This window comes from Tetrao urogallus (genome assembly GCF_951394365.1).
Source record: "Tetrao urogallus genome assembly, chromosome: 6".
Taxonomy (NCBI): domain Eukaryota; kingdom Metazoa; phylum Chordata; class Aves; order Galliformes; family Phasianidae; genus Tetrao; species Tetrao urogallus.
The window spans coordinates 17,835,051-17,962,713 of NC_136819.1; the positions used below are offsets into that span (position 1 = coordinate 17,835,051).

The following is a 127,663-nucleotide window of genomic DNA, read 5'->3' on the forward strand; positions in this document are numbered from 1 at the left end:
TCCTTCATCTTCTAAATTGCATTGGCACAAAAATCTAATGTCTTTATTTTCAGAGGAACATTGCAAAACTCTATCATGCGTCCTTGTGCAAAGAACTTGAAGGATCTCATACACACAGAATGAGAGCATCAAAACCAACTTTCATGAATTACATAGTTTTTTTTTTTTTTTACAAGTATGGTCACTCCTCAGAATTTTCCAGAGTTACTTTCTCTGTGATTCTCTCTGAGCCTGGCTCTATCAGTCCAATAACCAGTTTACTCATAGCAGTGAACAAAACACATAATCCACTGCTTTCTTTGGAAAATGAACTCTGGATGTACATCACTATTGAACCTCTGTTACGTATAAAGCAGGCTGTGTAAACAAAATCCCAGTGATTATATTTCACCCACCGCCTTTCTTAAAATAAAGAGTACAATCTTGAACAGTCAGTTCAGAGAGAAACAACAGGGTGAGGAGAGCTATCTTCCTTCTTCTTCAATGAGAATGTTTGCTTTAGTTCAGACTCAGCAGGCCGAAAGACAAGAAAGGTGTTTCTGCCTAGGGGGAGGCCAACAACAAGAAGCGAGATGATATAGCCGTATGCTTCTGCAGCAGCACAAAGCCTCATGGTTGAGTGGGATCTTGCAGGGAAACTTGTAGAAAGTGCACCCAACTCATTAAACCTGAGAGCAGGGAGGTCTGTTTCTTGTGTTGCACTGGTTGTTACAACAGCTGGCTAAATTCAACTGCAGTTGTAGTGGACAGCAGCAGTTGGGGGCCTAGCTTGTTGTCTGGTCATGAGGGACCCCTACTATAAGCTGTCATCACTCATCTAATGAGCCTGAAACAAGAACAAAGACTCCTTGGCCATACTTGCTATCTTTAGAAGAGGTGGCATGAACCCACAACTACTGTGTGTGGCAAGACCAGTTGTAGCTGAGCTCTGAGTACCGATGACAGAGGGTCGGGATCAATTTGCATGCTTAATCCCAGGCTCAAGTGGGCAGGCACTGTGGCTTCCCAGTGCACAGGCACATGTGCACTTCTTCTGCTTTAAGCTTTAAAAGTACTCAGAACTTTCTGAAGCCTGGTATCCAAACCAGATTAAAGCATCCAGCAGCTTGATTTTTAGAAGTCTGTCCTTTGTGTGACCATTTTTTCTCCTTTTGTTTATCAATTGTTCACTTTTATACTAAGATAAAACCTAAGACTAAACAAAGACTGTTTATAAATGCCATGGGTTGACCTCAACTGTGTATGATCAACTGATAATAAACATATTACAGTATCAACAGCTGCATAAGGATTTAAGAATACGAAGTCCTCAGCAATAAAAACTACTGAATAACATCCATATTTGTATCTCCACTCATAGCCTCCTGACATATCAGCTAGATTTTTCTTGTGAGATTTTTGATTGCAGAAATTGCAGTTTGGTTGTTGTGATCAATGTCTGGCCCGCTGTTTGTCTACGTGCCATGGTGCCTGGATGATTAGCCAGGTTTCAGGGTTACCTGAGTATTTTTGTAAACAGACTCCAGACCGTAAGACCTCTTTGCAGAAACAGGGAACCAAGGGATTTTAAGGAATATTTTGAGGAAGAAGGGCACAGTAAGTCAGAGGAATTGTGGTATCCTTAAAGTTTCTTCATTTAGAGATACTCTTAGTTTGTCTTATATGGAATCTGAGCCCTGGTTATTGGGGACTGAGAAAATGGGTAAAAAGTTGCCAGAAACCATTTTATGTTCTTAAGATTTCACTAGTGAGAGTTCTGCATACTCTTTGGGTGGCTTATGTGTAAAGCTGGTTTCCATGCCAACTAATGAGCCCTCTTCCTAAATTGTGGACAGCTGGCTGAAAACTCCAATTAGAGCCTCACCTTTGCAAACGTGTGTGCTTGTGTTTGACTTAAAATGCAGAAATGTAGTATTTGTGTGCTTAAAGCTAGCTCAATATGTACAAGCTTGGAGGATTCGTCTATTTTCTGGATGTAGCAGCACCTTCAGGGTCTGTGCAAGCTTCATTGAGGACCATCTCTGCTGTAAAGCCCATCTTGCCTGGGTAATGTTGTGGGCTGACCACAGGCTTGTGGAGGTGGTTGGGGGGAAAGGGTTTTCTTTGTTAGAAGACAATGTTGTTGGCTTCACAAGCGCTGTGTTCTCTTAGGCGTTTTGAACAAGTCAAAGCATACAGCAGTAAAAGCAGCAGGGGGAAAATAACTGTATATTATTCATATCTAAGTATATTTAGCTTTAGGCTCTCAATGAATCTCAGCATGAGTTATTACCCACTGAACCAAGCCTTAGGCTGGTTTAATTATAGGAACATCTTATTAAAAGGGAAGGAAATGAGAATGAAAATTGAGTCAGTATTTGTGGAGTACCATCTGGGTGAGTATCTGGAGCTCATTACAGGTTTCTGATCTTACAATTAGCTATCTCAAATACAACACCCCTAAGTGTCTAGGAATAATCTTTAACTCACAAGATGTTAATTTGGGTTGATTCACCAGAACCAGGGTTCAAGATCTGGTATACTTACAGCATTTGAAATTGATTTGTGCGTATATTTTTGGACTAGAAAAAATGTGCATGGCTACGAAGAGCTCATCAGGATGAGAAATTTTAAAATGAAGATCCTGTGGGCACATCTTGGATCTTAGTGAATCAACGGTGTTTTGACAAAGGTGACTGCTTAGCTGGGGCTTTACAAATCCTTCCCATCTCGCATGCTTTTGCTATGTGCCCCAAGCTGTGTGCTTCTGTCTGATAATTGAAAGGGCTAAGGGGATTGGAGTGGCATAAATCTCTTCCCTTAAATACTTGATAAATGAAAGGTGGATCAAATGCCATGGTTTGTGGTGCCAGAAAACACCAGAATTTTGGTATGTTGTTTGGTATGCTGACCAGAGGATAGATTTTTTTCTTGGTGTTATGTAACTAGCTTGAAAAATTAGAGATTCTTACTTCTTCTAGAAAGCTTGTTAGTGTTTGAGTGGCTAATTTCATTTTTGACATATCTCATTCTCTTTTGGGGAGTAATATGACGATGGTATGTTAGCAGAGCATAGGAGCACTGCTGCAGTAACTAATGTTTTCTTTGTTTGTTTGTTTGTTTTTAAATGGTCGGAACAAGATCTCTTAACCCATGGATATTAAACTAATGAATTTTTAAAGAAATGAATTTTTAAAGTTTTTCACTGATTACAAGAAAGCTGCTGGATACCTCTCTTTTGAAATGTAAGCCATTAAGTAAATGCTTAACACTATATTGTTTTGAATATATTAGCATGTTTGTGTAAAACTGGGGAAAACTTGCACAGAAGGAGATTGTTAAGAGTGCTGTCCTGCAATCCTTGCATGTGTGACTATCATTTACGAGTGATGATGGTGCCATCCTACAGTGTAGGCACATTAGCACAGCACTCAGTTCCTACCTCCTGCTACGCTTCCTCTGCCCCTGGGCTGGCTGCTCTTTTTCCCAAAATGAAAAGTAGACCTGTTACAGCCACAGTGCAATCTCAGCTCTGCTCACTGTGCTTGATCATCTTTATACATACTGCTTAAAAAACAGTCCTGGGCCTCGTGCATTTATTTTCTCCAACCTTCATCTTTTCACTATTTTTTTTTTAATTGTTGTTATCATTTATGCACCAGATATAACAGACTGGCAGAGTTAAATCCTGCATTTTCTGAACACATCGTGCCGTTTGTTACACCGTGCTGTCACTGTTTAGCTTTGAATGAACCAACTCTGATTTCCCAGTGCTGTTTTGTAGCTTATGTACATCTCAATGGGAAGTGTAATGCACCATGGCTTAGTGTCATAGAATGGCTTAGGTTGAAAGGGACAAGATGAGTTTCCTCATCTTGTGCCAGACAACAGAAGAGAAGATGATCCAATAAAGGGAATTTGGGACGATGCTACTTGTTGCATGCCAAATCTTTGTTTACTCAAATGCATGTGAGCACAGAAGAAGATTCATACTCCCAAGTAAGTATTCCAGGATTTACATAGTGAATTTTCTGTCCTTGGCCTTTACTTGGACCAAAGAAACACACCAAATCATAGTTGACTCAGACATCAGTCTTTCAGGTATGAAGTGGTAGACTTGTCAATTTAAAACACTGCAGTCAAAGAAAGCTGACCTGAGGTTGTGCTAGAGATGAGTGCAGACCACTAAGATGGAGAAATTCACAGGAGAGTATATAGAAAAAAAATCATCTCAAAAAGCAACTGTTCTCAAAGTCCACCCTTAACTTCACGTCACAAAGCTGTGTTTCACTGGAATATGTCGAGGCTGCCATCTGGTGACAATAGGAAGAATCTGGATACCAAGAATAACGCTGTTGCTGATAACTGAGTTTATATTGACAAGGCAAGAAGTAATTTTTGCATGGGTGATAATGTTTATGCTGTTCTCTATAACCTGCCTCATCTTCTATGCACGGAAAATAGATAAGATTTTTAACTCAAGATTAAACAAACAGATACTGCAGTCACTGGAAACATTGTCACCAAAATAACTGAGTTTTAAGAAGTTTGAAAGCATATTAAAATAATAGACTCATTTTAATGTCTTTCACCATGCTTTTAAGAACAACTTTTGGAGAAAGGAAATTTTGTCTCATGAAAGTGCCGTTATTTAAAAGCCATTATTTTAAATTCATTTTTAGCTTAAACCAAAAAGTTTTCTCAGAAATGAAGAAATTACTTATATGAATACTTTTCATCTGTCGTTTTGAACCAACTCCTCAACATAATTCTTTTATTTAAAAAAAAAAAAAAAAAAAAAAACCACAAAACAGCAACGATGTGAAACAACACAGAAATAATCTCTCATTTCAAAATATTAATTTGGAATACAAATGTTTCTTCTTAAAAAATTAGCATTTTGCACTTCTTCGTATTTCATTTTAAAAGAGAAGCTTTTTTTTCTGCAAAAAAAAAAAAATCATCTGAACAGTAACCATGTATTTATTAAAATTAGTGGAGCTTGTTATTTATAGGAAGCTGATTTCCTTGCTGGATGTTAGTATCTCCCAAGTCATCTATTTTATTTTTTTTTTTTTTTCCTTCCAATATGGATGCAGCTTAGGATTTGATTTCATAATAAGCAATTGAGGATGGACAGATGCAGGAAATACACTGGAATTTTCAGGGGATTGAAGCAGGAAGGGATTGTAGAATTTAAACACGACCTGTGATATAAATGATTTTCTGTTTGTATTGGCCTTGGTTTTAAATCTTTCATACACCTATATAAACACAGTACTACATGCACTCAATCACTATTATAGGTTAGCAAGCTTGTCTTTTATGAACACACAAAGGAAACTTTGCAAGTATATTTAAGACAGATTTTCAGCTGCAGAAACATATTTCTGCAGCTCATTGTGTCACCTGCTACAACACACACATATATATATAGATATATATATATATACACACCTTTTCACATTTTAATTGTAGAGAGGTGTACAATGGCACTCATACCTAGAGAACAGAAAATCAATGGGATATCACAAGTGATCACTGTGATGCTTAATGTGTGCCTTACTTGTAATTGTGAATGTCACAGCCAGCCACACGGTAGGACTTCAGGAAACAATTGGTCACGATTTGACCAAGTATGGGACATTTGTGTTTGAGGTTTAGAATCTACCCAGAAACGATGTACCCCACAAATTCATGTTCTGATACTTGCAAATGAATGTGCAGGAAAATAATCTTTTTTCTCACTGTCTGAATATTTTGCAGTTTCATGGTTTGGGTCTATCTGCCCTACAGTGACTAAGATTTGGAAATGAAGTAAGTTTGCCATGGAGTCTGATAGCATAGGCTGATTAAAAGTCAACAGCAATTGGAGTTGATGTTTTGGAACAGTTTCAGCTGAATGCATTTCCATCAAAGTATGTTTTCTTAACTGGAGTCAAACACTTCATATCAGAATAAAAAAAATTCTAGTGAAATTTCCCAGGGAAACTTTGGTCAGAAAATGTGGAAAGAAAATAGAGAATATGCATAAACATATTGTAGTTCATTCTGCTACAGAATAAAAAGAAGAGTTTAGTCTCAAAATGTCCACGAGGTTGCCTTAGTCTACTTGTAGTTCAGAGGTGAAAAGGGATGAGCTAGGTGGTATTCTGACAGGGTTTGAAGGTAAAAGCAAAGAGTCTGTCTGGTATAGCAGAGAGATGGAATTGTTCAAAGAGAAGAGGGTCATGATCAAAATGATGGCCCTGGAAAATCTTGAAAAAGCTCAGGGTGGCAGGAGAAGGGAAAGATGTCAGGATAACAGAGAAAATTGTTGAAGGAAACTGCAGTTACATATGCTAAATTATACCTAACAAAACACTCTTTTTTAATATATTTTAGTAAATTATAATTATAATAAAAATTATAATAATATTTTAAATTTAAAAGGCACATCGCCAACGAGCACAGCAAAATGTATGGCAAAACATACATAAAACTATTTAAACCTATTTCATATGACTACTCATTAAGTACTGATGCCAAACACTTTGTTTTCCAAGGAAAAGAAATACTATGGGGACAAACATTTAAAAACAAAACAAAACAAAACAAAAAAAACAACAAAACACCAAAGTATTTTCAATATTCTTGCTTTTTTTTCCTTTCATCACACTGTATTTACTTTGATGAGCTGTCAGGCATCATCAAAATATTCTTGAAGCCTGCGTACAGCCTTGATGCCCACTTATGTAGTTGAGAGTAGTGCAGGTGAAGATTATGTACTGTTCCTGCTGAGCCTTGAGTGGCTTGAGAGCAGTGAGATTTTCTGAACTATATGTCATCTCCCAGTTCAGAAGTAATGAGAAGCTAACCCTGGTCTCATGGAGGCAAAGGTCTGCTTCCTTATCAGATAACTTTAGGCCTAGATTCTCCAAATGTTTATTCCTCTATCTCATCCAGATTGTTCTGAAGAAAAATGTCAGCTCGTGATAAGTTGGCAAGACTAAATAAAGATCATGAAGATCATATGCTTCCCATATATGACTTAGGAGATTTCTTCATCTGAAATTACCAGTGTCTTAGGCTGCTCCAGGAAATACTGAAGGAGAATTTTGCTCTTAGCAAAGACAAATTATTTGATTGGAAATGCCAGCTTTTCCCAGTGAACACTCTGAGAAAAATGACTGGAATACTGTTCTGATATTATGAGCCTACCAAAACATGCTTCTTTTATTTAGCTTATTTCACGTTCTGACTATTTAAGGATCTTGATTTTAAACTGAAAAGTCTGCTAGCTAGTCCCATTTTCCTGCTTGTGATTATCTTCAAATCAACAGTATCTCCATCCATGGAGTTGTTTGAGGCCGTGTTGGATGGGGGCCTATGCAGCTTGCTCTAAGAGGGTGGACATCCTGCCCAAGGCAGGGAGGCTGAAACAGGGTTATTTTTGTGGTCACTGACAATCTAAGCCTTTCTGTGATTGAATAATTGCTTACATTTCTTCCAGGATCCTTAAGAAAGTTGGAGTCTGTAACAGGTAAATTCCTTATACCTCAGATATTTCCATGACATCAGTGAAGGTGGATGAGGTTATACTCAGCAATGGAAGGCAAAAAGAAGTAAAGGTCTGGAGTGTAAAACTGATGAAGAAAGATATATCATACTGAGTCTTTTTTTTCTTTTTTTTTTTTTTTTTTCAACTGAGTAGCTTTACAAGATATAAAGTTACAATTAATTACTCTTCTATATTTGCATCTAAAGCCAAATTTTTCCAGAGCTTTTACTTGCAGTCTACTCTGTAGACATCATCTGAAAGTTTCCAAATTCTATTTAGTTGTTCTGTGCCATTTTTCCTTCAGAATAAAATTTGGCTTATTGTGATTCAGGGATCTGGGACAGGAAAATTGTATAGACTGAGACAGACCATTTATTTTAAGTATTTGTATTTCCCATGTGAATTGCTGGAAAGGTTTCTCTCTTTCACGGTCTTTAATAAAAAGTTCTTGCTCCAGTGGTTAAATGTAGCAATATTCAAAATTTGATTCCTTTAGAAATGCATTACACTTTTTTTATTTCTTCCAAGACCACCAATATTACGATTCATGTTCAGTGAACGTTTGTTTTAAACAAATTATTTTAATTTAGCTTGGAACCTCTTACAGTAGAGAGATATTCTGCTGAGAATGAAAAAGAGACTTTTTTCCCCCAACAGTTTTCTACTATTTGTAACAAAAATGGTTATGGCAAGAACATGACTGATGAATGTATTTGTCTAATAACAACTATAATGTTATGGAAAACCTAATCACAGTTCAAGTTCTTTCTTAAATGTTTTATGACCTAGAGAAAGGGATATATATGAAAAGCTCATCCCCAGAGTAAGGAAAAATGGGTAAAATAGAAATGAAAGAAAAATAAATGGAACAATTATCTTTCTGATATTGAAGGGAATCTTTCAAACAAAACTCTCAGCTAGTAGGAGAAAAGTTTATATGCTCAATAAGGAGCTCTGTTGTCACTTCAATGATGAAGATTTTGAGTTAGACTAAATGAGGAGGAAGAGTAATGATATGAAGAGAGTTACAAGAGCAAGTCTGTATGCAGACATGTGACTTTGCCAGCAGGTAAAGGGTGACGGGACATCATCTGCCCAAAGCAGAGCTTGCCAGAATATATTTAATCATTACTGAGCTTTTGCTAAAAAAGTGTTTAAAACAAATGGAAATAGAAACACAGTAGAACCAAAAAAATATTTCTTATCAAGTTTTCACAGTATTTTCTATGTATGCTTTTATTAATCTTCCCACTCAGTATATTATAAAACTACCGTTATTATTTTCTTTTGTAAGTACAGTGGTTAAAAGGGCTGGCAATTATTGGCAATTATTTTTACCATTGCTTTGACTGCTGGGATTTTATTACTTAAAAAAAGAAAAAAAAGGAAAAAAAAAAAAAAAAAGAGGGAAGTCCACTTTCAAATCCAAAAATTATGGAAAGATATCAGAACTTGAAATGACTGTGAAATTTAAAACATACATAGAAGTTTCAACCCAGTTCATACAGATGCCAGATGAGGAACTTGCCCTGGAAATTTCATCTACAAAGGACCTGGCTTGTTTTCTGTAAGTAACTTTTTGGCTGGTTAGATTGGGAACCAAAGGTGAACAGGCTCTGGATGTAACTCTCAGCTAAAGGTTTCTGGTTTCTGAGCTTCATACAAATCGTGTCAGGATTTTAGATTTCATGGAAAGATCCAAGTAAAAAATGATTCTAAAACAGTTCCCTGCAGCGACAAAAAATACAGTGCTGTTGTTCATGAACACTGAGAAAAGGAAGTAGAGTAGATATCGTGGACGATTTGGAATAGGATTGAGAACAGAGTGAGTGGGGGAAAAAAAGGATTACCTTACTTAAGTAATTACCAGCATTTTTCAAATGTGCTAACTTGGAAGCATTTCTACTAACTACACATATTTTGTTATGTGAACCTGGAGTGGTAAAAGATGGATCTAGAGCTGAACCTTGATGCTTACATCAGGAAGGAGAGAGGGTGCTTTTAACGAGCAGGGGGACTAGCCAGGAGAGGGCAGAATCATAAAAGCTAAGGGAGGAAGTAGCTGAAGAGTGAAGAGCATGGTCAGTAGTGCAAACCACAGGAAAATGGGGAAAGGATTTAGGTTTTTAGCTTTGTGCAGGTTGATATTTGCAAAGTTCTGGAACAGAAAGTGAACAAGGCAGCACAGCGGAGAGGAGCAGGGAGAAAGCTCCAGTTGCAACTGGAGCTTACACATTCACTTAGCAGACACATGATGCAGATTAATAGGACTTTGTCGACCTACTTTCTTAATCTCTGTGAATGTAAGGCTTCATCGTAGCAGCTTTTGTTGAAACAGGATGCAATTTAAGGCAAGAATGTTCCCTCAAAAGTAAATAAACATGAAACGGATGGGATGTTATTTCTGTTAACACTGATGGCCGTTTTTTCTGACTGTTGAATTTTTTGAACACCAGATTCCTGGCTGGATTGTTACTGCTTTTCTTCCTATTTTTCTGGTTGTTTTTTTTTTTTTGCTCAATGAGATTGAAAACCTAAGGTATTTAGTGTGCATTATTCAGGAGAAATAAACTTCTCCAAACCTTGCATATCTTGCATATGTTCAGTAACCTGAGGGTAATTTGAAATAAGCAGAAAACCTGTTACACAAATATTTCTGTTGTTCTCTTTTATTCAGTTGAATTATTATATCATAAATACAGATGAAACGGTGCCCATTTATGAGCTTAGCTTGACATATTGCTAACCTTTTATTTTTCTAATGTCTCATCTGACATAAAAACTGAAAGTACAATTAGCCCTCAATGCTTCTTCAAAATCACCATTGGACTTATTTTTAGACAACAAATGCTCATGGAAAACAAACTCCTTTTGTCTACTTGGTTGAAGGATGAGATTCTCTATTCATGAAGGCAACTTTCTCAACTGCTGCAGCCATGCTGTCCTCCCTCTCACTATGGCTGTTAAAGGGAAATATCTTCTCCCTGTTTAGTAACTTAGGTGAGGTATTAGTACCTTTTTGTCTCACTTGATGCTGCTGAAGGGTGTTTTGAATCACTTAAGTATGAACAAGGAAAGTCAAAGCCAAGTGGAAAATCCAACTCTGAGTGAGTGCTATTACAAACAGAGCACAGGAATCTTTTCTCAGTTTTAGCTGTGTGGAAAATGTTATTTATGCACAGTATAGCATCTCATGCACTAGGCATGGAAGTCTTTTCTCCTATGTTTGCAAATCTCAGCAAATGGCAGCACAAATTAATATAATAGTATGAAAATATATCAAATATTTGAACAAGAGGAATTGACGTAAATGAAATTTTGCGAAGACAATGACTCTACTTGTTTGTATAAATGGACCCCAAACTCAGTACGCCGAGTTACAAGTTCATTTTAATAGCCAGTAGGTGGGGCCTGACACCTCTTGACAAGATTCAGTCACTTTACCACAGCATGTGAATAGTTACTTGAATCAGAAAAGTAATTTTTACTTCTTTTCTCTTTGTTTTGGTTTAAATTGTTGTTGTGGATAAGATATGTGATGGAAAAAAAAAAAAAAAAAAAAAAAAAAAGAGAGAAAACATTCCCTAGCTGCTGAAAAGTGAATTCAGATGGTATGATACTGTAGAAAAGCAATGGGGAAGATTATTAATACTTCATAACAAGATTATTGTTTCTAAATTGTTCTGATCTATGTATATCTTGGCATAACTTTAATAGGGAGAGTCAACAAACCTGAAACTGAGTGCAATAAGACTTGGTGTGAGGTTAAAGAAGGTATGCTCAATCTTTGGTAAGTAAGGATAGAGTTAAACAAGACTTTACATGCTTACTGAATCTTGACATCAGCTCACTTAATTTCTTTCTGACAAACAGTAAATTCATCATGAATTTATCTATCTTGTTATCATAGAAAATGCAGGTCTTAGTCTCTAAGTTTTAAATAAATTCTAATTAAAAAGGAGAGGTTTGCCTGTCTCATTTTGCCATCCTTGGGAAGGCTTTACAAAATTTGTATCTGCAAATTAATAATATACTCCACTAGTAGGCTATTATGCAGTGTCTGTTTCCTTGGTTTTACGAGCATAGTAAACTGTTTTCAGTATTACAGGTGGGTTTGATATATACATATATATACATGTATATGTATGTATATATATGTGTGTGTGTGTGTGTGTGTGTGTGTGTATATATACATATATTTTTTTCTTTTTTTTGACAACGGCCAGAACCTAAAAAATATTTAGCACATGGGGCTTTAGAGTGTACTGCAGGAAAAAAAGGGGCTAGTGAATAATCAAACACTAGAAAAAATTTAATTCATAACATCAAACATTTAGAAACTGTAAATAATTAAGATATTGGCTCCTTCCAGGACCTGATTTTGAACATTTTTGGATGAGATCAACGAGCCCATTTTCAGTTATCAGACCACAGATAATCATCTTGAATAACATGGGGAGGGGACTAATGCCAGAGCAAAAATTTCCAATAAAACATGCATAAGAAATTATGAGAAAGAAAGGATATTGTGGGAAGCTGAGAGCTAGAATGGAAGCTGTATTTCATCTTTAACTAGAGCAAATGCCATTGCAATTACAGTAATAGCAACAGAAACAAAGCTGAACTAGGAAGATGACAGATGATCGGCGGTAGGAGGGGGTGTCCACATTCAGTATGAGTCACAGTGAGCTTGCAGATAAAATGCAGTAAAATAGTTTGGCCAGGACAGTGTGAACAGACACTAGGAGAGATAAAGTCAAGTGATTCTTTGAAGGTGGTCTGATCTTTAAATATGCTTCAGATTAGAAGGGTTGTGAGAGGATCGAGGCCTTGCTGAGTAGGGGCTGGATAGTTATTCCCAACCTTTTCTCAGCATGAGGAAAATGAGAAGTCATGTTCCTACAGATAATGCAGCAGTGCTGCCCTTGCCCTTCTGCCAAGGTTTCGCAGTCTTGCCTGGTGTCAATCATCTGCAGAGATAATGCATAGGAACAATTCTGACCTCAAACAATCCAACTGCAGGAGGATAAGTTTATTGAACTGGAAATATTGATACGATTTTTTTTTTAAAGTACAATTCTTTAAATAGAAGGAAAACAATGTGAAGGAATCCTACATCCTATTAAATCTCATTCAAATAAACTTATATAGGGTACCCAGCAACTGGCACTTGTAGGTGTCCTTGATAACAGTTCTCTTCTGTTCCATTTGAAAGCAACTCTGCCCTTTCTCATCCCTCATTCTTCCCAATTGGAAAATTTATTTTGAGCTAAGCTATAACCTTTACCACTTTGAGAACTCTTCAAAGAGTTATTTCCCGCCTTGGTGAGCACATAAAAAATAATGTTAGTGGTACAGACAAATATTTAGAATTGTGGTTTGTATTTTTTTTTTTTTTTCTGAATAAATAATAAGAAATGAAATTGACTATCTGCTCATCCGAATAGCTTCAGTGATGGTGGATCATGGCTTTGTTCAGAAACAAATTTACCCCATGATTGGTTTTCTCATCCTTTCATGTTTCACTGTTCTCTGTATTTGCTATTGCTTACCTATTCTGTGATGTTACGTAGCCTTTAATTTGGTGGTGGTAGATCATGGGTTCTCTGGCAAGGAAGTTGCTGCTTCTTGGCAGTTAGCACAACTTCAGGCTCTGAAGTAATAGTAAATACTGGATACTTTTTTTGATACAGAGGAATGTTACAACACAGTCCACTATCAGTTGATTAGAGGAGCAGAAATAAACCTTGAGCAAGAAGCTGTAATTCCCTGCTCAAATAACACTAAACCTATTTATAGATACAGAATAGGCAGAAAGTAAACGAGGAACCAAAACATTAAGGAAATAATTTTCTCAGTCACTACCAGGCAATGACAGAATTATCTTAGTAGTATTTAGCTTCTGATACTACAGAACAGAAAGTGTGTGAAGGGCCCTGGGACAGCTGCATCAACTTCCTCGTGCTCCCAGGCGAGAACTCTCAGTGGCAGGGAGAAGTACCATGGAAAGGCTGAGTGGTCTGAGGCGGACAAACGTCCAAACAGAATGTGCACTGTCTGCATTTCCAGGGAAGTGACTGAAATTAATGACATCCTTCAGGATATTTTTAGACACTCTCTAACCCCTTACTCTTGAGGACTGAATGATGAGTATAGTAGAAATGATCGTGATGGGAGTGCGCCAACAATCAAAGCTGGCAGAAGCTATATTTGGAAGCACTGAAATGTTGATGGATGGAGCAAGATTTTAAAGGATTTGAAATTTTTGGATGAGTATATTGGAAGAATGACATGCTGAAGGGATAGCAAATGATTTTATTTTCTGCCTTCATTCAAATGACACAACTGCATAAAACATTATCTTTGAAGCAGAAAAAAACCACACTTTTACCATATTTGCAGAGTTGCAGAATAGGAACAATCAAAAAATCATGGATTTTTTACCAAAAATAAATTTGGTCAGAGAATACTTTGCTAAAAAATTACATGTAGGCCTCAGACGACTAGTATTTGTAATACACTCCCATCAGAACCTTTATCAGAAAGAGAGGTCAAGAAATATATAAGAGGTTATGGTTCCATGTAACTCTGAGCCAGATTTCTAGTAATATTAAAGAAAGATTAAAAGGAAAAAGATATTACATTTAAATGTAGGTATATACAAGGTCACATTACATGAACTTCTCTTTTCCATGAAAAACAGCACACATATAGTACTGCATATTGCTGTAGCCTTGCGAGACTGCTAGTACACACCAGCAGGTTGTAAACACTGATATAACTATAAAATCTTAAATCTAAAAAGGGGAGGAAGAATTCAACCATTCACCACTGTCTTCTTGTCTGTCTAAGTGGTAAATTGTCCATCCTAAATACAGATCTGTGGAAACTCTCACTCCAAGGCTACAACCCCATAAAATTCTGTATTGATTTGGTGAACTCCTTGTTTCAAGTAGGCTAAGGTCAGAGTAGAAGAGAAAAACGAGGCAATCACCTGCAGGTGAGAAGTCATTTCCAAGCTAATTTGAAAAGCATCACAAGCTGTGAGCTCTGCAGATTTGTAGTGGTGGCAAACTCAGATCCTGCGATGGTTGTGATGACCAAACACATGCTGTGAAAACAAAGACCTAAAGAAAGGGGAAGAGAGAGAAAGGTAAATGAGGATAATTTTCTTTTTCTGCTTTTAAAATTTATTTTTAAGGAAGGTGCTTGTATGAAGTGATTCTCTAGGAATGTTTTGTGTCTGCTGCACTACGAAACAGGAATCTCTAAACAACCCACTGCTCATTTGTATTTTATTTTCCTCCTTTTTCTCTTCTTTTTTTCATAGAGAAATGACTGTCTTCTGGTCTCCCTACAACTCTTATTCCTTCTGCTTTCTTGCCTGGACCCCACATCAGGTTCAATTTCTGTTTGTTTTTTTTTTTTCTATTTCATTGTTCTAAGCAAATCACTACAACTTCCAACATCAGGCACCTTAAGCTATGCCTGAGTGTGCAAACTGCACTCGTTTACAGGTATGAGAGGTGACTTCCTTCTGACCTCTTTTTCATTTATTTTCTGATCTCTTCTGCAGCTATTCAATTCTGTGCAGATGAAGCTGGAAAAAAATGGAAACATTCTATGAGATACCAAATTTCATACTTGCCTTTTTGTTTTACAAAACAAACTCGTGGATTGGAAGTTCAGGTCTGTGGTTACACCAGTCTGCTCCTTTTTTCATATTTAAGCTTATATCTGTATCTAGATTTAGTAAATTACACTTGAAATTCTCCCTTTTCTTCCCTCTAGCTTCTTGGTGAAATCTGCCCTACAGAGCTGTCTTTTCCCAGACCTTTCTTGTTTACTTTCTCAGCCACCCCCACTACTGAAATGTCATCATAATTTCTTGCTGTTCTCAGTTTCTTATTCGGATTCCTTCTTGGATTTCCCAGCTCTTACAAATCAGTTTGAAATCTGTCTCTTCCTCAAAGGACTAACACATCTACTATTTCATGCATTCTGGCTCTTCTTTCTCCTCAGAGCTTTTTTTTGTTATGATTCTCCATCTTGTTCCTCTCGTCAAACCATTCTTGTTCTGTTCTTTTTGTCAATATGTCTTTCTTTGAGTTTTCCTCTTTGTTCTTTGCTGCTTAAAATCCCCTCCTTAAAACGCACTTCTTCTAGAACAGTTTTCAATGATTATCCCACACAAATGCTAATCCCTACCAGAGCCATTGCAAGACTGGTTTTGTAGCTAGTTACTTAATCTTTAGGAAGTCCAGTCTGTGGCCTAAAGAGCAAGTTGCACTCAAGGACTGATATATTGACCCCCCTGCTCTGCACAGCACCAGCATGAGTTCTTATTTACTTGTTTTGGGGAAAAAAACAAGAACCTGCTGTCAGTACTTTGAATGTACCCTTGCTGGCTTGCCTGCTTCTTGGGCAAGCCTTGGGATAGTAACAACAGACACCATCTGCAGCTGCGAAAGCAGAGGCTGTTAGCAGTAGTTTGTTCACTGTGGGATGATGAACTTCTTCACCTATAGTTCAGATCTGTTCTTGAGCAGCCTGGAAAATATCTGTTGCCAAATTGTTTTAGGAGTTCACAGTTAACTGCATCCCTTTACACTTTAATTTTTTTTTCCAAAGAAACTGCTAAGCCTGCAAGTAAGTGGAATATTACTGTTCACACTACTCTGCTCCTATTGCTTCCAAAACTTGTGAATGATCTTTAGGGTTGGCAATATGTTTTTGCAAGGATGGAAGAAGTGACATTTTAGTTGTTAAGACTGTCATATCGGTGACTAGAGGAATGACTAAAAAGTGCCTTCTTGACTTCTAATCAGATAATCATAGCGAGGATAAGGCCTTAAGGAAAGCCAATTAAAGTCCATGGGAAGTCTTTAATGGGCTGTGCATCAGGATTAAGCATGGTAGCCCCCATGGCTGCTTCGTGTTACGGTCCGCAGAATAAACTTCAAGAAGATTTAGTGAATGCAACTTAGCTTTCTTCCTGGTAACTAAGTTTTTTGATATGTTTAAAATACACCGGCTATTTTATTCAATGTAACGGGATGTATTTGTAAATTTAATCTGAAAAGGAATAAATCCTGGATAATCTTCAAACCCAGAGATTGTCTAAATAAGGAAAGGACTGAAAAGAAAGGAAAACACCAGGAAGGTAATGAATTGAGAGCTTCCTGGAGACAAGAAGCAGGTATAGCCAAATGCTGCAGTCAAGGATTATTTAAAATTCCTTTGACCAGTGTACATCTTTGTGAAATGGATCAAATACTGTTTCTATTAGATGACAGGAGTTCATTTCCTCTCCTTAGATAAACACTTTAAGGTGCCAGGCTCCTCTGTGAGATGATAAATGACTTCCTAGACGTCATCATAAAGGAAGTTGTTCCTTATAACTGTTCTAAATCTGTTATATATCAAATTTCCTGTGCATGGCCGCCACTCTGCAATGCTTTCCAAACTGTATTTCACAAATTCGCAGTGTGTCTTATAACATCAAGACACTCACTTTCCAACTCCGTCTTTGGCACTGTTTGCAAAACACAGGAGGTCATGGGTCAGATTTTTAAGTTAGTAGAACACATCCTGCCTACCTTGAATTACAAAAAATACACATTTTGGCTCAGTGATTTATGAATTTGTAATTACAGATGGGACTGTTCTATTTTACTTCAGCCTGAGGAAGCTGAGAACAGCTGAAATCTGCTTATTTTAGTGATAGGAAATTCAAGAGGAGGGTTATTGCCTTCTTTGTTTTGGAAAACTTGAGTTGTCACATTGGATATAACAATAGAATCAGAGATTGTGCTTGTACTCATGTACTTTTAGATTGCCTTGTAGGCCAGCAAATATCATGTCAAGTCTTTTGGGTTTTCATCAATTTCCTATGCAAATAAATCGTTAAAACAAAGTTTGTTCTCTTCGCTAGGATGTCAAGTACCATCAAGTGTTCATTAGCAGAGCATGCGTTGCAGTCTAATTAGCCTGCCATGAAATTTATGTCTTCATTGTTATAAGAAAATGCCGCAGAGTCAGAAAAGCAGAGACTGTTTTGCAAGATCAGTAACTTCCTTGTCAAGCGACAATAAGCAGAATGCAAAATACCTGATGTCTATCTCTGTGATTTTTTTTTTTTTATCACTCGATTTTATCTCAAGATTTGAGGCATATGCTTCTGTTTGTTTGTTTTCAGTGAAATCCTAGTCTTAATGTAGTGAGAGACAATTAATTCATGTCAGTCCCAGTCTGCATTTTTCTGTCACTGAAACTGTGTTCCTGGCGATGTTCTCAGTGTTCCTTGGGTCTAGTTGCAGGTATATATCAGGACTCTTCAATCTCCATCGCTAAAAAAAGTCCTTTAGGAATATATAGGTCAACCATTTCTATGTGACCCCTTTCTTTCATCTAGCAAAACAGTCCAGTTTTCTGCCCTCTGTCTGATTCTGTAAGACCACCATTCAAAAGCAGCTATCTCTGGATACCTTTTTGGATTTACATGTTCATCTGCAATTAATTCTGATTGCTAAGGGATAAGCATGCAGTAGGCACAGGAGGTGTCCCATCAAAGTTAGAAAATGTAATTTCTCATTTTGCATAAATGTTGGGAGGGATAGAGCAATAGTTAAACACGTCCTTGACATGTGTGTTTGTATTATTATTTATGTTTTTTTTTTTTTTTTTTTTCTTGAAAGCTGTTTGAGATATGGTCACTCTATTGCTTTGTCTTTCAGTGACAAACCTGAAGGTCTACAAAAATAATAGTTATTCTTGGCTAGTGTATCTAAGTAACATTTTTAATTGCTAGATAAATTAAAATTCAAGCTGGTATGGCCAGAAAAAAAGTGTGGATTATAATCAGAAAAAAAATCTAGCAGTGTAGCATCTAGCATATGTTCCTCCCCAAGATATTACAAAGTTGTCATTAACAAGGAGGCCCAAAAACCACCACTCTTAAAACAGTACAATCAAAGCATTTGTTTTTGCATTGTAGAGATCAGACTATTTTGATGTAAGATGAACAGTTGGGATATATGCAGGCCTTCAATTTATTAATGTTCAGATTCTGCAGTATTTTGAAGCACACTCAGAAGCTGTACCTCAAATTCTGTGTTTATTGGCCTCATTTTTAAAAACGGTAGCTAAGAAAGTAAAAAGGAAAGTCATTTTAATCTACTCATATTGTTATACCTGGAAAGACTAGAAGTCTCATCTTTCTTTTCTTTTACTCTCTTTCACATAAGACCTCACTTCAAAATTTCCAAAGCTAACTACTATATGATCTTATTTAGAAAAAGAAATGCAGACATTTGCCATGTCATTCTGAGGCTGGGCATTGTGTGCTGAGTTTTGGATAACTGAAATCTTGATCTGAGTGGAGGTTGTGAACCACAGCCACCCGTTATTTGATAAACATGAGTGAACCTCATCCAATCATAGACTCTTGAGAGTTGGAAGGGACCTTTAAAGGTTATCTAGTCCAATTCCTCTGCAATGTCTGTAAGGAAGCAAAAGTGCCTGCTTTGTCTTCAAAGCGCTATGTAGATGAAACTATAGATGGAAAATCTCTATAGTTGAAACTCCAGCACTTTCACAGATTTTTTTATCTCAAGAAAGTGATAAAATGGCTGGAGTACCTCTCTTATGAAGCTAGGCTGAAGGAACAGGGCTTGTTCAGCCTGGAAAAGAGGAAGCTATGGGGAGACCTCCCTGTGGCTTTCCAATATTTTAAAGGAGTTTGCATACGTGAGGGTAATCAACTATTTTAGAAGGTAGATAGTGATAGGACAAGAGGGAATGGTTTTAAATTAAAGGAGGGGAGATTTAGATTAGATGTCGGGGAAATTTTTTACTGAGGAGTGATCAGGTGCTGGAACATGATGCCCAAAGAGGTTGTGGATGCCCTGTCTGTTGAGGTGTTCAAGGCCAGGTTGGATGAAGCCCTGGGCAGCCTGAGCTAGTACTTGATCTAGTGGTTGTCAACTCTGCTTGTGGCAGGGAGGATGGAACCTGATGATCCACGAGGTCCCATTCAACTCAAGCCATTCTATGACTCTAAGATGTAGTTATCTTCTTCGTTGCCTCTGTTCTTGGCACCATATACATTTTCAAGAACTATTTGTTCTTATTTTTCACGTTACTCAGAAAGCCTAAAAATGTTGAGACACCTGAAAGATGGGGCACAGTGACTGATACTGGCCTATTTCCTCTATTTTCATAGTAAAAGTTTTGTATTTGAGTATGCTCTTGTCTTTGATACGTAGGCTATATGTATGTACCTTGAGTCAGGAACTAGCTTTCTAGACTGTGTAGTATAATGGGTTAGAGACCGAAGGTCTGTAGTAATAAAACCTTACATACAAATTTAAATAATACCAGTGGTGACCCCTATGAAATTCTTTCTTGAGGGAGGTATGTGTGCTACTCTACCTCTTGAAAAGTAGTGGTAGAAGCAAAAAACAAAACAAACAAACAAAAGACAAACCAATAAATAATTGCTTTTCAAAAGGGTGATGAAATGGTCTGTTCTGCTGCTTTGTTTCTTTCAAGTAGAAAAGCAGCTTCCTACTACTGTGGGTCCCAGTATGGGAACATACGAGATGAGTGCATGGCATCAGATGATTATTTGCCCCAGGATCCAAGTTATTCATTTTTCTTTGCATGCTTATAACTTCTGGTAGGCCCCCATCAAAGATTCCTCTAATCAGGAATTATAGCCCAGGGCTATAGTAGAGAAAATGGAGGAGAAAAAAAAAAAAAAGTATTTTCTCCAAGAATCTACCAGAGAAATCTCTCCCTAATGTGACCGCACTTATGAGACTGGATGTATTCCAGCACAGGGGAGACCTTCAAATCTAAAATGTATATAAACAGAAGTACACAAATCCAGTAGTAATACAGATCTTAAAAAACATCAGGACATTGTCTTTACAATAACCATGCAAGAGCAGGACAGTTTATCGTGGTTGCCCTGCCTAATATGGGAAGCTGTGAGCAGCAGCAGCTCTTGCTAGGAGGCAGTACGACTTGCTGGAGCCTTGGTTTGTGTGATAGAGCACCGCGTGTGCTGACACCCATGGAACTAGGAGTCTGCCTCTGAATGCATCCTATCTGATAGAGCACGATTGTAAATATAGTTAATTTTCAGTGTAGGAGTTATGGCCTTTTGTGATAGTGAAAACTGTTTTGCCTGAAAGGTATCTAGGTATCTCTCAGCGCCTTATGTGGGATTAAATATAAGCGTCTGCTGACATGTTGTCTGACATGAGAAATCCAGCTGGGTGTGTACCTTGAGTTCTTTCATTCCCCAAAACAAAATCTACCTCAGCCTCAAGGAATATATTTATGCAGCACAAAGCAGGAGGTAAAAATATAACACTTAGCACTAAGAATAAACTCTATATTTTTAGCTGACTTTATTAACTGACAGATCTCCTGTAACGTAAAATGTGTTACAGGCTTTCCCTTTGAAAAGATGATGTAGGTAGTAGGTGAATGCTAGCACTTACTGTACCTTGGTACCTTTGGGAAAACTCAAAAGTGGCTGAAAGAACTGCCAAGAAATGCTGAGAAATCACAGGAAGAAATTGATTTAATGATCTGATAAGGCTTATATAAAAGTCTGCTTGCAGCTAGAAGACACTTCTCATGATTTTGATCCACTGCCAAAAGGAATAAAAGATACAACAACTAAGGAAACACAGAAGCAATTAAGAATGTAATTTATCTTTTTAATGATCACTTTTCTGAAATAAAACAACTTGTGATATAAAGATGCACAAACTTCAAAGCAAAAAGAAACTCATACATCGATTTCAATATTACTGCACAGAGAAAAAGGAATGGAAATGGTATTTCCATTCATGTTAGGGTTATAAATCACATAATTTTAAATTGTTTGATTAAAATCCCATAATGAAAAATAAAAATCATTACAAAATTTGTGTACCGGGGACTAAACACTGAGAATAAGAGCAGAAATTGATTTATTTCACCATGACTGAGATGAGTAACCCCTTGAATTCTAGCTCTAATTCTTCTTCAGCTCTACCACTTCTAATGCTTACAATGAGTTTTAAATATATATATTCCAGATAGGATTGTTCTATGCTTATTTTGGGGTGACTGCCCTTTTGATAGTATATTGCTTGTATTCATTATGCCCTTTAGCTTACTGCCCTGCAAACTGAAATGAAATGAAGAAATGACGGTGCTCCTGGAAATAATTTTTTGAAATTTATGTTGTGCCTAAACAGCCACGCCTAATATATTTTTATGCATCTTTGTTTGCTTCTTTTCATACCAGATAGCAAAATCTCACCAGTAGGCCCTGTCATTTATCAGGGAAAGCAGCTATTACTTTTTTAGGTTCACTTTTCTGATTTGTTGCTGCTGTTAATTTTTTTTTTTTAATTTTTCATTCTGTATCATGCACTGTTGCAATATGGCTTAGGGTGTAACGCTGCTGTTGTAAATATGTAGGTGAATAGCAGCTGTCCTTTTCACAAACTGGCACAGATCTGGACTTTTGCTGTCTGTTTACAAACTCTACTCTAGGCTCTACTGCTAGTTACCTGACATCTACATCCCTCACTGAACTACAACATAATGTTAGGCTATCTGGATGGTAGGATGGCTGTCATCAGGCTTGACTGTCAATACTCTTACTTTCCAGGTCATCAAGCATGGGATTTAGCATGGGTATTGGTAAATCAAATTATCTTTCATTGCAAAGATGGCTCAAAACGTTTTTTGAAGTCTCTGATCTACATCCACTGTAAGGACTGAAGGAAGGGTGAGGAGAGTGTGTGTGGTATATTCCTTGTGCCTAATAAGGATCAAAACTGTGTCCAGAACCAGGCTGAGTGCTGATCAAAAACAGTTGGGTATATCAGGCCGTACTGTGTGGTCAGTGTGATAGACACTTGTCAGGAAACTAAGCCCAGACTGTGGCATCTCTAGGCAAAAAGGATTTTAAGAGCTCAGGGTTTATGTGCTGCGTGCAGCCCATATGCAGGAACTCAGTGCATACTCATGGGGGAGAGCTTTAAAGGGCTATTCATGTGTCCTATGGGGGAAAGCTCGTGTATTTCTATGCACACTTCTCAGTGCTTTTAAGAAAAAGTTCAAGCGTGCTTTTCAGAAACATTCATCAGTTGACTCATTTGAGTCCTCATCTAAAATTTCCATATTAAATGTAATTCTAGCGATTGCATCAAACACTGCACGTCTGAAAGGATATTAAATAGCAATATTGGGAAAAGGAAGATTGTCCACTCTTCTTCCTCTCCCAAAGTCCTCTATTGATTTACTACCTTCTGTAGTCCTCAGTGTAAATAATGTCACAGCAAATAAGTGTTTAGCATCTGTGGAGTTTATTCTATTGGTCTATTTAAGTTCTTAAGTCTGAGTTATAATGAATATAAATTAGTAGCCAGTGAGTGTTGTTTAATTATCTAGAAGCCTTGTCATTGACAAAGCGGCCTGTGCTGACTTTCTTGACAGGAAAAATTGAAGTTGTTATGCTAAACTCTCGACAACTTGGTGTAAATATTTACCCACCCAATAAAGAGGTGCTAAAAGTAATTCAGACTCAGGATGTTAACTCCTGGAGATCACACAAGTTCCCGCAGGAAGCCAAGCTCATGTTACAGAGCAAAACTTCAGATCTCACTACAGCAAATGAACAGTCGCTGTAACAAGGTGGTGATAAAGAGAAGTTTGGATTTGATTATAAGCATGCCTGAGGAAAGTTATATACATACAGAGAAGGATCCACCTCCCATATGGTGTCTGTCACTGCTGTCTGACAGGGTGAGGGTTTTTTTTTCAGTTCTGAGAGTGAGGGTCAATGAAAAAATACAAATCTCAATGCCAACAGTCATTGAGTGCCACCTGAGATGCTCTAAAGCATCCTGCCTGGCTCCGCCTGGAGTCCTGTAGGTCTTCCATTGCGTGGGTATCTGGTCTGGTGTGGGTCAATGGGACAAGATGCTAGTGAACAACTGAATAAAGCCTGTATCTTCATAAAGTCGGAATGACCAATGTCTTCTCAAGGCCTCCGGTTTTGGTCACCGTTTCTGTCAAGACTGAGGTAGCACATAGCTGATGATTTCTGTATTAGTGGTTCTTCGCCATGCTCCTTCCGTGAGAAACACGCTGCCACAGTATTTGATGAGACGAGTGATTTGTGGCATCTTCTTTTTCTTCCAAGACATAAAGTGAGGTAAGTGCTCAGGTTAGTGTAAGATTCAGCAGCTGCCAAAGAGCTCAAACCACTCTCCTCTGGATGTCCAGCTGTAGTGATGACAAAGTGATCAAGCTGTCTTCTAAATGCAATAGCCACTGTTTTAACAACACGCATTTGGACAGGAAAGGCTAACTTCACGGCCTGTGGACTGTAGGTAATTTATTTTTGAGCTCTCTGCCCACTTAGTTCTGACTCAAGAGTGCGCAGGCTTTGCCCTTCAAAGCAGCATCAAGCTGATTTCTGGGCTGTGCAGTGCAGCACACAGCAGTTGAGCATTCACAGGCCCCCAGGGCTGCCCCAGGACTAGGCTCTTTGAACTTACACACCAGGCACTTGACTCCTAGGCCTCCATCTGTGATGTATCAGGCAGCTCCTCTCCCTTTGAGGCAGAAGCACTGCAAAGTCAGGGTCATCTGTGTCCCTCAGGAGAGGAGACAGCTGCTACATTTGGTTTCCATCCTCTTGGCTCCTCTGGTCAGCAAACTCTGCAGAGATGCAGCTATTTATGTGTGGCCTTTCTAATTTTTTCCCACAAACATAGTGTAAGTGATTGTTGCTTGCTCCATGTAGCATCCCCCCTGCTGCCTCCCAGGGCAGGCTGCACGCTGCTGGCTCATAATCCTGAACATCATATGAAGAATTAGAGGACCACAGGGCTTGCTGGTGCTTTGATTTCAGAAGAAGTGTGGTAGGAAAGTCAGTACACTTTGTGCGATGTTTCCTTTTAGAGTATTTTGGAAAGCCTCAGTATGCTATAGGGCTTGGGTTGCCCAGACTGAGTTCTTTAACTTCTTTAAGAAGATAAAGGCTGCAGAGCCCCATATGTTCAGGGCACTGAGTTCAATCGGGATATCCTAGTGGCAGAATGGAACAGCCATCTAAGGTTTTCATCTCCGTAGCTGTCACCAGAAAGAATAAGAAGACAGTGTGGCAAGCATCCAGGCCATTAGTCAGTGAGCAGAGACTGCTGGTGGTAGGAAATGAAAAGAGACTAGTGATTTTCTCTGTAGCTCTGCGTAGGCAGGCATGCTATTCTCTATGTCCCTTTTGGTGCTCCAAACCAGATGGTGGGGCAATTGGACAATTCAGGCTAGAAGGAATCCTAAGAGTTCTCCAGTTCAAGCGTCTGCTCAAAACAGGGTCAGGCTATGAGACTGAACCTAGTTTCTCAAGGCTTTATCCGACTGGGTCTTAAAAACTTTTCTGGGCAATGTGTTCATCTTCCCTTTTACCCATTGTCATCCAAGCCAGACAGATTAAATCCAGTGTGTGTGTGCATGTGCATGTACAGAATCATAGGTGTTGGAAGGGATCTCTGGAGATCAAGTCCACTTACCTGCTAAAGCAGGTTTCTTAGAGGCTACGTACAGAAGTATCAAGGTGGGTTTACATATCTCCAGAGGAAGAGACTCCACAACCTCTCTGGGCAACTTGTCCTCTGTAAACCTTGAAGTAAAGAAAGAAGTTTATCCTCATGTTCCGATGGAACTCCTTATGCTGCAGTCAGTGCCTATTGCCACTTGTGCTGTTCCTGGGCACTGTTGAAAAGAGCCTGGCCCCATCCACTTGACTTCCACCTTTAATTGTTTGTAAGTGTTAATAAGATCCCCTCTCAGTCTTTTCCATACTGAAAATTGTCCCAGGTTTCTCAGCCTTTCCTCATAATGGTGATGCTCTGGGCCCCAGACATCTTTGTGGCCCATTGTTGGTCTCTCTCTAGAAGTTCCCCGTCTTTCTTGAACTGAGGAGCCCAGAACTGTATGCAGTGCTCCAGATGTGGCCTCACAAGAGCAGAGTAGAGGGGGACAATCCCCTGTGACCTGCTGGCCATGCTCTTTTTAATGCACCCCAGAATGCCATCGGCCTTTTTGGCCACAAAGGCACCCTGATGGCTTATGGTAAACATGTTTTCTACCAGGACACCAGTTCCTTCTCTGAGCTCCATTTGAGTTGGTCATTCACACCTTCCTTTAGAAGGAGCACAAATTTGTCCTGAAAGAGATTTTTTTTTTTTCCTGTCAAAGAAGCAGGGGAAAAGAATTTTACTTTGCCTCCAATTAACCGCAGTTTTTCTCTTAAATTTATAATTCCCCTGCAAACTGAGCACCAGCTTTGTCAAGATTATTAGAGTATGCTATCGCTTCTTTTTTTTGTTTCTTTCTTTCTTTTTTTTTTTTTTAACAAAATAAATTGCTGACAGAATTGTGGTGGATCTGTTGGGCTTAATGTTGTCAACTTATTTCAAGAGATGAAGATTCTAGTTTCTAATTTCATCTTTCCAAAACAGGAATGTTTACAGAGAATTATAGCAAGCCCTTTTCTTGGGTTTTTGTTTGAAGCCATTACAAATCTGAAAAAGAAATGGTCTGACAATGAGTGTGTATACACATATTTGAAATACCAGAAACTGTTTTGCATATATTTAAAGCACTTGGGTGAGAAGATTACTGACTATGTATGCCCCAGCACAGCCATTTGCTGATCATAAAAAACATAAGTGTCTGTTTGAATTACAGATAAATGGAACAAAAAATAATAAAAAAGGAGCAGGGATGGATTTTCAACCTTTGTTAGGAATACATACCAATGCTTCTCTCAATATATTTTTCACTTGTCTTAGCACGGAAGTAGAAGAATGAGGAATGTACTCAATGGTAATTTCCTTCCAGGGGTTAATTTTGATCCTTCATTCTTCATGACATTAAAATGTACTTTTACAAGACATCAAAATCATAAATTGACATCACCAGAGACAAGTACATTTTCATCCCCAGAGAATCTGGCCCCACATGTCTCAGATTAGAACTTCCATTCTGTGACTCTCTCTCTCCCTTTTGTCTTGCTGCTATCTCCCTTGCTGTCTCTTGTCTGCTGCGCAAGGGAAACCAATGGCTCCGACCACACACATTGTGTACTTAGCAGCTGGAAAACATAGGTGCCAAGAACCAGAATGCTTTTCTTCAGTAGTGGCATCTCCCACGACTGGTCCTTCGGTTGGCATTAGGAACCAGCCAGGAAATTCCTTTTAAAATGCAGAAGCATAACATCCTTGTAACATTTCCTTCAAACTGAATTCTTCCTCTGGGGAATTTGCTACTCTCTCGTATGTACGAAAGGAGGATCTTATCGGGGTGTCTGGGGGGGTGTTCTGTGTTCAAGGTCCTAATGGCTCGGATTGAGCATTCTCAGCACTTTATGGAAAAACAGCCATGGCCCACCTTGTCTTTTATGGAAGAAGAGGAATGTGAATCAAAAATTAAATTCACATAACTGTGTGGGTGGCCTTCTCTGCTATGCAGAATATCTTTGTGTATGCCATGACTTTGAGAAAAGAGCCTTTTACTTATATAGCAACAAACTGTCTTAAGTCTGAGTGTTTATGCTCCTAAGTGCTATATCATGTTTCCTGACTATGTCAATGAAAGAAATTAGACAAAACTACACACAGATTCCTGTATTCAAAGAAAACTTTCCAAATTCTAACAGATCCAGGTTGCAGTGGTAGTTGAGCAAGCTGAGCTTTATTTTCCATTTGCTAAAAATCATAAGCCAGCATGTTCACTCTTGATTTCTGTATGTCGAGGAATGGAGGATTAGGTTATAATACTCTCTACAACTACATCTAACTTCTTTTAGTCATTCAAAAGTTACAGTTTTCAAAGTGACTTAATGGATTGGTCAACTGGCATATGTTTATGGTTAAGAAAATGATGGATACTCTGGATACAGGATACTTTGAACACATTTTCCTGACTTGAGTCATTAAGCAAATGAAAGCTTTAATTCATTCAATGAGAAAGCTGTAAAAGCATCACTATATAAGCATTTCCCATGCTGGATACTTAATGTGGCGCTCTCTAAAGGGATATCATCAGATCTTAGAAATACTCTATTTATAGTCAGTGAAATACGTGAGAACATTTATAGTAAATGAGGCTGACTTCTTCATTTATGTTTTTCTGATCCGTTTTGAAACATGAGAAAAATGATGAAATAGCCATATCTAAATCTAAATAAAAGTGATCTCATGAAATACACATGGATATTGAATTTCAGTCTAGTTTTATATACCATTTAATACAGCTTTTAAAAAAAGCTTCAAACTGGTTACATATTCACCTTCTGTGGCAAGATGTTATGGAAGATACAGAGCATAAATATGAGCAAATGTTGCTCAGGGGATACCTAAGCATTTACCTAATCATGCTCCTACAGAAAATAGTTTCTCCAGGAAGAGACCTCAGAAAGTTTCTCACCCATGCAGTTCCATGGGCTCTGGTGGAACAGGTCATATGAGTAACTACCTCAGGGAATAAAGGTGGTTCAGAAACTGGCCTTTTGCTATCTCGCTTCTTTAACCGTTCATTTCAGAGGTTTACATTCATGCCAATTTTCTACAGTTAGTCTTAATTTATGTACAGGTTCAAATTTGAAATTTGCTATCTGATAAATTCTACACATAGACTATGGATAAGTGATGCTGTTCTTAAATCCTTAAATAAATCAGGCTTGGGATAAATCGGAATTTGAATACTTAGATGTTAAAGACTTTTTCCACTTTCTGGCTGTACATTTTTGAATGTACTGATGACATAATTTACTTAATAGGAATTTAACTTTGCCACATTGCTAGCCCTACTCTAACCTCTCTAAACATTTTCAAATAGAAAATTACAATACTACTGAAAATGCATTGAAAGTATCGACCAACATATAATGACAGGAACTATAATGTTTCTTAAAAATATTCCTTCAGATTCATACTGTTTCTAACAAAAATAAACTATTGGATTCTAAACTGCATATTTTTAAGGGTTTACTCTTAGTATCCATTTTTAGAAATACAGAACAATTCCTTCAGCTTTTTTAATAGCTGAGACTTAATGTGCCATAAAAACATACTGTAAATATTTCTGTTGCTGTAATGGTGTCTCAGTTACCACAAAGAGTTGCTAGGATATTATCAGCGTCAGGAAGTTTGTTGTGCATTCATGAAGGAAAACCAACAGTCATTCTGATACATTATGCAAATAGTATCCTGTTTTCTCAATAGATTTCTTTGGAGAAATTACAAAAGCTCCCAGCTCTGAGCAAGGTTCATTTAGATTGATTTATTTTGATGTTAGCACAATGCTACTAACACTTTCCCTCTTTTCTTTAATGTTTATAGTAGTAAATAAATGTATGCTTGATTGAATTTAGTGGTAGAGTTCATAGTGCAAACATACCTATACAAAGCATTTTCCAATTCAGAAACAGGGAAAAGGTTTTGAATGTTATAAAGAAATTGTGGTTGCTATCAAAATAGTATTTGAAAAGCACACTTTTAAACTAAGCATGTTATACTTGATGAATCTGAGCTTACTCTATGAAGTGATGAGGTTAATAATTATAAAAGATAAAAATGGTTGTGAGTCTTTTGCTGATCCCTATGTACATGATATCTGCTTGGTGTCAGCCAGAAGCGATTGCTGTAAGTAGCACAAGAACATTTAGTGCAGTGTTTCTGACCCAGTCTGGTGAGGAAATGTCATTGTGATGGGAAAGTCCCATGACACCTGCGGTGTGAATTCCTTGGAAGAGTTGCTCAGACAAGTATGAAGTGAATGATGCTAGATCTATTGAAGTTACTCATTACCGATGTGTTTTATGCTGGTAATTTGCATGTAGATTCGAAAAATGGACAGGATGAAAGGAAATATTTTTTCTGAAAAAATCAAAATAGAAACTGTGGTAACTTTTTGTAGAAAATTTTTTATCCAGTACTGCATTTACATTTGAGCAGTGTTACAACAGACTAATTCTGTTTGTTCTTTATACAGAAAGAGCTGTGAATAGGAATTGGCCACCTTTGGAGGGTTTTAGTAGCTTACATTTTCTTGGAATTATTCATTAGTAAGCTGGGAAAAAAAGTCATGATTCTATTTCCTCAGTATATATAATAAATGCTGTTCTTTTTAATAATGGGTGTAGAAAACGATTCCCATCTGTTGGTATTACATGACTAATACTCATTAGTCAATCAATTAGAATTAGCTGGGTTTTAAAACCACTGCACAGGAGGTGCTCCAGCAATGAAAACATTGCAGAGAAACCAGGTAGTTCTGCCTGATCTTGAAGATCAACCAACCAATCAATCTCTCCTTAGCTTTAATAAAATCAGTAGTATATTCTGAAGAAAACAAGGCAAGTCTTGTGGGCATTCTGGAACTTGGTCAGATTTGGATGAAATCTGTGCCAAGCTAGGCTGCAGATACAGCATCAAGTTATGTACAAATCTAACTTCTCTTATTAACACACACGCTTTGCTGTGCCATGAGGGAGTGCCAGTATGGAGCTCCGCTTCTTGGATCCACCTAGGAGGTGGTGCTAAAATGAAGTGGGTAAGGCCATCCTGAAGGAAGAAAGATTATTTCATGTAGGAAAACCTACTTTAAAAGAATATTTAAGCTGGCAACTTCTGGGTACCTAGAAGTGTCAGTGCAGGAGTATTCAGACATGTACGTGCTCCACAAGTTCAAAAAGATGGTCTTTGATTCAGTGTACTAGCTAAGCTTACAGAAAGCTTTGAGAGGGAAGAGTTTACTGGTGTTTCTTTTATCTATAAAATAAAGATTTGCCTTCAATTTGCATCTTTCTGTGACAATACATGCTATAGGAGAAATTCTGCAGGATTTTTTTTATATAATAACCAGCATTCATGATTAAATACAATTTAGGTTGTGATACTGTCAAGAGACAGCTTGAATTACAGAGTAAGATTTTCAGAAATATCAGTAACTTACAGCAAATATCTAATACTAAAAAGAGCCTTAAGCAGACAAGGTATGCTGAAAATGTTCTTCATTGGAGCTGAATACATTTTGTTAAGAATGAATAACATACTACCTGCATGCTTAGTGCTCCTATCAGTGGATTTAATTATTTTTTTTTTAAAAAGTTATTTATGAATAATTTAATTTAAAAAAAAAAAAAAAAAGTAGGAGAGAAGGCGTTGGCCTGTGATGTGCCCAGAGGTATTCAAACATTTTTATCTATCCACATTATCTAAAAGAGTAGTGGGTGGGTGGAAGAATAGGATATAATATGCATGTTACTGTCTTTAAGCAGAAAGAACATATCACAGATAGGGAAATCAAGTACAAAAAGCTCGTCTGTGTAGTAATTCAAATGGAGAAGCATTTCACATTTGTGAAGGAGTTTGGATAAAGCACATGACAACAGTGTACTTTGCTGTTGTAGCTTAGTTCACACAGCATAACATTTAATTTAGCGTAGGATATATAAAAGCTATCATTTTCTAAGCCTAATAGTCTTCAATAAAATTATTACATTTGAAAAGTTTGAGATTAATGCATTTTGAATGATTAAAGTGAAGCAATAATAACATCGCATTGCACATTATTTCCAGAGAGTCTAAATATTTCATTATTGTTAATTCCCACATAACCTCTTATTTATTTTAAATAAATGGCAAATTTTCCATTGCATAAGAAAACAGAGAAATAACCAAGTATTCTTCAGCTCTCCTCATTTCCAATTCAGAAAAATTCCCTCTCTTCTCATAAATACATATATGGTAAAATAGTTTCTACCCGTGTTTCCTGATGATATTTCCTTGTCCAGCAATCGGCGGGATGCTATACACACATATTGTTACCAATATATAGATAAGGAAAACTGAGACATTGGGTTTATCTTGCTTTACGAATAATCATGTCATGCCCAGAAAGTGAATCCAGATTCTGCTGATTCTCATTTCTTTTGGTTCTTATTTCTGCTGTCCTGTACTTCTCAGCCAGCTACTTGATTAGTAGTGCCATGTCAGCTTGAATGCTCAGCTTTCAGAAAGTTTTTCCAAGGATTATTATCTTAACACTTCCAAGCATATCAGCAAAGGGAATCCTTTAGATTATTTGACAGACTGGATGAACCTTTTCCAATAGCAAGCTTACCCATATGTATGTTTCTTTATCATTTCTGTACCTTTAACAGAACACTTTTTTTTTTTTTTTGCATTTTTTTCCCACATCTCCTCATCAAATCATCATATGAAGTTTAGAGAATAGCTAATATGAAAGTGATTTTCAGCAGATTTCGTAGTTGTCAATGGTTGACCCAAGATCTGTATTTAATTTCAAAATATTGAAGATAGCCCTTTTCTCTCTACATAAGCTACAGTGCAGCCAAGAAGCAGATCAGCAGAACAGGGAATACCCTGTTGGTCATGCTGTCTCTTATTTTAAGGTAAAATACCTCATCATATTCAGTGAACTAAGATTATCATCAAGGAAGGTGTATCTCAGCTGCTTACGTACCTACTGTGAAAACTATAATACACCAGTCTTGCATATCCTATGTCCCCCTTCTAACAAAATGCCTTATATCTTCATTTTGGTTTAAAATGTATGAAATCTTTATTCTGCTGAAGCACAGAACTAACTTTCCTATTACTTTACAAGGCTAAAATAGGTGTCCAAGTTTTTGGTGCACCACTTTACATTATGATGAAATGAGTCTCAGCTGTCTGCTGAGCAATATAAAGACTTGATTACAACTTTTCTCTTCAAGCAAAGATAGGCTGATCTTTTCTGATGATGATGTTGTCTGCTGAAAGTGGGCATGTTCTTTGCCACACTAAAATTTTGTCTTTATTCTAGTGGAAAGCTTATTCCATTTTAACAGCAAACCTTATTAACAAAAGATTTCCTTAGTTTCCTTTTGAACCTGAAGATGGCTGCAATTCACTGTCGCAAGGCAGAAGGTAGGATGTTGGGCTGAGATTAAGGATGGCTATCTAGAAATACAAATTTCTTCTTCATTCTTTCTTTATTTTCTGTGTGTTGAACAGTTACTGCCTTTTAAGAGTGAAAATGACAACGCAGAGCTATTTATATGTGAAATAAGTAAAACTTCTGTCTCCAACTGCCAGCCTGCAGCTACCTAGTGTTGTCTTCTAGGCTTTTGGAAGAATAGTTACTGGGCAGTTCTAGGTAGTAACTGAGATGCCCCCAGAAAGAAAAGGAGTGCAGCTTGTCTTTGTACATTTATTCCTGCTGTGACTCAGCTGAAATCTGTAGACTCTCACCTAAGGAGTCTGTATCCTCTGTTTATGCCTTCCAATGTTTATACATCACTCCTCTGAAGAGTGCAAATCCACTTGGAGAGCAAAGAGTGTTAGCAAATACTTTGTTTGTTTTGGTATGGCGTCTGCAGCATAGTAAGAAGGACTGTGGCTCATCATCGGATTAAAAAATTTCCAAAACACAGTTATGTTCAGTCTTTTTAAATTATGTAGATACACATTCTCATTTCCTTAGGGAAATGTTCTTTAAAGGAGACTTTGCAGTGGGAAGAGAAGGGTAATTTCTAAAGCAGAATAAATACAGAGAAGTGGGAACAATAACTGCCACCTAAACTTAAACTTAATATTCTCATATAGCAGTTTGTTATTAGATTTGTTAAACCCCAAGTCATGAATATGAGCAACAGTATTAACTGGTGTAAATACTTCTTATTTACAGGATTATTTCTGGAAAGACACCATGCTAGCATCTCATTCTGGCTACATCGGTATGTGTGCAATAACAATGCTTCTAACTTTAAGACTGAAAGCTGAGCACAGGAATCCGTACTTGGGCAACAGTTCTGCCAAAACTAATGCATTTTAACTTCGTAAGATTTGGGCTTAGGAAATGATTGACCTAGAATAAAGGAGACTTCCAGCTGTATTTGATTTAAAGTACAAATCCCAAAACTACAAATCCCAAAAATACAAAAAGTTCTGATAGCAAAATATGAAAACAGATAGAGTTCATCTAGTTCTAGAGTTTATCACTATCAAAAGATGTAAACTTACCAAAAAGTTTAGTAAAGGTAGTGAAGTTCTCAAATCTGAATTCAGTTTAGAATTCTAAAACTGATTTGTCCACCAGGCTCAGAAGGTACTATCTGAGCAGACCAAGAATAGAAAAAGATACTGGCACAGAGAGATACTGAAGGTCACATATTACGTGAATAGCAGAAACCGGGTCCTCTGAGTACTGCACTCTTTCCTTTTTCCTGCAAGTTGTGCTGTGCTCTTGAGATCCCTTTGAGACTCAAGATATGGAAACTCCCATGGACTAAGACTCTGAGACAAGAATGAGAATCTCGGTCTGTGAACAAAAAAGGCCAGGTTTCTTATCCTCATTCTAAATAATGATCACATTTTAGAACTATTTCATATAAATTCAATTTCTTTAATTCTGACCTAGTTAAACTGTAATGCAAGATTTTCATATACTGTTTCCTGCAACCTGGATGTCTTCAGAGTACAACACATCTGAAATTGACAGAACTCATGAAAATGAGCAAGCAATGTTTTAGTGCCCTTGTGTTGACAAGGAATACTCCTGGACTCCTGAGAGTAATTCCTATATAGCCACTCTGTCCAACACACAGTAACAGCCTTACCTAGGGTGATGTAGATAGTCCTCCCTGGTGTGCTACTCTGATGGAAAAATTGACCTTTGTGGTCAGCATAGATTCTTCATACATCACCCCAGTTCGTGAAATTACCAAGGAGCTGGTGGCCATCCTAAATGTCATGATCTTCCAAAGTATGGGAAACATTACCTTGGATGTCAGTCTTGCTCTAATTTGCATATATAGCTCTGTATGCTTCTATATGCATATCTCAGTATGTATGTATACTATACAGTCTACCCTGCTCTACATTGTTATCATACCAGGAGGAAAATAAGAAAACAAGCATATGGCAGAAAGGTGTTCAGCAAAACCAGTAATGAATGGAGTATAAAAGCCTATGGAAAAGATATATTTCTGTATGTTAGACCAGTCTATTGTGCTGAATGACACTATTGTCACTGATTAACACGCCCAAGCAAAAGGAAAATGGGAAAGAAAAGACCTCAGAAGGAAATGTCAGGGTAGTCATTTTCTCATAGGACTCTTCTTGGCAGCTGGAGATAGTGGCTCTATAATAACATATTAGATTTGAAGGGGGATTCCTCCAGAACGGAAATGTCCTTAGAAGGACCATTGCACTGACTATATTCAGGTCTGTGGGAAACTGTTACCCTATGATGAGTTCTTCTAAACTAGATAGGATTTATATTTATTCTTAAATTGTTTTATTTTTGGCAACTCCCCCACTGTGACTTGACATCCCAGAAACAAGACCCTTCAGATTCTCAGAAGCCAGAAACACTGCTGACAAAACTCGTTCAGAGTTCTTTGTTAGTTCTTCTCATTTGATAACTTTCCACTCTACCATTGCCTTCTCTACTAGTTCTGGAACAGTTTTTATATATATATAAAAAAATTAAAAACATTGTTGGAGAGACGTAATCCAATGGAAGGGAAAGAGCTATCTGCTTAATCTGATTAGATTTCTATTTTGAGGTTTGGTTTTTGCATACTGAGACAGGTGATGAGTAAATCTATCTTGGAAAACAGCCCCAGACTGTGGATGTAATTGAGAGTATGATGTGAGTTTTGGGAGTACTTGAGTTTTGTCTAAAAGGTTTTATTCGCTCCACAGAATTTCAATTGTAATTTTCCTCAGCAGTGTGATTGTAACTGCTCACATCACATGGAGTGGGTTGCTATGGGTATTTTCTTTCCTCCACTGATCTAACAATTTCAGTCTGAAATCTAGGAATGAGACTGCATTAATTACTAATTGCCCACCCTCACAAGAAACAACAGATTTACCAGTCTACTTTGGTTGATATTTCTTAATTTCATTAACCCCTGGCACCCCGTCAGTGTGAAGCATACGTATACCATGCGCAAGATACAAACAGATGCTTGCTCAGTATTTCAGTTGTACTGGCTGTTTGGATTTGACAAAAATAATTAACGGTAAAATCTGCTGCTATTAGATGAAGAGTGATTCCAATCATACAGTGAGAAACTGACAATTTTCCGGACATTCAAGCAGAAGCCTAATTTAATATTGCATTCAGTTCTTGCTGTATAGCTCTTCCAGACAAGGAAGACTTCTTTCACACAAGGGTAAAAATTCGGTGACTCCTGGTGTAAGGTTTCCCACTGGATTCATGTACTGCATATGCTGACATCTCTTAGAAAAGATGACAAATGAACAACTCGGGAGCCTGCTTTTCATTTAACTGATGAAGTGAAATTCACTCCCAGTAGAGGGATGTGCTAGGTTAGGTACCTTTTCATACCTTCTTCAAGAGCTAAGTAGAAACCGAAGTACTCCTTTATCAGCCCTCTGCTGACCAAAGGAAGTTATCCATGGAGGTACTCCATAAATAACGTGCTCTGATGCCTGTCCCATTGTGCAAGCCAGAGGCTGTAAGAGCCTTAGACAAGCAATTTGGATAAAATTGTGTGATAGGCACACATCCAAGAAAAATATGCTCCCACACTGCAGCTTTGTATCTGGATTTGAATTTTCCTGGTGTCCACCACATCAAATTGTTACTGTGACCTTAATTTTCAGAAACAAACTTGAAAATAATTCTGAAATAAACCTGGTTTTAATTATAGGGTTTAGCTCAGAATTTAGTATTGAAATTGGTATGAATAATCAGGTAATCAGGAGGTTTTTTTTGTCAGAGACTTGCTTGCTCACAGTCATGCTAAAACAGGAACGACTACAGCAAGTCACGCTGAAGTCCCTTTGATTTTGAAATTGAACTTGGCAAAACAATGTTAAATTAGAATTTTTCAGAACTAAGGTTGTTGCCTTTTTCTTTGCAATCTTGAATTACTTGCCTGGAAATGATACAGAAACATACAGATAACCTCAAGCATTTGACATACTGACAAACATGATCAAATACTTGGAGGTTTCTGGGGGAGATACTGAATACCAGAATGACTATACTCTAGGTGGTCTTCAGCATGATCCCAAATCTTCTGTGAGGGGCGAACATAAAGGAGTAAAACTCAGATGCCAGTGCCTTTGTATAAGGATCTGAAGGCGGTTGTGTACTTTCACAGTGTATTTGTGCAGGTAGAGTCACATTTTGAAACAAAGTTCCTTATTGTGCCATAAAACCCAGAGAGTATCATGCTAGTGGATTGTTTTTATTGCTCCTTAAACTTACAAGAATCTTAGGAGCATGAGCTGACTGGGGCTTTTTTCCCTCAAGCTTCCACAACTGCTTTTTCATTCCATTTAAAACAGTTACAATACATTTATATAGAAATATAGAATACACTTTGTAATTGAATGCCCCGAGAAACCAAAGCTGACATCCAGCACATAGGCAAGAACTGACATGTGAGATCAGCCTCTTCCTCTTGAATAAATACCATTAACGTGCTGGGAAAGTATGTGGTGATTCCTGTCTGAACAGCGTGGAGCAGGGCAAAACTTCTAAATGCTTAGGCACAGATTGCAACAGATAACTAATCTGGGTGCAAATGGTGTCAACACTCTTACACAGAATAGCCTTCCAGTCACTGAATGTTGCCTAACATAAGATAAATAGAAATCTTGGTTGCGAAGTTTAAAAACCTCAGAAGGGAATGCTTGTTGCACATGATAATGTCTAACTAATTTCTACCTTTTCAGCTGCAAAATTCACCTCATTACAACAAAACAAAACAAAACAAAACCAACAAAACATCAAGCAGAAGTGTATGAAATACTGGTATTTAACAGTTTTTCTGTTCATTTTTGGATGACTTTGGAGACACGGTTTGTTATAACATCACTTCCATCAAACATTGAAAGCCGGACTTTTTGCAAGAAAAAAAATTCACACAAACATACTGCTTCTAATCCAAACAGAAGGGTTATGAACTGAACCTTCAAACAGAAACTTTCAATATTTGGCTTCTCAGCTCAGTAGCATCAATGTGGTATGCCAACTATCATGCACTGTAATTAATAATTGTTGTAAAAAAGGTCTTTAAGGCAGAATACCCGCTGCATATAGCTTGTCTGCTTTTTTAACCAAATAAGGGAACAGGGCATTTCACTGTTTATAATAGCACCATGAAATACGATGTTTCAAACTGTTAAAGAAAACACATTTAAACTTTTCCTGCCCATTTCCAAGTTTCTTCAACTTCTTAAAAAAAACTGGCTGTGATTCTCTGGCAGATTTATAGAAACCTCAATTTTTCACTTTTCAAAACAATTTAACAAAGCTTCAGAGATGAACAACATATCACCCAAGTTCTGGCATTTATGCAAGGTTTGTGCAGACAGTTCAGAAAGAGTAAACATACAAAAATCAATGCCAGAGACTGACAGAAAGCGGAACTAATTAAAGAGGCCCAGGCAAAAGAGATCATTTTCAAAGACAAACAAGTCAATATTTATCACATAAATAAAGTTGGTGCTGTAGTGAATCCGGTGATATTTATAAATATACATCTGGCACAATAATATCTCCTTGATTATAAAATGACTGCTAATAAAATGTGTAAATTCTTGAGCCCTACAGTAGATGACTCTCGAACTACTGCTTTAGACTTCTATCAAAACTGAAAAATTGCACCCTCAGACATCATCACAAAGTTCCTTAATGACCAAACATTTGTTGCTATTCCAACTTGCCACTGTAACTTCACTGATTTAACAGGAATTAATTGCACTGCATCAGTGAAAGGAGACAGATTCAGGCCACGGAGTCCTAATTATACATGTCCATTCTTGTGTTTTTCTTACTCTCTAACTAAGCTCACTAACTATATAGCATAGGTGTATATGGCTCTCCTGGTTTTGATACCAATGCTATCTGGTGCTGCTCCCTTAATTTTGCTGGAAGTGTTCTTGGCACCAGATCCATGCCAAACCCTCGGGATTTTATTCCTTGCTACTAGTTAATATAACATTCTCTACAGAAAACTTGTCTGCAGTTTTTCACTTTCCTCAAACAAGGGAAATGATATGCTTGTGGAGTGAAAAGGTGTTGTCTTTAATCCTAGAAAAAAACGGAGCTAATGTAATGTTTAAATCTTTGCATCTCTGAGGATGACGTTAGTACAGTTCTGCCTGTACAGGTTGTTCTCATCAGCTGAGTGTGTGATGTTCAATAACGGCAATGCTTTGAATCCTCAGAATGATGAAACTACCCCTGGCACCTCCTTTTTTTTCACATCCAGGTTTGTTTAAGGCAAGGAGTACAAGTTTATTACTATTTTATTTTGTTTCTAGCAGGATATGTACAGGGACACTTGAAAAGAAGGCAAATACTGTCTCTGCCATGGGCATGAACTTACACATCTTTGTGCCAAATAAAAAGGGTGGGAGTGGGGAGGAGTAACTTTGCACTTGTGTGTGCCTGCATGAGCTTTATGCATTTCTACATTCAGTTTTATTTCTTTATTTATTTTTTAGTTCCCTGGTATATTTTAGAATCCAGTTTATCTGAGTTTTGCACATATCAAACGCATTGAAGAAACATATCACTTTTAAGCTACCTCTGTAGAGCTCATGAAAAAAATTCAGCTCTGCAGGTCAATGTTCCTTTTGTCATCAATACAAATCCAACACGCAAGTTGGGAAATCTGCAGCAAATCTGTACCGAACACGGTTGGCAAAGTTTGGTGGCATTATCTTTATCACATCAGCAGCTTATTTCCATTTGTTCATTGTCTTGGGTGAAAATATAAATATAGCAGAAAGAGAACTAGTTTGCTGTCATCATTTAAATTTATTTCTACTTAGTTAGCAATAGAATTTCCCATCTGAGGAAAGTCCCATGCTTATGGAAAGAAGACTTTATTTCATTCTGGTTGATTAAAATGTTACATGCCATAGCTGATTTAGCAAAGAAAATAAAGTTTAGAAAGTTTGAAATTTTATCAAACCTGACATCCAAGATGTTAGAAACTTCAGTATTCACAGTAGGGCATTTTGTAACTTATCCATGACAGGGCTTTTCAGGCCCTAATGCCACATTTAGTAGCATGGCTAGGACAGATAGGGCTGCTTCTCCTTCCAGGCCATGTGTGCTGTTTGATATGAACTGGTTTGATGTACTCATTCAAATGAGAATGAAAAAAAACTTTTTTCTTTTTCATTCAGCTTGTTTACCTGAGTTGTTTCTCAAATGCCTTTGGAACCATAGTACAGGAGAAGTGAAGGAGAGTTGACCTAAGCCAGTATTGTCACTGAAAGTTGTCCATGTGGAACCGTAATGGCAGGGAGGTTGGACTCAATGATCTCTGGAGGTCCTTCCCAACCCCTACGATTCTGTAATCATGATAGAATTTCTTTGTCATGTATGGACAACTTGCTTCCCTGAAACAATGTGTCAAATCCCCAAAGAGTTTGTTCATATATCTGAGGAAGATCTATGAAGTACCATGCATTGATGAGAAACAGATGTTTCATGTGAATGCTAAAAATTCCAGGACATTTTTTGCTCTAGTGTCCTTGGCTAGCTTCCCTGGTGTTGTCACACGTATTGTATACTGGTTGGAAACACTGCAGAGATGGATGCTTCAATAACGTTTAATGTAAGGCACTTATCGATGACATCTGAGAAGTCTAGGCTACATACGTAAAATATCTGTAGATGAAAGAGGGAAAACACAGAGGAAAAGAAAGCAAAAAGGATCAAATAAATTTATGTGTAGGAAGAAGAGGTAAATATGAAAACAACTAAAAATGATGGCTCTTGAAAAGCAAGAGCAAAACATGAGGGTGTCCATGAATATTGATTATTGAAGCCCTGAACAAAAGCAACGGATGATGTTCAGTTGGTGTTGTGGTAAATTGATTGCCAAATATTCCAGCAGTGTAACATGCTGGAACATGTTCTGCTTGAAGAGATTTTGTGCAGTTCAGCACAAGAAAAAACTGAGTTTTTGCAAGTTCAGGAGCTAACGCTGCTTCTAGCAGCCACAAAAAAAAGCAACTCCATTATAAACACTATTGGAGACACATAGCATAATGGAAAAAAAAAACACTGATATTTTCAGAAGTGAGTTTTAAAGAGGAAGAAAAAAATGCTTTAGTTGAGTTGGATGCTCCTAAACTGACCTGCTCTTCTCATCCTCTCTATCCCACCAACCAGCTCAGATTAAGTGACTGATCAAAAAGCCCCTCTAACACATCTATGAAGTCTATTATACCTGAGTCTTCCCAGATTTAAGAGGCTGCAGAGAGCAGCTGGAAACCAATGCTGCTATAGTTAGAAAAGCAGGGCTTCAGTCTCAAGTTTGCTGGGGTGATGGTCTTTTTTGCCTGGTAATTGGGCCTGTTGTCAGTGATGTCCAGAGTGAACATTTATACATGAGAATTGAAGTACAAGTTAGCTGACTCAGGTGCACAAGGAATGATGTGAAAAGAATTCCCATCTCTTGACTCCCCCTTTTGTGTTTTATCCACAAAACCACTTTTAAGTCCAGGATACTTCTGAGTTTACAATGAATTTAAAGAATTCATTATACCTTCTTTTCAGGAGATCTACATTTAAAAAGCCAAAGAGCTTTCTCAGTCTGGAGTAACTAATTAGCAGTTCTACCTGCAAGAAGTAGATGAGAAATAAGAAAAAATAATTTTGTATCTACAAAGTGGAGATTATCTGAGCAAAGAAACCTAACATCTCTGATTACACTGCATCAAAGTTATATGTGCATGCAGTTAATGCAGAAGGAATTTTGGTGTAGTCTCATGCCCAGCAGTGCCCTGGTTTGGGGGTAGATAATTTGAAAGTGCAGGTTGTTCCATCTGCACAACTCTTGAGTTGCAATCCAACAATAAATCCATCTCAAATGTGGCAGGCAGCTGAACACAAGAGCAAACAGGTAGTTTGCTAACTATCTGAACAGCATAAATGGGGAAAACCATTCTGTGCAAGTAAAAGCATGGTAAATTATCAGGAAAATCTTAACAATGAGATCTGTGTCATTGTAGAACCATTTTCCCAGGCAGAATAACAGAAGTTGAAGATTTTCATGATTGGATCATCACCATTTGAATTGTATGATTGTCCTAGGTATGGTATGACTACCCTACTAACCCATTTTAATTCTATGAAGGATTGTGCAGGGCTCAGCTGTAATTTAAAATGAATGAAAACAGGTTGTCTCTTGCAAAAAAGAACTATTCCCTCCACATGGCTGTTACTTGCTGAATTGAGAGTCCTGTCTGAATGAGCTTCTACTTATGGGAGCTTGCTCTGAGACCTCAAGTTCACCTACAAAGAAGAAATTTCTTTGGAAAGAAGTTCTACTTCTGTTTGGGCTGGGAAGATGGAAAGGCTTCATTGATTACCTTGAGAATGAAAAGAGAAAAACATGCAAATTCATTCCAGGAAGAATGAGTGTGCACTTAAAGCAGGAAACACCTAGGGAGGAAAGCCCCAACATCTGAAGATGGGGAAAAGATTAATGAAAAAGAAAGAAAGGCACTGTCAGAACCATTCACTGAACTCTCATTCATTGCACTGAAACATCATGTTCCTTTGAATTTAGCTATCTTTTATGGGCAGCAGTTGAAAAATGAGTAGCAGCTGATCTTTCCCATATGTAACCTTACGACCTCACACGGAACCTTTCAGTGGGGCTGAAAAAATGAGGCAGAAATTCAGCAGTTAAAAATGTGAGGGCTTGGGTATTAGATTGCCCTTTAGTCCCACCACAGCTCTGCTCTCAGGATTTGCACTGCGTTGAGTCTCATGTTCACTTTCCACACTGGGCAAACTCCCCTTATTTGTATTTGCAGATGAGTGTATTTCAGTAGATGAGATTATCCTACAATTGATATTTTACTAACTTTTTTGGTTAGTTTTACTGAGCAAACACAAATAATAATAAAAAAAAAGACAGGAAATTTGAATAATACACACACCACTAACATTTCTACGTTCATATTTATATGTGTGTGTGTGTAAAGCTAATCATTTTTTGCCTCAGCTTTGCATTTTGGGGGCAGGGGGAGGTTGGTATTTTTTTCTTCTTAGAAGCTCGATTGCCTCTTTATGAAACATAGGAAACAGCATTCCACCTTCTACCTTCTAGCTAGGGAAAGAAACAAGGCAGCATAACATGCACATGTGAAGCATTTGCTTTTCAGATGACTTCAACTGAAGGACTGATAAAACACTGCATTGCTGTCCTCTATTTTTGACATGTATCTCACTTGGAAAAACTATCAAGAGTTTTAACAGTTTAATTTATTGTATGTGAGCAGCATATATCTCACTCCACCAGCTTGTTGGTGCCCCCTTGTGTTTAAAAGAACGTGATAAATATCTATTGCATCTGTGAGTGTAAGATGCAAGGAATGGATATTGGGGCGGGGAGAGGAAAGCTTTTTTTTTTTTAGGGATTAGAAACAGGTTTTTAACTTGCATATTTTCAGGATTGTTTTTCAGATATTTCCAGACGTTTCCAACCCACTGATAAATTAAACATATAAATAACTTTATAGTAACTGTATTTTTAAATGCATTTCAATGAACGTTCAGAAACAAAAACAAAAACAACATTGGGCTTTTTTGTTTTCATTCTGTTCAGGTACATTGTTCTCATACACGTAATCAATGAATTTATTAATACTTTTTATTTTATGAAATAAATGTATGACTTGTTTTCAGGCACCAATATTTAAAAGCATGTGGATTGTTGGATGTGCAGGTTATACACAGGAAAAAAAAAAAGGGGTTGAGCAGAATCAGACCTTGTGCAAGCACATAGCTTCATAGATGTCAATATCTTTATCTTCAGTGTGTGCATTGGCTCCTTCCCATAAGAACCCAACCCACTGTTAAGATAAAAGAAGAAAGTGTAAGTTTCTTGGGTTTAATTTGTTACAAAGATAGTCTATAAAATAGGTTAAAAAAAAAAAAAAGTTATGTATGTGGTAGGTAACTAAGGACCAGATTTCCACCTTATTTTTGTGCAGCAGCACAGGCTGGGAACAAAATCCACACAGCTGGGTTCAGAACAGCAGGCATGCTGCCAAGTACATATTTTGCTGGGGTCCTGGTTAATGGCAGCAAATCGCACCCATCACATTTGTTGCAATTAAGGAACACTGGACGAGGCATGTCAGCAACTCAGGATCTGAAAGAGAACTGTCAGGCTATGGCATCAAGCTGTTATAAGAGCAATGACCAGACTTCGGATAGGTGGGTGATTACCATCCAAGCACAGCACAGGAATTCAGAAAACTTGAGAGCTGTTGGAGGTCCTGTGTTTTGAAAGGGAATACTCAAAAGCTGACCCTGAGATGTTTATGAGTCACTAGAATTTTTTGTGAGTGTATCTATTTCCCGTTGTGATCCATATAAACAATGAACTTCCTAAAATTCCAAATTCAATTTTCAGCTGTGGTCAGCAAGGGGCTGCTGTGATTTGAGTTTTCCCAAAGGGCAGCTTGCCTCTGAAAGGAAATTACTTTGCTGGGTAGCTCTTGGGTTGTAGTCTTGGCAAAAACAGTATTGATTCACTTACTGCAGATGCATGTCTAACTGTCTCAGGGAAGATCTACAAAAACTCTCAAATGACAGATTAATTATAAGTGCTACAATTAGACAGATTTATTAAGATTAGGTGGAGAAGGTGCCATTAAAGCTGAAGAAATGGCTCGCATGTCACACCTACCCTGGTGTCACATGCGGCAACAGCAGATGGGAGAAGTACCTTGGCTTAGTCGCAGGAAAGATGCCACGAGATTACAAAGACTTTTTTCTACTTCTTCCTATGCATTTCCTCTATTCACCACCCAGCCTTGCCCACAGTTCCTGGCACTTGGGCCACTTTGTTTTGGCCAACCCTTTCTGCTTTGCTGGCCTCCCCTTCTTGACTCACAGTGGTGATGTTCAGAGGGCATACACCTGGCCCAGCATCACTCTCTTGCTCTTTACACACAGTACATGCTGTGAGCTGTTGGTGATGTACTTGGTGTACTGCAACAGCTGATGTGGCTTTATTACTCTTCATTATCTACCTGGGTATAGACAAGCTAGCTATATTTACAGATATATTGCTGGAAAGTGTGCAGTATTGAGTCTGATCAGGAAACAATCGCTGCAGCATTATTTTATTTATATAGATTCAAAACACGATGTAAAAATGTCCATACTCTTTCTCGGATCCATTTGATACTCAACAAAAAGTATGTGAACATAAACTGGTTCTCCAGGACCAATCAAATTTATTACCAACAATATAGACAGCCGTACCTAATTACTAAGGTGAGCACAATTTCTTTTAATTGTGTGTGATATACTGTCTTGTTCCAATCTGCAAATGGCTGCACAGGATAAATGGTTGCATATGAAAAATATTCTTCAAAACTTTTCTATATTTATTTCTCTCAGTACCTGTCCACTGAAAACACAGAGACTTGAAAAGTGAATGCAACTGTTTCTTCAACCTCTTCACATTTTGTTCTGCAGGTCTTTGGACATTCCTACTTTGGAAAGTACAGATGAATCTCCCTGAATTGCTTTTGACTCAACCCTAGGCTGGACACCGAGCTCATTGGTCATGTGTTTCTCAGGGATCCACACACTGGGGCTAGCTGAGTGCATGGTTAATGTCTTTAAGCCACAAATTGCTTGAGATTGAGGATATTACAATAGATATGGGTTAAAGCAAACAAAAGCCTCAAAAACACCCCTTGCCAGCAGTTGTAACAGAGTAGAGGTAAGCATAGAATATACAGACACAATTCAGTGATGGTCAGAGGTGTAATTTCCCTGCTGATATCCTTGTAAGGACCTTCTAAGATTTGTATACTACGTACAAATTGCTATTGTAGACCAGTGAGACTTGCACTGAGTAATTAGACTCTGAAAAAGCAGCCATACGATTGTGCATAGTGCTATCCAAACAATAGCAAAGCAGCTCCTCTGCTGTTATACCACAACCTGGTACTGTTATAACAAATCTTCACTCATCTATGCAAGTCTTAATCTCTTGTTGTTGTGAAGCACTGTTACAAAATAATAGTCTTAAATTTCCAGTCACAGCATAAAATGCACTTGTGATGGGAGTGGTTCCTCAGCAAGAACAGCAGCCCGTGCAGAGTGATGGAGGCCCCAGCATCTCCCCAGATGCAACCATTCTGCAGGTTGCAAACAGCTGAGCAGAAAGAGCAGTGGGAAGGGGTGAAAGGGCTGCTGAATTCTTCCCCTAGCACCTGGGCTGGGTGGAGCATGGAAAGTTGGTCTGAGCTCCTGGGTGGATGGGCAGATGGAAGTACCTAGACCTTTGGGGATGATCCCTATTAACTCTAGGGATTAAGTGCCCAATGCAGGCTGGTGAGAACGGTCCTAAGGGACAGCTGACTGCAAGGAGAGGCTAGAAGCAGCATCTGTGGTCTTCTCCTGTCCAAGGTGCTTAGAAAGTGTTGGTTTGAATGATTGTTAGTGTCCCTTTGTATCTTTGAAGAAAAGGCTTTGCTACTTCTGCTATACATAGTGCATCCACAGCAGACTTGTAGAAATCACAGGAGATCACCCATACTAGATGTGCTTTGAGGGTGATGCAGGCTCCTGTAAACGTCAAGTGTAAGCAGTTTTTATTTTTATTTTTTAACTTTCTTGCTTAAGACCTGTAGCAGAAATGCTAAGTCACAGCCTGAAGCAGTGATTGAGCACCTGGTGGGAAGGCAGGGGCAACCCAGAGGAACTCGGGTACATGCAATGCAATGCACCTGAGTGACTAAAAGGGATGGATCTACCCCTTCCCAGACCTTATTTAAGGGTTAGCAGGGAAGGCAAAGATGTCTTGCTGGGGATCCCTGCCTACCAGAGGCTTTCTAAGGGTAAGCAGCTTCTTTCCTTTATTTCTGTGCCCATGGTTGTTTGAGCAAATCCTCACTTGCTGCAGCCTAGGACCTTACTGCCCTGCTGTCATTGCTATATTTGTTATTGCATTACAAGACTAAAGAAATTGAGGCAGGTCATTGCACGCTGCTGCAGCTTGCACAGAAACACCTTGGGCTGACTTTTGTTTTGAGCTGTACGCCACAAAATGGTAAAACAAAGATACACGAAAATTAGTCTTAATCTTCCTGTCCTGGTTACCTCAAGCTTCAGCTCAAGAAGGCAATCAATAGCTGCTCCTAACCATTAGCCACACAGATCAAAGAGGAGGGAATGTGCATTTTCATGTCCGTTGGAAATGGCTGTGGATCGATGGGCTTGTCTCTCATCTCAATCTCTTCTTGCTAGAGCACAAATGCAAGGATAACTATGTGTACAGCACTGGACTCTTGCAGCAGCTTGAAAGTGATGATGAGGATCTGAAAAAAGAATCAGAAAGTCTGATCAGCAGCAGCTTGAGTCCAATTGAATGGAGGGGGAATGAACTCAAGGTAGAGGGTTAACAGAGAAGGAGTGGGTTTTGCTTTGGTTCCCCACCCTCTAGCCTGTGCAGCTGGGCCAGTGCCATGGCTGCTGTAATTTCCTTCCATCGGCAGCAAGGGGAGAGCGGGAGACCAACTGTGACTCACATGGTCTGAGTCAAATCTTCTTTCTCGATGTTTCTGAGCACAGCTTAGAGCATCTTCTAATTTAATTTCAAAGCTCTGGCCAGGCTCTTGGGTGGTGTTACCTCCAACTGTAAATCACAGTGGGAAGCAGTGGGAGGTTCCTCAGACTTTCGGAAAATGACACTTGGAAAATTTAGCAGCGTTAATAGGAAAACCCTGCATGCATTTGTAGTGGCTAATAGTAACTAGAGAAAGTGTTTCATGCAGAAATGAGAAAGGGACTAGCTCTTACATGTGCAAAATCAGGCTATTCTGTCCCAGAATTGTTCTTTTCCTAAGAGAACCTAATTATTCACTTGCCCAATGTTGCCTAAAATTGCCATCCTAAACATCCTCATTTAGGGGTTCTATGGTGACCTTAAATATGTATCTACCATAGGCACAATGAAGCAGAGAAGAATTTTAACAACAGATATATGTATATTTTTTTGCATCAGTCATCATATTGCATTTATCTTTGACCATATATGTAGCACACCAGACAATATTGTTTACAAACTTTAGTAAGTTTCTCATTCAATTTTGGCTAAAAGCCAAAAAAAAAAAAAAAAAGCAGGGAGTGTTGACAGAAGCAATATTTAAGTACTGTACAGAAGCATTTGAAAGATTGGTGCACTGATTGAAATAATGTTCTTAGCAGTATTTTCTTCATTCCAACACAACTGTGTTTGACTTGGATGAGACTGTAACAAACACAATGTTTTGTGTTCTAGATACGTGAGCTCTATGTGAAGACAAAATGCACAGCCAGGAGACTTGCCACATGCCATCAGACCTGAGATCCCCCCAGCCCAGGACCAGTGTATGTTAGTGGTAAGCAGCAAGGGAAGGAGATGAGAAACAGAACATCCTTCCCCACAAATGCCTTTCCAGCAACCAGGAGCTTAAGAGCTTACACAGCTGAAAATTATAGCCAGACTGCTCTGTACAGAAGACATCACTCGAACCTATATTTCAATGGGTGGTTCACATCCCTTAAAAGAAAAAAAAAAAAAAAAAAAAAAAAAAAAGTCTGTGCTTAGTTGAATAGCATGAAATGTAGCTACATTCTGTATCCATAGTTTGGTTGTATTTAATGTTATGAGTAATTTAATAATACTATGTATCCAGAAATACCACCAGCTGATTATCTTAGCATTATCACCTGCCAATTTCTCTGGGTATGTCTTTGCTGTTACAGCTACTCCCTCTTTTCCTCACAGATCCTGTCTGTGATTTTTTAAGGCTCTCCAGTATCTCATTCCCTACTTACACTACAACTCACCCGTTTGCTTTTACTTGGCATGTGGGTGATGAGCAGGGGGTGGGACCAGCTGTGCTGAGCTACGGCCAGGTCTCGTCCTTCCCCATGTGACTGTGCTGGCATGGCCCTGGGTGGCTGCCAGGGCTGTGGTCCTTATCTGAGTGTCTCCGCTGCAGGGACTGCCTCGCTGTGTGCCTCCAAAGTGAAACAGCCAGGAAAACAAATCTGAAGGCGACTGTGAGTAGCTGCAGGGCTGCCCCTGGGGCCAGTGGGGCTGTGTCACGAGTGAGCGTTCCTCCAGCATGAGCACCCAGAGCCTGTGCTTGTCTTCAAATGACAAGAGGTGAGAGCTGTGTTATTGTTGTTACAAAGGTACACAGTACATTCTGCAGGAGCAAACTATAAATATTTTCAGCAAATGCACTTACTGTAGGTGTGGGTGCCAAGTAGCACTGTCTCCTTCCTAATTGTTAGGAAAGCATTTTTGTTTTATTGCACAGACAAGTAGATTCCCTGTCCCTTTGCTGTTCTTCTTGCAAGTATGTGTTGAGATGGCACAGTGGGTTTATCACATGCCAAGGAGGAAAACTGCAACAGAGCCGCTGTCTCCTATCAGCCCTGCAGCCTATTTTAGCTCGGCGGCTCTTGTAATGACAAATCACGTTTTCCTCTGCTCTTGCGCATGGCCTGAGTGTCCCTACAGCTCAGTTGCCATCCTGGGCACAGCAGCACCCTGACTGATGCCAGCCCAGCAATGTGCCTGCCCACAGGGTGTGGGTACATCCCAGCGGATGGCAGCTGTGCAGCCTTTTGTCTGTCTGTGTGATTTTTTTCATCCTGTAGCTGTGTCCAGCTGTGGGCTTCTCTGAAGCAGCTGAGGGATCTGCTCAGGCTTCTGCATGGAGCAGGGAGAAGTGCCTGGCCTCCTGGTGCTGTGGGGGCAGTGCTTGGAGGTTTCCACTGCTATGAAAATTGGGCCAGGCCAGGGCCTTCTGAAATAACTGCATACAATTACTATAGTTTGATTTTATTTTTTTTAGGCCATTTTTTTTATTTTTTAATATTGTTCTTTAACACTTATGCTCCAGCCTTGTTCAGGTGCTTAATGTCTACTGCTTAATTTTTATTTCATGTGTTTAGCTGGAGAATAACCTCAATTTTTGACATGCCGCCTGTCAGACTAAAGTTTCCTAAACCTCATTATGAAATGATGTTTTGGCTCAGCTGGCCTTTGGTGTGGCTTTCAATAGGGTGATGGGGAAGAGGATGCTCAGGGGAAGCTGTATTTCTCTCTACAATGACCTGAAAGGAGGTTGTAGCAAGGTGGAGGCTGGCCTCTTATTGTGAGTGATGTACTGGCATAGGCTGCCCAGGGAGGTGATGGAGTCACAGTCCCTGGAGGTGTTCAAGGAAAGGGCAGATGTGGCACTGAGTGACTTGATTTAGTGGGCATGAGTGATGGGTTGATTGTTGGACTAAACAGTCTTAGAGGTCTTTCTGACCTTAGTGATTCTATGATGGGCAGCAAGGGCCACGTTCTAGTGAGCACCCAGCTCTGTGCCAGCTGTGCAGCCCTGCCAAGTGCCCATCCATGTGCCTCCCCAGCCGTGGGCAGCAGAGGAGCCTGTGGTCACAGTGAGATAGGATGCTGGAATCCAGCATCGTTTCCAGATTTCTTTGTGTTTTGTATTCATGAGACAAATATATAGGTTGGGCTTGTACCTACATTTGGTTCTGCTGCAAAACTCAGTCCAGAACAAAGTAGTTGTAAGTAGGAGATCTTGCTCTCAAGCGCCTTTGATCTCTGGCAAGGCAAACTGGTACATGGAGCTTTGTACAGCACCATCTATTCATCTGCTCTTCTGTTAATAATAAGCTAATAAATAGTAAACTAAAATGTGCATTCTAAAAATAGATTAAATCCAAGCTTTCTCAAAAAAAAAAAAAAAAGTGCTAAAATTATGAAGTAAAAAGATATAAAACCTAGCCTAAAAGCATCCTGCTTCGGTTTTGAAGCCTCTAAGGACTGTAGTCCACGAAGAAGCCCGTGTGAGTAAATTCCTGCGTTTATTTGATGTTTAACTGATGTATTCTCTACCCACCGCATCAAATCTCAGATCTTCCCAGGAAAGTTGAAAGTTTTGAAAACTTTCAAAACCTAGCGGCTCCCGGAGCCACAACGCAGTACGCTTTGGGTAACACAGGAAAGCCGAGAGCGGGACCGGAGCGACACGGGGGCCGGCAGGTTGCAGCTGAGCGCGTCCGAGCATCCCTCGCCGGCTGCGCGCAGCGAAAGCCGGCACACGCGGGGCAGGGCGAAGGTTGGCCTCGGGCGAACCCCTGCGGCACCGCTCCGCTCTCGCCGGGCACCGCGGGCGCGCTGACCTTTGTCGGCCGCGCTGCCCCCGCCCGGCCGCAGCTGCCGCCGTCCCTCCGGCGCCCAAGGTCAGGGCAGCGCCGTCGCCGCGCAGGTAGGCGCGGAGCTCTGCGCGGGGCGGGGGGCGCGGGCGGGGAGAGAGGAAGGGAGGGGAGAAAGGAGGGAGGGAGCGCGGCGGCGTGACGCGGAGGGCCGGCTCCCCGCGGAGGGCCGCGCTCCCGGCGGGCCGGCGCCCGGCGCCCTTATTTAAAGTCGGCCGGGGGGCGGCGGGGCGCTGCGCGGTGCCGCTCGGCGGGTGAGCGAGCCCTCCCCGTGCACCGAACGGGGGGAGGAAGAGGAAAAGGATAAAAGGGACGAGAAAAAAAAAAAAAAAAAAAGGGAGGGAGGAGGAACCCTGGCAAGTTGAGTTTGGTACCTCAGCCGGGCTGCGGGGATCGACGTGCGATGGATAAGGATGAGATCCACCTGCACAGGCTGCCTGCCGCCGCGCCGTGGGGACCACGTAAGTGTGCGGCGGGGAGAAGAGAGCGGGACGCGCTGCGCTGCGGGAGCGGTGTTACGGGTGGTGCTGCCCTGCGGGGTGCCGAGCGGTGTTACGGATCCCGGAGTAATCTCTGCAAAGTAGTAGGGAAATAAAACGGCGTTCTTACCCCACCCCCCAGAAGCGTAGAGCGGCATAAAGTCGTCTTTATCTACGTTAATGTAGTAATTAAAAGCTCATCTAGCCTCAGGAAGCGAGGCTAATTATGAAAAATTGCTGGAGTACGAAGTAGATGAGACAAACCCTTGATTCAGTGGCTGCTGTCATTTCACACTGTGCCGCGGCAGGCTAGCAAAAAAGGTCTCACAAAATGAAATGGGTCTGCTCAGCCACTCGGTAGTGTCCTCACAGCACTGGCTTAATGGTGTGTCTCTGAATCATTAACTAACGTGTGCAGCAAAATAAATTATATATATTGGAAAGGGAAAATACATTCCTTGGCTGAGAAGTTGCAGAATGTTTTGAGCCAAAGAGCCAAGCGCTTAAATGGTAGGGGGTGGGAATTTCCTTGGCTTCGCTGTGGAAATAAATCCTAGCTCGGTGGCTGTGGGTGCACACATGCACTGACACACGCGTTTGTAGAAGATAGCATGCATGCGCATATACACCACGTGCAGAAAATCCTCATGTGCACGCATTGGGGCACAAATTTCACAAGCACTATTTACTGAACGCATTTTTCTCCTGGTTTAGAGGCTATAAAGCTAGGGCTGAGATGCTAACCAGGATCATGCTGTAACCCCCTTGGTTATCCTGCAGAATTGTATATAAATGCAGTAAATTTAGTGTGGCACCATTTGTGAATTCCATACTTCACAATCAAAATTCCAAATCTTACTGTTTGCAGCTAAAAATAGCGTGGGGAGCCCTTTTCTTTACTCCTTCTTTCTGGATTCCCATGAAAACCGTTATCCTGGAGTCTCCTCACTACATGGCCAAACATTCAACTGGAGCTCAGCCCAGTTCTGAAATGCTCCGTACGCCATGGGCTGGTGGAGCAACCAGGAGGAGAAGGGAACAGGTTCTGAGTCTGTGATATGGCGCAGCTGGGCTGTGCAGCTCAGCACTGGGGAACGAGGTTGCTGAATTCTGCCTGCCCCATGTTCTGAGTTGAATGGAGGAGGTGGAAGTCCTCCGTGCTGTGTGTTGTGGAATGGAGGCTGAGGTGTTATCAGGGATGGCCGTAGGAGGGCAAGGGACAAAACTGGCACTGCGAAGCTCTGGCTTTGTGCAAGTGGCCATTTATCCTGACGTAATGGCAGCGGTAGGGCGAGTCCTGGGAAGTTCAAGTGGCACTTTATCTGCGAGGAACTCAGCATAATGATTTGCGGTGGCATTCTCTATTTAATTTCTTAATCACCCATCAGCAGCACAAATACAGTGCACCAGCTTCGTTAGTGAGTTCAAGGAGCAGCTTTGCTCCTGGAAGCACACCCATATTCCTGTTGGTATCGTATCCCAAAGAGTATGTTTGTGAAGCTATTTATGGGATGAAGCTCCTGATGGATCCATGCGCTGCAGTGCAATGCTAGCCCTGGTCAGTCCTCGATCATGTTCTGCACTTGTTGCTGGAGGAGGATCAGGTGGAGATTTGTATTGCACCAGGTCTTTATCCCTATAAAGCCTTGCTGCAGGCAGCCGGGGTGGGACAGAGTTAGGAAAAGCTGGTATCAGAGGGAGGGTGGCAGGAGAGAAGGAAAAAAAAAAAAAAAAAAGTGAAGGAGAGGTGTATTGCCATACAGCTGGAGTTACCTAAAGACTATTTCATGTTTTTCTAGGAATGAGCTGGATGATGACCTTGGTATGTCGTCTTTGGTTCTGTAGGTAGCAGAAGAGGCTGGGGTCCTCGGCCCCTGCCCTGCCCACAGCCCCAAGCACAGAAGGTGATGGCTCCTGACTTGCTGCCTGCTCCTTCCTTGCGCTCTGGGCAACCAGGATGTGTGAAGAAAGGGCTGGGGCAGAAGTGGCTGAAAAGGCAGTGTTGTGTTGGTTGGGGAAAGATCTAGAGTAGATCATCTTGCCAGTGTAAGGCATGGGGGCACTGGGACAAGTGCTTGGGGTGCGGCTTGGCACAGTGGTGCCGTCATCCCCTGCATATCAACAGTTAAAAAGCCCCTGAAAGAACAGCTGGATCCCTTTGAAAACGATGGGAGTTCTTATGTGATGAGGCTGTTGTATGCGAAAGCGAGGTGTTTCCCCCTCTTTTCTCAGGATTACTTCACTCATGCCTGAGCAGGGTCCCCCAGCACGGCTCCATCAACTCCTCTGCAGCACCCATCTCCCTGTGGTAGTGCTGCAACAATTCTATTAACAGCAAAAATGATGAAGCATATTAAGCTAATAATTAATCAGAGATGACAAGGGACTAATAACCATATTGATTTAATTAGGACTTCTTTTCCAGCTCTGTAACTTGCGCTCACGTACATCATTAATGTAATATTTTAATTTGTACTAATAACTTATTAATTTCTGCGGCTGGGCCACAGAGATGTAGAGGGGATGGGGAATGAGGAGGCAGAGTGAGCAGGCAGGAGAGCGGCCCTGGGAAGGGGCGGTATTGGCATCCACAAGGCAAAAACGGCCCTTTTGACGTTAATTACACCCTTTGGCTTCTGGTGATTTTGAGAAAAGGAAATGCTTAGGGACATGCTGTGGCTGGAAAATACAGCTGGTTTTAAATTAGGATCAGTTTGTGGGCAGGGAAGAGCAGAGGGGACTGTGGTGGACAGGATAGGCTTCAGAGCATTACTGTGCAAAAGGTTGAGGAGCACGGAGCTCGCTCGTTTTCCCCCTGCTTCATTCCACACAGTTGTTCAGTCACTGTATGGGTCAGCCCTCAGCTTGGTATGTTCCACAGGCAGCTGTACCAATGACCAGTTTTTAGGAATGCCCAGTGGGAACCCATGGCACCACCACATTCTGCGATGCTAAGCCACCCCATGCCGGCTGCTGGGCTGGTGTCACATCACAGGGTGATGTCAGCAGCAACGTGCAGCTTATTTCCAGCGCTTTGAAGAGCGACAAGGCGGTGATGCCTCGGTTGTCACACAAGGTAATTTATGGCACGCGCAGGCCTTTCAGAAGCCACCCGTCCCGCTCCCAGGCGCAGGAAGCAGAGCAGCCTCAGCTGCATTAGTCACAGCCTCTGCCCCAGGCCTGCCCCTGTGCACCCACGGGAAGAAGAGATGTGTTTATTTGGCTTGGCCTTCAGTTTCCTACCCTCACCCCAATGCCTCTGAGAGTGGTGCTGCAGCCCAGCAGGGGAGGCTGGCCCTTCCATGTGCTCCCTCGCCTTCTTTCAGCCACTGTCCTGGGACAGCTGGGCTGTATCCCCGCTCTTCACACACTCCGTGTCACACTCTGCCATACTGGCTTGTCCCCAGGGCTCTCAGCCTCACTGCCGCCCCAGGTTCTGCTGCTTTCCCTTTTCTTCCAGTTCCCATCTCTGAGCCTTTCCCTGGCAGTCTGTGCTTCCAGCTGCTATGGAAGCTATTTCCAGATCTGACCTGATGGAAGGATGGAGATCCCGTGCCATCTCCTTGCAGCATCTTTGCCCATTGCCGTATCTGCATACCTGATTTGTTCTTGGCAGCTCTGAGTCAATGCGAGAGCTGGCTTGTGTGTTCTTACTCCTCTGAGTGGAATATTAATAATATACATAATCATCAAAATTGTCCTCTCTGACTGCACTCCAAAAAATGCAATTTTTTTTTTTGTAAACTGACACGAGTCTATGACTTTTTATGCACAACTGAAAGTGCTCTGAGGGAGTTTTAAAATCTGAAACGTGTTGTGGAAAGGTTAAGTAGTGTGCAGGTGTTAACTGTTTCTTTTAATTTTTATAAATTACTTTTTTTTATATCCTGGCTTCAGTGGTTGCAAGTTCTGTGCTGCTGGTCCTGATGCCTTACCTCTCCCACTGTTTGTATCCTATGCAGAGGGAGCATACACTATGAGGAGGAAACACTTTGTTTTCTAAACACATTGCAAATATTTGTTGCCTCATGTACTTGCTGATATCAGCTCATGCACCACTTGCAGAACAAACTTGGAATATGTGATAGGCATCTGTGTGTGATAAGGAAGGTTCTCCAAGGAAAACTGCCCACAGAGAGAAAAACACATTTTACAGCACTCAGTAAAAAAGGGAAAAGGCTGGCAACTGAAAGTGCAGACTGAGGGTGCACTTTGAAAAAGTATATACAGAAATTGAGCAGTGGCTGGCTTCAGCAATATTGTGAAGGCACAAGTAATGAATGCTCAGTCTTCTGGAGTCACCTTAAAGCTTTTTTTAGCACAATACAGTGGCAGTCCTATAATTCTTCTTGAGAAGAATAAGACCTCTGATGTGGAGGTTTTGGGGTGAAGCTTCTCTCTACATGTTGGGTTTTTGCTCCTTTGGTATAAGAAGAGTGGCAGAAGTGGATCTTGTGCTGTTATTTATGTCCGTTCATTTGTACTATAGCATCTTGGCTGGCAATGTACTGCAGGATATGTCAATGAGTGTGCTTTGCAATTCTTCCCGGATTTTGGCAGGCATAGATTCAAAATATGGCATGACTTTATGCTTCTGGTACGACTGCCCGGAAAAAAAATCTACTGCAGACTGCAAAAGATGGAAGCTTTTATGCAAATGCCATTAAATTCATCACCGTGTGTTGTGGCACTATTGTCTTGAAAAGGCTTTCTACTGATGTATGCATGCTATTTTGGCAATAGGATGGGAAGAAGGGTTGTGTGGGCGTACTGCATTTGCTGCTTGGTTTTGGGGAATTGAGCATCCAGCTCCACAATACATCATGCGTTTGGTTTTGCTTGATGTTGACGTGGCCTGCGTCTGGAGGAGCTGACCTAGGCATCAAGGTCTTCTGCCCTGTATTTAGTTTTGGATGCTGTTAGTAGATGGCATGGGTGTAGCAGATTGGGATGTACTGGTAGTAACACGGTATATCCATAAGGAGGAATTGACTGTGGAGCCACTGGAAAGATGGGGAGCCTCGGCCATGCCCACACAGCTGTAGCTTGCTGGTGGAAAGGCTGTTCCCCACGTCTGCTGGAACTGCCCCGTTATTGTCAGTGTCCTGTGCTCTCTGGCACCAGGTCTGCCTGGCCCAAAAAAGGAAAATGGCTCTGTGTGTAGTCTGAATGCTGGTATGTGGTCAGCCAACCTCAGCCAGATGCTTGTATCTTGCTGCATACTTTTGAATGTTCTTTTTTGATGAATGGCAAGAACAGGATTCTAAAAATAAATTAATAGTTTTCCCTTTTTACTTCCTGTGACTTAATATACTTTATTTATCTATATAGCTACTAGTCATCGTCATTCTTCAGCTCACAGGAGTATAAACAGAGCTGAGCCCCAGACACTGAGTGAGGACTTGGAGCCAGGCTTTATCCTGGTTTCCAGCTGAGTGTGGGAGCTGCGAAGCAAGGATGGGAATAAGGACAGGCAGGGATGGCTCTGGGCTGTGCTGCAGAGGCCTTGTGTGTGAAGAGGCAGTGAAAAAGTGATCACCTTAGTTTATCCTTAAAATGATAAAACCCGAGTGAGGTTCCAGTTAATTATTTCTCCAGCATTATCCCTACTATTGATCAAGCCGATGTCCAAACCAATGGTTGCTTTCATTTAATCAGCTCAAGCAATGTACTTTAATAAATTTAGTCTTTCAGGAGATGTATTCAATTCATCATATTGTTGATTCCACGTCCCAGACAAATCATAAACTTGAATCAAACAGATCTGAAAATAAATTAGTGTTATTGGGTTTTTTTTGGGAAATGATCTCCCTTCTGTGATGATTGATTGCCTACTAGAATTAAAGGCTGCTCTGTACTGTGGATCATAGTGTGGTAATTTTTTTAACTTGTGAGAAATGTCTAGTATCTGATCTAAAACATGCTAAGCATTATTTCTCACCCCAGGACATAAGATTCTATGATATGGCGTAGCTTGGGAGGGCCTCTCTGTTGTGAAGAAGGGTATCTGCACGTTTTGGGGTATATAAAGCATATTATAACGTAAATTAAATAAGAAAAGCACCTTATAAGGTATACTGAACAGTTTGATTCTGCGCTGTTTGAATCTTAGTGTATCCACATATCATGGTGTGGATAATAGGACTGGTTTGGTGTCCTATGCAGGAAGAGGGCTTTCTCCCAAGCAGAGTAATGCAGGGTGAATGTCCAAATATTCCATATTTCCCGTCTTTAATCAGAATAACTGATTGTATAGAAGACACGAGTTGAGAAACCCTTCATTTTCATTTCCGAAGATGCATTCAATTCAGCTCTATTGAAAGTCTGGGCAGTCTGTTTGGGGTGTAACACTTGATGCTGTATGTTGTAGGAGATGGCATTACATTCCCGTGCTCCTCTTGCTATCCCTGTATCTTTTCTAACCTTGCCAATACATACACTTGCCTCATTTCCATGTGTACCACATCTGTATTGTTTCTTAGGGAAATTTTACTTCCTTCCCCTCTTTCTCCTTTCATTATGAACTCTACCTGTCTACCTTCATCCACAGCTGTTCTTGGAGCTGCTGTGAGATTGCTTGGTGAATGTGAATGCTTTTTTGGGATCTGTTCAGTTGGATATTGCCAAAGCTTTGCATTCTTCACTCTTTACTATCCTGTTAATTAAAACAGCACAAAGCTTCCAAAACCAACAACCTTTGCTCTGGATGCATGTTTACAGTTACTCTGAGTTAAATGAAAGCCTTTCGTAAGAGGATTTGGGGAACTTGATCAAGTGGAAGGTGTCCCTGTCCACTGGGGTCATAACTAGACGGTCTTTAAGATGCCGTCCAACCCAGTTCATTCAGTGATTCTCTGAGTATTGAGTCCCGAATATCTTGTTGCAATGTCATAGTTTTCCAGGGATGCAGGCATCAGAGTTGTGTTTGTCAGTTCCTTAAGTCTGTGTGTGAACAGCTTGCTAGGGTTTAGTGTTGACACTGATGGGGACGTAGATCTGAAGTGCTATTTCCTCTTCACAATTGCTGTCAATAACCCCTTTGGCAGATAGCTGAGACTGGCTGGAAAAGAAGAGAGAACATCTTTAGGTACATCAGGAGGACATACCTCAGCTATCAAGGACAACTATTTCTATGCTACAGACTGGTATTTCAAATTCAGTCACTTTGTAGAATTATTTCACCCTGTGTGCCTTGAGGCACCAGAGGACATTTGGGCTCTCATAATAGGAACAGATCCTGTAACAATTGTACGGGAGGATGTGCAGCGTGTCCTCCTTTAGCTCACGTGGTGGGAAGCCAGGCTGAGAGGCAAAGGCTGAGTGCAGACACCCTGTACTAGCCCTTTTGTACATGCAAGTGCAAAATATTTCTTTAGCCACAGATCTTAAAAGACTTTATAGCCTTCAGGGAGCCTTTCAGAGAGCCCATTGCCTCCTTTCTCATTGTTTCCATTTGCTGCAGCAGAACTTATTTTATATACCAGGAACTACTATGTTGAATTTAGGCGTTTGGCAGGTAACAAAAGCAAGAATTGTCATTTCAGTTCACTTGATGAACTCATAACGCTTGCCCAGGGCGTAGCCACATGTATTATGTGGGTTTTGGGAGTGGAAGAAACAGTGGTGTGGGTCTACCCCCCACTTAAATGGGGTCAGGCTGTCCAGAGCTGAGTTTTATCAGGCCATGCTGGATCTCTCTGCTGCTTACTTTGCAGGGAACAGCTGCACGTCAGTTTAAATGAAATAATTCATATTTTAAATATGCAGTCCAGAGCTTTCCTTGAGGAATGAATGGCTAAGAGTAACAACTGATCATCTACAGCAAGATAGCTGCACATCAATACCACTCTAATAGCCTGTCTTCTGTGTGTTGCAATTGGAGTATTATCAATTAATTTGCCACATTTAAGTTCATCTGGCAAGATAAGTAAGTAGATGGATAATAATAATTAAACCCCCCCCTCCACCCCCAAAAAAACCCAACACATACCTGTTACCAATGGAAGAGCAGAAATAGATTTGAGTTTAGATTTTAAGCATCCTAGTATCATATCAAAGGCACAGACATCAAATCTGTCTTTTAAGGCTAATAGTTTCTAAGTGGCGGATGAATTACTTTATTTTTTTAAGCTTTGTCCTTGTAGCATTGTGCTAGCAAATTTCCAGTTAAAACAGCTAGACTCTTGTTTCCAAAACAACATCTTTGTTGTCTTTATAATATAAATTAATGAAAGCTTTCCCTTCTTCTCTTCAGTATATTTTCTCAGAATAGTTTATAGGGGCTGCATCCTGCAATTTGCTGTGCCCTCTGGCCCTTGTCCAGTAAAGCACTTAAGCAGGCAGATAGCCCTGATTTTGGCAAAAGTGGGCAACTGTTTGTCTTGCTAGCATCCGTGCCTCTGGGTTTTTGAGGGAAACCTGTAGTATGTTTGCCATTCTGTGCGAGCAGTATTTTGATGTGAAATCCTGCTCCTTCACTTAGGCATCTCTCTGAGGAGCTTGGAGAATTATTTCATGGAAGAAGAAGGTGGAGGATGTTCTTTAGAGATGGAGGGTGGCAATGCGCAGGGTCCCGTGCCTCACGGGTGGCTTCTGATGAGCTCTGCTCTAGCACACTGTGAGTTTTACCATTTGTCTTCATTTTGGCAAGGATGTACACATCTAGTGGTATCTGAGGAGCTCAGCATCTCGCTAGTTACAGCACTAAATCTCTCAAGTAAAATCCAGTTGAAGCAGTTCCTGGGAGCCTGCAATTGATTCTAGTCCAGCAATTACTTTGTATTGACTGGCGTGTGCATGTGGTCTGTCAGCTGCAGGAGTTTCCTATGGAGACTCACTTGCAGGAAGCTTTTATGTTTTTGCAAGTGGAAAATAAATTCAGGAACCTTAGTGAACGTATTTCAATCTCTGTGTGAGCAACTAATTATTTTAAATTTTATTTTATTTTTTTGTTAAGACATTTAAATATCAGGCACTGTGTGAAGGGTGCATGAAGGCTGTCATTTAATCATGGAAGTAGGAAAATATTTCTCATAACCAGATTATTGCAGGGGAGGGTCCTTCCTCTTGAGTTTGGTGTCGTTGTCAATATAAAATGGGCAGCCAACTTCAGCTTGTGCCAAGTTTGATATCATGGCTCCCTGCACTGCATCCTTTTCCCAGACGCTTTCTTTCTTACTATTTTATTTTTAAGATTCCAAAAGGGGAGAAAACAGGCCATCACAGAAACAGAGACTGAACTTGGGCACGGAGGGAAAGTGTCTCAGACATCCACAGGCAGGAAATTTGAGCTCCTCTGGAACCTGAATGAGTTCTGGAGCAGCCTCGCTATTTTTATATATTTATTTCCCTGTTTGGCTATTCTGCCTGCTTTTCCCACGTTATCATCAAAGTGGCCCCAGAAGGGATAGTTGTGAAACAGAAACTATCTGTGAGTAGAGAAGCAAAAACAGAGGTTTTGTTAAGTTACCAATGTCTTGGTTTTTAGCAAAAACAAATAGCTTTAATTGCCTTAAGTATTTGCAAATGCTTTTGCTCTCTTTGGAAAGTGTTTTAAATGGGGGAAGAGGGTGAAGGCAATGGGAGATGTGCAGGGACTGCTCCATCTCGTTAAAACTCTGAACAGTGAGCCAGTGCACCAGTGGTGGTTTCTCCCTCTTCCTAATCCCTGCCCTAGCCTGAAGCAGATAGGTCCAGAGCAGTGGAGCTAAAAGAAAAAATAGTTTCTTCCCCTGGTTCACATGAACTGTTTTGAACTGGAACAGATGTGGATGTACAGAACTATCTGCTTACTGCAACTGTTCCATTTATAACCACAGATTTTCTATTCAGGTCTCTTTATCACTTTAACTTATTTTGTGTTTCCACATCCTTTTCCACAATAAAATATTTGTAACTAAGTGGGGTTTCAGCTTGCATCCAAAGCCTTTGCAAGCACTCCTCCTTGTGTGAACTTTCAATCCCAGGGTTATTTTTCGGAGACTTTTTGCTTATGGTGATGGCTCTGGAGACGAAGTTGAGTTTGGGATCATGCTGTTTGTAGGATAGTGTTCAGAATATTGGCTTGTTACCAAATTAGGTTAGAATTCAGAGTGTGGTGTAGTGGTGATTTAAATCTCACAAAAGATGTTTGTAATATCTAACTTCCATGTGCCATTACCATTATGTGTTTGCTATACGGAGCTTTTTCCAAATTTGAAGTATAAATAAATGTGTACGACTCAAACCAAAATGGTTTAAATGTGTACAGATAAGAGATTGTAGTTCAACATCTTAAGTTCAGGCAATAATGTTGGTTTTCTTTTGTATTTCTCCTGAGTTCCTGCTTTGAAGCAAGTTTGCTCTGTGTTTGATCTGAGTTCAGATCAAGTGTTCAGTATTTGATTCCCTTTATGTTCTCTTAAGTAAGGTGAGTCCTGGAGTTCCCATTGACTGAGACCCAGGAACATGTCCTGAGGTGGAGGAAAATGGCTCATAGCCATGGATGGCATCAGCAGTAATACTTGGTTAAAGCCAGTGGTTATACCTTTCCAGTCCTATGCTCAGCAAAGCAGACCACGTGGCCTTTATTACAAAATTAGGGATTCTCTTTTTTTTTTTTTTTTTTTTTTTTTTTTTCCTAGAGTTACTTCAGTTTCTCTGTTCTCTAATTTTCTATGGAAACAATCAGTTGTTTGTGTATTGGAGGCTGTAGGTGTCAAGTTCTTTGTTTTCGTTTGCCAGTTTTGGTTTTGATGCAGAACGCAAAAATTTCATTGAAGTCACAGAGGCAGATAGGATTTTAATGTAACCATATCAAAAGCTGAAATCCTCTGTGACTGGGGGCTCCTTGGGGCTGAGCCATGAGCCATCTTCTTTCTGTGCTACCTTGGGAGGATGCTGGGGATCTTCCTTTGCGATTTGAAGACTGGCTGTGCAGCTGGATGGTGCGGTATGGTGAAGAAGCATTCTGCTGATATTTGGGTGCTCTGTAGAGCAGTTGAAAATGGCAGAGACCTGCAGGTACTTCGGGCTATGGGCTGGTCACAGAGATGGGTAAGAAGTGTATGGCTGTTATCTGGCACCATAGAAGTTGCATTACATTAAACGTAAATAAAGTGGGTGTTGCCAATATGAAGAAGGCACAGTTCATGTTGTTTCCCAACAACAAGTAGATGAAGAAACAAAAGAAAAAAATTATGTTTCATTGTCTAAATGAAGGTTAAGGTTAAATTGATAATATCTTTCCATCAACCAGGTGGCCTTGGGCACTGTGGGAACTGTCTCCTGTCATTAGTGCTGTGGAAGGGTGTCCTGTGACCCTCTGATGCAGCACAGGGATGCAGGGTCTGGTGATGGGTTGGCTTCTTGTGAAGAAATGAAGATCGGATCATGGTGACTTTGCACGTTCCTCTTTTGTTAGCATGGGTGAAAACCAGGCAGTTTGGTTTGTTCCCAATCTGTCCAATCTGCAGTTCACTTTATTAGCTTGTTTTAATTTTCATTTAAAGTTTATTCTAACAGGAACTACAACTCTTCAACTATTTTTTTCATCTCTGAATGTTTCTGGTTGTACAGTACATACCACCACATAGCAAACCCTTTCCACACTGCCCTCATGGTAGAACTCTCCTCCTGAGTGTGCTGAGTGTCCTTGCTCCGCCCTTCTGCAGCTTCAACAAGAACTAAAACTTCATGGGAATGCACCCAGTCCACAACCACATCAAAGCTGTGGCTGAACTTCGGTTTTCAAACAACCCCCAGAGTTGGCCGGGTCTGAATTTTCAGTTTTGATTTGGAATGTTAGACAGAGACCCTGCTTGCAACATTCAGCGAGGGATGGAGAGCAGACACCAAGCTCGCAACAGATAACTGCTGTCTGGACTGAGGCAACATCTTGTTCATCTGTTCCTGTAACTTGTCTACGAGAGTTGTTTTTTCTCCTTATTCTCCAAAGCACCGTGCAATTTGTCTGGTTTTAATGCTGACCACTAGTAATTTTTTAACGTGAAGAATGTGCAACAAAGGAAGACCTGTTTGCTAGATTTGATAGATCGTTTCCATTTTTTGTTTGCATCTGCTAGCTTTATTGACTCTATTTTTAAGGAAAAATAATTATGTGGAGTCTGGTTTTAGTCGAGAACTTTTCTGTTTTATGAGGAACAAAGACCTGTAGAATCAGAAGAGTAAAATTAGGTGGGAAAAAAAGTATTCTCTTCCTTTCAGCAAATAAATCAAGTGCTTCCACCATACAAGAATGCACTGCAATGGAAGATGCGTGGGCACTAAGGATAAGCAGACACATCAACAGAGGGAAGTCTCTGACAAGCTTTAGGTATGTCGCTTGGACATGGAATGTATCTTAGGAGACAGTCTGTCACTTTTATTCACTAATAACTTTTGACAAGAGACAGATAATACTGCAGAGTTTATTTTAAGGTAGATTGTTTAATTTTGTGTCTGTTCTTTCTTTTTTTTTTTTTTTTTTTTTTTTTTCCCCTCTCTGGATACTTACCCTTTTTCATTGAAGAAACAACACACTCACACACACACACACACACACACACACACACACACACACACACACGGCAGCAACACAAGCACCCCTGCTCTGCCAAGTGTCCCCTGGAAAAAGATGATATTCCTGAGTTGCCCCCGAGGTCTGCTTACAGGAATCCAGATTTTTCTCTTTTTTTTTTCCCTTCCTTTTCCTTCTTTGGTCAGATAACACTTGAGTATGGGGAAGTAAGGGCCAGCTGCAGCACCGCTGTTCCTGCCAGCCTCAGGCTTGGGGCTGGACCAGGCTCCCAAATCGCATGGCTGTGCTACGATGGACCAGATGCCTAAAATTTTGATTATCTGAAGGGTGCTTTTGAAGAGGAGATTTAACCATTTAAACTGAGCAGTAGTGCAGCTGATGCCTTGCTGCCTGCTTGTGCTCATCACTTGAGAGGCTCAGGGTGCTCTTGGCTCTGTTACTTTCCATGCTTGGAGGGTAGGGAGGTGATCGAAGTTAGGGAGAGCAGCTGTGCTGCAGCAGCCTGCTTCCCATTCAGAACAAAAGCTTGGGAGCAGGAGGAACCAGAGTCCTCCAGAGACCAACACAGGAACATAAGAGCTATCCAGAGAGGCTGCACCTGGGAAGATGCTCTCTTCGAGGTTCCCATCTTAAGCAGACAGATGTGTTGTACATCCATGATGTGGCAAATAGATGCTCATTGCAATGATTACTGAATTTGAAGGGCATAGATATCCACCATGGGAAACTGGAGTGTTCCTTCAGGCTGCATCTCCTGAAATGAATTCAGGCCATAAGCGATGTAAATGTAGTGTTACTGAACCAACAGGTCAGTAACATATCTTGGTTTCCACTGAATGTGATTTGAGCTGCGAGGCCTCAGCTCTTCAGGGCAGTGGGGCTGTCCCCTCTAGGGCCCTCTTGTTGCTCTTTACTCTGCACTCATCATTCTAGTTGGAACTAAATGACCTTTTGGGTCCCTTCCAACCCAAAAGCTATTCTCTGATCCTCTTGCTGAAACACTCGATTGACCGCTTACAGGTCTGGGATGTGCAGCTTTTGCCTGTCCTTGGGATTGATGACGCTGTTGCTTTCAACACTAACTTATGTAATATTCTTACAGTTTTAAACAACTGCCCTATCATTTCTTGCCAGCTGCTTGTGAAAGTTAACAGATGAGTGTGTAACTGGCAATTGCAGATAGTTCATTTATTAATCGAGAGAGTTTAAGTGACCCAGGAAAGACCACTGCAGAGCAGTCTTCTAGCTTGGATAGGAGCTCTCCCTTGGAGCTTGTGAGTGTTCTGTAACCTCACAAAAATGGGAGACAGATGTCTAACACTGCTTATGTTTCACTTCTACTCTTCCATCCTGTTTCCCAGCTCTCTGTGGTGTCTTCTCTTGTGGCCTTCCATAGCCTAGTTATCTCATTCAGGAGGAGGACCATGTGCTACGTGAAACCCCACTGGTGCACTGAGCCTTTCCAAAAGTGGTGAAGACAAGGTTGTCATTTAAACTTGCTGTACAGTGCTTTACGAGGGAGAAACTTATAGACTGTTCACTCCTATTTTACTGCTGGGGAAAAAGTCAAGTAAAGAGCAAGTGAAACTGATAGTCACTAAAGCATGTGCTACAGTTTGGAAATGTCTGCAAGAGGCAGCCACTGAGAACAGGCTAAAGAGAGCAACTAAAAGAAAAACTATAATGAAAGTGGTATGTAATTAAAGCTGTAGTTACAACTCTGATATTTTTATTTTTGTTTTTTAAATTTCTGTGTGAGCAGGGCTTGCTGCCTAGGAGCCTGCAGCGGGGGATGCAGGAACTCTGTTAGGGAGGAGGAGAAGATGCAAGTTGTCTTGCTCAATTTTCGTATGCAAGTAAAAGATGTGGGCCAGAAGAGTTATAAACTGCAGGATTTGTAAGTCCTCCTATTGGTGTTTTCCACTCACTGGAGCTGAGCGAAAGCATGCAGGTAATTGGAGGAAACACCAGCTGTCCCTTCACTGGAAAATGTCTGCCCTGAAGGGAGAAATCCCTTGTCTGCTCCCTGCATCATACAGCGTGTGAACTTGTTCTGTCATCTGGCATGTGAATGCAGATGTTTTGAAAAGGGCTTTTCAGAAGTATTTCCACCTCTGTTTTCCTTGGTACCAGCTGGTGTTATATCCTGAAAAGGAAAACAAGAGTTGATTCCTTCACCTCTTAAGACAAGGGCGTGTTGAGCCAACATTTGCAGTGATACGTGTTCAGATTTCATGTGCCGCTTCGTCAGGGTGCTTCAGAGATGCTGTGCTTGCAAAAGGGTCCAAGGGCCTTCCTGGGTTTTGACTAGAGGCCCAAGCAGTGAGGAGGTGCCCTGTACCAGGGAAGGGGTGGGCTGAGAGTTGTGCTGCAGGTGATGTCCACCGTCATCCTGTCTGGGCCTTGCCGTGCAACGTGTTTCCAGGGCTGGTGCTGATGGTTGGTTGGTACAAACACATCCCTTCCCTGTGTGAGGCAGAGGCAGGAGCAGGCTCACAATGCTCACCCAGTGTAATTAAACACTTGGGCAGCACCAGTGGGGAGCAGCTGCTTTGAGAATAACATGATGGAATGGAGTGGGGACATTTTGGTGGCAGAAAGCCCGTGCTTGTCTGCAATTGAGAGTGCCCTGTCTCCCCTTTGATGCCCCAAGCTGTGCCCTTGGTTCAGATGTCCTTAAGGTTGGCTGTGTTAAAAAGAGCCGCTGGTTAATCTGCTTCCCTTTTACAAGCTGCAGTTTGCAGGGCATGTATGTAACTCAGGGCACGTGAGTGGTACGGTGCAAAAACATGGATCTGCTCACGTCCTGGGCTTGTCCCTGGAGCAATTAGATGCAAGCTTGGTCTCTGCCCAGCAGTGTGATTGAATCCTCTCTTGGGGATGGACCAGCAAGATGGGATCTTCTCCAGCTCCAAAGCGTTTAAATGTAATGCTAAGTTTCATTTACAATCTACCATAAAAACAAAATTTGTCATTTACCATAGGAGCTGGCACGGCTTGGTCACGTGGAATAATCCTGAGAGCACATACTGTTTTGTACTCTATAGCCTATATGTATATATATACCTATTATATATGTAGGGACCAATCCATCCATGTGTGTTCCCCATAGCCCTGGCTGGGGCTTTCCTGTGAATTTTTAAGGTAACAGTACAGGAAATGTAGCTGGAAATGTGGGGAAAAAAAAGATTGACTGTGTGTTGAATCCATTTTCAGAATTTTTCATGGTATACTGAAAATTATTGTATGCTTTTTTGTGAAACCAGAGGCTCTCAAAGTCACATGAATGTTAGTTGCACAGTAGTGAGAAATTCTGCTTATGGTGGTTTGACTGCAGAGCAAAAAAAAAAAAAAAAAAAAATAGAGCACATTAGCATTCTGTATTGTGTAGATTGAGGGACTGATGGCTGCTGCTTTTGGAATAATGTGTTGGTTTTTTTTCTCCCTGTGGTGGCTCTTGCATTCATTTATTTAACTCAGTTCCAGCCTTTTTAGGTATGTCATAGGTGATGTTCTGATGAAGGGTGCTAAAGAAAAATAATTTAGTGCTAGTCAGGAGTATAATTAATAGTATTCCACATTTCTGTCCTTTTGCTTTGTGGTGTTGTACCTCATCCTTGTCATCAATGGAACACAGATTCTTTCAGGAACACTTCAGCTTGATCCTACAAGTTATTCATCAATGAATCACTCCTTTCCAAACTAAGAGATCTTCACATAGCATCAGCAAGGCAAATTGCCTGCTTAAACATGCTTAGGTTTGTGTTTTCCTCCATGGTTGGTGTCCTGTGTCCTTAATTTTACTTACTTATTTTCAGCTTCTGTGTAAAGAAGGCCCTGTGGCCAAGTGGTTAGAGCAGGAGCCAGCAGTCTCACCCAGGCTGCACTCACGACTCACATTGCACCGAGTCAACACACATCTCAGCAAATCCAGGCTGCAGGATTGCCTGTTAAGCACGGCTACTGCAAATTCTGGATTTAGCTTACATGAAGTGGAAGTGGTTTTAAGGCTGTTTGAACAAAGGGAGTTCTAGCTGAAGAAAGGGGTTTTTTTAGCAACAACAACAAAAAAACCCACCAATAATCTGTGTTTGCATTCTGCTCCACCATGTATTTATTTTAAAATCTGGTTGCACATCAACACATTCTCAATCTGATCTGTAGATCTCGGACTGAGATGTTTCAAATGTTTGAACAGAATCCAGTTTTAAAGTACCACAGTTATCTAAGATGTACATCGAAGTTTCCTTCAGTATTCATTTCTCAGTATTATCTGTTCTGGAGTGATGATTGTTTTTCAGTGTAATTAGCGTATGTGTCACTGTAAGTTCTCTTTCTTATCTTGCATCAGATGTACTGTTGTGTTTACAGAAAAGAATCTCATCCAGTATCTACAAAGCTATGTCAAAAAAGAACTTTTGCCCTTCTTCCACGATTTTAGATACTGGATTTATGTGCTATCAGATCACACAAAGTACTGGTGTGACTTTCTTTGAGTATGTGCAGTTCTCAAATTCAGCAACGCACCCAAGCAAGAGTTAGAGGTAGCTCTGTTCTTTTGTGGCAACATTAGGCTGGCTATGGCAGGACAGTTGGTAACAGATATGAACTAAAGCCGATACCATATTGCCACAGCAAAAACTTATTTTTGAAAAACCTGGAGCAATACAGTGAGTGTATTTCACAGTTCTGCATTCTGTGTTATGTGACTATGGAGTTTTGGATCTGGTGCTAGCAGCCTTAAATCCTACATCGTTAAACCACAGACTTGTTGTTGCTTATCTTCCTGGAAAAGGATGTGCTCCCATGGCTTGGGCTGAGAACCAGACAAGCGCAGACTGTTTCATCTGGGTCGGAATAATTAGCTGAATAAAGAGCAGTTCCTCAGAAAAGGATCTGGGAGTCCCAAACTAAACATAAATCCACAACATCATATGTTGTGGGGGGAAAAAACTGAGTGGTGTAGGCAAGAGATGGCGATACAATTCTTCTCAGGGGTGGAAAATCCTCAGCTGGCATACCATATGCAGTCTGGGGCATCTTTCTGCAAGAAAAGTGTAGATTATACAAATCTGAGAGAAGAATGGAAAAAATGGAAAGAAACCCAATAAAATACATCTTAGAAGAAAGTAGTTTAAGAGTAGCATTTCCTACTGAGTTTGCAAATTTCCATTACGTTTTCTAGGTAGAATTGTTGTATGTAGGGGAACATTCATTATCCTTGCCCTGTTCTACATTTCCTTATGTTAATGCTGATATTTGTTCGGAACTTGGAGGGGAAAGTCCATGATGCAGGAGGGGAATAGAAGCAGTGGGAAACCTTCTGTGCACATACGGCCTGTGTGCCAGCTGCTTTCAGGAACTACAGGGTCATCATGTTCAAATCTTTGCTATTTCGGGCAACTACATCACAGAACCCCATTCATAAATTTCTCAAGTACCATTATAAAAATAGTTTGTATCTTTTTCTTTTTTTTCCTCTTTTTTTTTTTTTTCCTCCATTGCTGACTTGAACCTCAGGCATGCTTCTGGATCCAGTGTCATCTCTGGACCATCTATGAGTGTTTTAAACATTAAGGTGGTTATACGTGCATTTTATTTGTTCTTCATTGCCGTTTGGCTGCTTAACCACCCAAATAAGTAAGTAAGTAATGAAGGGAATCCATCTAGATCTTTTTAGCTTAAAATATTAAATTTCTTTCTTCATCTTCTAAAAAGACAAGCTTCTCCATCTACCACTGCTCCTCCAAGTCATCATCCACTTAGATTTGAGTTCATGTTTCTGGAAAAGGGGTGACGAAAAACGTGAGCTGCATCCCAGAGGATCACTGCTTTTGCTCTTTGATTTTCACCAGAAATATTTTGCTTGATGTAATCTAAAATTTGCCTTTTTCTGAGATGTGCCTCAGAGATGGATAGCTGTGCTGTGATTTGCTGACATAGAAGAAAGGTGCACTATAATGTCTGCAATGCTAGACAGAGCTAGCATGTGACATCTCTGGAGAAGATTACGAACAGACTGTGTTTGAGCAGAAAACACAGGCCAGTTTTCTTAGAGACTTGATGGACTCGCAAAGGAATTATAATAATAGGAAATGTATTTTTTGTGGATGTTCCTTGAAACTGAGAAGTCCTGTTGCTTTTGAGTGCAGGATGGCCAGTCAATGTAGTTTTATTCATAAGGTGTTAGCCGTAGGTTGGATTGGCACAGTTTAAATATGTGCTGTTCTATTTGGAGAACACCCATGCTGCTACCAGATGTTCTCAGCTGCATTGCGTTGGCAGCTTCTAACATCACTGTGAAGAATCTCCAGCAGTCCAGCAACTTGGAATTGTAGTTGCAGTAAAACCAATCTCTGCTTGCTTTCCAAAGAATAAATGTTCAGAGAGTTGTCCCCTAACTGTCACGTGAGAGAAGAGCTGATGTAGCGGGTGAGATTTTCTGGAGACCAAACAAGAAAAATCAGAACTGTTCTTTGGAGGGAACCATCATAAGGCAGTAGTATAAAGATTCAGAAGAGTCTGAGCTAATAATCCTTACCTGTTTCAGTAGAGGGAGTTATATGTCCTTGCTGTGGACAGTAAGTTCTGTTTGTGAGAGGAGGTATTTCTTAAAGGAGGTTAGGCAAGAGATCAGATTTAGAAAACAGAAGAACTGCTTGACTGTGTGGGGATTATCACCCTGTATTTGGCTACATTTCACATGTTCTGAAAAGTTTGACAACTTCAGTGTCATTGGAACCTTTACAGAAACCGCCTTGACTTTGTCACCTATGAAGTAAGGAGAAGGCAGAAATGTTAGTAAATGGTAAAAAATATGTGTATCCTTCTGCAAACCAGAAGAGAGAGACTCCAGCTCAAGAGCAGTCAACCTAGAGACCCTTGCTTTTGAGCATCTTGCCAATGATGGGGACATTGAGGCATTCTAAGTAGCAGAAACTTGGCATCCCTGCTCAAAGTGACAGCAAGTTCTGCACCCGTGAGGGCTGTGACTAATAGGAGGCTACCAGCATGCCTATTTTGGTTACATTCAGTTCCTGATGAAGCAACAGGGCTCAGTTCAGAAGAACAGAGTTCTAAAGGTCATTGCTAAGTACAAATTTTTATCTTCTGAATTGAATCAATGTTTTGCGATTTGTAAATTTTACAACTGTTTGGTGTGGCTGAATTAATGGCATACACATGGATATATGCAGATCATCTTCCTTCCCTCCCTCTTTTCCTAAGGCACATCTCCACTTTGGGTGTGCTGCTGCGTTTCCATATTTAAGCAGTACTCTAGAATGTTTATTGAAGTGGGTATGCGATATGCCATCCAAACCTCTGGGAATTACACCATAAATTTCCAAAATAAATAGGCAAAAGGAGAGGAGTCAAACAGGATACAAGTATTAAAAAGCCTCAAGATTAGCAAGATACAATCCTGTCTGTCAAACCAGCAAATAATGATTTCCCATGAAAAACAGCATTTCAGATGCAGGTTTTTTTGTAATTGGCTGATTTTGGCATTTGGCTTCCTAAATCTTGTTTAAAAGGTCACGGGCCAACTCCCTTCCAAGACCCCAAGGCCCCATTAGTAGGCAGAGAGATTAGCAGAAAAAGCAGTTAATAGTTTCTTTTCCAAGGTGGTCCTGATAGGGTACTGTAGGAATTGCTGCACAGCCTGGATGTAGTATTTCAGCTGGCAAGTCATGTTCTGGGGTGACAGCGTTAGTCTAAGTAGATATCTTCTCACATGAGAGCTGACACTCTTCAGCTTTGCACCTGGTCAAGTCATATCTCAGCTTATACTTGCATTAATTTTCATTAATGTTAGAGCGCCAAGTTTTCTGCAAAATACAATTTTGTTGTGTACTTTAAGCCTCTACAATTGCAGAACATTAATCAAAAAGATTTCCTGTGCTCTCTGAAGTTTCCTTGAAGCACTTTGCTGAACCACCTTGCCAGGAGTTGTCTTGTGGTGTTTTTGTCTACAGTCAATTGGGCTTCGCAGGCAAGAATCGACCCCGCAGGCAGGCAAGGAATAAAGGATAAAATTGTTTGTCTGTGTTATAAATAATTCCTGGAAGAATGCAATTAGAGATGAATGATAATAAGAAAGACAACTTAATTTTATGTAAAGAGAAGGCAGCCTCCTGCTAAAATTAGGTCAAGAAAACAGACTCAGAAACTTGTTGCATGTTGTAATGCTAAAATATTTCTTCAGATAACTACGTTATCTGAAAGTGCAGTCACCATCCGCTGTTCTAGAGTGCTAATATCCTTGACATGAGTATTAGTGGTGTACAGAACTCTTGTATTTCTTCTTTGCTGCTAGAGGAGCTTCTTTGAAGGATGCTGCTACTCAGGGAGATCTGACTTAGGGACATGGCTTGGGTGGGGATGGGTTGGTGGGTTGGACCTGATGATCTTAGAGGCCTTTTCCAACTTCAGTCGTTCTATGATCCTTAGCTTTCTCTAACCAAGCCCCCTCTGATTTGTGTCACATATGCTCTCTTACAAGCTATAGAACCAGGGAATTCAATAGCAATATTTAGTCCCACACGTTGTTGCTGCTTCTCCTCTATGGCTTCCGTATTGGCATGAAACAGATTTCCATCCCTTGGAGAGTAATCTTTTTTTCAGGCTTTGGTGGCCAAATGGGTCCATATTCTGACATCAAGTCTGAATGTCTGCCAGAGCAGCTACTGAAAAGTTGCCTTCATATAGAGTTTGGGTTGAAAAGTGACAGTATGAAAACAAAAAATTAATGCTTAACTGCTTGGAATTTTTTTAAACCACTGCAACTGATTCAAATGTTTAAATATCATATGACTCCCAAATTAATGCATTGAGCAATAGCTGATCCAGCACTATGGCACCTGTTCCACTGTAACCACTGTTGCTCTATCACATCACTTCACAGAATATTAGCCAGTCATAATAGAAAATAGTAACAGCTATACAGGTTCCAGAAACCCAAAAGGTTAGTAAAGCAAACAGTTCAAGGACATTATGAGAGAGCTATCTCAGATTTGAAGACAGTTCAGAACTGCATCAACTTCATTTATATTTATTTAGTTGCCCTCCATTCCTTTCAGTTCCAGTGTTGACCTAATCACTGTGATGAGGGAGAAGAACATTTTTTTTTCTCCTAAATGTATTTTAGATTAAAAAGTGAGCCCTTTGAAGTAGTTTTTAAAGAGCATGAGTAATTTTATTTAAATAAATAAACAGAATATTCATGAGACTTGAAACCCAGCTGGAAGAATGTGTCATGCTTTTTGTAAACTGGCAGTAATTACCAACCAAGATAGAGTATATGATAAAGCTTACAATTAGCAGCTTATGATGTTGTGGTTTTTTTTTTTTAAGTTCACGGGATAGCAGATACCTTAAAAGACAGTATCCAAATAAATAATTGTTCCAAATATTTTGGTAAAATAAGAACTTTTTTTCATACAGAATATTATTTTTCTAAATATATCAGTGCCTGAAGAAGTGGTATATTAAATTTTAATTCTGTTTTATTCCATTGTTTAGTTTTTCTCACTGAGCTGATAAACACCAAATAAATGAACAGAACATTTTCATTTAAAAAAAAAAAAAAAAGACAGCAAATGAATTGTGAAAACTTTAGAAAACCTTAATATAACTTTTACTTTATGCTTGCAAACTTAATCACACGTGGAGGAAAATAAATTGCTCTTAAATTCTAGGATGAAATCTTGGCCCTCTCCAGATATCAAGATTACATCATTTTCAATGTCTTCATCAGGAAATATGAAAACAAATAATGTTTTCTCTTTTTCTGTGTGTCTGCCTTTGTGTCAAGTTCTGGATCTTGGCAGGAATCCCCGTTTCCTTTCTTACCCAGAATATCTTCAGACTGTGGGCTGTGTGGGTTTGATGCATGGGTTTTGGTCCACTTCATGGTTATGTTTCACTAATGTCTCATCACCTTTTGGTCATCAGTTTTGTTAGTGACACTTTGTTCTCTAAGGGGGAGTAGTACGTTTTCTGTGCACTGTAAGTAAAATGGAAGCATTTTTTGGTTGAGTCTTACATTGTATGGTCCAAGAGAGGCTCATGCTGTTCGCTTGCTGCATTATAATGGAACAGCTAAATTTGGGAATCAACAGAATCTTTGTCTACAAGAGAGAAGCACTGTTTCAAACTGTATGATTTCTAGCTTATGTCCTGGTGAGTCCAACATTTATGCTGTTCAGAGCTCTTTCCTAAAGGAAAGAGGGCTTATACATGTATTGAGAGTATGTTACAGCAAGACTAATGCATGAAAGCTGGTTGCTGTCCCAGCTCTTGGTCTCTTTTCATGGATGATTACTGAAAGGATAATGAACAAGACAGAAGCAGCTCTCTTTTTTTCTATTTATCTCAGTGTTTTTGAGATAGAGTATTGAGCTACAGTTGCTCTTCTTTTGTTCTGGTTTCATTAGTGCTTATTGTAATTGCGTGACATTAGAACAGTAGTTTTGTTGCTGCAACACACATGTAAGAGCAGTTGAGGAATGAAACCAGGAGCTGGGAGGTTGCTCTGACCACGCATAGCACCCCAAAGAACCCTCTGTGCTTTTTTGGATCTGCTTCTTACCTTTTTATAGTCAAAACAGATTTCCTGGCAATTTCCTCTTTTTCGATCTTCTGTAGAAAAAGTGGATTGACCAGTGTTCCTTTGAGTAATTCACACTCTTTAATGAGTCTGCTACAAAACCTACAGGGCATCAGTTTACACTTGGACCAGGTCTTGACTGCTTGTTTGATATGAGGATGTAATAGATAGCAAAGATCATCAAAAGCTCATTAAGGAGGAAACTTGGTGAGTCTGGGCTCAGTGCTGCTGTCACTACCACCTTCCCTGTGGATGGCCAAACTGTGAGGAATGCACACCTCTGCTCAAACATTTCAAGTGTGCCTTTCATCTGGGAGTCTTGACATGCCCTAAAAGGGTCCTGGCCCTGTCCTTGCTCTTGCCAGAACTGAAGGGAAGCTCCAAGAATTTTGCAATTCAGGACAGGACTATCAGGAGTATTAAGTGGGAGCATCTGTAGCATGTGTATCCTCAAGCACAGGGCAAGCTAGCTGACTTGTGGCACCTTGCTGGAGCATCAGCTTCCTTACAGCAGTTAGATCCCAGCTCTTCCTTAAAAACAAAGAGCCCACTTGGTTGCAGTAGTGACTCCTTAGGTCTTGTGCCTCTGGCATGCCTAAACTCAGTTCATTAAGACATGGGACTGCATGGGAATTCTCTCAGGCAAGAGGTAATAGCATTTTTTCCCCAGTTCATTTGTGTTCACCTGCCTGATGTGAGATAAAGATTATTTCATTTGCTAGTGAAACTTTGCAGTGGATTGATTGAGTTGACTGCAGTGTTTCTCTGTGTCCAAGTTAAAATTGCAGGATCTTAATGCTTGCTAAAGCCTGGATGGCATGTCTTCAGCATGTGATTATTAGTTCTATCAGCTGTGGAAAGGCATTTCAAATAGCACAGAGCTGAGGCTGCCCTAGGCCCTGGCTGAAAATTGCCTACCACCACCTCACTATCAAATCAGCTCCACCTGTTCTGACACACCCAAATAACATGTATAACGTGGAGCTTTGCCATATGGAACCTGACTCCACCCAGGCTGACTCAGATGGGGAGTCCTTGGCTCCTTGAATGCAAGTGTAGGGGAGCTACAGCTGCTGAATGTGGTGACTGTAGTCAAAAACATCCTTATCAGGTTAGGCAAAACCTTTCAGAATATTTAGTCCCATAATGAGGTCCAAGAAACTGCAGCATCACAAGAAGTGCCCTGCATATCTTATCAAAGCTTAGAAGCTTTGTTTCCTACGAGAAATCATCAGCTGCTGTGAGTCTTCATGCCTAAATCTATGCTATCTGAATGCCCTTGTGATGTAGATAAATAGAAATTTAAACATAGGCATTGATGATTCAAGATTAGAAATTGGAAATCTTTTGTAGCAAGAACAGCTTTACCGGTCAGTATGTGCTATGACCTTCGTCCAAGGTTGCAGTCTATGAATCATACCTTTGCAGTAAACCTAATAGATCCTCCACTTTTAGTATGAAGAGCTATTTTTAATAATCTGGAAAGGGAAAATACATGAAATACTTTAAATGTATTTAAATATTTTTAAAAGTTGCTATGAGAGCTTAGATATACGTCGTTGCAACGCACACCGGTACTTTCCCCACAGTATCTTTAGTAACCTTTTCCTTTCATCTTAGTGCTCTCATTGGCAGCAATTGCCTTCCCTTGGAGCATGCAAACAAAAATAATGAGCATTGTAACCCTTCAAAACATACCTACCAGCATCCATGGCAGACAATTGGTCTTCCTTACATAATGCACTCTCCTGTTCCCATGACATGTTTGAGGATGTAATGTTGCAGAGTACATCCAAGGAAAATATCAGCAGGTGCTTTGAGGGGCAGCAGTAACTTCTGTAAGAAGGAGGGGTACGGTCTTTAGTTCCAGTGTGCTTTGGTGAATCATGCCAGTGTTTCTGTTCTCATTAAAACTGGTTGAAACATGAAAATAATGCAAAGATTGTTCTGTATGTGTACCAAAGTAACTAGAAGTAGAATTCCTGCTCTTTTTGTCTATTTTACAGTCAAATGCTATCAAATTACAGAAATATGTAAATAATTTATAAAACCAATTACGGTTTGCAAAGAACAATCTGCATTATACTGGAGCGTGGCCTCAATGATGCTTTTCCTGGAATAGCAACAGTAGCAAATCTGAAATATTTTTCCAGTGTCTGGTGGTGGAAGAGTAAGTGTGCTGGATTTTTCCTATTTTAGAAGCATGTCTGAAAACAGATGTACTTAATAAACCATGAAATAGTTGTTGGTAATTGGGGGGAAAAAGTGCACTCTGTCTTAGGAGGGTGTATGGGAAAAGGCTTTGTGTGTTTTTTGTTTTTATAAAATGTGGGATTTTCCAAGGTCTGCATATCTTGGTAGGATAACTTCTGTGACTCCCAGTAGAATTTATATTTACTTGTCCTTGAAAATGCATTTCCACCCCAAAGGTTCATTTTTCTATTATCGTATTTTTAAGGTAATTGGTTCTACATGTTCCGATTTCACAGGGGCTGTATCAGATCAGGTGTGTTCAAACTTAGGGCTGCAACGCTGCAAACAGTGCCAATTAACCTTTATAAGCAAAAATAGAAGGGCAGAAATAGAAATGATGCCATAGTTGTCCAGCCTTCTTTTAACATGTTGCTGATAATAATAGATCAATAACTTTAAAGCTGTGACAGCCTTCTGGGAAAGCTGCAACCCCATTCTGGAGAACCGCAGCTGATCCAGTACTGAGAAATGTGCCTGAGCCCACGTTTCAAATAATCCTGCCGGGAGTGTCCTTTCCTTCACCCATGTGACAGGGGTTGGTTTTCGGGCTCCCAAACACTGGATGCACTGAATGGGCTCTGCTGTGTGATTGGGAGTGCTAATGAAGTTATCGGCTTCTTCAGTATGGAGACTGCCCTGCTTTGGAAATATTTCTGTTCTGGAAAGGAGGCTGTCCTTGGAACTCTTTGATATCACTCTTTGATTTATTTATTTATTTATTGTTAATGAATTGGATCGTGCCCTCCTCTCTGTTCACTTCATTAAGGTAATGCTCTGTGCAGACCCAGGCTGTGGCCAAGTCCTAAAATAAATGCAGAAGCACTGAGATGGGTGAGTTCCAGGGTGTCCCACTGAGCGGGATGTCACAGAAGATGAAAGGAAGAGGGAGTCATGTCTTGGAAAGATGTCGACACGGCTGAAGGTGGTCACCTTGCTCGGGGACAGGTCGGCTGCCTCTTACAGCAGCCCATTGCATGCTCTGTTGGTGGCACTGGGGCAGCCTCCTGTGCTCTGAAGTGGTGCAGCCTGAGGCCAAAGCTGGCAGCCAGCAGATACGAGGAGGTTTGCATCACATGCTCCCAGATGTGGATCTAATCACTTCTCAACTCCTGGACTTTGAACAGAACAAAAGTTCAGGACATGTACGAGCACTCCTTGCAGAGTGCAGCGGTTCCTGATTGGGATGTTGGGCTCTGGCCAGTGCCTCGTAAACAGGTGTCAGCCTCCCAAAAAAGCCCTCCCCATGTGCCAGCAGCGGGTATCCTCGCTGGCGTGCCTGCAGCAGGATTTAGTGGGTCAGGAGGAATGACCCATAGGTCAGCAATGAGGCGTGCTGCTGGGCTGGCACGCCTGAGGCTTCCTTGACATTTGCCTTGCCTTATTTCTCCTGAGGACGAAGCAGGGATTTCAGGCTCCAAATCTGACCAGTGAGCCTGTCAGTGTATTGGGTATGAGATAAAGAAGAGGAGATAGTAATGGGTGAGTTGATTGTGAGGGCTTGTTTATTTGTTTGTTTTCCTAGCTCAAGCATTAACCTGTAGCTTTGAATATGGGCAATAAGGGAAGTAAAGAAATGGATGAGGCTGTGCTGAAGGAGGATTCTGCTGCTAGGGGGCAATATATATTAAGCAAAAACACACTGAGAAGTTCTTTCTATCTGCTGAAGTTTAAAAAACACAAAAGCCTCCAATCAGAAAAGTCCCCAATATTTTGCTACACTGGTATTTCTTCTTCAGAAAAAGCATAGTATAAACAAAATATGCAACTTATATCTGTGTATGTATATTTCTATTTTTTTAAACAAATATTTGTGTATGAGTGACTTTCTCTCCTCTCCATCACAGTGGGATCACTATCAGTTTCAGAGACCACGCACAGCACTTTTCCATCACAATTCAGATGAAAGAAATGCCTTCAGTTTAAGGGATCTAAAAGTGTTTCAGAGTATGCTGGGAAGAAGTGGTGCTCTGGCTCCTGGCTCTTTAAAACCTCAAGCTCAAGGAACGTATCCTGCACGATCCTCAAATTTTCTTTCCAAATTCAATGAGTACTTATATAAAGCAAAAAGATAACAATCTGGACACTAGAAAATCTTAAATCATGCAGTATTGTAACTGTCCTGCTTCTTCCTTATTGAGAAAAACTGGGATAGCTAGCTCAAATGTCTTTATGACTTTTTGTTCTAGCCACTTTCTTAAGCATACTCCCTAAAAAAAGAAAGCAAGAGGAGATAAGAGATGACTTCAGCTGCATTATGGCATTCATATTGAGTGGTGAAATAGTTGCTCAGTTATTTAAATGTACTCAGCCTTGTTTTAGATCTAGATCCAGATGGTTCTGTAAAGCTACATTGTGAAAATGCAGTTTTCCATTTATTTTAATATTTAGTGGTTATAAGAGATTATGACTATGATATTCACAAGGTAGTTGATTGAGGCCCAGTAGTGGGCAAAATGCATCTACTTCTTGAGCAGATTTTCAGCTCTTGTTCACCTGATCACTGAAGTTTGGCGAAGGAAGAGGTACTGTCTAAATGCATACAGGTTGCAGCATAGTGTGCCAGATTTCTGTGGTAGAAAATTTGTTGTTAATTAGCGTTAAGAGGAGTTTGCCTGAGGATGTTTTGCAGCTGCAATTGAAAGTTGTACAAAGAAGCAGATGTTTCCAAGTATTTTTTAGTAATGTTATCTTGTTTCCTGTATTATTCAGAGGGAGATACTCACAGGAGGTTCAGGGGCAGAATTAATTGGAACTGTAGTGTATATCTGAAATTCATAGCAAATGCTAAGAAATGGCGAAATATCTAAAGGAGGGGCCTATAAGAATGAAGGAGACAGACAGTTGTGACAGAACAAGGTGGAGTGGTTTCAGATTAAAAAGGAGAGATTTAGACTAGATATAGGGAGAACGTTTTTTACAATAAGGGCACTGAGGCACTGGCACAAATTGCCCGGAGAGGTGTTGGGTGTTCCAGCCCTGGAGACATTCAGGGTCAGGCTGGTACAATTTAGGTGTCCCTGTTCATTGCAAGGGAGTTAGATCAGGTGGCCTTCAAGGGTCCCTTCAAACTCAAGTGATTCCATAATTCCATAATAATACTTAATAATGCATAGAAGTGTTGGATAGGTCTGAGTTTACGGTATCAGGAGTTTCTGCTGTCCTGAAATCCATGGAGTTTTGAACACCATCGGCTGTGGAAAGGGAGGGGAGATGGCAGCTCTTCATATGACTGTACTGAAACATGTCAAGCGCTTCTTCAGGACTTTGCTGTAGCACTTTCTGGTTAGTAATAGAAAAGAATGGGTTAGTCAATGTTAGAAGGCAGCGAAGCCAGCAATTGTCACAATAATCCTGCTCTTTCAGCTCCCTACAAAGAGATTAAGATGTGTCTGTAGCTGAATTAGGTTGCCAGCATGCTCTGTGCTCTTCATTCTGTGTCTGCTAACTTGCCATAAATAATTTAGAACGTACATTTAATTTGAGATTAAATTATTGTCGTTATTTAATATGATTAACTCAAAATACAGACTTAGGTTTTAAAATATTGTGTCCTGTATGAAAAGATGTTCTGTAATAGAATGCTTTGACCTTTGCCAAATCAGCATATGTGAACTACTGGTAATCCCTGTGCGTTTATAATTACCAAAGTGGCTTGGATGACTTTACTTAGCCTTAAATCCTGACATCACCTTCAAGCACAGAAATCAAACTTCTTGTAATTAAGATTGTATCAATGCTGTTCTCACCATTTCTCATCTTTTTCCAGTAGTCGTAATAAACCAAAATTTTATGATTCATTGCCTACCTTAAGCACTGTTCTTTCAGATATTGCCAGGCTACTGATGCATAAACAGAAATGTAAATATATGCTTGCAGACGGCTGATTGCTTGGGCTTACACAATAGCACTGAATCACCGGAGTAGGTCTCCTTGTTCTGCGCTGCAGTCTTAACAAATACAGTTGAGAAGCTCAGCAGAGCACAGGGAGTTTGTTTGGGCTCACTGAAGCTTGTGGTTTTCCATTCCAAATGTTTTTCATCCTAACTGTGGTTTCTAATCTAGTGCTTTTCAGTTCACAGACCCATTACAAGGTACAAAAAATATTTAGATTCAATAAGTCAGCAATCGACACTTAACTCATAATGATCTTTGTGATCTGGTGGAGTACCTAGGTTTTATTTTCTACATGTGCCAGAGGAGGAGGAAGGAAAGAAGATTCTATAGCATTTAAGCTATTGTTTCTAGAAAATTATTTCAGGCATTCTTCCAAATCCAAATGTACATAGTTACGTGTTGGAAGTTCCAAAAGGTGCTGTATTATTATGTATTTAAAAGCTGTATTATTATGTATTTTAAAGCTATGGGAAAAAAAAAAAAAAAAAGAAATATGCAACTGATTACGTATGTTTAAGTACTTGAGCGCTCATGGAATTTGTGTGTGTGCAGGTGTATGCTGGGGAAAAACAGAGCAGAGGTGTGTAGGGAATTGTTATCATCATGCTAGTTGCTCCCATTAGACACCTGATTTTTTGTGTGCATTTCTATATTAGTCCATAAAAAAATTATTTGAATATTACAAATTGTTGTTCAAGTGATTTACTGAGTTTGAGGATCCTGTCCCAAGATCAAAGGAGTGAGCTAGGAGATAACTATTTCAGAATTCTAAAGGAAAGCCAAGGATAGCAGCACGTATGTGCAGAGATATGGGTGCTACGTGCTGTACGTATGAAATACATGAGGATAATTGCTGCCTGAGCTCTGTGCAAAGGTTATGGTGTTAATTGGTCAGGAGTGGGGAGGATGTGGATACTAGACATCAGATCTGAACACTGCAGTTCCTAAGAATGCCTTAACAACACAGGGAAAATGTGGAGCTTGTTGAATGTTGCTTGGGACAGCAGATTTCCTAAGTACAGAGACTGAAATGAAGATCCATAAACTTATGGGAATTGCTATTTCCAGAGAAGCATGACTGATGGTTCCAGAGAAACTTGGCCTTCTTACCCAGCGATCTTCTCTTTATAACTGATAAGCCCAGGAAGCACCACATCTTCATCCTGTGGTGCAGGTGTTGCCCATATTAACTGCTGTCCAGGTGCAGATCTTGCATTTTGACTTATCTGAGCTTCATGAGGCTGCATTTCTTCAGCCTGTCGAGAGCCATGAGGTGGCATACCTACTCTGCACCTTATCAGGTGTTCTGCATCCCATGCCTTCAACAAACCTGATGGGGAATGCAAACTCCCCTGCCTTCCTTGCCATGCAACCCCTGAAGCTCCATCACATTCAGACAGAGCATTGGGTGTAGAGCAGCATTCCCTTAGGCTAAGAAATAGCTGGCTACAATGTGATGTTTTTCATCACCTCATCCTATAGTCAGTAGGTAGAAAGTGAGCATTTCTCTAAGGGGCTACTTCTGTCTTAGGCTCAGAGGCACTGTGTGTAATGTGTATGGCTTTGGCTGATCCCTGTTCCAGAGGCAGAGCACAGACTGCAGCAACAGATTTGTGCAGCCTAGCTGCTAGAATGTGCTCCTCTGCATGTTTTTCTTGTTTGTCTTTGGGGGAAAGTTAATTTAGTATCCTCTCAAGGCTAAATTCTAAAATTCTTGCTTTATCTTTGCTCCTTAGACAAGCAAATCCTGCTCCCAAGGGGTTTGGAAAAAGGCATTGCTCTGCAATATTTTGCTTCAGTGTCAAAGTGAATCAAATCTTGGAAAACTTTGCCTTCCATTGCATGTATAAAAGTACATATGTATGTATCAATGTACAAATGCAAGCAGCAGTTTGTTTTTCAAGAGTTAGCTGGTGGTTCCGTTTGTAGTGAAATTTATACGTTAAATCCTTTAGCCCGCTGTAGAGTTAAATACTAAGTAGGAACACTAAGGGTGCCTGGCAGAGTAGGACTGAGTAAACCTGATATTCAGAAGTCCACATGAGTCGGAACGGTTCATCACATTCTATGCAGTACATGTGTACCTGAGGGAAAGTACACTTAGTTGGTGTGACAGCACCATGGTGGGGATGTCGGGGAGCATTCCTCAAAGGAGAAGGTTGAGCTCAGGGCCATGAGCTCCCAAACCAAAGCAAGGGGGGGGGGTGGGAGCCCTGCGGTGAGGCTCATTGGCAGCTGAGGGCAGGAAAAGGATACGTCTCAGCTGGGGTGGCTCTGGGAGGAGCAAGTGCTGGGATTAAAGTGTCTTGATGAAGTTGTTCCTTTTCCTTTCAGACACAGACAGTGATTTTCATGGGGTGGATTTTCTGCCTGATGACCTCAGTGACGTTCCAGACGAGACAGGCATGAGGGTGAACAAGAAATACTCCTGCCTGCCTGCTGAGGAGAAGGGGATCCACATCATCAACATCCGAGCTATTGAGGATATAGGATATGACCAGCATGAAAGCACAGTGAGTAAACGACTTGCCAGATATGCAGCAGCTGGCACACTGTGCTTCTTTCCTTACCTTATTCCCAAATGTTCCCTTTCGTTGGAGGCTCTGACTGTCTTCCCCTTCCCTTTCAAGGGTGCAGAGGAGGCTGCTGCCAGCCACAGCACCTGCTTGTTTGGTGGGGTTGGTGCTTGGGTGTGTGGGCTGGCAAAGGGAAACAAGGGATCCTTTTTTTAACTCCTAGCCTAAAAAGGGGTTGGTTATTCTCAGAGTAATCTGTCAGTAAGGCTGTGGCAACCTTTAAATCTCTGCCCACGCTGAGCAGAAGTTCCAAAATTGCATGTGAAAACTACTGTTAGCGGAGGTAATGTTAAACAGTTTGTAACACACAGCAGAGGTTTTTTCCCCATTGTCAGATTTCTAGTGTCATTAATTGTGCCTTGGTTAAAACTTTTTATCAGCAGTTTTAAAGGAAGTTAGTAACATGAATGCACAGGATTAGGAGCTGGTTGTGTCGTAAGCTCATAAAAGAAAGTTTATTCAGGTGAAGGCATGGAAGTAGAGTGAACTGTGTAACAGACCTTGCTGGAGAAAGAGTCACCATAAAAGCAGTGCTTGATTCATTGTGTTTGTGCTTAACTGGAGTTGAATGTTGTGGAATGATTTTGTCAGGAATGTTTTGAAACCAAGATGCCCTTTCTTTGTCTCTTCTACAAGCAGAGGGACAGGGCCATAGCTGGGTCTTAGCTGATGCACCTCTCTACCTTGGTGGCCTACAAGAATCTTGCAGTATTAAAGAACATCCTGCAAAGACTCTATTTACTTCTTTAAATCAGGACAACAGGCTTCTTTGGAGTCCTTTGGCTCATCCCTTTCAAAGTTCAGTAGAGGTACTCTTATCTTTAGGGAATGCGTTGAGGCTTTTGTATGCAGAATGCAGCAGGCTCTCCTACAAAGTCAGCCAGTCCTCAAGGGGGTCAATTTTTCAACAAGTTCAAGGAAAGGCAGAAATTAATATCTTTTAGTACTTTGGTATGTCTCTGTGGTTATCCTGTCCAGTTTTCAGGCAAATGTGTGAAAACAGGGCTGTGTTTTGAGACTTATGTTTCTTGTGTCCTGCAGCACTGCACAGCCAACCTACGCAGTGTTAGTTTAAGGCAGAAATAAAGCCTATGCCACCCTCAGTTATGAGGCAGCCTGGGATTTGATAAGTGGGGAGAAGAGTGTTGAACTCAGCTAGCAAGGAGCCCGTTTCCCTGGCTGGAGTCCAATATTGGCTGCCCTCGGCACCCAGCTGGCTCCCTTCAGTCTGTAGGGGGGCTGATCTCTTTCTCAGATGATACAAACTAGCAGCACCAGATAAAAGAAGCGAGAAATGTTTGCACATGATATCAATCTATCTGTCAGAATCAAAACACAGATGTCCCAGATGGAAGAGGACAGATGATCTTAGTGGCAATTAGCCCTCAGCAGAGACAACCAAAGCTACCCAGTAGCTGACTTATGAAGCAGTGTGCTGAGAATTAGATTAAATCCCAGTCATTTTATCTATTTACTTCTGGCCAATGAAATCCCAGCCGGCTATCAGGAAAATTGCAAGTGTTAACTTGCAAAATTGTTTTGAGTGAGTAGCATGTGGGGTCTCCGCCTGCAGGCTTGCTGCCTGAGGTTAGGTCTTGGCGTGCTCTTGGAAAGCAGTGCTTGATACCAGGCTGTGATCTGCTTGGTGCCCATTTGACTGTGCACTAATTATTCTTCTTCCCTCCACACCCCACTCCCTGCTTCCAGCTGTTGAACTCCCTATCCAAAAATCCAGATGCTGACTGCAAGTATGGACTCTACTTCCGAGATGGCAAGAGGAAAGTGGATTACATCCTGGTCTATCACTACAAGAAGTCTTCAGCAGGGAGGACGCTCACCAGGAGAGCCCTGCACAATGATGGAGGTGCCAAGAGCACCAGGCAGGACCCACTGCCTGGGAAGGGTGTGCAAATGGAGATGGGTGAGAGTGAGCCCCACACTGACTGCCACGAAGACGACAAGAGGTTTCGCAGGGAGGAGTATGAAGGGAACCTGGTGGAGGCTGGCCTGGAACTGGAACGTGATGAGGATGTAAGGAGCTGCTGTAGATGTGTAATGATAAGGATAGCTGGCAGTAGATTTGGGGAGATCACAGAGTCACAGAACCAAAAGGGTTGGGAGGGACCTCTAGAGATCATTGAGTCCAGCCCCCTGCTAAAGCAGGTTTCCAACAGCAGGTAGCACAGGCAGGCATCTAGGTGGGTCTTGAATGCCTCCAGGGAAGAAGAATCCACCACTCTCTGAGCAGCCTGTTCCAGTGCTCCATCACTCTGACAGTAAAGAAGTTCTTCCTTGTGTTAGCATGGAACTTCCTGTGTTACAATTTCTGCCCCTTGCCCTTGTTTTATTGCTACACTCGTCTGAAAGGAGTCCACCTACGTTGACTTGACTCATGCACTTTAGATATTTATAAACAGTTATGAGATCCCCTCTCAGCCTTCTCTTCTCCAGTTGTGGCCTCACCAGTGCAGAGGGGAGGTTCACCCGGGCAACAGGCCGAACTTCTCAGCCATCACTCATGATGGCACGTGCCTTACTGCCACACAGCTTGCTGGTGTGTAATCATAGCTAGAGGCGAGGCTTAGATTGGCTGTAAACAGCAATCAGAGGTTGATGGATTGATGGTATGCCTTGGGTTGGGTCCACTGGTAATTCTGGCTCTGATGAAGAATATCTGATGCAGACAGTAAAATTTTTGTACCTTGGTGCAGCCTCTGGAGAATTGTGTTTGTGCAAGGTGTTCTGCTAAATACTCTGGTTCAAGCATGTGGCTCTGGGTTGCAGTTTTGCTCTTTCCATTCTCAGATGTGAACATTACAGCCTTTCACCTGTACCCTGAAAACAGCATACTCTATTAAAAGACCATTAGACTGCATGAAAAGTGATGTCTGTGAAGTACTGCCAATGTGTGATTAGTAGAAATAGCCACAGTCATATTAATTTCAAAGAAAGCTATTACAATTAACTGATCCAACCAATATGCCTGAAATCTCCATGACAGAGGGTGAGTGTTTGTGTTGGTTTTATTTACTGGATGCAACAGTTGACATTAAACACCTAGAACAGCGATCAGTGTTAAATAAATAAACCTGCCACCCCTAATTCACAAATAACAGGTGAGGCTTATGGTACAGTGTGAGAAATCTTCCAATTCTCTGTGCCTGTGTGAAAATATGAATTGCTTTGTGTCAGGTTGTTGTAGCGAGTAGTTTTGCTCACTTGTCACTAAAATGCTCTTCAAGGAAGTAAATTCAAGGGTGGCTTGGAAATGATGGCTGGTTGGAAGGCTGGCAGTTAGTTATGTCCTCTGGGTAGTCAGTAGGTTTCTGGAAGGCAGGCTGGGAAAGGTAGCTGTCCCTTCATGCTGTGGGTTCCGAGCAGCTCCTGTGAGGCAGCAAGAACTCCCCTCAGCTCCACTCCTTACAACACGTGGCATTTGGCCCTGTGCCTGTGAATCAAATTTACCTGGCTTAGCCTATTTGTGTCCATAGCCATTAGCTTTTATTTCCCAAACAGTTTTTATCTTTTTATCTGTTTAACCTAATGGTAATTGTTCTGGAAGACAATAGCATTTCTGAGTCACGTTTTATATCAGCTCAGCGCAGAGAGGTACCCAGTGATTGTCCTGTTGTTAGAAACTGGTCAGCTCAAACAAATGAGGTGATAGTGTTGGCTGTAATGGGCATTTCTCTAAATGTAAATGAAACACGAGGGGGAGAATACTTAATTTCCTCTCACCAGTAACTTTTTCTCTTGCTTTTTTTTTTTTTTTTTTTTTTTTTTTTTTAAGACTAAGATCCACGGGGTTGGATTTGTAAAAATCCACGCGCCATGGAATGTATTGTGTCGAGAGGCAGAGTTTCTTAAGCTCAAGATGCCAACAAAAAAAGTAAGCCCAATTTTCCTGTTTTTTCTTTTTTTCTTGGTGTTTTGTTCCCCCATCCATGTTGGAAGGCATTCTTTAAACACATGCTCATTGCACCTTTCAAATATACTTTTATTCCCATAAGCATTTATAAAATAGTGAACTAACCTGCACAGCCTGGCAAGGAGAACGGTGACCCCCTGGCACTTAGTATGAAAAATGGGAGAATCACAAAATTTCTTGCCTGGGACAACAGAAAGAACAAGTGGAAGCAGCGTTGGAAATCATGAACTTGTGGTTCCCGCCATTATCTGTGTGCAGTACGAATGATTTTATGCAGTGCCTTACCCTCCCAATGTGTTTTAAAGGAGGTTGATAATGAAATGTGGTTGTACATTTTGGTGGTTTCTTTCTCACCCAAAAGGTTGGGCTGCTTAAAAATGAATGTACTACTTTGCACACAGTAGTCTAACTGGGTTTAGGTGGCTACTTACATAAATCATCAGTCATGCTTGTAGGAGTTGGGACTACTCTACCACAAAGTAAATTACCTCTCAGAATATTTGAAATGTCATTAAAGATGTGACGGTGTATTTTCATCGTGAGCTAAATTCTAAGTCATCTGTGATAGATTGCTACCTGCTCAGTGAGAGTAGCTTAGAGATGGATTAATATTTAAACATGCTAAGTGCATGTCCCAGACTGCGAAGGGAAGTCTGTAATGGAGAAAGAGACACTCTCAAAGCTTAGCATCATTTATTACAAAACTAAAGCTACACCTTTGGTTTGGATTTTATATCAATCCCCATTATTGCCTCACTTACTGCTGATTTTAGTCAGAAGCGTAATTAGATAAAAAGAGAACTGCAGTAGAATAGTGGCTTCAATGTTAGGAAATTAAAATATCTTCAATAATCTTTGATTACATGGAAGAGGAGAAAATCCTGAAAGCTGCAGGATATTGAGAGAAAAGCCCCTGGTGCTGCAGGGTGAGCTGATCACTTCTGTCCATTACTTCTTTGTCCTGTTGCACTGAGAAAATTGTACCTGTGAGTGCATCTCTGTGAACCAGAAAACTATGAATCTTTACTGTTCTTTTGTTTTCCCCCTCAGATGTATCAAATCAATCAGACCCATGGTCTTCTGAAAAAGATCAACTCAGTAATTCAGAAGATAACTGAGCCCATCCAGCCCAAGGTGGCTGAGCACAAACCGCAGACGGTGAAGCGCCTTTCCTACCCCTTCTCCAGGGAGAAGCAGCACTTGTAAGTGACCACGGTGCCAGCAGGCCTCGGCTGCTCTGGTAGTGGCTGAAAAGGAAATGAATGTCATTTACAGGAAGGAAACTTATAGGAAACTTAAAGGAAACTTATAATGTCATTTACAACAGTCTTTTTCTGTGTAAAATGAAAATGCTCAGTAAGATTCTACGGGCAGAGTTGTGGATTGATAATGACAAAGATAATTCCAATCATGTGGTATGGGCAGCTCACGTGTACTGCAAATCAGGTCTTGTCTTGTGAGTGATATGAAGCCAGTGGACTGGTAAGAGTAGCTATAGACGTGGGTGGAGGAAAAAAATCATAAGGTGGGGCCTAGCCAGAGTTTCATTTGCCTTGGATTGCTTTGCTGCTGCTCTTCCTTGGCCAGCATCCCAGAGGCAAAGCTTTGAAGAGTGTGTTTATGTGCGTGCCAGCTGGAACAAATACCAGTCCCAGGGAAGGATTTCTTCACTCTAGATACAACATTATTTTAATTTTTTTTTAAATAAAGGGATGTGGGACACTAATGGAGCCATGTATTAGATTCACGTGCCTGATAGTGGGGCCAGTCGATGTATGTGATGTTTGATGTGTTCTTAGGCTTGCAGCTATTATATTTATATATGTACTGCATGTAGGATGCTCCTGCAGCAAAGGAAACTGGTAGCTCAGAGAAAGCCCAGAAGGTGCTCCTTAGCTTGTGCTTGGAAATGCCTTATGATACTTGCAGAGGTGGCTGTCTTCAGTGAGACCATCTTAGGCATTTGCTGAATGAGAGAAACCAGAGTGCTCTTACAGGTTTTGCGGGTATGGCCCAAATATAAAGATTATTAGGAGAAAGAAACCTAAGGTGTGTAGCAGTCAGGAATTCAATTAGTTGAGCACCAACAGCCTCTTTTGTGTGGAAAATGCTATAAATACATAAAGCATGTCTTTAAAATGCAAGAGTTTCTTTTTTAACGAGATTTCTACAAGCTACCCTTTAATGTTAGCTATGAGAGAACCCCAGGAGAAAAGAAAATACTGAAGGGGTCAACAAGACCAGGAAATTACTGTGTTTTGTTTTGTTTTGTTTTTTAACATAATGGCTTCCTTCTGATCTTTTAACAGATTTGATTTGTCTGACAGAGATTCCTTCTTTGACAGCAAAACAAGAAGCACTATAGTAAGTACTGTCTATAAATAATTTATGGCGGATAGTGCCTTCATCCTGGTGTTAATAGCCCCTTTGCTGGCTTTAGTACAAAGCCTATTGCAAGTTTGTCCCTTTGTACCTAAGGCCAGAGATCACCTGTGACATTAATTATTTATCCAGTAAATGTTTCCAGCTTTAGCTTGTACAATAAACTGTGTTTGATGCTAACAGATTGCTGCCTTTTGGACAATGATTTGGATCTTCTTTTTGGTTCATGGTGTAAGTGAAACATGATTTCTTCATAGGCACATCACCAGGAGGGAACAGATTTCTGTGTTGTGCCTATCAGTCCCAAACTATACATTGCTCTATTGCAACTCTGCAGTTCCCTTACAGAAGTGAAGGCTAAAGCAGGAATAAGATATCGCAAACTACATCTGAGTAATATCTTTTGACTCAGAACATGAAATAGAAAAGGGAGAAAGTGCTTCTCTATAGTCAGATATTGAAGGGATATTAAAAGTAGAGCCTATATGGCATCCAGGCCTGTGCTAAGCAGCAGTTGCAGCAACAATTCTGCAAAGCATGGTGCTGATTTCTTGCCTACCTTCCCTAAGGCTCCTAAATAACACCAGGCATACAGCAGTAATGCTGATTCTGTGTTGCTTCATTTGAAATCCCTGCAAATAACTTGGTAATAAAAGGTAGATTGAGCAGTGTGTGGCATCATCTTATCCTGCATGCATTTCTCTGTGTATTCTTGTTACTTAAAGTTCTCTCCTGCCTTTCCCATATGTATTTTTAAACCACAGTGCAAATATTGACCCTCCCACTTACAGCAAAATGAACAGGAATCCAGTCACTCCCTGCGAGACTTTGATGAACAGAAAAAGCTGAAGAGCTTGAACTTATTAAAAAACAAAACAAAAAAAAATCAAATTATGTAACTGGCCATCTTTCTGTGACAGCTCTTTCACCTGTGGGGGCTGAAGGTCAGTGCTGGGCAGAGGGGCAGCCTCAGGTGTTCCTGGTGACCTGGCAGGCAGCAATTGTGCTGCTTGCCCCTGCAGAGCTGCCAATGGTTATGTGCAAAAATGCAGGTTGACCTCCCCTGCCATCCTGACTCCACGCCAGCATGGAAAGGTTATTTGACAATAAGTGAGAATAAAACATAGAATGAATATGTCTGTTTTGACACCAGGCTCTGAAAGGTTAAGGTCAAACTGTTTCTTTTACCTGTTTTTGGATAGCTGCCACACGTGTGCAAGCTCGTGAGGCTGGAGGCAGCAGTGTCTGCAGGTCACTGTGGAGCATGGGCAGCAAGGAGGGGAGGCCTGACAGCAGGGAAATGTAATCCTGTCCCCCTCAAATAAGCAGTAGTAACTGGCCAGCGAGCTGAGCCTTCCTCTCTTGTATTATTAACTGTGTAAGGAAGTCTTGAAACTCTGATGTGCTGAGCGGGACAATTTTTATTAACGAATAATGACTTCACCAGTGTCTTTGTTCTGCCAATACTTGTATCTGAGACCAGTGTCTTTGTTCTGCCAATACTTGTATCTGAGCTGTGCACAGAAAGACTGTGCTTTTTGCTGGCAGTATCCCAAGTAAGCATTTCTTTTTTTTACTTCTACAGGTTTATGAAATTCTGAAAAGAACAACATGTACCAAAGCAAAATATAGCATGGGTAAGGAACTTTATTGAGATTTAAGATCAATATTGTTTTCAGATATTGAAAATAATGGCAAGCTGTAACCGGCTGTGGAGTTTTGTTTTTTTGTCCTGCTCTCTAATTTGATGTATGTGGATGTAAGTGTTTTATTTGGAAATATAATTACCGTAGCTATTTGGAATTTTTTTCAAATGTGAATCTATAGATTCAACTCTAAATGAGGCATGAGCATGTAGGCCCTTTGTATGTTAGTTATGACCTTTATGGCAGGGCTGGAAGGTGATCTAGAGCTAGGGGTGACAAAAGTTCTGCAGTTCAGTTTATCACCCATGGTAGTGGATGAGAACATTACCATGCACTTCCATAACTGCCCTGAAACCTGTGGGCCACTGCATTCCCTTTGCAAGGACTTGAGTGGAGTCGTGACTGCCCAATCACTGTTATGAGTAGAAGTGAGTTTAACTTGAGGCCAGCCCTTCCCTTGGCCCTCATGGCAGGTGTGGGTAAAGTTCATGCTGCCACAGCCAATGGTTTTTAGGATTTCACCTAAATCTGGTTTTCTTAAGAAATAAATTCCTGATGTGAGTAAATATGAATTCAAGCACTGCAAGGCAGAAGTGGTAGATAGCTATCTGGGGAATCAAAAATAACAATGGTAAACCAAATTATATAAGATGAAAGGCTGTATTCTCTCATATCCTGTTGCCTTAGCAGATGACAAATAGAAACATATTTGGATGAGGAAAAAATGCGTGAATGTGGGAGAAGGTATTTGATAACTGTTGAAGTCTGTTATAGCGTTTATTTACCTACAAGCAGCTAAGTAAAACAATGGGAACTTGAATTACAGGTAGTTCTGTTCAATATTGACCCATCAGCTGCTTAGGAATCCATCAAATAATAAAGAACAATTATACAAGAAACAATTACCATGCTTGGATTTTTCTGTTGAAGTAACAGCATACAATGTATAATTGTGGAGTCCTTGTACACACTAAATTTTCTTGGGGTTCAGCCAATATTAACAGAAGTTTTGTTTCCCTGTAGCATGGGAAATCCAAGTTAATTTCTGACTTTCAGGACCCTCTTTTGAGTCTGATGCCAGATCGTTTTACTGGAAGTTATGTACATGCACTCTTGAAGGGAGAGGACCATGTAGTTTGAGTTCTTGCCTTAGAGTTGGTTGCTCACTTTTTTATTTTTTATTTATCAAAAAATGGGAAACTGGTTAGAGATTAGCTGAATAGGGCAGAGGCTAAAGGAAGGTAAACAGTTAGGATTCCTGGATTGTTCTTCTTCAACAGACTGGCAAGGTCACAAAGTATACCCAATAAAAATGTCATTAGGCCCGCACATCCGAGGATGTAATCAGTATAACTCAATTGGGTTCTTTGTGTTATGGCGCTGGAATGCTGGGTTACAACCCAGCAAAGGTTGCAGATGGATTTGAGTAAACACAGATAATGCTGCAACACTTTTATCCAGCTGGAAAAGGGCAGCAGCACAGCAAACACTGCACTCTTTGTTATTCATTTTGCAAATTTGTGAAAATGTGAACCTATCATAACTGTTAAATGCTGGTATGTGGTATTATGTAGCTCTTTTGTATCACTGCCCTAAAAGGATAATTTATCCATTCCCTAGTTGGTTGTGCTAGAAGTGTGGAAACATTTGCAGGCAACTTATTGCACTACGTAATTTTAAATATGACTTGGAAAATAATGATACTACAGGATACTAAATGCTCCTGGAGCAGTTTCTCCAGCTAGTGCTATTGTTTTACTGAAGTTGAAAAACTCTTACTTTAAGAACAATCAAAAACAGCTCCTGAACCTGCAGTGATTGCTTCCTGGTTCATACTCGCTGTCCCACACTAGGTAGCAATGAGTGGATGGTCAACACGGAGCATGCTATAGCATGTAATTTTTCTGCTCTTTTTTTTTTTTTTTTTTTTTTTTTTTTAAATTTTTGAGTTCTTTTGAATTCTCCACAGTGCCATAGGTTTTTTTTTTTGTTTAGCCTTGCACAAAGAGAACTGCTTGGCTTTGCACCGACTGACCCAAAGTAGCTCTGGTTCCACAGCCAAGATCAGTTGGTTGAATCACCAGCCGTAACTTCATGAATAACATGGCACGCTCAGATGTGGGCACCCCTCCATCACTGGCAGCAGCTGTCTGAATGGCAGCAGGGTGTGAGAGGCTGTGTGCACCCTCAAGGGCCATGGTTTGGCCAAGAGACCTGTGGGAGGGAGCACTACGAAATCATAAAGGCTGGAAAGATCACTAAGATCACTTAGTCCAACCATCGTCCCATACTTGTGACCATTCTAAATCGTGTCCCTCAATGGATGTGCCCTTCAGCCCTGTGCTCGCGCCTTCCCCAGATCGGCCTTGCTGCGCTCCTGCCATGTTGAGGTAGCAGTACTGCACCCAAGAGGGAAAAACCTGCCCCTTGTGCCCCATGCATTTTGTAGATGAAGCATTAAGTGCTTTCAGGCTCATGCATCTAACTAATAAACGGATGTGTAAACAGGGAAAGGAGAGGGAAGAAAGAAGGAAACTGCCCTTTTAAATAAAAGACGAAAATGTGGTAAATATGGTAAGTATTACGCCAAGGTCTTTGCAAAGGCTTTCCCTACAATTTCTCTAATCAATCTGAAATCTAAATTCAAAGCTCTGTGTGTATGGTGAGTGTGTATGTGTGTTCCTTTATACCATCAATTGCAACCATATTCTTTTTGTGATCAAACCTTCTGCTACATGCTTTCAAATCTGCAGGCTTGCCCTTAAATCAAACTGACTTTTCAGAAAATGTAATTTATTATAATGACTAATTTCAAGTCATTGGCTTCTAATTCTTGATTCTCAAATATATATGACTTCTTCTTGCTCTCTGCAGTTTTCCATTTCATAAAATGAGTCATGTTTAATAACCTATATGATTAAAAATGAAAGCACGTGGAAAGGAATGAGATGGCAGAAAAATCATTAGCTGACCAAATTGCTGTTATTTTGAGGGAAACCTCCAGGAAGCATGATGAAGTGGGACTGTCTAGCCTCAAAATTGTAAATAACTTTTATGTCTTTATTTTTCAAGGGATAACCAGCCTGCTTGCCAATGGAGTTTACAGTGCTGCATATCCTTTGCATGATGTAAGTGATCTTGGAATGTATTTTCCATGTCTACTGTCTGACACCAAGCAGTTTTTAATATGTAATTCATTAATGGCATCATCCCAAACATTGATGCTCGGGAGCACAACTTCCTGCTTGCTGGTGTGATGACTGTAGTCATTTCTGCAGGCTGTTTCCATCACTGTGCCCACTATTAATGAATTTCTCCCCTCTGTCCTACTTCTGGTGATCCTAAGTGATGTCTTTCATGAGATGTTCAAGTGTGCTAAGCCATAATGTTCACTGGGATAGAGAGGATTAAGGGGAGGTGTGGAATTTAGGTGGTGCCCATGCATGAGCTGAGGATCTTCATACTGTCAAGGTGAGTGATGTCAAACCTAAATGTGCTGGGAAGAGCCCAATGGATGGCTGTCAAAGTGGCGAAGGGACTGATGCACCTCTCCTTTGAGAAGAGGTTGAGAGAGCTAAGACTGCTCAGCCTAGAGCAGAGGAGGCTCAGGGGATCTCATAAATGTGTCAGAATACCCAAAGGAAGAGTGCATAGATGATGGAGCCAGGCTCTGCCCAGTGGGCACAAACTGGAGCACAGGAGGTTCTCTCTGACCATCAGACAGCACTTCTGTGTTGGGTGTGTGATGGCATACATTTCTTAGAGAGGTTATAGACTCTCCTGAGAGATCTTCAGAAACTGCATGGACATAGTCCTGGGTACTCTGCTCAGGGTATCCCTGCTGGAGCAGGGGTTGGACCAGATGGTTGGACCCCTCTGACCCCAACCGTTCTGTGAGGCAGAGGCACACAGCAGCTGGGTACTGGTGATACCTTCCCTTGGAAGTTCATGGCATGGCTAAAACTGTCAAACACAATCAGCCTTGTCCTCAGCCAGCCTTGCAAAAAGGCCTAGTGGATGTCAAGAGGACATTACAGAAATACTGCTCATGATGGGCTGGCTGCGTAAGAGTCTAGAGACTGCCAAGCCCAGTGCAGGCTGCCCCATGGGGAACGTGTGAATGAAGCATGCTGTCTTAGTTTTCTGTCCTGTTTGCTGTGTCTCCAGTGTTTTATCTCCGGGTAACAGCAATCACAACAGGCCCGTTGCCTGCCCGATACTTATCGTGAACATCAGGCACTCGTAAGCTATAGTGGTATCACTTAAAAATCCAGAACAGTTAAATAAACTTCTCTGCGTGTACTGGCCCCACTTCTTTAGATAACTGCTGATGGGCTCTGTTTTAAGTAATTTATTTATTGTCTTCATTTACTCCTTTATCATACTTAAAAATAGTTCCACAGATCTAATCAGCCCTGAATGTTTGGAGACTTTGGGTACAGATCAGCTATCTCAGCTGCTCTCTCCTCTGTCAAGTGGCCTGAGGTGAACCCCAAACACCACGGAAATACTGCATCCTTTCCCTTGACATTTTTAGGCCACCTTTATCACTTATTCATTTCTTTTTCCCCAGTGATGGACACCATTACTCTTTCTTAATGTGCCCGATGACAAGAGACAAAGTGTGCTATGACAAATGAACTCCTAAAATGCAACATTATTTTACAGATTGCTTTTCTGGTTTTGATGCGTTAAGCAAGAGGGATCCATGGGCGTGCAGGAAGCATAGCAGCTCTGGGTGTGACTCACTGAATGACACGAGTTTTCTTTCTTTAAAGGGCGACTATGAAGGTGAAAACGTCGAACCCAATGACAGAAAAGTAAGTGGATATAAGGGGGTTGACAGACTTACGAAAGTCCCAGCCTGAAGTTACCTGCTGGAATCTGGGCATCGCCAAGATTTCGCACACCATATCACAAAAATGCCATGCAGTAGAAGTATGTGAATACTTTCTAACATTTCAGTTTGCCTTCATGTGGAGCTCAGAATGGCTATGTATGAAATGCCAGCTTAGTAACAGTGCACTTCTTACCACATTAGTACTGAGAGCATTTAGACACAACACCTAAAGTTAGGGTGCTGCAACTTCAGGTCTGAATGAGAGAATATGCTCAGCTGTCTTCAGATATCCATACCCAGCACAAACCCTGCTTTGTGCCACAGCCAACCATGCAAAATTCATTGCAGTCTCTTGGATTAATGTGCTGCTACTCTGGAGCATGGGGTTAGAATCAGGCCCAAAAAGTGGGCATGTCAGCTAATGGGAAGGATAGAGACTGGCTCATTCCTCATAAACACTCAATTTTTATTTCCATTTAAGCTTTAATATGAAGCACATCCAGAGGTGGTCCTATTGGGTGTATACTGATTACTGTATCATTTTCTGCATAAGCCTGCAGTTTAAATTATTTTTAGTGTATGTATACTGAAAAAAAAAACCATGTTTAGTAACCATTCTGAGGGAATACTTCTCATAAAAAAAATGCAGATTTCCCTACATTTTGCAGAAGTGTCAGTTTCTTAAATTTGGAGTGGAATTTCTGCACACTGGTGACCATGCTCCTTTAGAGCACATCAGCTCACTATCAGTGTGTCAAAAGAGAGCTTGGGCCTGCTCCTGAACTCTCTGCTTCATGAGAGGAGTTAATGAATTTGATTGCCACGTAATTTGCGCTGCTAGACTGCCTGCCTTTGCCTTCCAACTTGTTTCACAGCCACGTTTCCATGAGGAAAAGCGTGGTTCAGGGTGTAGAAGTGGGTTCAAACCCTTAATGTTGGCCTTATGAAAATAGGTATCCAAAATTAGAGGTTTGCTGGGCCTAACATGCAAATGAGTCATCAGGAGACAGCTACTGTTAATTTCCAACCCCTTCTCCTCCCCATTGATTTGTGTTAAAAATACCACATGCTTATCATTTCATCATTGAGCAATACACCCCTGAAAAATGATGAAACATGGATGAAAGTCCATGTTTTGTAAATCAGCTGGATTACCGTTTTCACTACTAGCCTCACAGATGCACTTATTTCACAAGTTCACTGTCTGTTTTGAAATGTTTACCTTGGCTTTTGGCTTCTAATTTCTTCAAATAATCTCTTGGTGTGCTTTGGCACATCTCTTCTGGTTTCTTGAAGCTTTCTTTAATCTAATCCGGTGCTAGGCCAGACTGTGCCTTTCTTACAACAAAATTAAATTTGAGGCATAGAAATGAAGTAAATATTTAGGGATAGCTCACTGATCTTCTATAATCATGTCTTTGAAGCTACGCTTTGAATATCAAGCTGATAAATGTCAAGATAAATGAGATAATTCATTTGTACTTTAACTGCAAACTTGGTTTGAAGCGGCATACAAAAGTGAAAAATGACACAGATGCAAAATCTCCTTCATTTAGTGTTTCCTGATAGGCTTGGCCAGATTAGCTTACTGAGGAATCATCTCATTTCCAGCACTAACTTATCTTATTAAAAGGAATTAAAAAAAAAAAAGAAGTTTCAGCTAGTACACATGAATGTTGAATTGTCTGCATGTTTCCCAAGCACAGGCAGCAGAGCTGAAACTCTTGGAAAAATGGTTGAAAGAAACCTGCAGTAGAATGAAAAATCACATACGCAAGAATGCTGATCTTTAATAAAAGCCTGCCTTTCAGGTTTCACTTTCTGCCCTTATGATTGTAAGGAAACTAGTAAAAATGAATTATTTTCAGAAAAGAGGGGAAAATCCATAGTCCACTTTTATTTTTGACATCGCATTTCCATGGAAGGAAGGTCGTAATTTTGAGTGATTCAAAAGCACAATGGAGCAGTTCAACTTGGAAGATCTGACCAATGATTTGGCAGGAGAATTGCTAACTGCTCTGGAAACCCTGTTGGCTCTGCACTGTGATGCTTGAGATAGGGCAATCTGTGGGCAGTGGCTGGAGTGCCCAACCTGCCTGGCCTGCTTTGCTTCAAGGAGCATGGCTGCATGTGCCAAGCTTCTCCTGCCACAGGCATAGAGCCTATAGACTTGAGCAGTGGCATCCTGCTTGGGCTGCTCCCCTAGGAAGTGGTCTCAGAAATGACCAACAGATTATCTCCTTGAAATATTAGTTATTTGTTCAGTAATGTATTCCCTATCTCTTTTAACTTGATTAAACCAAGGAGACAAGCTGAAAAGGAAGGCATGAATTCTAAAGCATGTGTAGACAAGCTGGTTCCCTCATCCCAGGAAAAGCAGGCTGGTACAGGTAACCAGTAAGAACAGTTCTTTTTATCCAGTGTGTATTAGACACATTGATTTCTTGTTCAATCTGTTAGGTGAACTAAAAATTAGATCAGAGAAGCACTGTTGATATATTTTACAAAGTAAAAGAGAAGTTGAAGGTCTCAGAGGAGCCTGTTTTTATGAGAGATTCAATTTTATAAATCATTAATAGGGATCATTGTTCTTCTTGGCCTGTATCCTAACCGAAAGGATGAGAGGAAATCATCACATACTTGTAGTTTATAGCTGAGCATCTCTTAAATGTGGGTTTCAAGGCAGCTCCGCACAGCTCCTCTTGATGAACACTGAATATTTGTGCAGTGGAAACAAACCCACTAATGCTTGTTTTCTCTGTCTTGTTAACTCAAAGCATGTTCATCTTTTCTATATGTACGGCTAAATTCCTTCTGCGGGTCATAAAATCAGGACTGCTCTCCCCATCTCTGCTGTAGTTATCCATCAATCCCATTGCTGAAGAGCCTTTTAATGTACTAGAATTCATCACTGCATTATAGCATGCCAGATCATCAAATTTGCTTTTAATACTTAATGCAGACCATGTATATTGGCAGATCTGAGTTATGTGTTGAAACCACAAAGCATGAGCATTGCAAAGGAGAAATCTGCCCTGCATGTTGGGATTCAGCTTTCACCTTCCTTTCTCTTTTACAGCTCCTGTGTGAGGAGTGGGCAAGCTATGGCGTCTTCTATAAGTACCAGCCCATTGATCTGGTGAGGTGAGAGCCAACCCTGAGGGCATGTTCTTGCACTGCAGCCATGCCTGCCAGTGCCCTGCAGCACTTCAGTCCTGTGGAGCCACCCCATAATGCTCCCAAGGACGTGCAGCTGTGTATGTTTGCATCTCTGTGTCAAGCAGGAGTCCCTGCATATACATCTCCAGCCACCACGATGGAAGCCAGGGGAGCTAGGGTGGGCAGGGAGGAGGTTTGTGTGGGTTTTCAGTACTTTCTGTGTGTTTCATTCACTCTTGGTAAGAGCAGAGACTCTCTGGAGTAACTGTGCTACAGAAAATGAGGGGCTTTGGTAAGAGGAATAGCTCTCAGAACATCCAGAGATATCAACTTATACAGCAGAAACACAGGAAAACAATGTTCAGTTGGACTAACTGGCTTTCATGGTGCCTGCATCACTGGATTAACTCCATGCGTGAAAAAGAGAGTCCTCTGAGGAAAACATTCCCACAGGTCATTGGATCTTACTTTCTCCATGTTTAATCCAGCTGTGATTCATAATTTTAGCCACATTATATTTTAAGAAATAGGAAACATTTTTTCCTCTCTCTTTTTAAAAATCTTTAATGTTTTTCAGAAAATACTTTGGAGAGAAGATTGGACTATATTTTGCCTGGCTGGGAGTTTATACACAAATGCTTATTCCAGCTTCCATTGTAGGGATTATCGTTTTCCTATATGGCTGTGCAACTGTGGATGAGAACATACCAAGGTAAAAGTGAATCAAAAAAAAATACGCAACAGATGTTTCTATCATTTGGGGCAATTAGAATTTCAAAATAAAATGTTACCCGTGTAGATGCTCTGTCACTAATAACTAGAGCAAGCACAGCTGAAAACTGTGGCTCCCATTTCTTGGGCTTTTCCTTGCACCTCTTGCAGTGCCCTGTCTGTGTGTGCCATGGCATTCCCAGGTCTGGCTGCCAGCTGGCACTGGCCAGAGTGCAGTGAGTGCTCTCTGTCCATGTTCCTCTTCACATCCTGCATGTTTCATCCTTTGGGAGCTGTGTTTGAAGGGGGTGGGTGAGCTCCATGGGATGGGGGGGCTGCAGTCCCACAGGTTCGTGTTCCAGTAAGTGATGGAGATATACCGAGGGCTGAGTGTGGGCACCAGAACTGCAGCATGTCTTAAGATCATTAGCAGTTATTGTTAATGTTACTTTGTTGAGCTGTGCTGAATGTACTAAAATTAATTCTTGGCTGGGTGCTCAGGTGTGGGGTTTTTTTTCTAATGCAGATCATTATATGAAACTAACAAAAGGCTGCTGATGATAGGTTTTGGTGCTCCCTTCTTAAAATGCTGAAAAGCATATTATGTGACATGAAGATAAATCAAGAATATGTATGTCTAAACTAAGCAACTGCAGTCAGATTAACAAAGTCGTGATGTCCCACTATTTTTAAATTTCAGTATGTTTTGTTATTATAATAATTATAAAGCCCTATGATTTTGCATTATTTGCCCCGCGTGCATCATCAGCTGTAGATGAAAATTACATAGTTTGTACAACAACCAAGAGCAGTGATTAACAAAGCAGATTAATGGATATCAGAAAATAGATTTCTTTTTTTTTTTTTTTTTGGTTAAGATTGCTTTGTACTGCTTCCAACAGTGGAAGAAAGTCAAAAACGTTACTATTGGTCGTCTGCAGATGGAGTGCAGAGAAATTAAATTTGTTGAACTCCAGTGTGTTGATCCTCAGCACTTCCCTTGTACTTTATCTGTTGCTGTGGTTAGTATTTTAAAATAAGTTTGTTTTGTTGGTTTTTTTTTTTTAACAATAATATTCTATAAAAGCAGAGTCTTTTGCATCTGCTATTTCAGCCCCTCCGTTAGCATGGTTACGGATGAAGTTGCTGAATAGGCCAAGAGAGGGAAAGACTACAAGAGTAGCGTTTGGTGGTCCTACAGATCAGAAACAGATACTGTGCCGAGTAGAGTGGCCCATCAGAAATGACTGTCAGAGCTTGGATGTTGAGCCATACTGACATTGCCTTTCATGTGTTGTATTGCTTCTTTGCAGTATGGAAATGTGTGACCAGAGAAACAATATCACCATGTGTCCCTTGTGTGACAGAACATGCAGTTACTGGAAGATGAGCTCCGCTTGTGCAACTGCTCGTGCAAGTCATCTGTTTGATAACCCTGCAACTGTCTTCTTCTCAGTCTTCATGGCTCTCTGGGGTAAGAAGATGTATGCCTTGATGTTAAGTTTTTAATTATTTAAGATATAACAGGAAGGAGCAGAAGAGATAAAGCAGTATATTTATACTCAGTTAATTATATTAAGGACTTCTCTTTCTCCCCCCTCCACCCCCGCCATGAAACTGCCACTCCCAGATTTATATTCTGGACTGAAAGCTAAAATTCAAGAAGTTGCTCAAGATGAATGTCAAATGAAATTGTTAAGCATCTGTCATAAAACTGCAGCATGGTATGTCAAAATTTCATTAACGAGATTGCATAGCTTGCCAAAAAAATCTATTTGCAAAGCCAGCTTCCACTTTAGAGCATTACGGAAGAAATGTATTGATGTACTTTGGGGTTGAGGGGAGGGCTCCATGGGGAAGTGTAATGGCCTTTAACGTCTCTGGACAAACCAACATTGATTCCTGAGCGTGTTCCGAGATGCAATTAAGTTTATCAGCAAGAAGACATCAAGCATGCAGACCATGAGCCGGGAATTGTGTCATAATAGGTACTTTTTCTAATGCCGACTGGCCCTGTATTTGAGCAAGTTACTTAACCTTTCTTTTCTCATCTGTGGAATTTAGTTAAAAGCATTGTGAAATTTTTTGTGGGAATAGTTACAGAGGGCTACATGAGCCACGGTCATCCTCGTGCCAGGCAATGGAGACCTGTCTAGATAGATAAATGGGAACGATGGGTCCAAAGCCCGTGCTTGTAACTGGAATCCTGTACAGAGAGGCTACACAGAACACTTCAGTACCTTCAGCTGTGTAGTTTGACCAGCCTCATGTTTCCCAGTGTTGGTGAGAGAAGTGCAAAAAGTTTGCTCTGGACTGATTTTTGTAGAAGCCAATGTAATTCCTCTTAGAGCAGTGTCGTTTTCACCAATGTCTTAATTTGAATTGCAGTAAGCTAAGGGCTGATGCTGAGCGCTCACTGCCTAGGAAAAGGGCTGTCCTGCAGAGGGATTTAAGGGCAGCAGGGAGTCAGGAGCACTGCAGGTACAAAGGAAGAGCTGGAGACCTTGGGAGGTTGAAATCGCCGCAAGGAGGAGTGCCTGTGATCTTCAAGATCATCTGGCCATATAATGCACAGGGAGAAACGTGATACACCCCAAAGCTGGGTGCCATGTCAGAGGCTTTAAATAGACTGATGTTCTCATGTGGAGAGTCAAGTATCAGTTTCGATCTCTTTCACTTACTGTTATTGTGATCCCCACACAGGTATTGGCACATAATGCTCTGTTGTCCAAAGAGTAGGGCTGTTTGCCTCCTTTTCCTTAGCAAGAAACTCTGGATCCCTTCATGCACTTTTTACCTTCTGGGGCAAAGGCAGACATATTGGAAGAAGTCAGTTTCTGTGCTCTGTGCAAAATAAGGCTTAATCTCTGAAATAGTTTTGGAGTGGGATGTGAAATTCCTCAAGTTATTTTTAGGTCAGTGTAAAACTTTATTTTGGTGGAACATCATATAAAAAATGTTTCAATAATGTCATTTTGAATTTGAGGTCAGGTTTTCCACAAGGTTGTGAATTTGCATTATTTTAAACTTCACTTTTAAAGATTTCTCAAAAAAATTTTTTTTCTAAAGGGAACTAGAAATTTATTTCTTAAGGAAATAGTATTAAGAGAAATTGATTCCCTGTATATCTAAGTATGTGTATATTCTGCAGTGCCATTTATGAGCACTTCTGCCTGAAAGGAGTTTTATTAGGCTTCTGTACAGTTGAAGAACTGAGGCAGATGGAATCTGAAACAGCAAAACGGCAGCAAAATGTCCTTAACATGGCAAGGAAATTACTCAAAGTTTGAGGGAATTCCTAAAAGAGCCATCTTGGCCAGGCTGTCTTTCTCTGATGTTGTTCATAGAAATGATAAATTTGGAAAGACCACCAAGATCACCAAGTCTGACTGCCAATTCATCCCCGCCATGTCCCTTAGTGCCACATCTCCATGTTTCCTGAACACCTCCAGGGATGGTGACTCCACCAGTTCGCTGGGCCAGTATTACAGAGTTCTGGAGAATTCTGCTTCAATGAGAGTTTGAGCAGCTGTAGGACTGACCCATGCCTGTCACAGGTTCAACATTACACGTGAGCCTTGGTCTAGTGCTGTTCTCCAAAACAGCCGGCACTCCTTGGCCAGCCTGGAAGCTTACCTGGTGTTAAGTGATACTGGCTTACTTCCAAAGGCGTGAAGCTGTGGTCTTAAATGACATGAAAACCTCACAGGATCTAGATAAGATCATTTGGATAATAACCTCTGGGAAGCGTTGAGCTCTGTGTACACTGATGGGCCCAGATGAGGTATGAAAATGCAGAGGTATGTATGGAGAAGTGGCTGTGCTCAACTACTGCAGCATACCTGGCACATTCGCTCACTGCTTTGAAATGAACTGGCTGCATTTCAGATGCAGTATTTTCATTTTGCATCTTTGTAAGGCAGTGCCACAAAACAGCTCCTAGCAGTAGTATTAAACAACGTGTCATTCATTGTCCATATTCCTCACTGTGGGTGGAGACTACAGGCTGCAGGACAGGAGCCCCAGCAGCAAGGGATGTGATCTCTGGGACCCTGACATGCCCTCTTAAGTGACAGTTATGTGGTATGGGTACAGTGACGAGGCTCAGCCAAAAGACTGGCAGGCTGAAGTTACTCTTGGAATACCAAGAACAGACCAGGTTCTGGACATGATGGTGTCCTCCTCTCTGTGTTCAGCTCTCTTGTCCTTTCCCTGCCTCTGTTTTTCCTGAACAAGAGGGCAAATGTTTGTGAGCACATCTGTTAATGCTCACTGCGGGAAGCTCCCCTGGGAACACCACTTCTGGGTAGTCTTGCCTCTTTCATAATCGCTTATTTATCATACAGTGCTGGTGTATTCCCAGCATCTAAATACGTCCTCTGAGAACTTGCTCAGTCTCAGAGGCAGAGAGACTGATATAGACTGGGATTTTTCACCGTGACTCAAGAAATGCTTTAGAGATGTTTCTTTTCCGGAAGTTGTCCTCATCAAAAACAAAATTTCAGTGTTTTTAATGATTAAAAAACCCAAAACCATCACAGGCTTCTTTAGCACTTTGCTCATCTGCAGCTTTAACAATATGATAAGTATTTGGGTTTGAGCATGATTATTAGATCCAATGTAACTATTATGATGACTAGATAGATGGAATGAGAATACACAAATGCTTTATTTTGATATCTTTGAGCGAACAATTATACCAACAGTACAATACTAGTTAAATCAGTCATATTTTGTGTAGATGAAGAACAGATTTGTTTGGACTTACAAATGGAATTATGTACTGATGAAGACCAACGGTATTATTAGTCACATGCAAATATTTAAATAACTTTGGGTGTTTGACTTTCTTAGACCTCTTAAAAGCTGTGTGCATCATTCCGCATGAAGTCATGTGGGCATAGTAAATGTCCTTTATTTTAGCTTACACAGACAGAAAAGTTGGCTGCTAGCACAGATTCCAGGCACATACCTAGGGCTGATATGACTTCTGAACCTTTATAAAACATCAAAATAACTGTCAACCTGTTGTTTCAGCTGCTACCTTTATGGAACACTGGAAGAGAAAGCAGATGCGGCTCAACTACAGGTGGGACCTGACTGGGTTTGAAGAGGAGGAGGTTTGTCCCTTCCGTTCTGACTCTTTGTCTTGCTCCGCGGTGCTCCGAGTCCTTCCATGCCCCGAGCCACTAGACCTTGGCCTGTGGGGTGTTTAAAAGACAGGAAAATCCCTGCGTGAACCATATGATGTTTTTATAGCCAGGCTATGACTAGTATGTATTGTTGCCATAGAAACATAACCGTATAGCCACAAAATCACGGTTGGTGTTGGTTTTTTTTTTTGGGTTTTGTTTTGTTTTGTTTTTTTTGTAAATGTGCAACCAGGTCACACCTAGCAGCATATGCATGGAATATATGGCTCATCCGTTACTCCCTGGCTGCTGTCAGGGCACTAACAACCACAGAACTTCGTTCAGCTTGCACTGCTGAAATGAAATCAGAAATGAATGTATCAAACCTGATAAAGTTACAGCATTGTATTAAAAAAAAAAAAAAAAAAAAAAAAGGCACTGAAAATTCCACTTGAATGATGCAAGATCAAGCCATGACTTGACAAATAGTTAAGAAGGTACTGTCAGACGAGTGCTTGCGGCACTGGGGGCATTGGAAGAGATGCAAGTGTTGAGGGGTATTTATTTTGGATGCCAAAAAAAAAAAAAAATCCCTAGTCAGGTTTATGATAAACGTGCTAAGTAGTATGAAAGGAGAAAAAGAGGGGTCTGTATATTTAAGAAAGGGTATTAAAAATCAATGAATTTCTTGAAGAAAAGGAGATAAAATGCTCAGCTTAGGACCTGCCTTACACCTTTTTGTTTTTAAATTTGCCACTTCACTAACAGTGCCTGCTTGCCCTGACCGTAGCACAGTGACAGCAGTGCCAGTCTTGCCATGGCTTTGGTCACAATCCGGGGGGACAGGTCCCTTGTGTCACCCCATGCACTGTAGCATCCCAGCCAGGGCATACAGCTGGCATGGGGCCACTGCCCTGCTTCCTGCCTGTCCAGATTTATTGCTGTTGTTGTTACTAAAAGGAGCACGGCTGCACTTGTCATATCACAGGCTGTCCTAAGTAGATACACAACAAATATTGTTCCCCTGAAACAAAAGCCTCATAGATTTGACAGGGTGCTGTGCAGCTGGGTGAGCCTTGGGCAGTTATTGCTCCCCTCACCCCCAGACATTTCTGCTAAATTATCTCCTCTTAATATATTTAGCTCCTCCTTAATATATTTAGGCACACTGTGCAAGCAGCCACTCTACCATGCGCTTTGCTAGATTATATCTATTCGACTGGGAGAGAATATGGGGCTTTATTTGCTGCATGCTATACTGCCCTTTTATTTTTGGCAGCTTGCTGATAGCACACATGAAAGTAGAAAGGATTAACTGTATCTTTCCGATGGCCATCTCCTTCACGTCCAAGTTTAGAGCTCTACCAGGCTAAAACCTTGCGTGACCAAAGGCAGCAGCTGTTAATAAAATACATCTATCCTTTGTTTTGTATAGGCAATTCTAGATAAGTTGTGAAGTTAGCAAGGAATTTGAGTCCCTCCTTATTTCTGATTTTGATGAAACTTAAGCTAGTATCACGCTAAGAGCTGGGGTCGAAAGTGGATAATAAAATACAAAGTGTCTCATCTTCCAGTGTTTTTTAGGGACACCGATGTCATACAGTACCTACAGTAATGTCAGTAGATAGCGTGGAACATGAGTGGACTGATCTTGTGTTAGCTTCTACCATCCACTGCACCTGTGTTTGTTTCATGTAATTGTGAAAATATAAATCTGCGACAGTTCAGTAATCAATATTTTTTCCCCCTTGTTCTTTTTTTTTTTTTCTTTTGTTTTTTTTTTGTGTGTCGTATTTTTTTTATTTTTTTTTTTTTCTGGTTTCCTGAAGGAGGCAGTCAAGGTTTGGAAAACATTTTTTAAAAAATTGCTCCTACCTTTTTTATTACATGTCCACTGATGAATGCCATCTTTTGATCTCCACCTCTTCTTTTTTTGAGCATCAGATTTCCCTTACAGCTCCCACTGATTGCTTTTCCTTTACACCCTCCCCCTCTCCACTTGCTCAGACATTTTTCAGATCCATTCTGTTTTCCATCCAATGCATACCTCTGAATTCTGCATCTTTTGTGAATGCGTAATTATTGTCAATTCTGAAGCCATGAATCTTTCTGAATCTTTTGGCTGTCTCTTCTGAGTGTTTCCTGCTCCCTCTCCTGCAATGGCTAACTGTGTGGATTTTGTCGAGACAGGATTACGGGAAGACCCCAGATGACAATTTTCTGGGATCCCAAAACAATGGGTTTTGCATATTTACAACAAATAAGTGTTTCCTTCAAGAACTGAGAGTCATTGAATGCAAAATTAGCATGCAAAATCTAATTGTCATCACAAGGACAGGTCACTGAAATCCAAGAACAATGTCACGCAGTTTGAACCTGTCTGCAGGACGTCCTGTGTTCTCTTAAGAATTAAATATAAGTACGCAGGGCTATAGGCAAATCATGACTGCAAATCAATCTGCTGCTGTACAACTGCAAATCATACAGCATTTAACATCTGGTTAAATGTATAATGAACTATCAATTGAGATAATGTATTGAGTGAATTAGAATTCAATTACAAAACAGAGGTTATTGGGAAATTGACCTGCAAATGGTTCATACTTAGCTGATGCTGAAAACAGATGACTTGGCTTTTTATTCAATATGACTTATTTCACAGGCTCATCCCAGAGCAGAATACGAAGCAAAAGTTTTAGAAAAATCACTGAGGAAAGAACACAAACATAAGGAGGTATGGTAAAAATATTAATTTTTTCATCTATTAAAAAAGCTTTGATAAAGGCCATTTATAGCAGGCACTGACTCACAACCAGGAAAAAAAAATAAATAGATTACAGTGATAATAATAATAATAATAATAATAATAATAAAACAAAGAATAAAAAACAAAACAGAAAAACTGTAGATAGCATTTAAATTCCAGATGTTTTCAGCCCTGGTATGCATGTGTACTCTCATACTTCAGACCCAAATAAGCCTAGAAATGCCTTCATTGGTATGGTCAGACATGGAAGTGTGGTTTAAGAAATCTTGCCCGATTGAAGGGGCTGTCCTGTTAGGCTAACCAATACAACTTGAGAAAAATAGAACAACACATCTTATTCTTTGCTATCACAAGTGCCTCAGGAGAGGTTCACTGTCTTGTAAGCATCCATCCTCCCGCCAGCAAGTCAACCTGAGGGGCTGAAATCTGGTGCTTCTCATACAGAGGTTTTGGCGATGTGGGGAAGCCTCTGGCATTGTTGTGGCTGCCTTAGGGAAGCCCCTGGGGAGCCCTAACATCTGCTTTTGCCTTTTTGCTGATAGTGTAGGTCAGGCAAGGCACTGCTTTAACACTGCTCTTAGAAGATAAATGTCCTGCTGCTGAGCTGGGATCTGACTGTGCTTTAGGTCTTGGGACTGTTTTGTAAATGAAAATATTTCTAGAGCATTAGTTGGGAGCACTAACACCAGTTTTCTTGCCCAGTTCCAGCTTTGATATTAACTTTCTGCCTTTTAAAACCATAACTTCCATTATATTTCACCGGATAAGGTATTGCTCACTTTTGCTTTTACCTTGCTCTTGACACTGATGTGAATAAGGTGCTGCCAGCCATCCTGGAGTGCATCTCACCTGCAGCCAGTACAGTTCCTTTGAACAGCTTAAGTACTGCTGGACCCCTTTTTCAGGATGCTGATGTCAATACGTTCTAGTTAATGAAGGGGGTGCAGCATGAAAGTTGTCTTGTGCAATGTGGAATACCTGATTTAAATCCCTAGCAGGAGAAAAAGAATTCATATTGCTGCCTTCTTACGTAAACATTTGCATATAGACTTTGTTGAATTCTACCAGAAATATGCAACTCACTGTTCCTTTTGGTATATTAGGAATTCAGATCCTGAATGTGGAAGATTAGGATAATCAGACAATTAATCGTAACCTCGAAATATCAGAGAAGGAAAGCTGAGCAATAAAGAGAGAGGTTTTTTTTAACCAGACTATTTATAACTTCTTGGGCTGCATTCAATGTGGATGTTGCTAATTTGGGAAACGTGAGAAAAGAAGTTTTTTTCTGAAAGACTTGGTAATTATCTTTCATTGGGATCTGGAGTGTTCGGGTTCAAATTCAACAGTTGAATGTCAACTCATAAATTTTGTTAAATGAAAACTATCTAATGTCAACCCAGAACTTGCTCACATTTTTTCAAAAGAAGTCTGATTAAAAAATTACATACATGTTTCTGAAAGGAAAAACACTTTGGACATCCTTTACACATCATAAAGGAACAAGAATGGCATAATCCTAAATTAAAAATGAGAAATTCTTTGCAGGACAGTTTGACCTATCCCAAGATTTAGGACAAAAGTTTGTGCTTTGCTGTTATTTTTTTATTAACCTTAGGCTGCAACACAAACAGAGCACTCACTTGTGGCTAAACTGCAGTGCATACAGTTAGTAGAGACTATAGAGATGAATTTAGCAGTGCTTTGTAATGCTGTATTGCCCGATCCTTTTTTGTTTCCTTTAATTGCCATCAGAAGCATCGGTATTTTCCAGAAGAGGCAGCAAACAAATGGAGACAAAGAGTTAAGACAGTCATGGCTGGGGTGAAATTGGTTCTTTTTATTCAAACTTATGAGGAAGCTCAAATTATGTGTAATTATGGAAGACACAAATCAATTATTTTTGGCTGTTGAACTCTTGTTTAATATTCACATTCAGTTTTGGGTTTCTTTTCCTTCCTCCCCGGTTTCCTTCAGCACTCTTTTAGCCACCGTTTCTATGCATCCGGAATGGCACTGCATGGCTAACCTTAGGGGTACTGTGCTGGATTGAGGTTATGTTTTGCAGTGGAGCATGGGCTGTGTGTTGAGAGAATTGCTTGCACTTCCTTAAGGCAACGTGCATGGAATAAAAATAGAATTTTGGGTAATATTTTTATGTCCGTTAAAATGTGTGCGTCATCTTCTGTAATGCTACTTTGTTGTTTATTTTCTGGTGTTTAAAAACAATTCCCGACATGAAAGTTCATGAAAGACTTGATGAGCAATATTGCTCTAAATGAAATCTTCATCCCCAAATTCACTGTGGCAGAGTCACTAGATGGTTGATGGGATTTAGGATAGTCTGCAGATCATCTCTACTACACATGTGCATCTTAACTCCCAGTAGCCTGGTCCATCAGACACCACATGGACGGTCACGTAGTTAAAATTTGCTACTACTGAAGCAAATTGAGGTTGGTCACATCACAGAGCAAGAACTTCCCTGTCAACTGTGTGCTCATCCTGAAGCTTTTTGGTACAGTCTGTATTTCAGTGGCACCAGTTGGGTAAATGCAAAGCTGCAAATACAGACTGGAGATGGAGAAGGAAAGAAGAGGAAGGATTTTTCCAGGGAAGGGAAAATAAAATATTTAACAGTGGGAGAGATCTTACATCATGGTTTATGACAGGCTATTTGCATGCTTCCTCCAAAAAGTACACAGAAAAATCTATTTTATTTATATCCGCAATGCAGGCACTTGACCAATTTGAACCTAGATAGTAAACAATTTGCCTGTGTGGAATTGTAACTGTAAACACTGTGTCTTTGCATCTGCTAACTGGGTGTGTATTTGTTAGCCTTTATTTTCCCTCTGTGTTTTTGTCACATGCACAAAATTACATGATCTATCTTTAGTAAATGTACCCTTTCCCCTCCCCAAATTTTAGACGGATAAAGAGAAGCTGACATGGAAGGATCGTTTTCCAGCCTACTTGACCAATTTTGTTGGCATTATCTTCATGGTAAGCATCACTTGGCAAAGCCTGAAATTTACGTTACTGAGTGATCAGAAAGAACAGAAGAGATAAGAATGCTGATGAAACCATTTGTCAGATTAATGTGGTTCTCAACAACTTTTTCCCAGCAAAAACATTCAAACATCTTAGTTTTTTGTAACTTAAAAACTTTTACAGAAATTGAAGTGCTTGAAGTACTACTTTAGCACTACTCTTGGAAGTGGAAGTACTACTCTTTCCACTGAAGAAATAAGTATGTCTGAACATGGTAAGGGAAAAATGAAGGCATGGAGGTGGGGATTACCACCATGATCGATGGGACAAAGCTTAAAACACACAGAGAGTGCTCTTGGGAAGTGCTCAGGAAGGAGAGAATGGCATATTTCTTCTTCTTTTTTCTTTCTTTTTTTTTTTTCCCCAGCTCTTAATAAGCCATCATCATTTAAAACAAATTTTGAAGGAAATAATAATTCAAGACAGAGCAGCAGTTGGATAAAAAGCTTTTAAGTCCTTTCCAAAGGTATAATACACCAGGCTGACTTAATTGATATATTTCTGGAGATTTTGATGATCAAATGACAAGTAAAATTGGATCTGTTCTTACAGTGACTAGGAGCCTTAACACAATTTCTGGGTTTGGGGTATGGCCCATAGACCTCGTGTAAGGCCATGGCTAGGTCTTGTGCCAAGTGTTTACAGTTAAATCTTTTGTAATGGGGTTGTGCTGCTCTTACTTGCAGGTGGGGCTGACATTTGCTATAGTGTTTGGAGTCATAATATACAGAATCTCCACTGCTGCAGCACTGGCAATCAGTGCAACCCCATCGGGCCGGTCCAGCGTCAGGGTCACTGTCACTGCCACCGCTGTTATCATCAATTTGGTTGTCATCATCTTCCTGGATGAAGTATATGGCTGCATAGCAAGGTGGCTAACTCAGATCGGTAGGTGCAAGTCCTCAGGTGGTCTTTATTGGAGCAGTTATAAATGAGAGTACTGGATGGACTGCATGGTTAACTTCAAACTAGTGAGCAAACCCAGGGAATTCGAGTGGGTGACCTGAGTTCTCACCAGTCACTTACAAATACCAAAGCTTAGATGGATTCAGCTTTAAAGTCTAATTGCTAATCCAGTTATGTGTGACAGAGATACAGCTAAATTCCTGTACCTACTCTTGACATTGACTCTTCTCTATCACACAGTTACTGCTTTCTTTTTTCTTGCTTACTTGGCATGAGAGATTTCAAGTAATGGAAAACTGTGAATGCAAAGAAAAACAAGGCAGAAAAATAAAATGATTCCAAAAAGCATGATTGATGAAAGGTCCAGAATTCTTTTCAGTTAAGTTCTCCATCCTGCAAATGATTGTCATGAAGGTCAGCCGGATGTGACAGTTGCAACTCCAGATGCTGGAGTTGTTGCAATGAAGCTGAACAGGAGGATTTCAGAGGGCTTACCACTGACCTCCCTGAGGGCCATCTTACTTTACCTTTCTTTGTTTAAAAGGTGGCTGAGAATGCTTTCCAAAGTCCATATTTATTAGGTCATGTATTGTTCCAGGTTGGGCAGTTTCTTAATGTTTCTTACATGTGTCCCATTGGTTCCAGAGGTTCCAAAAACTGACAAGAACTTTGAAGAGCGTTTGATCTTTAAGGCTTTTCTTCTGAAATTTGTCAATGCCTACACACCCATCTTCTATGTTGCTTTCTTCAAAGGCCGGTAGGTAACAAAAAAGTCTGTTCAGAGTTTTGGTTCATTGCTTGAAACAGCAGAAGTGGGGTTAAGACTTGGGTGATAAGGAAGATTCCTTGGGGTGGGTGACAGTAAAGATACCACGGGACATGTTCTGGTTAACACAACAGCAATGAGGTTAGGTGCCTATGGGTAGTCAGGTTCTGGCTCTAGTATGATTTCTTAGTGAGAGGGCAATGCTGAGGTGTCGTGGGGTGCTGGGCAGCAGGCAGCTCTCCTGGGGAACAAGGCTGAGGTGGACAGCTGGTGCTCAGCCTGCACAGCTTATTGCCTCCTCTCTTCTAACCTTACCTCACTAATTTACTCTCAAATGTTTCTTCCTTGTCCCTCTCATTTTGTTTTATGTTTGTTTTTTCTTCTTTTTAATATACCTTATAGGATTTCTGCCAAGATGTACCTATACTGTTGTAGGGCATGTGGCTTGCATTTGTACTGAGCTGCTCACTCAGTTCATAGGACTTATTTTTTGAAACAAAAGCCAAGAAACTTCTAAGATGGATTGATTTCCTTCTTTTTTCTGGAACTGGTCATTAGGTGACCCTGCTCAATGACATAGCATTTCACACAAGTTACTTTAGGAATCAAATACTAGAAGTATGAAATCGATATGAAGTTCTTAATTCTAACTTTTGCACTCTAGGTTTGTTGGACGTCCAGGAGACTATGTCTACATTTTCCATTCTTTCCGAATGGAAGAGGTAATTGTATTTCACCCTGCCTGTGCTCGCACCACGTGTGAGCTCCCTCTTCCCCTGTCACAAAGGTGGAACAGGTGTCCTGATTTCCCTTTCCTCTGTCTGCTGCAGTGTGCACCGGGTGGCTGCCTGATGGAGCTGTGCATCCAGCTGAGCATCATCATGTTGGGCAAGCAGCTGATCCAAAACAATTTATTTGAGATCGGCATCCCGTAAGTAGCAACATTTTTTTTCTCTCTCAAACACATCTTTTGCAATGTATCCAATAAACTGTTCACAGCCCCTTGATATGAATGTGGTTTGCAGGCTACCTGCAAGTACTGTGCAGTGACCCTCTATCTGCCATACAGTAAGTGCTGTGTCCTTGCTGTCTTGCAGCTGCACCAGCATCGCTGTCATTAAATCTGGCAGAGCACGTCTGAAGAGTTAGGAAATCTATTGTCTTCTTACCAACTAGCAGTTGGTGCAGTTCTAAACGTGATTCAACCATAACCGTCTGAGTATTGGTACTTCTTTTTAGCATATTGTGCTCTTGCATAGCTTATATTAAAGTAGATACAGAACTCATTGTGTCTGTTAATGTAAAAAAAACTTACTGTTCCTCCACCCACCTGAGAAGTGGGCATTGTGCACAGAGTGGCATGCTAACTGGATCGCTTCTGTTTTCCCCAGAAAAATGAAGAAATTCATAAGATACATGAAATTAAAGCGTCGACGCTCCTTGGACCATGAAGAGCACATAAAAAAAAAGCAGCGTTATGAAGTAGACTATAACCTGGAGCCTTTTTCTGGACTTACTCCTGAATATATGGAAATGAGTGAGTGATGTGGAAAGAAGGCGTCTTAAGCGAATTATGCTAACTGAATGGAATGGGAGCTGAGGTTTTTGAACTGTAGGTTTGGAGGACAGTGGATATGGTGCAGAACTTAAATGTATGATCTGTATGATTTAGGACAGTAGCATATTTTGGCCAGTCATGGGCTGCTTCAGGGGTGAATTATGCTATCTGTGATCACGATCCCTTGTTTAGCACTATATTTTAGATATTTTCTTTTAAGCTATGCGACATGTTACTGCTAAATAATTAAACCTGACATTGGGTGACAGATGTGTCATTTGTTGCACCTTACATGGAAAAAAAAATATCAGTTTAATTCAGATTTGAGTTTCCACTGTCTGTTCTCACACCAGGTTTGTTCCATTTTTTTTAAATCTGACCATAGGCCAGGTTGAAATTGACAGGTCACGTATACTGTTTTGCAAGTAATGCATTATCTTGAGTGATTGATATGGAATCTAAGCACTGGACATCACACTCTGCATTACTGAGGCCCAGAAGCTGCATTTTCTTTCCACCTTAAAATCCTGGGGAAGCTGAGAAATCTATTCCTCTTAAGGCTGTTATTGACAGTGTCAGAGATTCCTGAAGTGTCAGACTTAGACAAGCAACTTTATGTAGTGTTTTCAGGAGCGACTAGACAAAAATAATGGAAAAAAATTATGAAATGTGCGTATGCCAAAAATTGGCCTCCCTAGCTAATATAGTGTGAATTAGAATAACTTAGAGTAGTTGTGTCCAGGACAGACAGGAATTGGTCATGTCCCTCCTGAAGTCCATAAGGGGCACCGCACCAGGCCACCATATGGGCTCTTGTCGCCCGCTCTGTAGGGAGAACCTCACCTGGGGCAGATAGGCTGTGGGGGTGGCTGGAGGAAGGGGGAGTTGGTTAGGAGAGCATGGAAAAGATCTTGGCTTCTTTGAGGTGGGGAACAACAGTTCAAGGGACATTTAAATCTCTCTCCATAAGTACACAGAGAGGGCAAGAATTAGTATGGGTGATGAATGCAATTTGAAGAACAAAGCTAGCACAAAAGCTAGCAAAAGAACTGGCACATACAATCACAGAGAGAGTGGGCTGGCATGCAGAAGGTTTATAAACTTCAGAAGAGTTTCCAATGGGCTTAGCAAGAGCTGAAGCCTTGCCACTGGAGCATGACAATCCTATGTGGGAGCTCATGCTGCCACGGGAGGCAGCAGGTGGCAGAAGAGCTGCTGTCATCCCACATTCCTCATTCCAGATAGCTCCCACGGTTGAGGCCTGCATGGAGCAGGACTCCATCCTGCTGCAGCACAGCATCCCCTTGCCCCTGCCTTGCTGGAGGGACACAGAGGCAGCGAGCAGCAGGGTCAGCATTGCTGCGATGAAGCTAGGAACTCCCCTGTTTCCATGGTCATTTGGCCTTGCTGGACATGATGAAGAAAATGCACTTTATTCTCCCAGCAGGTGTTGTCTTATTAGAATCTGGAGGAATAGCACTGACATGATGATGTTGGAGCATCTGGACAACTGTCTAAAAATATGATCAGATTTTTGTGTGGTCCTGTGTAGAGTCAGGAGTTGGACTCGATGATCCTTATAGGTCCCTTCCAACTTGGGATATTCTATGACTCTGTGTATACATTTGATAAATACAAATCAGTCCACTGACATTCTTTTTTTCTTCTCAGTTATTCAGTTTGGATTTGTAACTTTGTTTGTCGCATCCTTCCCATTGGCGCCTCTGTTTGCTTTGCTGAACAACATCATTGAAATCCGTTTAGATGCAAAAAAATTTGTTACAGAGCTGAGGAGACCAGTAGCAGTCAGAGCAAAGGACATAGGTAAGTGCTCATTGCTGCTGTCACTCTCTGCTTGTTTATTCCTGGACTGATGGCAGGATGCTATTGTGCTGAGTTGGTCTCATTAACAGGAAGACATTTATAGGACAATTCAAAACATTATACTGTGGCTTAACTGTGAACTATCATAACTTACCAAGGCTTTGCTTTCAAAATAGAAAGACCAATGCTTTAAATCCAGATGAATATTTTATTAGGTAAACAGTGTCATTTTTCAAAGCAAAGTGATCAATACAGTAGCAAAATATCTCACGTGGCTCTGCACACCAGCAGCTTTTCTTGCAGAAGCAAAAATTTCTGTGTTTAGTAACTCTGGACTGGACTGGAGAAATAGACTTGGGAATGAGAAAAGACTTGAATGCCTGTGGGTAAGCAAGTCCCTTCATCCCTGCTTTTATCCCAAAACTTATTCCTGAAGCTGGAAAGGTGCTGGAACCTAGTTGTGTAGCAGGTGAACCTGGCTGGAACCTAGTTCTGTAGTCGTACAGCAGCAGCAGACCAATCCTCCCCTTCCCTCAAAACCTCTAAAGAAATAGGTACCTAAGCATAATTTTGGAAGACAGAGTTGGAATCACTTTGCTTGATGGGTCCTTAAATTAGTCTCTTACAAAATATTCTTTTTAATTTCAATATTACTCTAGTTTGGTACAATCCTAACTCTGTTATCTGAAAAATGTAATTTAGCTAATTTTAATGACTAGCACAGCATTCACATGTTTGTCTCTTTCCTTAGGAATCTGGTACAATATCCTTCGGGGGATAGGAAAACTTGCTGTCATAATAAATGTAAGTAATTCTGCATGAATAAAATCTTACTTCAACAGGCTGGCTTCTCCATTCTGCTCCATTAGTTTTATCTTAGCTTAAATCTCTCAAATTCAGTGAAAATAAATGATTCAGAATTTTGCTAAAATATTACAGAGTCGGATCCAGTGGTTACTTTAAAGTTGAGACAGTTCTGCACAGTGGTGCACTGGGGACAGAAAATGGCTAAAATTCAGTATTCAGAACAATAGGGAGAACTGAAAATCTGAGTACAACCTGGCCTCAAAATGCAATGCTCTCACTCAGATATAGCACTGATAATCGATGAAGATATTTTTAGTTACTTCAGCACTGAATATCCTATCCACTGGAAAAATTTCAGCCTACTTTTTTGTTGGCATAGTTTACATCATCTTGATTCTTCAGAAAAGTTGTGTTCCCTCTCACCTTCTTTCCATTATGTTAATCTCTAATATCCTAAATAAATATAAGGCCACTTTTGTCACCTTCATCTGGCAACAGATGAAAAGAACAGTTGAATGACAAGCCAAAAACATGTTTCTAATGTAGCACAATAGCAGCTGTGCAGGGCTTACAGCCACACATCCATGGGCTCTCCTCTTTTCTCCCCATTATTCAGAGTGGAAATCCCTTAGCTTTGCCAACAGGTGTCTGTTCTTTTAAGGCCAAACCATTCTGGTAGGTATCTGGGACGCTGCCTTAGTTTGTCTTTACCATTTCTCACCTTTTCCTTTGGAAATAATTTCTCTATTTTTCTCTTTTCTCCCCTGTAGTCTCTCTTCATCATTATCCAGTGTTATTTTCCTTCTTTGACCTATGCACTGTCCCTTTTTATCACAGAACAAGTAAAACATTTTGTACTGTGTTTGTTCCACGTGACTTGTGCCAGTGAAAATGTTTTGCAACAATGATAAATAAGAACAGCGAGAGTTATGAAGATGTCCGTTCACTTGGCTGTCCTGCACTTTGTGTATGACGTTTTTACAAAACCTTTTAAAATAACCAAACAATGTGGAACTTTTGTGACCATAAAAATAAAACTGGCTTAGTCTGCTTATCCTTTTACCCCAGTGGAGCTAAAGAATATGTAAAATTAATGGGCTTTCACAGTGCAGTGAGAGTTTAGAGTCAACTCACTGTAAGTTGTTTGCAGAACAGAAAAGGAAATCGTGTAAATAAATCAGTTGGACCTCATGAAATGCATAGTGGTCAAGTTGTCATAGGGGCACAAGGAAACAGCAGTGTGTTTTGCTTTGCCCTGACACTGGGACGCAGCAGCTCCATGCTCTGGGGAATTCAGATTGTTACCACATACAAATCTTAGTCAACGTGGAACTGCTCTATATTATGCCCTGCAACTCGAAGGTGTCAGCAATAAATACTACCTTGTTACAGCAGTTAATATTCTATTTAGGGGCCTGTACGCTGCAGTCTCCACCTTGTTTCTGCAGCAACCCCTATATGACAGCCCCTTATTTGTATAAGCTGTGTGAGCAAGACATAGTTGAGTGTGTTGTTAACTTGAAACAGTGCCTGAATATTGCGCTCATTCTTTACTCTTATGGCTTAGGCATTTGTGATCTCATTCACATCCGACTTCATTCCACGCCTCGTGTACCTGTATATGTACAGTGAGAATGGCACCATGCATGGCTTCGTGAACCATACACTATCCTCTTTTAATGTCAGCGATTTTCAAGCAGGAACAGCTCCAAACGACCCCATGGAACTTGGCTACAAGGTTCAGATATGCAGGTATTCTCTCGAGTAACAACTAATTTTAAGTGCTTTACCAGCTAAGAACGTGACAAACTCTAATATTCCTGGGGTAGACTTTTGTTGACTTGTATTGTCAACACCTTTTGAGGACCTTGGTAGTCTTTTATATTGAATCAAGCCATTACCTTGAAAGTCTTGCCTTACAGATTAACCACAAGACCTGAATAAGAAGTACTGCGTATTTTGGGAGACAGAGACTAGCATTAGCAAATTTGTCTCTACAAAGATTTTTATTGCAATGTATTTTCGGGAAAGGAGATAAATAGTGATAAACAGCATAATGATACTTTAAGGGAATAAAATGATGTCAATCATGCTATTATATCACAGCTTTCTAATTGGATGACTGTGACTTCACAGTATACTTCTCCAATTTCTGTAGCAATTGCTGATGACAGTAATAGCAGCCTGATCTGCACTGGAATTTAAGACCCACTCAAATTGTGATTATGCAGGAAATATCCATGCCTGTAACAATTTCTACATACTATGTTCATTGCTAAAGGCAAATTATTGTTTGCATATTTCAGCTTATCAAGCAGTTTGGCTCTGAAATGCTGAAATGCATACTTCGCCTATGCTTCCTTAGATATGCATCGTCTTCAAAACAAATGTTTTCAACCTTATAAACCAGGGACGAAAGCCAAATCGAAGCTCTTGGAACAGCAAGACTGAAAGACTAAATAGTAGGGATAAATGGTGGCAAGGAGGAAGACAAACTATAGGAGGGAAGAAAAAAGAAAGAAAAATGATTCTAGCGTAGATACACTGAAAAATTACACAAACTGACCAGGAAAAAAACAAAATATTTATAGTTTTATTTTTTTTTTAATCTTCAATTTATTCTTTATATATTGACATAGCAGATTAACTTGCACTGAATGCTAAGTTGAATGCTGAATGAATGCTAAACAGAAAATTCACCCTCAGATGAAAGAGAGAACCAACCAAAATTAGATATATATCAGCTTAGCTTATTTTTGATTTCTCACAATTTCCTCCTGGTGATCTTTGTATAGAGGATAAATTAGGCAGGCAAACATGTTTTTAGTACAGAACTTACAGAAGAGAAGTGTTAGGGTGTATTAGTGTCACAGTCCAATGTAAAAATGGCAGTTTTCTACTTTCTAATCCCACCCTCTTTCTTCCATTTCTCCCACATTCCAGGGATTTTTAAATCACTTGAAAACAGGGGTTCCTAATTCTTCCTAAATATTAACAGGATGCCATATTTTAAATTAAACGTATTTTTCTTGGTCCAGCTCCTAAGAGGTTATTATTGATTAGCTCACAGTTTTGTTTTTTTTTTTTGAAGCTATAGCTAAGGGAAAATTTTCATGTTCTCTCTATATTTTGGCAGTGATCTTTTGCCAATCATGAACCCGTAGAATGCCACGTAGCACAGCACACATTATGGACTTGAGATCAGTACTGGCTGAAAAATAAGTTTGCAAATGTAGTTTAATTTCAAGCTTATTTCAAACAGCAACAACAAAGAAACCAGACTGAGCTGTGTTGTTTGCTGTCTTTATGCAGAGTTTATTTTATTTGTAATTAGTTTATATTATTTATAATCAGGGGGTATTAAGATTGAAGGCTTTTAATCTTGAATAAAATTTAAAGGCTGTGGGAGGTTCAGCTGTGTCTTGTTTGTGAGAGGTTAATACAAAGCCATGTTGTAAAAGTGAACATTCTTTTAGACTATTTGACCTACTGTTCAGCCATTCAGTGTTAACTCCTTGTTGTGCTAAAACGTCTGAATGACATCACTGATTTACTGAGTCTTGATTTTTTGCAGGTACAAAGATTATCGAGAGCCCCCCTGGTCTGAGAATAAGTATGACATTTCAAAGGATTTCTGGGCTGTCCTAGCAGCAAGACTAGCATTTGTGATAGTTTTCCAGGTATGTTATGACTGCAGGCACTTCTACTATGAGAAGGAAAAAGAGTTGTCATACTTCTTTAGCTAAATACAGCAAGCCACCTTCAGAAACAATTAGGCCAAAGAAAGTATCTTCCTTCACAGCTGTTTCTTGCAAAATCAAAGGAATTTGCCCATTCTTGTTCACCTGTCTGCCTCCCATACAGTCCCAGATGTCCCCCAGCTGAGGGTTACTTCATTCTCAGTGATTCTCTTAATTGGTTTGATGCAGAAACAACTTAATGACCTTAGTGAATGGGAGAGCACAGGACTGCTGCTAATTACATCCTTCCAGTAGGATGTTTACAGTGAAGAAACATAAATTTCCTCCAAAATAATTTCTAGACCAAGCCAAGAAATGAAATTTCCAAGATTTCCCAGTTGTATTTTATTTCATGTCTGAACAGCATGGCAAAATCTGGTAATTTTTCATTGAATTACATCGTTCAGTCACAACAGTCAAGCTGGTTATTGTGATACAAGTGTTTTAATCCTACCTTACCTAATCTTGTTTCAATTATTATTTTTGGGGGGGAAACATTTGAGAAGGGTTTCCCTTTCATGGAATCAAGATTTTAAATCAGAACTGTTTCATGATTTTTTTTAATATTTTTTTTTTTTGCCAACTTTCATCATTTTTACTTCCTCCTTATTTACTTCTGCCTTGCTGATGTAAAATTCCATCAGGTCCAGTATTTCCTTTTCATTTCCAAATGGCTCTAACAATATTTGTAGATAAATCATAAAGATCTGCACCTGGTATTTTTCACTGTTTCTAATATGAACAGGAAATTGAGGTAAATTTGGCTCGGCATCACGTTTATAGCATGCAGTTGAGCCCAATTCAAATATTGCCTTTTCTTTGTTCTTCCTTCTCAGCTACAGTGAAATGACCCCTTCCCCTACAGTCATCCTTTCATTTGCCCAGGCTGACATTTTCTCACAATTTCATTTTCAGAATTTGGTCATGTTTATGAGTGAGTTTGTTGACTGGATTATCCCAGACATTCCCAAGGACATTAGTCAGCAGATTCATAAAGAGAAGGTTCTCATGGTGGAGGTCTTTATGAGAGAAGAGCAAGGGAAGCTGCAAATGGAAACCTGGAAAGACAAGGACAAGAAAAAAGGTGAAAACTGTAACAATCACAGCCCCAGACTCTCCCTGAGCCACAGTGGGAGCTTGTCCTCCTGTCACTCGTATCCTGTTGACGTATAGAAGAGGATGGAGTTGATTGTGTCAGGGCATTCCACTGGTACATAAGCCATCACATAAAGGGCAGGACTTGAATAATGGACAACCTGCTGCATGTTGAAGGATGTGCTGCCATTTCGCTCCCATCTTTGTGAGAAATGCTCTTCTTGCAAATATGGAGGACCATGTTCTATTTCTGATAATGTGTTTTGTTTTTTTCTTTTGCACAAGCAGTAATGCAGGGAATTTTTATATTTCATCATTAGATAACACTATTTACATTGGTGTGCATTAATAAAGATGTACTTAGTATGTCTTGATATTCTCTGAGAATTTGAACTTAGGCTAATAACTAAATCATTGAAGCTAAATTTTAAATAATGATAATACTACTAATTTAAAATATTTTTGGAGCCCCAGGCTTGTAGCTCTTTCAGGAAACTTTAAAAAGCATATGCAAAATCAGCATTAGAGTGTGCCTCCTTTTAGCAGGAGAGGAACCATGTAAAGTTTACCAGATTTACTTGCTGTTAAAGTTACGGTTTAGCTCTGCTGGCAGACATCTGTGTTTGAACCTGCAGGTCTGAAACAAAGCTCCCATTGAGTTTTAGGGTCAAATACATGCCTAAGGCACATGTGGTTGTCTGCTGCATGCCTGAGACTTCCACTGGGCATTGCTCTGTTCACAAGCATCAGGAAAATGGATCTGAAAAAGACCTCCTTACCAGTGCATATCTGATGTGGTGGAAGCTACCTCGGTGCCCCAGGCTGCATCACCTGTGTTGGAGTGGTCCCCAGAGGCTCCTCACCCATAGCAAGGCAACAGCAGCAGCACAATTTTGGAGATCTTCCCAGCCAGTCAATTACTATGGAGCATTTTGGTAAATGCCCTGAATTAATGAGCACATGTAGAGCTACAATGAGTCAACTGCCCTGCCTGATATGCAGCCACCATTCTTGCTGAGGGGAGTCCCTTTTTCCCTTTGTTTTAGCACATCCCCTTCTTAGTCAGGTTTTTCTCTGTAGCCCTCTGTCCTCTGCAGGAGAAGGGAGCCGGTTGCCCTTGCAGACTTTGTACTGCTGAATGGCATTTCCTGGAGGCTATGCTGGAAGAGTAAATCCAAAACATGTACGCTCAATGTCTTCAAGGGAAGTTTAGCCTGCACTGGGGCTGCAGGACCAGACCTATAGTTAGTTACATAACTTCTCTTTTGTCTTAAAATACCCTATCTTTTATACATGGAGCTTCCTTGAATAGAAGTCTAAAATCCTTCCTTATGAAGCCTATCTAAATCTCATCGGTTCGACTCTTTTTAAGCATAGTACATTCTAGTTTTGCTTTGTCAAATGATGAACTGCACTTCCAAATAATATTGGTGCAATTAACCTCATTTCCTTTATCGCTTTGTCTTGTCCATGGCGCTTGCATTATGAATATAAAACTGAAGAATAAAATAAAAAGTAAAGATTTCTTTAAAGTCTAACTACTGTATGGTTTGTTACAAAACCAAATGTCAAGACTGTTTTCAGTAGTTGTTTCTTTATTCTTTTCTTCGTTCTTTGCCAAACTAATTTAAAGATTAATGCCAGAACTAAAAAAGAAAAAAAAAGAAAAAAGAAAAAAAAAGAAAAAAAAGCCATATCTAGCTTTTGATATATTTATTTGTTTTAAAGTATGTGATAAACTTGATATTTTTCTGTAGTCTGTCCAAAAAAAGGCACCAGAAAAGATATTATGTGGAAGAAAGAAAATGGTATTAACCAAATATTCTTGAAGCTTATTTAAAATATTGATCCAACCAAAGATTTTTATTAATAAAGGGCTTATATTTTGTTAACTCTTGTTTCTGTTGTATTTTGACTTGCAGGAATGTCACTATTTTTTAAATTTGTAATTTATGATAGCTTAATCCAATAGGGCCAAATCCTGCCTGATTTATTCACACTATAAGCATTAAGCCTGGCAGTAAGTATTTACAAGGTCAGGCCCATGGACTGCAATAAGTGCAAATAAATTAAGCAGAATTTTGTCTGTGAATCCTATACAAGTGTGCTTTCTCTCATTCCGTGGTAGCCCAAAAGATCTTGAAGAAAGCTAAATGTGAACTACCTATTCTGAAGAGACATTTAATGGAACTTCCTCTAAGGGAATTTCATCTGTAAATACTGATCTGACAGTTCCCAGCTTAATACTGACATTCCTGTAAATGGTGGAACTATATCCTGAACACATACTTATAAAAAATTTGCATTATTTGCTGAAATCGAAATAGTAACAGTGGCTTATATTTTCTTTTGTACAGTAAATTGTTTGAAATGGAATTTTGTATATAAAAACTGTATTACTACTTAGATAACTATAAAACTTTCATGGAATCCTTTTTTTAAGAAAAGTAAATATATACTAAATCTGTTTTATTTCTTTTTTTTTTTTTTTTTTTTTTTCTTTTCTTTTCTTTGAGCATTTATTTGAAATAAACTTAAACGTGCCAGAGCTGCTTCTGTGGGGTGGGCTCACTTCCCAGTCCTCCTTGTGCTCTGAGTGCAACTACAACTACTGCTAGGTTGGAGAAATATGGTAACTTGTGTTTGTTTGCATAAAAATGGATCGTTGACACTCTGCAGTGCTCCTTACATACTCAGACTGCAGAGACCAGAAGCAGGTGGTTTTTCTGCAGATATTGACTTCTCTGTTTATAGCCATCTTCTTGACAACTGAGATGGCAAGTTTTGTGTTGTGGTTGCTGTAGTTCTTTGGGTCAGAGTGCCATCAAACCCCATTTGGAATTCTAATGCATCCTGCCTTAGGTGTTTCTGTCTCCATAAGCACAAAGAGAGATTTGGCTTCTAGCATAGGCATGGATGGTGCATGCACAGTGACAAATCTTAGCCTGGGAGCTTTAATTTTCTTTTGATGTCAGTCTTGGGCATTTAGCAGAATGTAAACTGAAAGAGTTTTCACCAAGACTTTTGAAATGAGCTCATAACAACTACTTGGTTTGTTCATTTAAATTGAAAAATGTATTTGTTGTTAGAAGAAAATATAAATGGTAAACTGAAGGAATTAAACTCAGTGATTCCTTGGGCTGTGTCCTGAGTGCAGGCCTGGAGTTGCACTGTAGGCCACTTTAATTGGACAGTGGGATTTGTGCAAGTAGAGTCGGGTATAGAACCTCACTTGCCTTTTCCAGTCTCCTTTCTAACTTTTCTGTGAGAAGGAAAAGAATGATTCTTCATTCCAGTTCTTCCTTTTTATCAGAAAATATTAATGCTTCTAACTGTAATTGAATTTATTTGGTAGGTAAGAATTCTATTCAGAGATAATGGCTGTGAAAACCAATTCCTAAAAGCTGTAAGCTTTTAGGGACTATGTACCACATTGTCAAGCACTGCAGTTGGTTTGTGTTGTGCTTGGATTTGTTTGTTGTCCAAACAAAGGTGAGACCTTATTTTTCTTCAAAAGATGCATCTTTGAATTAAGCAACAACCTGTGTCAAATAATACTTCTCATCGTTCTAAGTAACTTTTGTAGGAGCAGGTATATCACTGCCTGCTTGGTAGCTGATTCGGTTTCGCTGGTTCTTCAAAACATAACTGTTGAGCTGAGTTTGTGAAATAGAAGATATCTTCCATAAAGATTTGCACCGCAGTTCTGTTCCTATTCCTAACAGGTTGGTTGGTGTTTGTTTTGTGTTTTTTTTTCTATTTGTGATGCAAGTAGTAACAAATACTGGTTATACTGATGGCAAATCTGGGGAAGAGTTACGCTAATACAGATTTAATGGAAGAGGTGGGGGGGAAAGAAGGAGAAGCAGGGCACTGGAGGTGACCAAGGAATAACTGAAAGCAGCTGGATGTGACTTGCAGCTGCCATAGGGGATTAGCTATTCATCTTGTGAATGACTTCCTATGATTTGCATGCAAACCTGTGCTTGACATACTTCTGCCAAAAAGTTCTAAGAACAAAAGTCTTTTGATTAAAACAAAACAAATCAGTGTATCAAACAGGAAAATCTCTATCAAAGAGCAGAGGTCTTGACAAGAAGCTGCAGATAAAGAGAATAGTAGGAAAGATTACAGCTGGAAGTGGCTATGTAGAACTGTTGCTAAAATAGAGTGTTTGCATTTTGCTAACCAAAGTTTGTGGAAAAAGCAGAATTTCAGTTGGTACATCTGAGGAGGAAATCACACGCACTCTGTTGTGTTGACAGTACAAGTCTGAATCTTCTGGATTTCGATGTCACTGTGTTTCTAAGATACCATATTACAAATATTTTGCAGTCTTAAATAGCTTAAGGGTGAATAAGTCTCAAGTCAAGGCACAGATATGTTTCTATTTTAAACCCTCAGTGCTTTCTGGTGCTGAGCTGTTAATGATCTTTTTGGCTGTTGCCATTTCCAATAAGTGATAATAAAACAATTTACGTTTTGTCTTGTTACCTCAGCAGTCTGAACTCTCCTCAAGTTTTTTAATCACTGGAGCACATTTATATTTTCCTATGACGTTTTCAAAGTAAACATTTTTCCTTTTGCCACTGAAGAAACTATGTCCTAAAATTTACATGGATCTCATTCAAGCTCTGATTCAATTCTTTTCACATTTGAGCACTATTTATTCCATGGCCAAACACAATATGCCATTTTTAGTACAGCAGAGAAAAAAAGAAAGTTAGTTTTTTCCTCCTCCTTTTTTGAACCAAACAGGCCTTTCAAAAGAAGAAACCAGTAAAATGGCTTCTTAATTTTCAGCTCTTCTTTGGTTTTCAGTACCCTGCATGCATCCTGATTCCGAGCTACTTGCAGCCAAGGAAAATGTTTTCTTTAACTCCCTCTGACTTCAGTATATTTTACATAGGACTAAGTGTTGCCTACTGAATGATTGGTTTCACTTATAACAAGAATTTTTAGTACTCACCCTATGCAACTTTCATAACCTTGTGGGTCAGCTAAAGCCAAAAGACATTGAAGCAGATAAGTTGTGCAAGCAGCAAAGAGTTCCATACGCTGTTGTATTAGCCTCCGTGAGGAAAATGGTCCCAAAAATCAAAGACATTACACGCTCATGTAGACTTAGCTAGCTGCACAAATATGAAGGTCAAAGCTTTCATTTTGCTTAGTTCCACACGTATGAGAAAATTCCTGCAAAAAAATGGCTAACAGATCCGTCAAGATGTTTGTGAGAAAAAGAATCAACATGTGACACAAAGTATTGTGCTGAGAAACTTAAAAGCTTAATGAAATCCATTTTTCCAAGCAAGAGTTAGATATGTATAGTGAAGCAAATTTCACTATACAAGTAAAAAAAGGTATTCCATACTTCTAAATTAAGAGTGGCCATGTTTTCTAGCTGAAGTAAAGGAGATATAGGCTAAGGTTAAATGGCAGGTAGGGAAGGGATGAAGAAAATGCTTTTGAGTGATGTGCTCAGGTCCAAGTAAGTTGGCAAATCAGCTGCAGAAGTTGTTTTTATGGAATTAGAATTGTTTCCTAAGGTGAGACCATCCCATAGGCAGGTTATCAGATATCCTTTGCCAATCTTTTCTGAGCAACACGCAATCTCACCCTACCAAGCAGTGCAATACTATTGATCTTATGTGCAAGTGAAGGCTAGAAGATGGTAAGTAATGCAATGAACATTCATTAAGAGCAGGCTTCAGTGAAGACTTGCTGACTTGTTCTCCACTGAATGTATTGTATGGCAAAGAATACCATGAGCCTCTGCAGTCGAAAATAAAAAGGCCCAGCAAAACCAAGGGTTTTCACGGGGAGCATGCCAGCCATCTTTTCTACTTAAAAAGCATCTCTTTTCGGGGGCCAGGAAGGCGACATAATCACCCAAATAGCAATAATTTTTCTTATTTATTTTTTTCTGTATTTTTTTTCAGATTAACCTTAAATTCTGGCTCAGCAATTTAGAGGCCTTAGCATTAGACCAGTGCAATCATTTTGTTTCTCACACGTTCCTCCAGGAACAGTTATTTTTAACATCAGCATGATTTATAACTCTGATGCATCAGAATGATTTATGAGCTCTCATGCCATTTCCAATACTGAAGTCAGACCATACTCTCAGCCTCTTCAGCAG

General features: G+C 40.3%; 1 protein-coding gene across 3 annotated transcripts; it reads left to right on the forward strand.

Annotated features, from left to right (window-relative positions):
- Positions 1 to 51,284: 51,284 nt before the first annotated feature.
- On the forward strand, positions 51,285 to 121,602 carry ANO1 (anoctamin 1; the record flags this gene model as incomplete). 3 transcript variants are annotated; one of them, XM_079537512.1, is made up of 27 exons in its annotated part: positions 51,285 to 51,342; positions 82,968 to 83,146; positions 84,917 to 85,240; positions 87,000 to 87,098; positions 88,188 to 88,339; positions 89,447 to 89,501; positions 91,105 to 91,156; positions 93,674 to 93,739; positions 94,238 to 94,293; positions 95,944 to 95,985; positions 99,085 to 99,149; positions 99,742 to 99,876; positions 101,189 to 101,349; positions 104,913 to 104,995; positions 107,670 to 107,741; positions 109,530 to 109,607; positions 110,706 to 110,780; positions 111,515 to 111,716; positions 112,380 to 112,491; positions 113,165 to 113,222; positions 113,331 to 113,431; positions 113,892 to 114,037; positions 115,730 to 115,882; positions 116,634 to 116,686; positions 118,257 to 118,441; positions 120,264 to 120,369; positions 121,345 to 121,602. In XM_079537512.1, 27 exons carry the CDS (start codon positions 51,285 to 51,287, stop codon positions 121,600 to 121,602), a joined length of 3,126 nt encoding a protein of 1,041 aa, XP_079393638.1. The 3 variants fall into 3 exon arrangements, with proteins under 3 accessions (XP_079393638.1, XP_079393639.1, XP_079393640.1); XM_079537513.1 differs by lacking the exons at positions 51,285 to 51,342; positions 93,674 to 93,739 and having other exon boundaries at positions 83,039 to 83,146; XM_079537514.1 differs by lacking the exons at positions 51,285 to 51,342; positions 93,674 to 93,739; positions 109,530 to 109,607 and having other exon boundaries at positions 83,039 to 83,146.
- Between the last annotated feature and the right edge of the window lie 6,061 nt (positions 121,603 to 127,663).